This window comes from Eubalaena glacialis, chromosome 1, assembly GCF_028564815.1.
Source record: "Eubalaena glacialis isolate mEubGla1 chromosome 1, mEubGla1.1.hap2.+ XY, whole genome shotgun sequence".
NCBI lineage: Eukaryota > Metazoa > Chordata > Mammalia > Artiodactyla > Balaenidae > Eubalaena > Eubalaena glacialis.
In genome coordinates, this window is record NC_083716.1 from 148,952,250 (window position 1) to 149,096,428 (window position 144,179).

Genomic DNA, 144,179 nt, shown 5'->3' on the forward strand with positions numbered 1-144,179 from the left:
TTTTTATGGGTCATTTGTAAAACAAATATTTTAAAATACATAACTTCTAATGTTACAGTTTAATACAATATAACATCAGATACATATCCCTTAAAAGGCAATAGCAGGGGGACCTTCAAGATGGTGAAGGTCCTTCCTCCCCACAAATACATCAGAAATACATCTACATGTGGAACAACTCCTACAGAACACCTACTGAATGTTAGCAGAAGACCTCAGGCTTCCCAAAAGGCAAGAAACTCCCCACGTACCTGGGTAGGGCAAAAGAAAAAAGGAAAAACATAAACAAAAGAATAGGGATGGAACCTGCACCTCTGGGAGGGAGCTATGAAGGAGGAAAAGTTTCCTCACACTAGGAAGCCCCTTCACTGACGGAGATGGGGGGTAGTGGGGGGGGAAGCTTCAGAGCCACGGAGGAGAGCGCAGCAACAGGGGTGCAGAGGGCAAAGCGGAGAGATTCCCACACAGAGTATAGGTGCTGACGAGCACTCACCAGCCTGAGAGGCTTGTCTGCCCACCCCCGCCAGGGCGGGTTGGGGCTGGGAGCTGAGGCTCGGGATTCGGAGGTCGGATCCCAGGGAGAGGACTGGGGTTGGCGGCGTGAACACAGCCCGAAGGGGGCTAGTGCGCCACAGCTAGCTGGGAGGGAGTCCGGGAAAAAGTCTGGAACTGCCTAAGAGGCAAGAGACCATTGTCTTGGGGTGCGCAAAGAGAGGGGATTCAGACCACCTCCTAACCGAGCTCCAGAGACGGGCGCGAGCCGCAGCTATCAGCGCGGACCCCAGAGACGGGCATGAGACGCTAAGGCTGCTGCTGCCACCACCAAAAAGCCTGTGGGCGAGCACAGGTCATTCTCCACACCGCCCCTCCCAGGAGCCTGTGCAGCCCGCCACGGCCAGGCTCCCGTGATCCAGGGACAACTTCCCCGGGAGAACGCACGGTGCGCCTCAGGCTGCTGCAACGTCACGCCGGCCTCTGACGCCGCAGGCTCGCCCCGCCTCCGTACCCCTCCCTCCCCCCGCCTGAGTGAGCCAGAGCCCCCGACGCAGCTGCTCCTTTAACCCCGTCCTGTCTGAGCGAAGAACAGACACCCTCAGGTGACCTACACGCAGAGGCTGGTCCAAATCCAAAGCTGAACCCCAGGAGCTGTGCAAACAAAGAAGAGAAAGGGAATTTTCTCCATGCAGCCTCAGGAGCAGTGGCTTAAATCTCCACAATCAACTTGATGTACCCTGCATCTCTGGAATACCTGAACAGACAACAAATCATCCCAAAATTGAGGTGGTGGACTTTGGGAGCAACTGTAGAATTGGGGTTTGCTTTCTGCATCTAATTTATTAGTGGTTTTATGTTTTTCTTAGTTTAGTATTTAGAGCTTATTATCATGGGTATATTTGTTTATTGATTTGGTTGCTCTCTTCCTTCAATCCCTATCAAACTACCAATGCCATTTTTCACAGAACTGGAACCAAAAATTTCACAATTTGTATGGAAACACAAAAGACCCCGAATAGCCAGAGCAATCTTGAGAAAGAAAAACGGAGCTGGAGGAATCAGGCTTCCTGACTTCAGACTATACTACTACAAAGTTACAGTAATCAAGACAGTATGGTACTGGCACATAAACAGAAATATAGATCAATGGAACAAGATAGAAAGCCCAGAGATAAACCCACACACATATGGTCACCATATCTTTGATAAAGGAGTCAAGAATATACAATGGAGAAAAGACAGCCTCTTTAATAAGTGGTGATGGGAAAAATGGACAGTTACATGTAAAAGAATGAAATTAGAACACTCCCTAACACCATACACAAAAAATAAACTCAAAATGGATTGAAGACCTAAATGTAAGGCCAGACACTATAAAACTCTTAGAGGAAAATGTAGGCAAACACTCTATGACATAAATCACAGCAAGATCCTTTTTGACCCACCTCCTAGAGAAATGGAAATAAAAACAAAAATAAACAAATGGGACCTAATGAAACTTAAAAGCTTTTGCACTGCAAAGGAAACCATAAACAAGACGAAAATACAACCCTCACAATGGGAGAAAATATTTGCAAATGAAGCAACTGACAAAGGATTAATCTCACAAATATACAAGCAGCTCATGCAGCTCAATATCAAAGAAGCAAACAACCCAATCCAAAAATGGGCAGAAGACCTAAATAGACATTTCTCCAAAGAAGATATACAGATTGTCAACAAACACATGAAAGGATGCTCAACATCACTAATCATTAGAGAAATGCAAATCAAAAGTACAATGATGTATCACCTCACACCGTTCAGAATGGCCATCATCAAAAAATCTACAATCAATTCTGGAGAGGGTGTGGAGAAAAGGGTACCCTCTTGCACTGTTGGTGGGAATGTAAATTGATACAGCCACTATGGAGAACAGTATGGAGGTTCCTTAAAAAACTAAAAATAGAACTACCATACGACACAGCAATCCCACTACTGGGCATATACCCTGAGAAAACCATAATTCAAAAAGAGTCATGTACCACAATGTTCATGGCAGCTTTATTTACAATAGCCAGGACATGGATGCAACCTAAGTGTCCATCGACAGATGAATGGATAAAGAAGATGTGGCACATATATACAATGGAATATTACTCAATCATAAAAAGAAACGAAATTGAGTTATTTGTAGTGAGGTGGATGGACCTAGAGTCTGTCATACAGAGTGAAGTAAGTCAGAAAGAGAAAAACAAATACCGTATGCTAACACATATATATGGAATTAAAGAAAAAAAAATGGTTCTGAAGAACCTAGTGACAGGCCAGGAATAAAGATGCAGATGTAGAGAATGGACTTGAGGACACGATGGGGGAAAGGGTAAGCTGGGACGAAGTGAGAGAGTGGCATGTACATATATACACTACCAAATGTAAAATAGATAGCTAGTGGGAAGCAGCCGCATAGCACAGGGAGATCAGCTCGGTGCTTTTTGTACACCTAGAGGGGTGGGATAGGGAGGGTGGGAGGGAGACTCAAGAGGGAGGATATATGGGGATATATGTATATGTATAGCTGATTCACTTTGTTATACAGCAGAAACTAACACAGCATTGTAAAGCAATTATACACCAATAAAGATGTTAAAAAAAAAAAAAAGGGCGATAGATTTATCTGGGCATTGTAGGATATTCCAAAAAAGTGGAAAATGTGATCTCTGGCTTTGGTGAATTGGATGATAGAGCACATGAAGTATAAATAATAAGGCAAGCTAAAAGTTGTGTGTATGAAATTATTACTGCAATGCCTAACATAGGTTGAAATAATTCAAATAGAGATTATAGTGGGTTAGAGCACTTAGAGAAGATCTTATGCAATATTTGTATTAGTTAAGCTCATGCTAAGGTGCAGTAACAAATCCATCCCAATAATTCAGTGGCTTAAAGAATAATATACATGTTTATTTCTTCTGTAGCTGTCCAGGGTGGGTTTTTAGTTAGCTGGGTGGCTCTCTTCCATGGTTGGAAAGACACTCAGATGGACAGTTGTTTTGTCCCCTTTTCTAGGCAGCATCTCAGTTCCTTTAGGTCATCTATCTGAGAGAGCCAAAGGGAAAAGAGCATGGGCAAGCCTGAATGTGCTTTTATGGTAAGTCTACACATCTCTTCCTCTCACATTATACTAGCTGTAGCTCAGCAACCGGGCCGTACCTCACTGCAGGAGAGGCAGGGTCATGCAGTCTAGTGGTCCAGCTATACCCTTGACCCTTCTACTGCAATGGGAGAAGGAGGAGGCTCCATGCTGGTGGACAGCTGACAGTCTCTATCACAAATATGGAAAATCAGTGATTCGGAGGAATAAAGAAGAGAAAGAATGGCCTTATCCAGGCAGGAAGAACAATAAAAATAGCTAAAAAAAAAAGGCTGTTGAACCTCATCAGGTCACCAATTCTTTATATGATAAAAAAAACCTACTCTACATCATTTCCAAAAATGTTTCCATCTTTTAAGCTTCTGTGGTTCTGGGAGCTAGCATTCAATGGGTATCGCATTCAGCTGGAGCAATGTCTTCATGTTGGAAATAAGGTAACTCATGTTAGGTGGGTAGCAGGGGTCTTGAATAATCAGTGTTTTCCGCTGGAGATTTTTAAAAAATCGAGTGACAGATATTGACCAAGTACCTACTACATACCAGACACTTTGCCCAGTGCTGTAGCAGATGCAGTTAACTCATTCTTTCTGAGAAGAGATTATGGACTATTTATGGGGGAGCTGAGCAGCATGATGAAAAAGGAAGATGACAAATGAAGCAGAATGGGATACATTCCCAGGGTTCCAGACCTCGCATTATGGGGTAGGACATGAGATGATTATGAAATGACCCTTGAATATTGTTTACAAGATTTTTATGAAGAAAAAAATCTGTAGCAAGAGCTTGTTTGCCTGTGATTTGTCACTGACAGTTGGAGACATGAAATTTCCATTCACTGAATGTTCTGATTAATTAACTTGGGGTTAACTATAGTTTTACTGCAAGTAAAAATGCATGACTCCATCCTCTATCTTATGAAGTAAAATTGGACCTTTGGGTAATTAAGGCATTCCACACAATTTACCCATTTCTATGAAAATGTATTCTCAGGTGTTGAAATCAGTTGAAAATTCTGTCAAATGTAGTAACTGCTGTTAACTCTTAGCCAGTCATACCTCTAATACCTCCCAGGACTCTCATCTTTGGACATAATGGTTTCATTCTGACTTCATTTTTCCAGAGTTTTAGCTTTAAAAAATTTTGTGTTCTTAGAGGAATCACAATCCTGAGGATTTTGGAAAGGGAGCATTTCCAGCCATTTTCATGTTCAGTTTTGGCTTCTGGATCACGTCTTGTAATAAACTCACCGCAATTATTTTTGTTTTGTTTTGAATATCTGCTTCAATTTACCTTTCTTCTGTAACACAAGACCTGGGACGAGGAGTCAGGAGCCCTGCATTTCAGTTGGCTTTGTCACATACTAACTGGACATGTCCTTGACTCTGATGGGGTCTTGGTTTTACTTGTCTGTCAAATGAGAGGGATGAACCAGAAGATAGTATAGGCTGTACTCTCTTTGAAATATTACTCTTCTATATGTTAATGTTGGTTTGATTACTTTGTTTATTTGGTTATCAATCTGTTAGTTTAATTTTCATTTTTAAAAGGGTCTGTTTCCTTCAACATTTTTTAAAAGTATTGTCAGAAGCCTATTGGAACCAGCACAACCTAGGGTTCTTATTTAAGATGTAGATCCTTAATTCCTAATTTACTAACTCCATTTACTAAATCAGAGTTTCTAAGGAAGTACTTCTCAGTCTTTAATGTAAATACAAGTCACACGGGGATCTTGTTAAAATGAAAACTCCAATTGGGTGTCCGAGGTAGGACCTGAGATTCTGTATTTCTAACAAGCTTACTTGTTACAGTAGTACTTACAGTAGTACTGCTGATGTACTGACTGAACTTTGAGTATCAGGACTCTCTAAGCCTTAATGGCAGCTCCCACTCAGCAGAACCATGTCTTGAATGGAGAAAGAATTAGCCAATTGTGGAATGTTTAAGGTGTAGCAGTTGTGGGTCATGTAGCATCTGGGTCATATAAAGAACAGTGTTGCAGAATACAGATTAAAGAATATAGTGTGATATGAATCAGGTTCTCTTATGAGTACTCACGCCAGAGAACCACACTCACTCTTGCTCTGTTATTCTAGATCATGAGAATGTGTTGAAATTCCAAGTACCAAGCAGTAGGAAGAAAGAAAATTGTTTCCTTTTTACTGATTATGCTGTGCTACATGGTGTCCACAGGTTTTTTTCTCTTATTTCCCTTCCCCAGATTTTACAGACCCTGTAGCTGGTATGATCACATTGTCCAGAGTCATGGAAATATGACCTCTTTTCTGATTCTGTGTGGTGATGAGTAACAAGATTGTTTCTGCTGAGGGGTGAAAAGGTCTTCAAACTAGTTTGCTTTCTCGTAAACAGCTGGCCTAGAGAGATCCTGAGAAGACAACTAACACCTCCTTGAAGATTAAATTTCTGCTAGTGGTTTTTTATTTTTTAAATTAATTTTTTTTTATTGAGGCATAATTGACACACATTGTATTGTTTTCAGGTGTTCATCTATTAGTTTGATTTTCATCTTTAGAAGGGTCTTTTCCTTTACATTTTGAACAATTTGTGATTGGGTATAAAATTAGCTTACATGAATGTCCTTTTCCTCAATTGCAGTACTCAAAGGCAAAAATGATTTTGTGGAAATGTGTGCATTTGCATGCTTAAATGGGATCTGATTTGTATTGTGCCAAGTACCATTGATAACAATTATGTAGGCTTTGAAATGAAATTATGACTAAAAAATATATGTGGCATATTTTCTATGCCAATTAAAAAATATGCCTGGGGAACTTTCTTTCTTTCTTTTTTTTTAATTCCACAGATCCTGCTAAAATCTAAGAATCGTGTAGACTGATTTAGTTTTTTTTCTTTGCATGGATATGATGTTTATACCACTCAACTTTTGAACATCAGATAGTTTTAAATCGCATTGCATTTGTAATAATAATTATAACAATCATAATGGCAGCTCACACTTACAGAATTCTTACTAGATGCCAAGCTATGTGTCAAGTGGTTTATATGAGTTATTCTTTTACTCTACTTTAAAATCTCCATAGCCTAGCTGTTCTGTTTAATATGAACATATGGAAAATCTTAATGCTCAGTTGATAAAACACACACACACACACACACGCACGTGCACACACACTAAACCACTGTGAGGAAAAGAAACAAGAACAGTCTCAAAAAAAAAACACAACCCTGAAGCCATGTGACAGATTTAGCAAATTCTTTTTATTTACATAGAAATGTGTACACATACTTTCTCTGTACACAGAAAATTCTAAGTTTATATACATAAATGGTTCCCACATATTTTACAATAAATAGTATTTTAATCTTGTTTCTAGGTGAAAATAAAAAGATGTCTCAAAATATTTCACACCAACCACAAAATTACAAAAGCACCCGATGAACTCAGAGCAAAAATTTCAAGCCTGTACTACCACACACTAAGTCTAGTACAATTTTTACAAAAGACAAAAACCAAACACTGTGCAGATATCACCAAGAAAAGGAAAGGAATGGAGATGCAAAATAGAGATGAGTGCTGCTGGCTTTTTGAACAATGTAGTAAGAGCATTTTTGTTGGTTAGGACTGGTCTTCCTTTAGTCCTCAATTTAATGTTTTACTTTAACTGATATTTTACAGATAAGAAGGGGGAAATAGTTAACGTCTATCGTAAAAAAAGAGTAACCATTCCATGAGTCTTACAGGTTCTAGAAACCTTTGTACTGGTCAGCCAGACTGTCTTTCTGTGCTAATTCAAAGACCATCCAGTTCTATGACACAGGATGACCGTCGACCCCCTCAGAGAAGATGAGGGGGACATGGTTGTGAAGCAACATTACTAGGAAGTCATCTCAAAAGACTGGTGAATCATGCATCTTGGTTACTAACATTTAATAATAATTAGCAATGTTTAAATATACTCTTTATTTCCACAATTTGATCCCTCATGTAAATAATTAAATACAAGGAGAACTTAATCTAAGAGGCTAGAAATAATGAATATATCATCCTGGAATTTCCTCCTTCCAATTCCAATTTCTTTCCCATTCTAGCCTATAGGAAACAATCACTTTCTCTCAATTTAAGAGTTGTTCTACACCTGTATATAAAAATCATACTACCAAATGAATAGAATGAGGTTAAAGGGTGAATACAGATTTATGATATTTTTGACCACCTCACAGTACTGAATTTGACAAAACAATCTAAAAACATCCTGATCGTCATTATTGTTGAACTGACTTACAATATATCCAGATTTGCTTTCTTAATACACAAATGTTACTACTCACATGAGAATCCTGAGGATGGTGACCAAACCAGGGCTAAGTGTTTAAATCCCACTCCACTCAATTCTAGCTCAGATAATAATGTATTTCGTTCCACTGTGGCACTGTAACTTCACACATGAGTTTTGAAACAAATTTTACCCCTTCATCTCTCATATCAGTAACAGCACATATGTGGGAGAAAAGACAGCAATAAAAAAAGAATTCAGTGTCAGAAATGCGATTCATCTACCAAATACAATCTTTTCAGTTGCTTTACTTAATCTGCTATTTTTAAGGTAATCTTCCAAAACATACTTCAAAGGCAGGCTCATTTCAAGAGCAATGTTTATCACATGCATAATTTGGTTCTTTCCTGTTACATGTTGCTACCATCGACTCTTAGAGAAACAACAATACCTGGAGGACTTAGCCATCCTATGTGAGAGCGATGGCTTCATACACAGTTTTACTCTTTAGATTCAGGTACTTATGATCGAAACAAACACAATTCACATTTAAAGATGTTTCTTTTTCTTTTAAGTTTGAAAAACTTATAGGGAATGAAGGTTCACTGCCAGAAACAAAAGAGATCCTTTACCATGAAGAGCTGGGCTTGGTTCTTGGCCATTCTAATTGAATATATATTTGTCCTTCCTTTCTATTGGCTGTAGAAAGATTCAGCCAGAAGATAAGTATGGAGTCTCACTATGGTAATTGTAGTCAGGACAGACCTTTTGCACAAGTTTATAATCAACACTGTAAAAGGCAATGTAGATGCAAATGACCTTGAAGGGCTTGGAACACAACCAGGAAACGTGGCTCTGAGTCTGCTCCTGGTAGCAGATCTTGGACGGGTCGAAGTTGCACAGGGCAGTCTTCTTTGCCCGATCTGTTTTTTCATACTCAATGCGACAATTGAAAGATTTGGATTCTTTTGTCTCCAAGGTAGACTGCGGGGAAACTTCAAATTCCACCACTTTGGAGGGGGGTACCAAACTCACTGACACATTGCCCAGGCCTGTGGAATTATGTCGGAAATAAACACTGAAGGTTCCATTTCCATGGTCAACGATTTTCCCCGTGATGAGGAGGTTGAGCTTAACAGTTTTAATGTTGGAATGGAAGTCGCCCCATCCAAACATTTTCTTAAATTTTCCCGTTTTCACTATTGGCCTCCGTTTAGTTCTTGCCAAGGGCTCCTGAACCTCCGTGATGTTGGCCAGCCAATCCCAAAAGTTCTCCAAGCTGTCCGCATACGCCAAGTGTCCGGCCTTGGGGACTGGAGACTGTTTAACAAACAGGCGCAGAGGATTGATGATCCTTGAGTGTACCACGTTTCCCACCAGTGTCCCCGCAGCATCTTTGTCTTCCCAATCCAGCCCTTCTGTGGCGTGCACCACCTTTTTACTGTCACAAAATAGCTGTTCGAAAAGAAGAAACACACTTTAGGTTAGGCTTTGCGTGCACACATACCAAAGCCAAAGCACCAGGTTAATTCTTGTAATTTATTTCAATTCCTGCTAAATAGCATTTCATACACACAGCTGGGCTCCACAGTGTAACAAGACGACCATTTAATTCGAGCAATGTAAATCCATGAGTACGAAAACGGAAATGATGAGATCAAGAAGAGAGTACAGTTGGCTCTTTGTATCTGCAGGTTCTGAATCCAGTGGATTCGACCAACACTGAATTAAAGTTAAAAACAAACGAAAACCCCCTCCAACACTCCCGCCCCCAGCCAGAAATTTCCAAAAAGCAAAACTTGAATTTGTCATACTCTGGCAACTATTTACATTGTATTAGGTATTATAAGTAATCTAGAGATGATTTAAAATATACAGGAGGATGTGCATAGGTTATATGCAAATACTAAACTATTTTATGTAAGGGACTTAAACATCCCTGGATTTTGGTATCCAAGGGGATCCTGAAACCAATCCCCCATGGATATCAAGGGTTGAATGTATTTCATTTTAATGGGTTGATGTGGTTTTAGTCTCTGTTCCCTAATCTTTACAATTCTATCTTCCCAGACTGGGGGAAATAGTATATTTTGGTCTCTTATTTCATAAAAACATTAAATTTGTAAGATCTTTTTTTTTAGGTAGAAAACAACTTTAGAATGCTGAGGTTTCTACCATGGAGCTAGAAACCACCTGAATATAAGATATTGATAAGACTCTTAAAATACTTTTGCAGATACTAAGGGTATTATTGTATTCAAAGCTTAGGTCATATAATTTCATAACTTCTGATATAATTCGACTTCAAATTCTGTAACGAAAAGTAGCGTGAATAGGAAGTTCTACAAAAGTTTTAGTTGAAAAAATATAATTTCAAATTTAGCTACCTTTATAGAAACAGAAATAAATTGGAAATGTACATTTTGAATTAATTCATAGACCTATTGTTGATAAATTAAATTTTGTTACAACTGAATGATACCCTGAAAGATAGGATTGCCAGGAAAGAGTCATGTGCATGTGTTTTATGGATTCCACAGTATTTTGACTCAAATCATACCCACTGAAACAGAGCACTTTATTTGCATTTGATTTCTCTTCTTATTCTTTTTGTAGTGTAAGAGTCCTCATGATTTCTAAAAATCATTTAGCTAAGTCAATATGAATTTTGAGGGACAGAATCATAATATATGAAACTGTTGCCTGGAGTGAATATTTACAGATGAGTTATAAAGTCTGGAAAATAGAGGTTTCTAGTGGAAACACAGATAGCCTCTTATCTCGAATGGCACAAACCACTCTGGTAATGATTCTCTGGAAAACTGTCAGCAAGATGAAAAGGATGAGAAAGAAGTGGGGCTGTGTTTATGTAGTTTCCCCAACCCTTTCAAACTTGGCAAAGCACCTGGTAAAACCAGTCTCAGATTGTTACAAAAATTATTGCTTTCAATACAATTTTGAAAAAAAAAAAAGCTTGGATTATTAATATTGCACTTGACTACATGGTAGAATTTAATAATATGAGGTTATATTTTATATATTCATAAAAGTTTTAAGTTCTAATAGAGTTTTGTGAGAAGTGTTTTCACCTATAGCTTGTACCCAAACACTTTAGAGGAGGAGTCCAAGGACTTAAATATACGTGTAGATTTTTCCTTTTTTTGCTTTGGTGGGGAGGGAGCACATAATAATATATTAGTCCCTTTGATTAATTTCCCGAAGTCTTTCCCCCACTCAGGTCTGGTATTTTTAGAAATTCTTTTCTCTTTACTTAAATTACTGAGGTTTGTCAAACTACATGCTGCACGTTCTTACTGTTTTGAAAACCTAAATCCGTACTACCTCTTCTTAGGGGCTTACACATCCTGAGTTGATGCTTCTTTCTCTCTCCTGGTATTAAAGGGCTGGCATATTCACCAGGAAAAGAGGGATCATTACTCAGGATTTCTGGCTCAAAATATTCTGGGTATTTCTGATACTGTAACTAGCTTTCTGTCTTTGAACACTCTTAATTTTAATGTGCACAAAACCTCATTCAGATCAACTGGTCATACAGCCCATGAAGGTCAGTACAGGCTCCAGATATGACTTGAGTTTCCTGAGAACTGATGCAACCTGGTCCAAGTGACTTGTCCTGTTCTCTCTCCAGGGAGACATTCAAGGACACATGGGCAGATAAGAAACCCCTTGCTGATCAAGGTCCAATTTCTCTTCTCTCTGATTATGATTCTTGCTGTGTATTATCTATTTTTTGCCTGGTTCCGGTATTTCACGAGATGTGCCTTGCTTGGTCATTGCTGACAGTCACAACTACCGTTCCTGAGAATCACTGGTACTCAAGAGCTTCTCCTTTACTTCCTGATCTCAACTCCCCTATTTGTACAACTTCCTAACTTCTTCCCTCGCTCATGCCTTGCTTTCTCTCTTTCATAGGGTAAATTTCCCCTTTTAGCTTGCTTTTTCCAAAAGAAACCCAAAATCTCAATTCTTACTTTTACACACCATGCTCCTGATGAATACTTTATTAGCAGAATTAAGATCCATTCTCCGTTCAAAAATATTTTTTCACTTACAAGTATGACAACACTCTTCACTACCAGGAGAAACATGCTCTCTTTTTTTCCTAAAATGTTTGTTTTACATTACACATTTTCCTGAGTTATTTCTGCCTGGATCATTTTTCTTGATTTAGTCCTTTGCCTGATTTTTCTCCTTCCTTTTCTGTTATTGAAAACCTACCAACATTGAACCCATTGTTCAACAAGAAGTCTTCAATCATGTAGGGTCTCAAGTTAACTGGTATTAGCGTATTTTAGAATACATGATGGGCCCCCTTATGAGATAGACATTATGAGATCCTTCTCTTATCTCTTGGACTTCTGATGTGATGGTTCTGAGATTAGTCAATAATAATTACTCAAAAAGTCATTTATTGACTTTTAAAAAAACTGAAGATTCTCTTTGTAGTAACATGGTGTAGCAACTTGACCCAAACATATGTGACTCATCCTAAAGAAATATGAGTGTAAAAAAAAAAAACAACTAAGCTTATCAAACAGATACATTAGATATGATTATTTGCTTTTAGAAAGGCTCTTCAATTCTTCAGAAAAGATTCTCCAGATGAGAATTTAAAATGAAATTTGATTCCTAAAAAATATATTCTAACACAATACTCTTCAGGTTCAAACCTGCTCAAGGAGCCCTTGATTTTAAGGTTGGCCTATATAAAAATAATCAAACTTAACTATTAAGCACAGATCTATAATTGTTCTCTGTTCCAATGAAAAACAGTCACTGACAGTTCCTTAGACAAAAAAAGTAGATGGATGTATCTTTTAGTTCTTTTGCTTTGCCCTAGACCATCACATTTGTCACTTGCTTTGATAACATTAAACAAGGTGAGAAAAGCTGTGTATAACTTCATCTGTTTTTTACTCTAAAATGCATGGACGGTTCTTACAAGTACTGATTTCCAAATCTAAACCCAAATTTCAAAAAACTATTGGATGATGATGTATTGGTAGAAGAGTAAAATTAAAAGGGTAAATATATTTCTAGTTGTCTTAAAAAGCCAACAATTGTACCTCCTCTCCCAACTTCCTCTCCCTTTGGTGTAACTTGTTCAGCCTTCTCCCTGGAACATTTTCTTAAAGGCATGCATCACTGCTGAGAGGGCACACTCTCCTAAACAGGTCTACAAAGACAGTTGTGTGACCAAAGTCCCCAGGGCTCATGCTTCACCTCAAAAGACCTAACCAGGGATGACTGGGGTTTGGATCAACCATAACCCTGCCTGCACTCATCCATAAACTCCCAATATGAAAGCAGCATGGTGGAAAAAGCATAGGGTTTGGTGCCTGATGACCTCATCACCCCCTTAGCTTGAAGTATTTGATGTGAGCCCAAATTTTCTCACCTTTATGTCCTTTGCTGGTTGATTGTAAGGACTAAATAAAAGAATGGATGGAGACTTCCCTGGTGGTCCAGTGGTAAAGAATCTGCCTTCCACTGCAGGGGATGCAGGTTCTATCCCTGGTTGGGGAACTAGGATCCCACATGATGCGGGGCAACTAACTAAGCCCTCGTGCCACAACTACTGAGCTTGCATGCCTCAATGAGAGAGCCCGCGTGCTGCAAACTACAGAGCCCGTGCTGCAAGGAAAGATCCTGCAGGCCTCAACAAAGATCCCACGTGCTGCAACTAAACCCGACGCAGCCAAAAAAAAAAAAAAAAAAAAGAATGGATAGAAATTACTGAACCCAATCTCTTGCAAAAGGCATTCAGTGACTGCTGGCTCTTGCATGGTCCAAAGGGTAGTCCCATGCCTCCTATCCAGGAATTGTTTTCAAAGGATTATATGGATTCTCCGGTCTCCAGGAAACTGATTAGTGGTTAATCAAGCAACTTGTTCAGTGCCATATGATACATTTAAGGAGTAGAAATTGACTTTCTCAACCCCAGAGCATCAATCAAATGTTTCCTCCTGTTTCCAGTCTCGCTGACATCTGAGTCATATCCATATCACAGGGACAGGTGAGCTCTTTTTGCCAACAAAATGTGTTTGTGGATCTTTGATTCCAAACTACCAAATGAGTCAGCAAAGGATCTGAAAGTACAATGTGTCTGGCAGGTGCCCTCATTCCTGTATAGACAATTTCAGTGATACAGCATGCTGGGAGAGGACCGTAGGTGGTTCTGAGCCTGTTGGCAAACCACTCTATCCAAGGTAAGGTTGTTAGATGTTATCTGCAAAACACAAGGCTGTATCCCCCATTACTTTTGTACTTGCTGGGGCTTCCTATGCTAATGTCAGTATCACTGCTATCTTTTGTCCCACCATATTACAATAATAATGCAAAAACATTTAACGGCATGCACAAAATGGAGTTTAAAAAAGGGAGAAAAAGAGGAATTGCTGTGCTTTATCTGTTTGAACATTCCCTGATTTCAACACATTTATCAAAGCTTAAGTAATTTATGCCTTGGCAGGGTGTATCAATTTCACAAAGCACACACATTAGCTAGATACAATGATATCATATTAGCTTTTTCTGCATCTTAGAGAGGAGCTCAAAAAGATTAATAAAAGCTCAAACCTTCATCAATTAAATGAAGCAGGTGGAAGGAAGGAAATAGAGGAAGAAGACTGTATTTCATTTCAGTTCTTTTGTTTTTAGGGGGGAAAAGAAGCTGACAGGTTCAAATCATTCATCATAACAGGCTGGAGTTGAATTTCACTGATAATTAAATGCATTTTTTTCCAAGAGGCAGAGAGGGTGCAATGAATTTTATAGTAGCAGATGTGAGAACTGTTGCAAATTATGGAAATAATTTATAAACTAAAAAGCATCTTCCTTTGCAAATACTATACCAGAAGATCTTTTTTTTCAACTATATTTGTTATGTATTTTTCAATAAACATTTTATTTTAGAATAGTTTTAGTTTACAGAAAAGTTGTGTGGTACAAAGAGTTACCACATACCCTGTACCCAGTTTCCTATATTGTTAACATCTTACATATTACACTTGTCACAACTAATGATCCAATGCTTATACCTTATTATTAACTAAAGTCCATACTTTATTCAGATTTCCTTAGTTTTTCCTTAATGTCCTTTATCTGCTCCAGGATGCCATCTAGGGTCCCACATGACATTTGGTCATCATGAATTTTTAGGCTTGTCTTGGCTGTGACCATTTCTTGTTTTTGATGACCTTGAATGTTTCAGGGAGCACTGGTTAGGCATTTTGTAGAATGCCTTTCAATTTGAGTTTGTCTGATGTTTTTCTCATGATTAGGCTGGGCCTTGGGGAGGAAGAATACAGAAGTAAGGTGCCGTTTTCATCACTTCATCTCAAGGGTACATGCTAGCAGCGTGACTTAATCACTGTTGATGTTAATCTCTGGCTTAGGTAGGGAAGATTTTTTTTTAAGTTTTGCTTTCAGAATTTTCACTAGGCTTGTACATTTTTGTTATCATAAGCTTAGTTTAATTTACATTTAATTCAGTGGCACTTGGTTTAGGGTTGATTTTTTTAAAATGTCAGGAACTCTCAAGCATTTCAATTTATAACACTTTACCACATCACTGAATTATCTCAAATAACCTCAGAGTTGTTTAGGAAATCCTACACTATTCATAAATTATTCTGGCACTCTTATGTGTTATAAATATGTCTGTCATCATCAGTTATTATTTTTGCTATTTTATTTTATTTAGTATTTATTTCTTAAAAATGGGGCCCATTTTGATAATTGATAGTTCAATAAAGAAGAGCTTAGTCTATAAATATCTCACATGGAGTTGGAATTACTTGCTTAACATATTAGATGTCCCTTTTCTCAGTTTTGGAGCTCCATCGTACTTGACTCTATACATCCAATGAGTCAGTATCAACATTTATGTGGGGCTTTCTTTGCAGGTCTGTTTACCAAGGGGAATGGAGCTAAGGAAAGAGAGCCTCACAAAGCAGAGTTCTACATTCATAGTAAGCTGGGTGCTGCAGGACCATGACCACTACTTGCTTTCCCTTGGCATCTGAGACAGTCAGACCTCTGCTGTAATTATGGGATAACCATCTTCTATATGTCCCTCATTGTGATAGCTTTGCTTCTTCCCTGTCGCTGCATGTGGGGATGGGTCCTAAACTGTGGGGGGCAGGGGAAGAAGAGGGGGAGGAGATTTGTCTACACCCATGAGTAATAGAAAGGAAATGAAGGGCATTTAAGATGTGAGCTTCTGGGGTTCAAATTCCATTCAATGTATACCATGCCATTATCAGTTCAAGTAGCTCTGTCCTAACAGGTATTATTTTTTATTTATTATTTGAAGAAACACCTGTGGATGAACTATCAAGACCAGCCTTGCTGTCCCGGTCTGGGGTTTAGCAATTCTAATTGACACGTTTATTTAGCCCCTATCGACTCTTCACTTACACAGCACCAGGAAGTAGAAGGAGATGCTTCAATTTCCTAAGTAGTTGAAGCTTAGCTCTTCAAGCTCACTGCCTCGAAATACAGCTCAAGAGACTGGATGAACTTAACACACCTTGTTTAAGAAAGTGGGAAACCTCAAACTGTTTAGAAATATTCCCACTTTATTTTTGCAGGAGTAAGTTTATGGCTCCACTGATTTTTATCTTTGCCTGCAATCCTATGAGTGCTACGGTACTCCCACATGGCACTTGCAAATTATTGGACTGAGAGAAAAAGTGGAGTGCCCCAGTCAAGTCTGTGCATTGCAGAAAAGAATCTGTTGGCACATCCTCCAGTGGCTGAATTTCCGTAAGTAAAAGATTGTTCTAAGAGTGAAGGAATGAATGAAAGAAGCATGGGCGATGAACTCAATCAGAACAGGTAAAAACCAAAGCAGGAAAAAGCAAGCAATGGAAACAGTAATGCTTTGATTTCCTGGAAGGAGTTGGAGCATAAAAGGAAGTATCCATCCCTAGCAGGAGTCGCTGCAGAGGAATAACGACGCAGACGTAGAGAATGGACTTGAGGACATGGGGAGGGGGAAGGGTAAGCTGGGACAAAGTGAGAGAGTGGCATGGACATATATACACTACCAAATGTAAAATAGATAGCTAGTGGGAAGCAGCCACATAGCACAGGGAGATTAGCTGGGTGCTTTGTGACCACCTAGAGGGGTGGGATAGGGAGGGTGGGAGGGAGATGCAAGAGGGAGGGTAATGGGGGTGTATGTATATGTATAGCTGATTCACTTTGTTATACAGCAGAAACCAACACAATGTAACAATTATACTCCAATAAAGATGTTGAAAAAAATAAATAAATGAATAAAAGATAAAACAAAACAACCGAATTTTTTCCCCATAATCATAACATCTATACCTCACGTGGATGTTTTCAGTTTTTGGTGTTTACACTGAATATAAAATATTTATAGCCCATACTGCTTTTCTGTGAAATGCTTGCAATAATAGAAATAATGCACCATGCACAGATTGAATAGATCACCTTCCATTAACAAGGAAGGCCGTACCCTTAACTACTTTATAGTACATCAAAAATATGTAGTCCTCTGTCCATCAAAGAAAAATAATTATGACTTTCCAGGATGAGGCAGAATGAGGTGAGTGCTCTAAACCTGTGAATTTATACCAAGCTGGGAGGATTGGCTTTTCCATGATAACAGGACTGGCATATGCTACTAGAGATAAATTGATACAGATCTGTAAAAATATTTTTAAAGGCAGCTGGCTTGCCCCCCCACCCCCGGATATCCTGGAAGCATTTATTAATGTTTTTTCACAGTGACAATCATTGCTAAGTGCCAGTTTGGAAGAATAACTGGTTTGTTTAATAGATCTGTTTATAATGCTGTTTCTGATAAAATCCATTAATTTTTTCACTGGGGTAGTATTAGTTCAAGCCAAGGACCCCCAAAGTGACCACTGCTATACAACATAGAGGTGGCCTGCAGATCCCACTATAGCTGAACAATTATAGAACCAATAATGAAACGTGGTCTAAGGCATCATTTATGTTACATATATATATAGCTTATATAACTGGATTGCTCTAACAATTCTGTCCCGTATCCTTCAGTTGAAATGAAACAACGACCTGCTCAGCAGGAAGAAAAAAGAAAAACCCTGTTATGATGGAAATTAGCATCCCATTAAATTTTTTGCTTGTAAACAAATTTTGGAAAGCACTTTCTCTGGGTCGAAATTTTGCAGACTATCATCCCTGCTGACAAGAGAACACATATCTGCTGGACAACCTACAACGCTATATTGATGATTAGTAGTATGGCCTGCCCTAAAGTCATATTTCTGGTGCTCCATTACAGAACTGTCACAGCAGATTAAAAGAAGAATGACAGAAAGGGAATGAAGAATGACAGAATCAAACATATATCAATGTATTAATTGTACCTATTAATATTTTGTGGCATAATGTGGCATTGTTTAAAAATTCATCTTGCAAGTTGAAAAACAAATGATTGCTTAGGAGAAGAAAGCTAAACAATGGACGTCCTTTCTGCTGAGAGTAGCAAATTCATTTTACCTTCCAGATATCTTTTAATAGCTACCCTTTACATTTTTCTAAATTGATACAGGAACTAACAGGAAACATAAATGTGAAGACAGAAATCTTAGTAGTAAGAGCCAAAAAGCTAGATTGCAAGGCTTGGCATAGTTTTATTGCTAAGGTTAAATATGGCAATTCTTATTTTATCTTGATGACAGTAATCTGGAAAATCGATGACACAACCTCTGCAAAAAATCTTACACACACACACACACACAAGCCCACATTCTGACACACAGAAATATCACGTGTATAAACGCATGTGTGCATGCACATACCATAATTTCTGTAAACATTTAAAAGAAATGGTGTGATACTAAGTGAAGTAAGCCAGACAGAGAAAGACAAATATCATATGATATCACTTTTATGTGGAATCTAAAAAAAATGATACAAATGAACTTATATACAGAACAGAAATAGAACCACAGACAGAAAACAAACTTATGGTTACCAAAGGTGAGGGGGGAGGGATAAATTAGGAGTTTGGGATTAACAGACACACACTACTATATATAAAATAGATAACCAGCAAGGACCTACTGTATAGCACAGGGAACTGTACTCAACATTTTGTAATTACTTATAAGGGAAAAGAATCTGAAAAAGAATATATATATATATGTATATATAAAACTGAATCAGTTTGCTGTACACCTGAAACTAACACAACATTGTAAATCAACTATATTTCAATAAAAAAATAAAAGAAATGGTGTGAAAGAAAACAGATTTCATTTTGTATTCGCAAGCTGCATCAAAGGGGCTCTTTAACAAATTATGAACAGACTAGAAGTAAATTTTAAGATGCCTTGGGGTAGAGGGCTGCTAAATGTTAGGCTATAGCTATACTTCCCAAGTAAAACAGGGTCAGAGTGCAATCTCATTTAACCCAAGTTTTGCAAAGTCAAAGAAGTTATTCTTTTTTTTTTTTTTAAACATCTTTATTGGTGTATAATTGCTTTACAATGGTGTGTTAGTTTCTGCTTTATAACAAAGTGAATCAGTTATACATATACATATGTTCCCATATCTCTTCCCTCTTGCATCTCCCTCCCTCCCACCCTCCCTATCCCACCCCTCTAGGTGGTCACAAAGCACCGAGCTGATCTCCCTGTGCTATGCGGCTGCTTCCCACTAGCTATCTATTTTACGTTTGGTAGTGTATATATGTCCATGCCACTCTCTCACTTTGTCACAGCTTACCCTTCCCCCTCCCCATATCCTCAAGTCCATTCTCTAGTAGGTCTGTGTCTTTATTCCCGTCTTACCACTAGGTTCTGCATAACCTTTTTTTTTTTTTCCTTAGATTCCATATATATGTGTTAGCATACTGTATTTGTTTTTCTCTTTCTGACTTACTTCACTCTGTATGACAGACTCTAACTCCATCCACCTCACTACAAATAACTCAATTTCGTTTCTTTTTATGGCTGAGTAATATTCCAGTGTATGTATGTGCCACATCTTCTCTTTTGATCATCTAATAGAAACAGTCCTTTCACTGTTAAGGAATAAGTGACTCAGCATGGTAAGTGGCACTGTCTCTTTTCACCCCCCATCCTTAGAAGCCCCATCCAAGTTTTCAATGAGAGAGAAGAGCTTTGCATGACAGGAGCACATAAATACTTCTGAAATATAATGGCCTGGGAAAGACAACAGGCATCTGTGTCTTGACCCCTAAAAGTTGGCATTTAAAAAGGAAAGTTGCAACAGAGGGAAGAGCAGTGAAAGGAGAAGTGGAAATGGCAGATATTGTATTTTTTACGCCAGTTTAGGCAGAGTTTCAATGCAGGATGAGGAAACATGGCAGGTTGGTGGGTGGACAGGGCAGGAGACGGGGGTTAGGAGAGGTGTACTGTGTATGGCTTTGTACTCTACCATCAAATCCATTTGATATTTCAATCTTCAGGTACCAGTAATCCAGCAATTAGTGCATACTGCCTGTGAGGGTTAGTTTTAATTGCCAACTAGGCTAGGCTCTAGTACTCAGTATTCAAACACAAGGTGCAAATACCAGGTGCTGCTGTGAAGGTATTTTGTAGATGTGGTTAACTTTGCCAATAAGTTGATTTTTTCTTTTTTCAGTTAAAAATGTCAGCATTTATTGATTACACCTTTCACCAAACATTACATTCAGTAATTTAAAATAATTTTTCAAATGGTTTTAGATACACAGATGATATTTCACTTAAATGTAAATATTCATAGTCTATTTGGGATTTTTGCAGGATCCTACATAAATGTGCTGCTTTATGATGATCCAATATAAGTATGTTTTGTAAGATCAGTGTCAGTTTCCACACTAAAAAGCATCTATTTAATAAAAAAAAAACTCAATGCATTTTGCTTGTGTATATGAAACTGATAATTGTGTCAAAATTATTTTTGCATTAATCATTCCTGACATTTATACTGAGAATTACAGAGTCTCTGTAGCCTGAGAGAACTTCAGAGACTTGTCCAAGGTCTAAGTAGTGAGAAATAGCAATAAGTCTAGAAATCAAGTCTTTTGTATCAAGTCACTGCTCTTTCCACACTAATACTGTAATGGACCTGACACACAAAAAAGCTTGAACAATGTAATATAAATAATAATATAACATTTGCCTTATAAATAAAAATTTTTTCTAAGTACAAAATGAAGTTTACTCTAGAAAATGAAACTAAGAAAACCGAAGAAAATTAGTCTTTACAATTACTAATATTTTAATATTTATTCATATTTTCTCCAAATGTAATATAAATAATATATATCTTATATATTATTTTAATTATTTTGAAGGAAAATACATTGTATTCAGTCACATAATAATTCAAACGGTCTAGAAGAAAAAAAATCTTGCTATTACTAAGAGTAAAATCTAAATTCTAATCTGGGTCAGTTTCCCCTAGACCTCCTCCCTGAATCTTGAAGGACACTTTACTGTTCCATCATTTGGGATCATGGATCATTCTGGGAAGAAGCAAGCTCACCGTCCTCTGGGTGAGCTGGGGTAGCAGCCCCTCCCTCATAGCCCAAGGAGGTATTGTCATCCCTGGTCTTTGCATCCATGGCTCTGCCCTCAGAGTCATTCTTTCTTTATTTTGTCCCATCTCTGTGCCTCTCAGTCCAGGCTGGAAAAGTTTCTTTCTTTTTTTTTGACCGCCCCGCGTGGCATGTGGGATCTTAGTTCCCTGACCGGGGATCCAACTCATGCCCCCTTCAGTGGAAGCGCAGAGTCCTAATCACTGGACCGCCAGGGAAGTCCCTGGCAACGTTTCTGATGGTATAAAATTCTTTAAACCTTGTCAGTTTCCTGTGTAGTTCACTGGGGTCCAAGCCATCAATAAGAGCGCCCTCCAAGCATCTTTTCTGGATAACTGTGTCTCTGCTTCTTGTTTATGCTGAGATGGTTGATTGGATCCATGTGCCATACACCCAATATCTTCAGCAAAAGTTGTTCAGTCACACCCTTTGGTGTTTTCTCCAGAGCAAACAGTTTGACTCTAAGTAGATTATTCTTGATGTTGTGAGTGGGCCTTATCCAATCAGTTGAAATGTCTTAAAAGCAAAACTTCTTCCCTGAGGAAGAAGACATTCTGCCTCAAGATTGCAGCATCAACTTTTGCCCAAGAGTTTCTGGGGTCTGCCCTACGGTGTCAGAATTGCCAGCCCCCATAATTGCAAGAACCAATATTTTGAAATACAGCTCTTTAGATTATCGATTTATCTATTATCTCTCTCTCTCTCTCTCTCTATCTATCATCTATGTCTGTCTATCTATCTATCTATCTATCTATCTATCCATCTATCTATCTATCTATCATCTATCCTACTGGTTCTGTACCTTTGAAGAACTCTGATACACTGCCATTTGATTTTAATAATTATATTCATGTGTGAATGTCTTATTTTCATGATTCAATTATACCTCTTTCTTTCTTGTATTCTCCATAGAACCTAATACAGTGGACCCTTGAACAACACAGGTCTGAACTGCATGGTCCACCTATACGCAGATTTTTTTCACTAATTACGCATTACACTACTACACGATCTGTGGTTGGCTGAATCTGTGGATGCAGAACTGTGGATATGGAGGGCTGAATGTACCCAGATTTTTGACTGTGCAGGGGGTGGGCACCCCTAACCTCTGTGCTGTTCTAGGGTCAACTGTATAGGGATACTTGATGGTGACTTAATCGCTGGTTTAGATTTAGGATCAAGGGACTCCATGTGGCTCCCAGAGGAAACTGTGAAAGTTTAGATCACTGCACTCGTCATATTGTTTATTATTATTGTTAGTTATTTTTTACTTGACTCTTCCTCTTGTAAACTCCTTGGTGGCAGCTACCATATCTTGCTCACCTTTATGTTTCCAGCATTCATCATGGTGCTTGATTCACAGTAAGTGCCCAGTAAAAACTGAATACATAAATCTGACTGGCAGGGTGGAACATCCTGGACTTTTCACAACTTCTCATTTCTTTAGGCCTTACTTTTAGGCCACTTTGGAAAATGCTTTCACTCTTAAATAAAACGTAGTTGGTAAAGGAGTTAAGTAAGAAAAATAGTGGAGATGGAGAGTAAGGAGTTACAAGTTGGGAGAATGGAACTGAATAATAAGTAATGATAACTGGATAGAAGAATAATGAAACCTCTACTGTATAGCACGGGGAACTCTACTCAGTATTCTGTGATAACCTATATGAGAAAAGTTTCTGAAAAAGAATGAATATATGTGTATATATAACTGAATCACTGTGCTGTACACCTGAAGCTAACATAACATTGTAAATCAACTATACTCCAATAAAATTTTTAAAAAAAGATTATAGTGATTCGACGTAAAAAAGAATAATGAAACCTAAATAAAAATATTAAAAATAATATCTGAAAAAGTTAGTAGGAATTATTAAAAGAATTAATTTATAGGGTGTTAACTTTCAAGGGGTCCTCATACCTGTGACTTCATCTAATACCTATAAGCTAATATTAATTCACAGGCCTCCACCTTCAGCCCAGACTCTCTCTGAAGTTCATGATCCGTATATCTCCCTTTTTAAAAGACAGCCTCACTTTAACTGAACCATGAAAAGTATACACCACCAGTTTTGCACTTTGTAAAACATAATATGCTGCCTTCATGGTTGTGGAAGTAGCAGTTAACAATGAGGATAGAAGGGGATTGGGAAGGCTATGAGCTTTCTGTTAGAACTCGACGGACTGCAATGCTTCCTCATCCGACCTACTGGGCTGACGTTCATGCCTGCACAACTCCCTGAACTTCTAGAAGTACCTTGCTGACAACCGGCACAGCCAGGTATATATCCTGGGAGCTCTCAGTCATCTGATACTTGGCTAAGATCAACTGTGGTTTCTTTCTTGGCATCTGCAATCATTTGTAAACCAGATCAAAATCAAAGTCTCCTCTGTCTCTCTGGCTCTCTCTGCACACCTGGTTCAGAAGTCCTGGGAAAAGTCAAACAGTATGGTCCTGGGATTAGGAGTTGGTTCAGGACCACAGGCAGTGGGCCAGGCTCTGTCTTGCAACCATTTCCTGTCAAACCACATCCATCAGGCATCTGGTCCAGTGAATTTTCTAAGATCTGATTGTGAGCCTTTAAATATCTCCTTATTACCCAGAGTGGTATTTTCACACTTTCAGAGCTATGGAACATTTTCCTCCTAAAGTAAGCTTTTGTAGAGTCTCAATAAATACAAGAGACACAAATGGCATTTACATGCACAATTATACATGAGTTCAACTGTGTAACAACTATTATTGTAAACTTCATAAATGAGTGCAATAAGGATCTTAAAACAAACATGAAACATGAAATCAGAGGTAACAGATGATTGTTGCAGTCATATCTGCCTCAAAATAGCTCACAGTAGCACTTCCTCCATAAAGTATCTGTGACAACCTGATGGACTTGGTTGTTCTCCTTTTGGGCTTCCACCATTATACTCTTATAATAGCAGCTGAACTGGTTGGTCTCCCTTCATTAGGCTGAACTCTTTAATGACAGGGACATTTTCTTGTTCTTTGTTGTATTCCCAAGGCCCAGCACATTGTCTAAAATAAAGTACACATACTTAATAAACATATGTTGCTGAAAAAGTGTAACCCTTCCCATAAAGTGCCAGTATCATTTCAATGTTGACTGAATGACTTGGTTAAACTTCCCCTGAGATTTTATGTATTGCAAAGTCATTCCTGGCTTGTACCCAAGTGACCATATAATATTTTTAATTTATTGGGGATCAAATACGTGAAGTTTAACTGACTGTGGTTTCCATAGAGAGCCTGGAGAGAAAAGCCACGCTTGAGGAAGGAAAAAGGTGGGATGCTACAAACTATTCCTGATGGTGTCCAGGCCACCCTGGTCCTTGAAGACTCAAGCATAATCCCAGCCTCTGGGATCCAGAAGAGAAGGGTCCCTGGACTTGGTTGGGGGGCATGGTCAGATTCAGGAAGAGACCTGGAAAGGGGTGCTATGGCTTACCCTAGTTAAACAGGAAAAGGAGGAGAAAGATTCCTGTGAAGGGTGTCCTTCCGGGCCTGGGGGAGAATTAGCAGAGCATCCACCGAAGTACCAAGGAGAGAGGATGCTTTTACAGGAGTGTCCATGTCAAAGTGAAGAACGAAGGAAAAAGTTATTCAAGTAACTTACAGTGTTGTGGGGAGATCTGATGATTTCAGACCGAAAGTGTTCTGAACCTCAATCACATACATTCCATTCCTCACCGTACCGCACTTGGCTTTTGTAGACATATTTAACAATCCACCAAATAAGCCAGAATACTTAATAACGAGTGGAAACCTTTTCAGTGTGTTACTGGGGAAGGAGGAGCAGTCGGTGATTCACTAGGTCTTCCTGTACAAAAAAGTGTTGAGAACGAATCAACCTGTTGATGAAAGCCGGTTCACTTTGGTGCTTATTGAGCATCTAGGGCGTACAGACCACGTGGGTGACATCCCCTCGCTACAAACTTGCAGTGGAATCGATGGGGCTGCACGTGCGGGAAGTAGCTCGAAGTGGTGGCAGAGGGTGGAAGTGGTCAGAAAGCAAAGTTATCCAGAGACTGGGAAACTTGAAATGTAAACTTATCCTCTGCCATGCCCATAACAGGGTCACTTACACTGATTTCCTTTCTGCTTTCCCTCCTGTAAACGTATTCTCCTCCCTTTGCCACGGAATCTCTCATCTAGTGCTTCTCCATCCACTAGTCACTCATCCTAGCTCAGTTATTCTGAGTCCTCCCTTGTTCCCGCCCTCCACAGCTAATTCATCACTAATTCCTATAGTCTATTCCCACATCTATTTTAAGTCTGTCTACCTGTCTTCTCCATCAACAATGAGATCTCTCTCTTGGACAACTTAGGAACCTCGTGTCCAATCTTGCCCCTTCCACGGCTCTCTGCACAGCATCCAGAATGAACTTCAGGCAACCAGGCCGTGTCCCTCCACTGCTCAAACTCGTCAGCAGATTCCAGTGCACTGAGAATAAAACTCGGACTCCTCAGACAGTGACCAAAGTCCTCTGGCTCTGCTCCTCCTGGCTTTCCAACAGCACTCCACTCACTCCCATGCAGTAACCTTATGTCATCTTCTTTCAATTCCCCTTGAAAACCATCAGACAACTTTGCTCGGGGTTCTGTAACAGCACGTGAACATTCTGCCTTGCTTTACCTTCTCTCACTGGATTGCAGGTTACTTTGAGAGTCTCCCATCACATCCATTCTGCACATATTTGGGGGGCACTCCTGCGTTCCAGGCACTGGGCTGCAATGGTGGATGACACGGTGACAACTCCCACTTCATGGAGTGTAGCGTGGAGCGGAGGAGATGGACAGAACATGTGTAAACAAATGCATTTACAAAATAAATGCAAACTGTGGGGAGTGCAGAGAGGAAAAGCAAGAGGAGATTCATGAGAGAATAGGGTGAATCACTTGAAAGTGGGTAGCACGAGGGGGTGGCATTTAAGCTCACACAGAGAGAGTGAACTGAGCTCACTGTAGGAACAGGGCAGAAGGGGTGTTGCGGGCAGAGGGCCAGCGTGTGAAAGACCAGATAAAGCTCAGGGAATCCCAAGAATCAAATGAAGGCGGTTATTGGGAATGGGGGTGGGGGGATGGGTACAGGTGATGGTGGAGAAGTAGGCAGGGGTCAGATCACTGGTAGGAAGTGTTGAATAAATACTTGTTGAGTTTTCATGAGGTGAATATACTCCAGCTGCAAAATTATACAGGCTAAAAAATTGAGGTCCTTAAAATTAAGAAAAAAAACTAGAAGTGAGGTCTCCACATTTCCAGTCGAGTGCTCTTTCTAGTATTGCTATAGACCGTTAAGTCCACAGGGAGACACGGAAGCAGAGTGGAAATGTGATCACTCACATCTGAAGATGCAGTGCCAGCTTCTATCATGCACAGATTGAATGTGATTGACATGTATTAATTGACAGTCTTTTATCAGAATGCGTGACAACTACTGAGTTTCCCTGAGTCCAGCTTCATTCTGAAAGCAGATACTGCTCTCTGCTTGAATGTTCCCTTTTCCCCAAACTCCTTTTGTCTAATCACGTTCGGTGTTTTCTACATCTGGGGAGCTTTTTCTCATTCTCGGGACCAAGTTGTAACTCTCATAGATGAACTCTTGGAAGCTGAGCAGCCTTGTGAGAAGCTGAAGAACTCTGCTGGAGAGACCTTGTGTGGAGGCTCTGAAATTACATGGAACGCAGCTGAGTCTAAACTTCCGGCCAACCTTCCAAGGCCCTGGGCGTGTGAGTGGAGCTGTCTTGAACCCTTCAGATCAATTCAACTGCCAGCTGAGTACCTCCAAGTGATGCCAGTGAATGCCCCTTGGAGCAGGAGAATTAATCAACTAAGCCCTGTCCAAATTTTGGATCCACAATATCATGAGATATAATAAGATGGCTGTTGTTTTAAGATGTCAGATTTTGGGGGTAGTTTCTTATGCAGCCAGTAACTGACACATGGAGAGCATGTGTAACTCTGTGAGGTGAAGAGTAGTAGCCACTAAAGAGAAAATCAGAACTTTTCATAAACAGAGCCTGTCCATGAGGCTGTCTGTATGTGGAGTGACCCGCAGCATGAGCCTAGATGGTTCAGCCCTGAGCTGTTCTGATTTATGGATCCCACCCAAAGCCCTGGGGTCTGCCTAAACTCTGCCTTTCATGGTCTTCGTTGAGGAAGGCTCTTGAAAACTCCAGACCCAATCCCTGGGTTCCCCTGAACATGATCACCTGCGTCCAGACTGCTGGGATGACTTCCACAAGATTCTAAGATTGTGTTTATACCATCAAGGAACCAGTGCTAGTTCCTCAGCAGCTACTGCAGAGCTTTGGTCAATTTGTAGATTTCAATGAGATTCAAGATATGTGTAAGAGACGCTTTAGTAACTATCCTCCAGTGCTAAGTAACCATCTCTCTGCTTTGCTTTGCCTAAGATTTCCTATGTCTTGGGTCTTAACTGGGCACCTTTTTTGCCCAGAAGAAAATTATTAAAGGTTAATTCTGAAAGGACAGCAAAAGAGAAAAAAAATGATCAAGCAGGCACTGTTAAGCTAGGCTAATAGAAAGCAGGTGAAACTCATGATTGTTGGTTTTTATTTATGTAATAATATACTCACAACAGACATCATTTTTATACATAGCTTATTTGATCTTTAGATATATCTCACTTCTCATCTTGATATGACCTAATTCTAAAGAGTGGGTGCCTCAGAATACTTGGAGATTTGTAATGTTTATAAAGGAATCACGTCAAGGATAGCAGAGGAGAAAACGATTAGAAGAGGCGTAATTTCTTAAGTCAGTTGTCAGAACCGTAAGAAAGCCTTTTTTGAATAAATTAAAAATTTGTCCTTGTTATACAGTGCACATAAGTTATATTTCCATTTCATGAATATTCTTTTTATAAGAAATTTCCAACAAGGAATTAATGATTAATAACGACACCCTGCTTGCCTCTTTTCCATATTATCTCCCTTTTTAATAGCTTTGCTTGATTTCTTTTCATGCTTTGCCTCATAAATGCACTTATGCTTCTCAAGCTTTTTCTCTCAACATGGCTGAAACACTTAGGAGAGGCCATCTGTTCTGGCCACCATGGTCAATTAAAAGAAGGATTCTACTGGGCATATACCCTGAGAAAACCATAATTCAAAAAGAGTCATGTACCAAAATCTTCATTGCAGCTCTATTTACAATAGCCAGGACATGGAAGCAACCTAAGTGTCCATCATCGGATGAATGGATAAAGAAGATGTGGCACATATATACAATGGAATATTACTCAGCCATAAAAAGAAATGAAATGGAGGTATTTGTAGTGAGGTGGATGGAGTTAGAGTCTGTCATACAGAGTGAAGTAAGTCAGAAAGAGAAAAACAAATACAGTATGCTAACACATATATATGGAATCTAAGGGAAAATAAAGGTCATGAAGAACCTAGTGGCAAGACGGGAATAAAGACACAGACCTACTAGAGAATGGACTTGAGGATGGGGGAGGGGGAGGGGTAAGATGTGACAGGGTGAGAGAGTGGCATAGACATATATACACTACCAAATGTAAAATAGATAGCTAGTGGGAAGCAGCCGCATAGCACAGGGAGATCAGCTCAGTGCTTTGTGACCACCTAGAGGGATGGGATAGGGAGGCTGGGAGGGAGACGCAAGAGGGAGGAGATATGGGGATATATGTATATATATAGCTGATTCACTTTGTTATAAAGCAGCAACTAACACACCATTGTAAAGCAGTTATACTCCAATAAAGATGTTAAAAAAATAAAAATAAAAGAAGGATTAAAAATTAGAAATGCTGATCACCTACTTCTTTACCAACAGCTGTAGGACAAAACTGACCGTTACAAAAGTGTGAGAGTGTCTCTATTATGAGCCTTTGGTCAGGCTAAAAATGTAAGGTAAGGTCCATGTCTGCAAGCTGCCATATACTTTACAGATCCTTAATTGTGGCCTTTTCTTCATTTTTTTCATCAAAATGTGACTATATCTAAACTGTGAGCAATGAGAACTCTTTTGGTATATCTGAACGGCTGTCCAATAGAAGCCAGGTGAGATTTCTAACGGTTTGCCCTGGGTATAAGTATGGAGACAGAAGGTAAGCAGACTGTAGTTGGTAAAACGAAGTGATTTCTAACCATGAGGACTATCCATCAGTAGAACAGCCTGCTCCTATGATGGTGTAATGGGTTGAGTTGTGTACTCCTAAAAAGATATGTCGAAGTCCTAACCCCTGGTACCTGTGAATGTGACTTTATTTGGAAATAGAGTCTTTGCAGATGTAATCAAGTTAAGATGAGGTCATTAGGGTGGGCCCTAATCCAATTATGATGGGGTCTTTTTAAGAGAAGAAAAAACACACAGGTAAAACGCCATATGAAGAGAGAGACACAAAGACAGTCTCTGAAGAGGGTGACAGAATTGGAGTTTTGCTGCCACCAGCCCAGGAACACCTAGGGTTACCAGAAGCTGGAAGAGGCAAGGAAGCCTCCTCCCTTAGAAGCTTCCAAGGGAGCATGCTCTTGGCCAACACCTTGATTACGGACTTGTAGCCTGCAGACTGTTACAGAATAAATTTCTGCTGTTTTAAGCCCCCTAGTTTGTAGTACTTTGTTATGGCAGCCCTAGAAAAGTTACACAGGTGGTCAGTTTCCCTGTCTTCATCACTTGAGATGTTAAAGCAGAATATCTGAGGTTATAAGGAAATTCATAAATCAACTAAGTATTCACTTAGACAACCTTTATGTTTCTTCCAGTCTCAAAATTGCCTTCATTTTTAATATACTTTTATATGGTCTGTAAATGATATTTGAGGTTTTAATAAGATCATGTATCAACATTATTATTTAATACTGTTGCAGAAGTTCTGGCCAATTCAATAAGGCATAAAGAAAAATAGTCGGAAAAACTCATGGCAATGAAATGACTAAATTATTATTACCTGCTGAGAAAAATAAGTTGGATAAACAGGAAATCCAAGGAAATGAAATGAAAAAGATTCCAAATTGATACTAGTCCAGCATAGTAACTAGATAAGAGATTAATAAGCAAAGATAAATAGTTTTCTATATTTTAGTATTAACTGTGTTAGAATGTAATTTGAAAAAGATGCTGTTCATGGTAGCAACATAAAATTCAACATATGTTGGGGTGGCCTAGGACCTCTGTGAGTAAATTTACAGAACTCTACGAAGAGAAATAAAGGAAGTCTACATTAAATGAAGACATACAATGTGCTTGACTGGGAAGAATGGATAGTGTGAAGGTATTACTTCTACTCAAAAAAATATATTTTGTGTAATTTGATCTAAAAGTTCCAACAGGATTTTTTTGAGAACATAAAAAATGATTTTAAAGTCCATTCAGAAATAAAATAATAAATGTTAAACATCTCTTGGTATTGGAATTCTGACTAATGAAATTAAAATGCAAACACAAATTGATAAACTATTTAGAATAAACATGGTAGAAAAAAGCTTCCTAACCTCATCATATAGAGAGATTTTATCAATACATATCGTTAAGAAAAAGCAGTAAAAATCACAATGAAAACATACACAAGGATAAAGACATATAATTCACAGGAAAAGACATACAAATAGACAATGAATATTGTGATAAACACACAAATATCCATTTAAAAATAATGACATAATATTTTCCAAAAGTTACGTTGGAGTTTTTTAAGTTAAACAACCAATGTTGAAGGTTGGGAAAGTGCCTGGAAAAATAAACAGATGCAATCTTCCTAGAGAGACATGTAGGCACATGAATCTATAGCCTTAAGAACTGTGATACCCTCAAACCCAATATTCCATGTTTTAGGAATTTACCCTAAAACAAAAGGATGCCCCAAAGTACTGATATATGGAGAGACAGATAGAGCAATGGAACAGAAGAAAGTGCCCAGAAAAAAACTCACAAATAGATGGTCAATTGATTTTCGATCAAAGTGCCAAACTAATTAAATGGGAAAACAGTGGTCTTTTCAACAAATGGTGCTGAAGTATCTGGATATCCACATGGAACAAATGAACCTCTTATACATAATAATTAGATCCACTGGATTTAATTGCTGGATCTAATGGGTCTTAGACCTAAATGTAAAATTTAAAACTATAAGACATTTTTTTACAAAAGGAAATAATTTTCAAGACCTTGGCATAAGCAAAGTTTTCTTAGATAGGATTTAAAGAGCAGGAATCATAAAAGAAAAAAAACTGATAAAATTGTATGTCACCAAAATTAACAATATCTGTCTGCTCTTTGAAAGACAATCCACAGTCTGGGAAAACATATTCACAATACAGTTATCTTACAAGGGTTGTATCCAGATTATAGTAAAGAACTCATTCAACTCAACAATAAGCAGACAAACAACTTTTTAAAATGGGAAAAATAGTTGAACAAAAGAAGATATATTTCACTAAAGATATACAAATGTCCAATATGCTCATTATAAAATGCTCATTAGTCATCAGGAAAATTAAAATGAAATCCACATGAGATAGCACTACATACCCACTAGAATGGCTAAAATTAAAAAGACTGACAGTACCAAATGGTGGCAAAGATGTGGATTAACTAAAACTCTTATACATTGCTGGTGGAAAAGTAAAACATGAAAGAGCAGTGAGAAAAGATGAATAGGGTTCAAGGTCTAAGTGGGTTCAGGGAGATAGGCCATGGTGGGGTAAGAGTGAGGGCAGATCTTGCTGTGCCCAGTTTCTGAGAGAGATAGATGCCAGCAAGAGGGGTATTTTCTGCTGGGATTAGACTGAGTCAGAGCTTCGGGTTAGCAAGTCGCGTACCTGATCCCAGCCCCTCTCCTGTTGGGGTACAAAGCACCAGCTGTGGAAATATGTTCACGTTTATTTTCTTGTTAATAGTAACCTTGAACTCAAAATCCTGCAGGAGGCCAAAATATATTAAGATATAAACTGAGGCATGTGTGCTAACATGTGCACTCTTGTGTAATAATGAAACATTGTTCCATTCATGTGCTGGTTGTGTCCTTGCGCTGCCCGTGCAGTTTGAGGACATCAGTGAATTCCGTTTTCCCTATTTCCCAGTAAGCCATGTAAGGCAAACTGTAATAACCTCATTTTGCAGCTGAGCTATCAGGGCACAGAGAGTTTAAGCAACTAATCCAAGTTCCCCAAGCAAGTGAGCCCTGGAAAATAAACAGAGCCCAGTTCCTTTTATTACCCTTACAGGGATGCATCTAATAGTCCATTTTAATCCAGCATTCAAACCATTTTAACATAACCTAAGACTTTTCTTCTAATTGAATAAGTTGTATAACAACCAAGCCCTTAGTAAAATATATATTTAGCACTACAAACACTTAAAAAATAAACTGTAACAATTCAACAAGCTTTTCACCTACTCATACCTGGTTTCTAGCATTTCTATTGTGCTGAAACAGTTTATGATATTGCTAACAATTACTGCTGGGTATCAGACAACATAAATATTTAATGATGCCATTAATTTCTGAAAGGGAACCTTGACATTAGGTTTAAATGGATAAGGAATTTATTTCCCTATATTTTGCACTGATATTTAATTTGAGGTTCTTGGATTGAAGCCTCAGATCTATGACTGATTAGAATTTGACATCGCTCTTTGGGTGTTTCTCTTCACCTTTAAATATGGGCTTTTCCCTGCCTTGTGCAGCACGTAAAAACTGGACTATTCAGCTCTCCATCAGACCAGCATCTGCTGACCATCCGTCGGCTGGACCTCTTAATGTCCTCCCTCCTGCTCATTTCTTGAATGCCTGGGAGATTTCACTTTACATTTGCTAAGGCTGGTTCATTAAAATACTAATTTTAAACTGTAATTATCTGTTGGTTCATATTAGCGGTTGAACCACAGTGGCACTGATATCTTCAAACCGCAGGAGAATTTCACATCTGTTCTCATCCCCTGGAGCCTCCAGCAAGAGTTACCTTGGCACTCACTCGAAAGAAGGCAGTTTGAAAGAGATGGAGAGAGCTGTATTTTAAGAAGAGCAACAAAGGCAAGCAGGAAGAATTGTAAATATGGTAAATCGACTCCATTGTAAAAGTATTCATGATAATACCTTCTGGGGAAAAAACAAAAGCAATCAAATCGGAAGCATAGCAGGTAATAGTCCTGTTCAGGTTGGGAGGATTTTAACTGTGCAGCAGCTACTCTAATTCCTGGAGGGTTTGCAATCTGCTGGCCGAATCGGTGGGAGCAGGGTGGGGTAGGTTATTCCTTGTTTTAAGAGAAAGGTGGATGATATCTTTAGCCTGGAATGACATCAGCCAGACAAGGGAATGCCCTTTGGATGGCAGAACTGAGTACAATTCTCAGAGTTAAGGTATAAATATGTGAGAAAGAAAAAAAAAAAAAAGACAAAATAAGTAAAACAGAAAGGGTTTTTAAAAAGGAAATAGGAATAAAAAGCAGGATAGGATAGAGGAAAGAGCCAGAGGAAGAAAAAACACATCCTAGGGAGCAGCTGCAGTATTTTTTGAGCACGAACTACATACAAGGAGAGAGGTTAAAAAGGACCATTCACTGAATGTTTATGATGTGCTTGGTGATTCGGGTCTTTGGGTCAGATGGGTATTATCTTCATTGTACAGATGAGGGAAATGAGGCTTGGAGAGATCAGAATCTGGGTTTGCGACCCTGGTTGTCTAACCCTATAGCTTTTACATTATGAGACATTGTTCTTCAATATTTCAGAGAGGTACAGAGATGAATAAGACAGGAATCCTTCCTTCAAAGAGTTCATGGCCTATAGTACAAATTGTGAAAGCAGTGTCATCCATATGCTACAGAAACTTGCTTCATTTAACCGAGGGCTCTGGCCTGCTTAGAGAATCTGCCTTAGGGCATTTGGGGAAATTCACTTCAGAGCATTTCACTTCTACGTGAATGTCGCCCCCGCGCATGCGCAGAGCTAGCTTTGTTTGTAGGGAGCGGGTCTTCCCAGCTGCGCGCGATTGGAGAGGAGAGGTGCAGGGGCAGGGGAGGTCTCTTACTCTGGCGTAGGGCAAGGCAAGCGTGGAGGAGTGTAGGGAGAATTCTCCGCGACACTGAGGCTACTTTAGCATTTTCTAGAGGCTGTTTCTTTATCTTTTAATATGTTCCAGACTCAGTCCTGACTTGAGCAAAACTCTAACGTTGGCCCATAGATCGTATCACCTCCTGGTTCCCACACACAGCGTCCACCACCAGAATTACAAGAGATTCAAAATTTTTCTTGTGTTACCTTCCAACTCTACCCCCTTCAGCCCCACATTGCTTGAATAAATTAACCTGAGGAAAAAATAATAATGATGGAAGCATAGCAACACTGCGGCTGGAGGGGCAGATGACTGACAGGGAATAGCCGGTGCTTCAAGTACAGTGTAAAATGCTGCTGCCTTTGTCTACGTGTGAGAAGTAAGTCTCCAGGTGCTAAGAACAAAAAAAGGGAAAGATCTTTTAAATCTTTGAGCAGACAAATAAGTGTTTCAATAATGGCCAACCAAAGGGAAGATAGAGAAGTTTAGGAGGACAAAAAAACCTCGCTTCTGTTCTGAGTGTAGAAGGAGGTAAAGCAAGTGAGAGCTAAGTCAAGCTTAATGAGAGCTAAATCAAGGGATGCTCTATTGACAAATTAATTTGGAAATCGTTTAAGAAAAATTGTGCTTCAGCTCTTATTTATATCTGCTGGAGAGAATGGGCTATGATCTCTCCCTTGTGTTAAATAACAATCATTTAACCTAGGAAATTGCAGTCCATTTTTCTTTTCTATCTCTAGGACCCAGGGACTGGATTGTTAATAATTTGGCTAATTGAGTAAAACCTAATGCTTCAAATCTTGAAGCAGGGAAATAAAAATTCAAGATTTCCTGTAGATATGGGATGCATAATATTTAATGCTTCAGAGATCATTAGTAAAAGAAAATATTACAGCCATACACACCCTCTGAGAGTCTAATGAACGTCTCCCAGCTGCTGTTGAAAAATCAGCAGCAGCATCGGTACCAATTTCAAGACAAAGCACAGCTGACAGATGTTTGAAGGGATAAATCAGGCTGTACAAGGATTAAAATAATAAGTCCCCAGTGCCTTTTAAAGGCAGAGGTGCCTCAGCAAACTATTTCCAGCCACTTGAGTACAACTGAAAGATCCTGGGGGTCATTAGCTAGTAGCCCAGTAGGCATCTGAGTGGTTTATTACTAAAACCCAGCACAAGTTCTTAACCACACCAAGTTTTAAGTAAGAACAGCTTTTGCTGTTACTTCTGTTTTAAGGGAGTCTCGAGGATTCTACTTCAGTTACAATGTTTGGGACATGCTGTGATTAAATGGGAATCATCTGGCCAATATAATGAAACACAACTGACAGTGATTCTTTCTGTACATTGTTAAGATGCTTATCATGGTGATACAGCTATCATATAAAAAGGATAGCAAACATGTACTCTTAATTGAGAAATGTGTACTTATTGGGAATGCATTATGTGTCTATTCCTATTTATCATTTATAAGGTGGGCTAGTGGGACTTTATAACAAATACAAATGGTTAGGGCTTCATTCCAAACTATGGAACCCTTGGGAACTACAAACTTCTCCTACAACAACTCCCAGGATATGGCTTTATTACACCAGTTACTAAAATGCATTGTAATGGTTTGAATGCATGCTAGCTATGCCCCCCCTTGCCCATACCAGATGTGAGCCTACTGAGGGCAAAACTTGGATCCGAGTCACCTTCTGTCCCTCAGAGCCTTAGACGATGCCTGTAATACAGATATTTGATAAAGGTCTTAGTATTTTCCTATGTGTCATAGTGTGATGGTTAATTTTATGGTCAATTTGACTGGGCCTTGGGGTTCTTAGATATTTAGTGAAACATTATTCTGGGTGTTTCTGTGAGAGAGTTTTTGGATGAAATTAGCATTTAAATCAGTAGACTGAGTAAAGCAGACTGCTCTCCCTAATGTAGGTGGGCCTCATCCAATCAGCTGAAGGCCTGAATAGAACGAAAAGACTGACCCTCCCCTGAGTAAGACAGAAGACTTCCTGCCTGCCAGCCTTCAAACTGGAACATTAGCTTGTTTCCTTGCCTTCGAACTTGAACTGAAATATTGGCTCTTCCTGTGTCTTGAGCCTGCTGGCCTTTGGACTGGAACCACACCACTGGTTCCTCTCCTGGATCTCCAGCTTGCCGACTCACCCTGCAGACCTGGGGACTTGTCAGCCTCCATAATCAGATGGACCAGTAAGGATACAATAAATGGTTCTGACTACAAAAAGTGTCTTTAGGCTATTAAAGTGTAAGATGTAAGCAGTTACAAGGGAGGCAATGACTGACAGTCCAGCCTCTCTAAGTCTGTGGTTCATTACTCTGGCCTTGTGTTAGAATCAGTGCTCCTTAGAGTATGATCCACAAACTGTCACCACTCCAAGATAAATCCTTCTGTGCTTAGAAACTTTTATAGCAATTTGCCATTTGCAACAGCATCCAATCATGTGGTTTTTCATTTTACGAAAGTATCAGATTGGAACTTAAAACAAGCAACAACGGCAACAACTGGTCATTTACAAAAAATGGTTTGAGAAGCACTGACCTAGAAAGCTTGTGCCACCTCAGACCAATTAATTCAGAATGCGAGGGATGTGGAGACTGAGCATCTCCTGGGTATTAGGCTCCTCAGGGGATTCTAATGCGGTGATACTAAATAGATCTAACAACTAGCTCAGCACAGGTACTAGCCAATCAGAATGGCGGCTGGTCAGTGCCCACCAATCAGAACAGACACAGGCTATAACCAATCAGCACTACAGTACCAGCTGAAGAGCAGCTTTTCATGTTAAAGGGTCCAAATGGGATGAATCCCTAGATGAAGACATCTGTGTTAATTTGGATAGATGAAGCCACATGTGAAGGGAAGATATTTTTCTTATCCATATAGATGTGCTTTAAAGGTATTCAAATTGGAAATTTATGAGTACACACTGTCTATGAAGTAGAGTTAAACTTCATTGTGGAGTGGAGCTAAGGTACACTGTGGTTCAAATTATGTCCCTCAAAATGTGACAGCCATCTAGAGTTAAAGACTACCATAATGCAGTGTCTTGTCTCCCAATAAGAAAATAAAAGGATATCTATGTTCTTAGATTGCTATACTCTGAGAGCTATAACTATGTCAAGTGGATCTTATTCAACAGGGTAGAACACATCACCATATTTTTCAAAGTAAGCACTATTGAGCATTATCAATCTAATATACTTCTTTCCAGATTTGTAAATCATTTCAAATTGATATAACAAATATTTGTGTAGTGGAGATGCAAAATAATCCTCTTCTGGAAAATATTATTATTATTAATATTAATAAGATCTGTGTTTCTTTATTTCTTTTTCCTTGATTTGAGATATGGAATTCTCATACTGTAAATCTCTCTCTCTTTCTCTCTCTCTATATATGATATATACACATATATATCACATGTATTCTTAGATACCAGACATCTTAATAATCATTCTTCTACAAAGAAAATGTGTTTTTTAAAGTTAAGATGAAGCAATGACACTTCAAACTGTCCTGATTTTGGCAATCTAAAAGCCCAAGGAATGTCTTCTGCCTAATCCTTCTTAGTAGATTTTCTTCAATTACTGATTTCCTGCATTGTCATTACAATTCGAGAAGTTACCATTATCTAATTGAATTCTCCACTTTATTCTGAATTTGTTCTATACCATCACTGCCAAGTTGGTCATCCTGTCTGTGTTTAAACATGTCCAGTGACAGGTATCTCCCAAGAGATCCTATGTCATCTTTAAATTCTCTATTAAAGCTCATTCTGATATGAGCTGAACATTGCCTGCCTGCAATGTTACTGAGTGATCTGTGTTCTCTCCCTCTCTCTCTCTCTCAGTCTCTCTCTGGAGTCCCAGAGAAGAAGCTCAGTGAATCTATACAGTAAACCTTCTAACAGTGGAGGACATTCATATCATTGAACCAGCCCCTCTTTAGACTAAATGCCTCCACTTGCTTCAATCATAAGCTGTCCTTCAGTTCCCAAAACCATCCTGGTGACTTTGCTCTTATTGATACTGTTTCACAGTACATTGTTCACCGCTAGTGGGCTCTTCTTCTGAGTTGAATGTGAAATAGCTATTTATCCTCATCCTGTTTATGCCACTTATATTGGTCATTTAAATTATATAACTTAATACAATATTACATAAGCTGATGAAATATGAGTGAGAAAAGAAAGTTATCATTTATATGAAAATCAAATTGAATGCTTAGAGAAACTTGTTGCAGATGAGTCTCTTAAAATATTTCTGTAGAACTAAGTGAGAGCAAGAAAACTGTAAAAGGACAAAAGAAAAAAATATAAAAATTCTAAAAAGATTTGAATTGATTCGAAGTTGTCTTTAAGTAATTGCTCCATTAAAAAAGAAAAGCAGCTAGAAGTCTTAGATAATTAATGATGAGGTTTGTTTAAATGAGAAAATGAAAAACTCCAGTCAGGGGACCCATATGCAGGGGGATGATATTCCAAATATTATTATAACCAATTAGAACATACGCCTAGCAAATGAGAATGGAGGCCAGTCACAAACCACAGATATGGCCATATCAGGGTGTATTGGTGGAAGGTCAGCTCCATCAGCAAAGGAAAAGGCTTGATCCTACACCAAAAATTTGTAAAAGAATGAACATTCACAGTTGAAGTTAAAAAGTTTAATGCACATTTGATAGTTTTACGAATCACTTAAAGAGTTGCTATGATAAGCTGGAGATGCAATCTGAGAAACGGTTGTCTGACCCCAAAGAGCATTTGCTTGACACCTGTGTATATTGCCTGCGAATGCTTTATGCTATCACTTTTCTCTTACTAAATACCACAGTCTATTAATACAGTCTAGGGTTGCATAAGCATTCTGTAAAACTTATGCACATTTGGAAAGCTTTGGCCATATTGATGGCTCAAAACTTTAGTTTATTTCAACTAAAACTTTTCCATACTTGCTCACCATATATCCTTTATCCTCGGGTGGTGTTGTTCTTTTTGTATCCAAGTGCCAGACCTTAAAATGATCCCTTTTAACTTTCTTCTTTGTGGATTTGGTCCATCATTCTAGCCTGCTGAGATCCTTTTGAATCCTGTCAACCAACATATCCCGCCCCTGTCTCTCTGAGCCTCATGTCATCAGCTAATTTAATAAGTAAGACTTGTTTGTGTCAGCCCTTTTAAAATCTGACCTTGTCAGAAGGCTCCCTCGGCAGTCAAGCTGATGACTATAGATACTTCCTCCATTTCTTCCTCACTGGAATAATTTGTGCTTGCAGTCACAACTCTGACTGTCCCAAGATGCCAGGGCTGTCTTTCGGCAAAGCCTCATATGTGTTGCTTTCCCTGTCTTGTCCACAATTGCATTTAGTCTAATACACAGAGCATTTAATAAATGTATTTACATTAGAGAATTTCATTCTTTTTTCTGGCATAGGATGATAAGGAAAGCCTATCTGCAAAACAAACAAACAAACAAACAAACAGCTGCTACTTTCCCCAGCCATCAGACACACAACCTGCTCTGAAACGATCCCCAAAGCCATGAACCTAAACTTGGGAGAAGAATGAGCACAGACAAATTAAGATGTTTTAGAAACTATCTGAACATACAATTGAGCCAGCACTATTTCTTACATCAGGATTTGAATATTGCAAAAGACTATATTGATTGCCTAAATCTAAAAATAATTTCATTAATAGAGGCAGATGTAATGTGATTTAATATGCAAATTAATGCTGCATTCACTGAAAAATATTAAATAACCCTATTTAGCAATTTGACTGAAAATCTCTAATAAAATTCAAGATAGCTTTGTTTTCTTTCTTCACAATTTTACTGAAAACTCTTGAAAGACAATAAATGTGTTCTGAATATTCCACACAGAGGTCTAGAAATAGGCCCAAACTAATGTGAGATAGAGTGCTTATTATTCTTTGAATGTTGTTCTAAATTAAGCAGACAAGTTGTAGAAAAGTTAACTACTGTGAACTGGAAAACCTCCAATTAAATGGTTGGATTCCAACCTCTCCTTGACTCAAAGGCTGGAGGACATTATCAACTCGTAGGGAAATCAAGACTGAAAACAAGGGCTGGTTTAGACAACAAAACACTCTGATTCACTCTCTCCATGTTGACAAAATACTCTATGCCCACAGACCTAGGCTATGTCCACATACACACACACCAATTGGAAACAAAAACAAGTGAGCGTTTAAATTTAGACCAATTATGACAACAAAAGCTGTGTTCTCTGGCATTCTACCAAACCCAAAGCTGCAGAAACCAGCACTTCACTATTCCCCTGGCCCCCGTGTGTGTTCTAGCAGCAGGACTGGCCATGGAGCTGGTTCCAGTCAACAACGAAGCTATTTAGACCCCGCAGGACTGACTCCGAGAGTCACCTGGGGAAGCTGGGATGTGGGCTGGCAGTTCCGCTTGTGGGCCTGCAGTATCTCAGGATGATAGGGGCAGCAGTGGGACCCAGCATCCCCGAGGAGGAGGAGAGGGAGGGCCCCTCAGGAACTGCATTTTTCTCTCACTCTTAAATCCTACAAGAGACTTTTGCAGCTTCTCTTTTTTTTAAATATTTAAAAATAGTGGTAAAATATACATAACATAAAATTTACATTTTAATGATTTTTAAGTGTACAATTCAGCAGCATTAAGTACATTCACATTGTTGTGCAACCAATACCATTATCTTGTTCCAAAACTTCTTCATCATCCCAAACAGAAACTCTGTAACCATTAAGCAATAACTCCCCATTCACCCCAAGGCCCTGGTAACCTACTTTCTGGCTCTGTAAATTTGCTTCTTCTAAATACTGCGTATAAGCAGACTCATACAGTATTTGTCCATCTGTGTCTGGTTTATTTTACTTAGCATAATGCTTTCAAGATTCATCCATGTTGTAGCATATATTAGGACTTCATTCCTTCCTATGGCTGAATAACATTCTATTGTATGTACGTACCATGTTTTGCTCATCCGTTCATCTGGTGATGGACACTTGGTTTGTCTTCACCTTTGGCTATTGTGAATAGATTCTTCAATGAACACTGGTGGACAAGTATATGTTTGAGTCCTGTTTTCAATTCTTTTCAATTTTCTTGTTTTTCAATACCGAGAAGTGGGATTGCTGCATCATATGGTAATTCCATGTTTAGCTTTCTGAGGAAAGGCCAAACTGATTTCCACAGCAAATGCACCATTTTACATTCCAACCAGGGGTGCACAAGAGTTCTAATTTGCAGCTTATCTCGAGACCCAGGCAGAGTGGTTAGTTCAACTGACAGTTACCATGAAGTTACCTGGCATCCTTACTCCACCTCAGACTCCAAAAGATAAATTTTACTATAAGCTATTACAATTTACCAGCCCCAGACCTACAGGTGCCCTCAGGAGTTTCCTTCACTAACACCTTTTTTTCTATGCTTTAGGCTAATTACTCTCCCATTAACATAGCCTTCATTCATTCACTCTCCGTCTCCCTCTCTGATGAAAAGTCTAATCCACCTCCGAATCGAACTCACCTAAACCACCCAGGGCCAACGTTTATCCAAGTTGGCATCCTCACCACCACTTCCTCAGCCTCTGCCTGACCCCACTTGAGCCCTCAGCGTTTCCTGCTGATATCCTCGCTGCTCCTTAGTGAACGTTCCTCTTGCTGCCATCTTCCTAGGGCCGGCTCCCCTCTTACCAAGATGAGGCGAGACGCTGCTTTTAATTCAATGCAGTCTTATGGCCGCAGTAACTGAATTCTATGTAAAACTCTTAGCCAGAGAAAGGAGGCTGATAATTAATGGACACTCCTCTAGGAATTTGCTTCACCTTTTCCTAGCATTTACACTTGCCTTTCAGTTCTCCATCTGCCTCCATCCTGCTTGCGGCTGTACTTATGGCAACAACTTCCGCACCCGTCCAAACTTGTCTCACTGCCTCTGAATTGCACCTCAGTCGAATCCATCTTGTCAACTGCAATCACAGTATAGCTCATACAGCACAAATTCTTTCACTCAAACCCCCTTCAACTCTCCCTTGGTTCCTACTTAAGATGATTCCAACACCTAACTCCCGCAGTTGGCCCAACTTCCCATGATGGCCCAACTCACATTCCCCACATGATCGCCTACTGTTTCCTAGCTGTGTTTCTTGTCTGCCCAGGCCGTGCACGTCCTCTGCATCTGGCTCGTGACTTGGCTTTTGGGCTCTCGTTCACCAAGGGCCTTTTCCTAATGAACCTCTACATTTGTTCAAGGATAGAGTTTCTATGATGACTCCAGCTAGAAGTGCAATGCATATCCTCTGCTGGTCTTGTGTAGTTTACAGCACTTGGTTTATGTTTTAGTTTGATCTGAAAAGTATTCGGTGACCTTGGGGTGTTGCTAGAAGAGGGCAGACGGCCGGCTGCCAAATGGTCTCAATCAGGTCACCTTGGGACATTCACTAACGTCAGGCGCTATCCTCAGACTGGTAGGTGGGGAACCTGACTTTGAAAGCTTATGTTGGGCAGTGTTATTTCTTAGGAATGGGTACACGTTACCTGAGCTCATAGAACTGGTAACTGTGTGTGTGTGTGTGTACGCATTGTAGGAGGCCATGACATTAATTAATTTACAATGACAACTATAACCTACAGGGATCGAAGCCTGTGAGTCACATGAGTAGAAGAGTCTCTCCCTGATGGATAGACTTAAACTAGAAGCCAATTTCTAACCAGAATATTAAGTGACTGCAGAATCAAAACAAGTGGCTGGTCGATGACCCAAAAGGGGGACTCCTTTGTCACAGGGTCTGAATGGTTCATCTCCTCAGGCCGATGAGCACTGGACTTCGGAGTTCCCTTCTCTCTCTGGGCTGACGACCTTCTGTCAATTCCGTTTTCTCCAAACAGCCTAAATACAATTCACCTCAATATCACCTCTCCCAACCCTAACACATGCCTTGAGACATTCAGGCACCTTTGAGTGTAGCTTTGTTTTCCTGAAATGTGCAGCAGCACACTGTCTGTGGCTTACCCTCAGACCAAGGGCAACTCCTGTGAATGTGTCTAAGTGTACCTTCCTAGTTTACCTCCCAGAGGCAAAGCTATTTTCCCCCTTCTCTAAGCTCTTAGGACGGACTTTATTGTTCTGCCATGCACTGATTATCCTGTGGCACTGAGTACTAACTCTATTGCACTACAAGTACCTGGGCTCAGCCTTTATTTCCACGTCTGGATGGAAAACTCTTTGAGGACTAGTCCAGTGTCTTGTAGGTCTGTCTACACCCTATACAGCCTACCTACCACACAGCAGATATTCAGCTAATACTATTGAGAAAAGAAACAACTTAGTAAATATTCCGTGATAAATTCCCTCCAATTCTTCCTTCTCTCAGTTGTGTCTACCATTTGTGATTGTCTTGATAATTTTTAATGTTGGTTGTTCACAAAAATGCTCTGAATGAAATTTAATATATTAAAAATTAAAAAATTAAAAAAATTAATTATCCACTGCATCCAGGCCTTCAATGGTTAACTGTGGAGAAACAGTCTCTGCTAAGTTGAAAAGAGCTTCCTCTGGGGAGAAAATTGGATTTGGACGTTATTCGGGTTCCGCTTCCACCCTGCCAAGTGGCTCTTACTTGGGGCTGGGACTGGGCCCTTGGCCGCTGCCTGTCTGAGAATCTGGCCTCCCTTGACCGGAGCAGCAAGTCTCAGAGTTACAGGAGAACACGCCGGATCTCCTCAGCTGTATTGCTGGCCCCAGCAGTCTGAAGAGGAACCCTTATTCATTAGGAGTAACATATTTTTTTTCCCCTGACGTCTTTAGATGCTCCAGAGGGAGACAAGATGCGAACCGAGTGAGCATGGCTCCCAGCTTCGCCGCATGGTACTGGGTGATCCGGGGTGCTCAGTACTCCTCTTCTGATTTCAATGAGGGAAAGGGAAAGAATAGGAAAGGAGAACACGAGAACGGAAAACCCTTTCTAAAGACTGGCTTTCACTGCACTTAAAGTCAATTGTAGAAATCTTAAAAAAAACAAAAACAAAAAACCCGCAAAATTGGTGCAAGCAAAATCTCCGCTTGCTGAGGGTCCCAAGAGAAATGCTATCTCGAAGCATGTTCTGTGATGAGGCCGTGGGCCCAGACAATAGGACTGGGACAGGACAAAGGGCACAGGGGATGCTTCCCTGCCTTTTGTTTCACACAGACTCAACAATGGACCCGTCAGGGGAATCCAATGAGTTTCTTATCGAACCTTTCTGTTTTCAGTGTGAATTTCTGAACAATCCTCCGGATACTGATTTTTATCTCCTCACAAGATAAATTTCAGTTTCTATTGGCACATTCCTATTCAGTGCATGGCTCTCAAATTATGTTAAAAAAAAAAAAAAAACAAAACCCTACAGTTAGTGGAACAAAATAGGCTAGAAAAGTCAGTGAGAAGAGCTTCTTCCCTTTTTCTTGTTGTCAGAAAAGTGTAGGTGCTTAAATATATGTCCTAACGCAATATATCACTCATTTGGATTATAATTATTGGTTATTTCTGGCCTCAAATTCATACTGGAATAAATTAAATTTATTTTCTATTCCTGCTTCTCTCTCTTCTGTGTGTATATGTGATGGGGGGGGGTGTGTTAAATAAAAGAGCAAATAAAATCTCACCATCAGCTCACTCCTAGTATGATAGTTTTATGTTATTCGTTCCTTATTTTAAAAAGTACATCCACTCATTTTTTTCATTTATTCAACAAATATTTATTAAGTGCCTGTCATGCATGTACCTCACTTGATGCTGTATATACCCTCATTTAGCTGATCTTCGTATCCTGAATTTCTTTGAATTCCTAGAAATGGAGTAACCCTTTTCACATAAACATAAGACTTCCCTATTCCCAGCACCTTAGGAAGAATGTTGAAGTCTTTTTGAAGATGATGTGCAAGGCGAGTGCTGGATTCTTCTAAACACAGAAGAATCACTTGTGTTCACTGCCCCACAAACTGGAAATAACACACCTTGCTGCCGATGGCCTGATAAAAAATATAAGGTGAGGTACTGAAGAACTAGGTCCACCTCTGAGATAACGGTGTTAAGACATGAGAATTACTTTATTTCCACCACGTCCTCCCACCGCATTATCTAGTTTGTTTCAATAGGTTTATGCAAAATAGCACAAGAACAGAATCTAGAACCTGAAAGAAACTAGACCATGTACTAAAACAACCTAACTTCATGCCAAATATTGTAACCTCTAAAGGCATATACATATACAAGGTAGATAGACAGATGCTGATACTTTTTTTTCAATTTGTTGCTGTCCATTAACATTAGCTCTGTGATTCCTTTATCCAGAGAAACAAAGGAAATCACAGAAAGCATTACATATGTGCAATAGAGCCAGCAAAGTTACTTGCAAAGTTAGTTAAAAGGCTTATTAACACATTTTGCTCACACTTTTAAATGAAAATCCATAAAACATTGTGGCCACGCAAATTAATTTAGGATTTAATTAGAGATGTTAGAAAATAGATTCTGGGCTAATACAAAAGAGATCAGAAAGAAAGTTGTTTTCACTGTATTAATATTTTTTATTACAGTTTGTCTTAACTAACCAAATTGTTTCATCCTATGCTCATTTACTTTTGATAAAATCACTCATGGCTTCCCAGAACATGGCTAAAACTATTTTATAATGATAACTGGACCGGTGTTGCTGTGAGGGACCCTTCTGCTGTAGAAAAGATCCTAGTGAGGGCATGCTTTCTGATTATAATAAAAAACCAAACCATGAGGTGCTCAGAACTAGAAGTAGAGGGAGGGGGCAGGGTTGCACTGAGGTCTTATGCCTATAGAAGTGCAGTAAATTTGATACTGAGCAGTGGGTCTACAACAACATTGACAGGCTGAGCCTGAGAATCCTGTCTTGAATTGTGACTCTTAAAGAGACCAAATGGTCCCAGATTGGTGTAAACCCTTACTTCACAGCAGAAGCAGATACAAACACTCTCCTGAGGAAAGCATCCCCTTAGGATCCCCACCAATGAAGAAGAAACAAAAAGCCTGAAATCAAAGATCCACAAGCAGGGACTTCCCTGGCAGTCCAATGGTTAAGACTCCATGCTTCCAATGCATGGGGTGTGGGTTCGATCCCTGGTTGGGGAACTAAGATCCCACATGCTGTGTGGTGCCGCCAAAAAAAACAACAACAAAAAACTTTATTTAAAAAAAAAAGATCGACAAGCACAAGAGAAGGCAAGCTCCATGAGTGAGAGTCAAAGGAAATGACAAGGAATAGATCTGGGCCTTCAAGGATGCAGACACTGAAATTGTCTGATATAGAATTAGAATAGTTATCTGTAAACAATTCAAAGAAATAATATAGAAATTAAAAATACAAGCAAGAAGCAAGGGATTATCAGGAATGACCACGTCGCTATGTAAAATATAAACTTTCTATGTAAAATCAGATATAAACTCTAAAAATGGAAAATTCTGGAGGGGCACAAAAGGCAAAAGTGCCATTTGGATAAAGCTAAAGAGAGAATTAGTGGACAGAAAGAGAGCTCTGAAGAAAATGTCATCAGAGAGAGACAAGAAGATGGAAATATGAAAGAAAAGTTTCAAAATATGAAGTGAATGAAAAGTTCTAGCATATGTCTAATTAGAATCTCAGAAGGAGAGTAGAGAGAGAATGGAGAAGAAATATTTGAACAAGTAATGCCTGAGAATTTTCCAGAAATTATAAATGACATTAATCTACAAATAGTAATCCAAAGAGGATGAGTAAAAACAATTCCATGAGTAGATACATCATAGTGAAATTCCTGAACACCAGTGACAAAGAGGAGATGTGAAACTTGAAGGAAAATACAGATTATTCACTGATTATATTAGTGATGGAGACACTGGTGTTCTGTCGACTCTAGGTACACTCGTCCACAGATGCTGAAAAGGATTCTATTGCATTGTAGGTCCACTACAGCCACTTTGCTTTTCACTTGAGTCCCTGTACATTTATTATAATTGACTATAAGCTAATAGCTCTCTTGGCACAAAAGTTGTTATATCTATTAAGTCGACGTAGAATTTCATTTTTCACTCTAAACTCAATTTTAAAAAAGCAGAGATCATTTTATACTAGACACATAGAAACATATTCAGTTTAGTTGTTTAGAGCAGGGTTTCTTAATCCTGGCTGCAACTTAGAGTTACTTGGTGGGTTTTTTGATGTATATAATTTTGCACAAATTTTACGTGAGTAGCTGGATGAATTATAACAAAGTGACACACCCCTGGTGCAGGTTGGCTTACCAAACGCTTCCTCTCCTGACTTGGAGGGCAGAATTCATCAGTGATAGTGCTCTGGCATGCTGACAGGTGCATGCTGACTTGGAGCAGACAGGAGGCTAGGAATCCCACAACAGTGAAGGAAAAGAAGACCTTACTCTGGTGGTAGAGGGCTTTCCTGTTTTTATTCCTGGACAGAGCTGCTTCTTTTATATTTTCCTTCACTCTCTGAAGTAGAGGTCTAGAATTACCTAAATCTTCATTTCTTTTCTCTCTCAGGTCCAGTACATTTTCTAGGATTCTTCCCCAATCTCATTAGCCACCTTATTCATTAGAGAACAGGTCTTCAATACTAAGGGCAAAATACTCCCTTGTTAGGCTCTGTATATTGGGGTGGGGTGAGAGTTAGGGAAGGAGCTGGACTGGCTGCTGTAAATGTAGTTCTTAACTTAAAAAATCTTGGTGTTTGCCTGATGATCTACTCTTGCCTTTGTCCTGACTGTACGTATAGTTTCTTTGGAAGCTATCTCAAGAAGAACTATTCTTATCTCTGGTGTTTCAGGCTGTCTCTCTCCAAAATTTCCTTAAATTTTCTGCCCATTGTCAACTTCATTTTTATTTTGTCTTGCTTTATCTTCAATCATTGTTGCATTGTCTCCATATGTATATATCTTTTTTATTATTTTATGAGGCCATGGAAAATGGGAGGTAGCTATTTAGTCTTTTCCAGACACCAATTCATGATATCATGAATAACCTCTGATGATCAGTTTCACCAAATTACCTGACACAGCTGTAGTCCTTGTTCATAGGACACAGTGAAAGAAGTGTCATATAGTAGAAGAAATGCAGGACTGAATGACACAAAGCACAAGGTTCCATTCCTCATATGGGCATAAACTTATGTCACTATGATCAAGTCACCTCAGCTTTCTAGGGCTGTTTTCTCCTGTTTAAAATGGAAGAACAATTTGTCAATATTTATCAAAATTAAAAATACATTTAACTTTTCAGCCAGCATTCCATCTTTAGAGAATTTATCTTGTAGGTACACATGTACAAAATGATAGATGGATAAGATTATTCATTGAGCATTAAAGGAAAGAATTCCTTGCTCTAATATCTGAAAGAATTCAAGTGTTTCAAATCAATAGAAAAGTAATTAAATAACTATGGTATACCTACACAATGGAATACTACGAAGCCTTAACAAAGGAGAAAGCTTTTTATACACTGATAAGGAAAAATCTACAGGACATATTATTGACCAAAGAAGACAAGGTAAAGAAGCATGCACATAATCATACAGCTTCTCTATTACCCAGCAGAAATACCCCTAGTTCTTTTCTCCACATGAGAATCACCTGCAGAAATTTTAACAATACTGATGGCATGGCACCTCAGGTCAACCTATATAATTCACAAATATGAACAAATAGCAGAATATCAACAGAAAGGTGAGGAAACAAAAAGGATCCCAAATGACCTAAAAATTCTAAATATTATCTGTAGAAAAATTAGAGAGGTTATTACACCTACCAAATAAAAAGAATTTTAAAATATGATTGCTGAAATAAAAAATTCAATCAATCACCACATATTATAATAGAGTTAAAAAACAATTATTGATTTGGAAGCTCAAGCAAAGAAATTTCCAACAGTCCAAAACAAACAAAAAAAGACACAAAAATAAGAAAGAAAATTTAAAAATATGGAGAAAGAGTCCAAGAAGCTCAATTGTTGACGAAAATAAGTTCCAAGAGAAAAGAATAGCTAGGAAAGAGAGGGGATAATAAAAGAAATAGTGGAATAAAAATATCCCAGACTGAAAAAACAAGAGCCCTCATATTGAATAAGTCTCATCAAGGCTAGGTGAGGTAGATGGAAAAAAAGATCCATACTTAAACATTTTTAAGTTTAAGTTTAAGTTTAAGACAATTTTAAAAATGTCCCAAAAGAAAAAAAAAACGAGGTCATCTATAAAGGAAGGAGAATCAGATTAACAGCAGATATTCCATTACCAGCACTGAACACTAAACTCAAAGGAACAAAAACCATCCAAAAACTCGGTGGGATAATGACTCTGGATTTAGAATTCCATATTTAAACTATTATTTTATGTAACATTTTCAGTCATACAAATTCTCAGAAAGTTTATCACCTTCACAAGCTGTCCATAAGCATTATTCAATAAGGATCTTATTGAATAATAAGCAGATCAAACAAGAAAGAAATAAATTTAAAAAGACCTAATTAAACTTAAAAGCTTTTGCACAGTAAAGGAAACCATAAACAAAATGAAAAGACAAACCACAGAATGGGAGAAAATATTTGCAAATGAAGCGACCAACAAGGGATTAATTTCCAAAATATACAAACAGCTCATGCAGCTCTACATATAAAAAAAAAAAAATTAAAAAATGGGCAGAAGATCTAAATAGACATTTCTCCAAAGAAGACATACAGATGGCCAAAAACACATGAAAAGATACTCAGCATCACTAATTATCAGAGAAATGCAAATCAAAACTACAATGAGGTATCACCTCACACAGGTCAGAATGGCCATCATCAAAAAGTCTTCAAACAATAAATGCTGGAGATGGTGTGGAGAAAAGGGAACCCTCCTACAAGATACATGTACCCCAATGTTCACTGCAGCACAGTTTACAATACTCAAGACATGGAAGCAACCTAAATGTCCACTGACAGAGGAATGGATAAAGAAGATGTGGTACATATATACAATGGAATATCACTCAGCCATAAAAATGAATGAAATAATGCCACTTGCAGCAACACGGATGGACATGGAGATTACCAAACTAAAGGAAGTAAGTCAGAAAGAGAAAGACAAATATATGATATCACTCATTGTGGAATCTAATTGAAAAAATGATATAAATGAACTTATTTACAAAACAGAAACAGACTCAGATTTCGAAAACAAACTTACGGTTACCAAAGGGGAAGCGTGGGGGGGAGGGACAAATTAGGAGCTTGGGATTAACATACACACACTATTATATATATTAAAATAGATAACCAACAAGGACCCACTGTATAGCACAGGGAACTCTACTCAATATTCTGTAATAACCTATATGGGAAAAGAATCTGAAAAAGAATGCATATATGTATATGTATAACTGAATCGCTTTGCTGTACACCTAAAATTAACACAACATTGTAAATCAACTATATTCCAATAAAATTAAAAAAAAAAAAAGAGTACACCATGAGCCACAGGAGTAGCAGCTGAAATGTCTTACGAGGAAAGAGAAAAACTCAAAAGAAATTAGAGGAGAAACCACTACTGTCATGCTTGGATCATCATCCTTTGAGTGGCTGGAGATTAGTGTCTTAACATTATATTGCTTTCTCTCTAAGTCCAATAGCATAACTTGGTTGTACAGTAAATATTTATAAGAGCATAATCTTATTAAAGCCTCTTAAGTTGAGGTTAAAAATTTTGCATTAGCCTATAGACTAAACATGGGATAAATAATCATAGATGTAGGAACAGCAGATGTAGGGAAGTAGAGGAGATGGGAGACATAGTATCACTCATTAGATGGTATAATTTTCCTACCAGGAAGTCAATAGCTACTCTCTCAAACTGAAAAAAAAAAAAAAAGAAAGAGAGAGAGAAAAATATAATTTAAGCAGTAATGATAACCCCAGAAGAACTACAACACAGAAACTTCCATGTGTTTATTCCTGGGGGAGAATATTCAAAATATAGTAGAAGATAGCTAGACATTTCATTTTTGACCTTTCTGTATGATTAGACTTTAAAAAATACATTAAATACCTCCTTTATCAGTAAAGGATTACTTAAATAAATTGAAGTGGAATCAGATAATGAAATACTGTACAGCCTTTGGAAAGAATGAGATTTGTCAATGTATATTTTTATGCAAGGTTGTCTACAATTACATGTTTTATGTAAAAAAAGAAAGGAATTTGCAACATAATATTGTATCATCCTCACTAAGGTAAAAAAAATATGTCTGTGTGCATATATATATGTAAATATCAGGGAGGAGAAACTATAAACTGACAGTTACTAGGGAAAGGAAGGAGTCTTTCAGTATTTACTGCTAAAACTTCTGAATTGTTTTAATGTTAGAAATATGTAACATATAATATGTAATATGTAAATATTACTTTTAAATTACAAAGGTAATATGTGTTGTAACAAGTCAAAAATGTAAATTTATAAATGTATAGTGTTCTTACTTTCTTCCTTATATTTTTTTTCCTCCTTACTTTCTTCATTTAAAAGTGAATTGTTTAAATATATTATTAACATTCAAACTATTTTTTTGCTTTGATAGCCAATAATGCCAATATTATTTATTAAATAAACTCTAATTCCCATGGCATGGGAATGCTCTCATTATCATATAGTAACGTTCCACATTTACTTATATATGTTTCTCAGTTTGATTCTATTCCCTGCTATATTTGCTTTTTCTTGTGCAAAGAGCATTTTTTTTTATTACATTAGCTTTAAAGTAAATTCCAATATCTCGTACTACCTGTACCACCTCATTATTCTTTCTCCCTCTTACATTCTTGAGCATCCTTGCATTTATTTTTCCATATGAACTTTTAAATCATCCAGTTCAGTACCAAAAATAAATCTGTTGAATTCTGGGGGGATTACATGAAACATGCATTATAAGTGTAATAAAAAAATTTTTTTTAAATAAAAAAAGCAGTATGGTTAAATCAACAGAGGGCATTTTCACCAAAGGGAGGACAATGCAAAGCAGGTCTCCTGCTGATTGTATGAAGGGCGCAAGCAGTGAGTGGTAGAGGACTCCATCTTCATGCATCAAACAAAATCCTGGCTAACAGAAAAGATAAGTATGGCAGTAAACGTCCTTGTCGGCAGACAGTAACATAACATGAGTGTGTGTGCACGGCTGGGGTTATCATAAACTGAAAGAGTAAACCTCAGCAAAGTATGGGGCTTTTCTTAGCCAGCTTTGAATGGGTGGTGAGGGACAAGGTCACGTGGTTAAAGGGCTGACTGGTCTACAACTGGTGGTGTGAGATGTAATTCCCAGTCATGGTTTTTTACACAGACAATTAATCTTATTTATGTAACTGTAAAATTGATGACCCAGGTCATGGAGGCACTGTAGCTGCAAAAAGAAAAAAAAAAAAAAAAAAAGCTCTGCCACCGAGAGCCTTGCATCTCTTAGGGGGAGATACTGTCACAAATGTAGATGCATGGCACCCAGCACGGTGCGAAAATTATGGGCACTGGTGCCATGACAAGAAAGTATGACTCAGATGCTTGCTCTTCCACTGTCTAGTCACGGGGTCTTGGGCTCTCTTAGCTTCAGTTCCTTTATCTGAAAAGATGGATAGAACTGCTTGTGAGCAGGGTTGCTGTAAGCATTAAACAATACATAAAGCCCCTTGAACAACACCTGACACACAGCAGGCTCTCAATAGATGCTCGATATGAAGGACAATCAGAAATGTACAGCAGGCAAAAACTGGGCAGAGAAGGCAGTATTTCAGAGTGTCTGGGGTAGAAAAAAGTGTTTAAATGTGAAAGTGAACGATGTAGGTGGGGCTTTATTAAATACTCTTGCGTTGTGAAATTAAAAGTGGCCAGAAGGGGGGACGTCTGAGCAGAAAGCTGGGAGGAACACAGGAATTCAGTTAGAAAGGGCCTTGTAGGCTAGCGTGCCAGGTCAAGGAATCATGATTATATTGTATAGCAGTTTTTCTTTTTCAAAATGGAGTAAAATAATGAGATTCATGTTTTATAAAGACCTTCCTGGTAACAGTACAGAGGATGTCCTGGAGGAATTTGGAGGTAGGGCTTGGTGATAACACTGCAGGCAGGAGGATCACATTATTTCAATAGAGCATTAGATTTTTTTTTTTTTTCTGCAGTTGCATTTTAAAGTAATTAATTAATTTATTTATTTATTTTTGGCTGTGTTGGGTCTTCGTTTCTGTGCGAGGGCTTTCTCTAGTTGTGGCAAGCGGGGGCCACTCTTCATCGCGGTGCGCGGGCCTTTCACTATCGCGGCCTCTCTTGTTGCGGAGCACAGGCTCCAGACGCGCAGGCTCAGTAGTCGTGGCTCACGGGCCCAGTTGCTCCGCGGCATGTGGGATCTTCCCAGACCAGGGCTCGAACCCGCGTCCCCTGCATTGGCAGGCAGACTCTCAACCACTGCGCCACCAGGGAAGCCTTTTTTTTTTTTTTAAGTTGCAGTGGGTGAGATATGATGTGTGCAGAAAAAAGCTAATAAAAATGAGTATGTTGAATAGTTAGACAAGTGACACAAACTCCGGGAGTTAAGGAATCCCTCGTTAGGTTCCGTCTTGCTCTCTTACCTTTCTTCCCTCCTCTGCAAACCTAAGAGTGACAGAGGCTTAAAGTTCCCCAGGCTGAGCAACCTTGTCAGCAGGCGGATAATGCCTGTAAGTTTGCAGGATTTAGATGCAGCAGGTAGATATGAGAGTGCAACTGTGCTTTGACCATTCTGTCTTTGTTGAATGTGCAGACCCACAAGAGCAATGGCTGGAGCTTGGCTATTTTTGCTTGTCCCTGCTTGATTTAGCAGAGAGAGCATGGGCAGCAGAGGCCGTCAGACTGGAGGTTGTGGTCTAGCTGCTCCATTTTCACTATGGGTAAGTGAGTTAATGTCTCCCAGAGACTCAACCTCATCTGTAAGTGCCTCTCTCATGAAATACGGAAGCTGAGGTGACATCAATAAACAAATATATTGCAAAGATGGTATGGGTAGTAAAGAAGAACACAGCAGTGTGAGGGGATAAGAGAGTCACTGAGAACCACTTTTTACATAAGGTGATCAATGAAGGCATCCGAGATAAGGTTTTGAGCACCCACCTGCAGGAAGTGAGGGAGTAAATTTTGAAGATGTTTGGGGAAGAGAGAATTCTAGGTTTCGAACACAGCACGTGCAAAGGCTCTGATGTGGAAGTAAGCTGGGCATGGGGGAAGGAACATCAAGGAGCCATGTGTGGTGGGAGAAGAAAAGTGGTGGAGATGAGGTCAGGGAGGTGGTGCAGGTCAGACCACAGTGGGATCCACAGGCAGCGTGGAGGCTGGCTCAGGAAGCTCCTGTAGGCATCCAGGCCAGCATCATCTCTGAGTCATCAGAGAGATGGCAAGGAGTCCTGAGCAGAGCAGGGGCACCGCCTGACTTGCCTGAGCCTCACTGGGGCTGCAGTGTTGAGTACAGACTGTAGGGGGCGTCGCGGGCGACATCATTCCCACAGTGAGGAGATACTATAAAGGGTCAGTAGAGCCACAAAGAGGATCTAGATTGGATTAGGAAGTGGAGGTGTTGTGGAGTGGTTATACTCTGGATTTTTTAAGAAGGTGGTGCTGACAGGATTTGCTGATGGATGGCTAAGGTGGGAACTTTGGCTCAAGAAATTTTTGGCTGGTCTTTTAAGAATAAAGCAAAGTAAATAAAATGCCTAGAATGTGATAGTTGCTCAAAACCATGAGTTCCCTTCCACCTTCCTCTGAGGTTTTTTTAGCCTCTCCAGCTGCTTGGCCCAAGAAGAGCTTAGCCATGAGTGGCACAGGGGGGAAAGAAGGATGAAAGAATAGTAGGAAACTCTGTACCAACTAGATCTGAGTTTAGATTTTTCGCCAGAAGTTCTCTCCTCATCAGTAAAGGCCCAAATCATAAATGACATGGGAGAGGAGAATAGAATAAAATAAAATAAAGGGGAAAAAAGTGGCATAAGGTGCTTTTTCAGTTATCATCTACTGCTTCCTGTGTCCTGGACTACTTGTTTTCTGGGTGAACAAAAATGAAGAGGTTAAGTGTCGCATTATTTTATATCTATCGCCAGGGCAAGCAGAGACAAGAATTCCTTGAGACGAGATATTTTCTTTCTCAGAACAGCACTGAGGAGATTCATTGTAGGTTTTCGCATTGAAGCGCAGCCAAGCAACAGAAATAAACACACAAACTGTGTTTCTCAAGACTCAGAGCTTTATTCCAAGTAGCTTTAATGAAGCCTTGAAAAGCAACAATCAACAGTGGCAGAGAATTTAGTTCCAGAGAGAGCAATGAAAAAAAGAAATTCACTGAACATTATAAATACTGAAAAATGAAAAATGGATGAAATAAAAAAACATGGTTAAGTGTACCTACCAGAATACCTGACATTTGAGGAGAAACCAACCCCTTTAACCCAAACCTGTCCCAGGAATCTAGTTTTCAATGACTAAGCTGTAAGGCCTCTTTTCAAGTGAGGTTTTCATGTTAGGCCAATTGTTAGGGCAGCAGCCTTGGTTTTCTTTTTTCTTTTTAAATTAATTTTATTGGAGTATAGTTGCTTTACCATGCTGTGTTAGTTTCTGCTGTACAGCAAAGTGAATCAGTTATATGTATACATATATCTCCTCTTTTTTTGGACTTCCTTCCCATTTAGGTCACGACAGAGTATTGAATAGAGTTCCCTGTGCTATACAGTAGGTTCTCATTAGTTATCTATTTTATACATAGTAGTGTATATATGTCAATCCCAATCTCCCACTTCATCCCACCCCTCCTTCCCCCCTTGGTATCCATACATTTGTTCTCTATGTGTCTCTATTTCTGCTTTGCAAATAAGTTCATCTGTATCATTTTTCTAGATTCCACATATTTTAGATGCCTAATCCTAGGAACTGAATGGGCAAGGTGCAGCGTTTTATGTGCAGATACAGCCAGAAAAATCATGATACTAAGAAAACCAAGGCAAGCAGTTCAGTTCCTAGGGTTAGGCATCTAAAAGGCCCTTTGGTTTTATTTTATTTATTTAGTATTCTTTTAAAAGATTTTTTTGATGTGGACCATTTTTAAAGTCTTTATTGAACTTGTTACAATATTGCTTCTGTTTTATGTTTTGGTTTTTTGGCCGCACGGCATGTGGCATCTTAGCTCCCCGACCAGGGATCAAACCTGCACCCCCGGCACTGGAAGGTGAAATCTTAACCACTGGACCGCCAGGGAAGTTCCGGCCCTTAGCTTTTAGATCATAAAGGGATACCAACTTTTACTGGCCCTCTGCATCCTGTCAGGTCCTCGGAACTCAGTTTAACTCTCTCAGTAGCACTCTGGATTGACTATCGTTATTTCCAATTTTCAGAGGTGGAACTTGAGACTAAGAGAGGCCAGGTCACTCACCCCCAGCCCACAGATGTTACATCTGACTGAGCTGAGACAGATGGCCAGGCCTCTCCTCTGTGGCCTCAGATGTCCTCCTCTCTCACTGGCTAGTGTGTACGGCCCCTGGATTATTTCGCCATTATGCTTAAACCATTCATTTCATGGTTTATTAATACTTGTATCAGGAGCAACATGAGGCATATAGAAGATTTTATCAACTTTAGGGAGTACTGCATCACACTTAGCATGTCGGCTTTACTCCGTGTCTTCAGAGTTTGCAATAAGTGATGAAGCTTCAGCAAGGAATGAACTCATGTCAGACAATTTCAGCAAACCACTGCTGTGCAATGGGCTTATGGGATGTCTGTGTGTGTGTGTGTGTGTGTGCACTTACAAACACTGTATGAAGCATTCTGTATGGGTTGGTGGGGAGAGTTCAGCAGATCACTGTTCACTGTTGGATACCTGTCCCTTTCAATGGTACCTTTCCCTGTACCATTCTCCCCCTCATATTATTTATTGCTATTGTTGCCTTTAAGAAAAGCATAGCCTCACTGGCAAGGAACACTGAGTAGCCATAATATATGACTGGTTCGGTGCCCAGATAATTTGATGAAATGGCAAAACTCTACTACTGATAATTTTGTATGTATGTGTGTGTATGTGTTTTTTGTCCAAATTAGTCTGTTAATGGCTCAAGAAGAGGAATGTTATAATTGATTAATTAAACAAACATCAGCGGAGTGCTTATTACACAGCAGGCATTCATGCTACATGCCCCCTTTGGAACTAGGCTCTCTTAACACAATAGGAGTACACATAGTTGAGAATCAGTCTATGAATGCAAGAGACACGTTGACAGCAGTCGCTGGGATTGCCACTGTTACTATGACCGAGCCCTTCTTCTGGAGTTCCACATATGGACAGCTCACTATTTTTTGTGTTAACAAACGGCAGTGGTGAAAAAGATGCGCTAAGACACAGTACGATTAAAATACAATTTGTGGACTTCCCTGGTGGTGCAGTGGTTAAGAATCCGCCTGCCAATGCAGGAGGCACTGGTTTGAGCCCTGGTCCGGGAAGATCCCACGTGCCGTGGGGCAACTAAGCCCGTGCGCCACAACTACTGAGCCTGCGCTCTAGAGCCCGCGAGCCACAACTACTGAAGCCCGTGTGCCTAGAGCCTGTGCTCCGCAACAACAGAAGCCACTGCAATGAGAAGCCCGCGCACTTCAACGAAGAGTAGTCTGAAATAGAAACATGGATTATGTCGATTTCATAACAAAAGAGTTGAGAGGCTAGTTAATTATTGGAATATTTTATTCTGCTACTTCAAACCTCTGTGAGTTTTAAAATGTGCAGGTATTTGAGGTAATGCACTACAAATATTTACTAAATGGTCGATTTTTAAATTTTTCATTTGATGCTTTGTTAATGGACTCTGCATCCCCAAATAGATAAGGCAGACTCACATATTTACCCATCCTCTGAACTCAGATTTTACTGTATTTACTAGTGTCCCAATCTTTGATAAATATTAGATCCTTGGGGGAGGATGGAGAAAAGAGATGAATCCACAAAGCTATGCTTTCTTACGTGATATGAGTGTCTGATTCAGTAAATGCTTGTTGACTGAACACTTGTTTATTGAGGGCAAATAATTAATAGATGCTAAATTGTGACTGTTTTAGGTAAAGTTCATGCAAGCTTTTTTTCACAGGTAGTTTTAATTCATGACTGTGGCAACAGGTTGTTACAGATGTAACTTATGTGACATAATATTTGGCATTGTAGATACACTGCTTCTTATTCTTGAGTTTATCCCACATTTGTTCCACCAAACTATGTATATAGTTGTTCTTTGTATTTCAAAATAGTCTTCTGACAATGAATTGTATTTTCCAGCTTCAGTGATCAGTGGCTTTCTCTCATAGTCTCTCTGTGCTTTTTTACTTTCCTGCATTAAAAAATCCATTTACTGTGTGTAGAGAATTTTCAAATGCACAGGCAAGAAGTATTATCATTGTTCTGGGATGCCTGCTTCTAGTATTTACTGTCATTCACATTATCTCCATTTATATTCTTCTTTCCTAGATATATAAGTTTGTTTCATCTATGCTACAATTTCCTGACTATATCTTGATATTGTAACTATTTGCATATTGACTTTTTCTCCTCAGCACCATTCATAATAGCTCCCTTGGTACCGCCAGCTTAGAGTTTAATTAACATAATGTTGATATATTTCCCCCTAGATTATTAACCAAGATGTAGAAATTGTGTTGCTGAAATGAACCATTATTATTACTGTAATACTTTCCTTAGGATTTCTAGAGATTAAAAATATTCAATCCATACTGAAATCAGCTGCTTAATTTGTATCAATTTGAAAAAAAAATAAAAAAGGAACATGGATAAAATATCTCCAACACAGCACCAAAGACCAAATTTTATTTGTTGAGTATATGAGACATGTTTTCATATTATTTGACCTAAATAAATTTCCACCAACTGAGTTTACTCCTAATTGTTGTGTACCCTGCCAAGGTTTCTGGAAGACAGAGACAGATGTTACTATATAAGGCTAAGTGAGTGAAAATATAAAATAGTAGTTGGAAGCTCAAGGCTCCAGAGTCAGGCTGCCTGGATTCCAAACTCAGCTCTCATATTTCCTGGGTGTTTGACCTCGGGTAGGTTTCTTCACATCTCTGTTACGGACTGTACTGTGTTCCCCCAAAATTCATACTTTGAAACCCTAACCCCCAATGTGCTTGTATTTGTAGATATGGCTTTTAAAGAGGTTATTAAGGTTAAATGAGGTCATAAGGTGGGGCTCTAATCTGATGGGACTGGTGTCCTTATAAAAAGAGGAAGAGACACCAGAGCTCTCTCTCTGAAGGCACCTAGGAAAGCCCACATGAGGACATGGTGAGAAGGTGACCATCTGTTTTCCAACCCTGCTGGCACCTTGATCTTGGACTATCAGACTCCAAAACTGTGAGAAAATCAATTTCTGTTGTTTAAGCCACCCAGTCTGTGGTATTTTCTTATAACAGTCCTAGAAGACCAATATAATCTCTAAAACAGAGTTTTTAACCTTCTGGGTATAAAAATAGCACATACCTGATAAGGAGTATTTGAATTAAAAAGAAAGTCATTTCAATTACTTAGCATAGTACTTGACATATTGAAGGATCTCAATATAAATATTAGCTTTTATTATTTTTGATAAGAGCGTGCTTCATGTGCTAGAAGTCAAAGAGAAGGCTTTCACCTAAAATGCATTCTTTCTTAATAAACAATGCTTACAAACACAGAGTGTAAATAAAAAATTCCTAGATGAAAATACTGCCAGAACAACAATGTAGACACACTTATTCTCTGATAAAAATGTTTGCCATTATCTAGACATCAAGATTTGCATAATAAACAAAGCCAAAATTATAGATCACAATGGGGAAAATCAGTTAAAAAAATCCAGATGTGGCTTTACCAAATATTTTAATGACTTCTGTTTTCATTTTTCATTCTAACTGTTGGGATTCATGTAGACACAAAGTTATGCTAAAGGGTTTAAGCCATTTCCTGGTAGTTATTAAAATACCTTACGGATCTACTTAATTTTTAGGGTTAAATTTGATCAGAACTTTACTTATATTTCTTTTTATACATATTGGCCCAATTATTATACAAGATTATCTGCTTTTCAGAGAAAACATTTTAGATTACTGTGTATGGGTCCATTCTTCTCCCGATGTTCAGAACTATCCTTATGTTTTGCTAAATATTTTATCAGGTAAGAGGTTGTAGTTGTTGTTCTTAAAAAGAAAATATGTTATTTCCTCTTCTAAAAAATGAGGTTGATGTTGAATTCTCCTTAAAGTTCTATTTTTTTCTAGATGTATACAGAGTTTTAATATCATTCCAGTTACTTTCCTGGACAAATTGGATTTACTTGTTCCTTAAAAGAAATGTTATTTCTTCTTTTATAAAGTGAGATTGATGCTCAAACAAGTCTAATCTTCTATTTTTTTTTTTTTTTAATCGAAAGCACAGTTTCCAGTACATAGTTGCATGCTTGGAGTCCACCTTCAACTGGCGATGAGGTGGGGAAGTAAGGGATTGGAAGTTAGAAGTGACCTTCCTGGTGTTTGTCTTCAATAGTTCCAGATAATTTCTTTCTGATCTGCTTGTGTTACATGAGAAAAATGTGAATAATAATTAGGGACCCTTTTTCATTTCTGGATTATTGTTTTAGGGAAGATTTGTTAAACCCTATTTGAGGAAAGTTCAGAAGATACATTTTGGATCCAAAATAAAACTTTTGATTTGTTTTCCTCTTCCTGTCCCAATCTGTATGTCCTTGGTTTTCCCACCCCAGTAAATGTCACCATTCATTTCTCAAGCCAGAAACTGGTAGTGATCCTTCATACTTTGAGTTCTCTCCATTAGCACATTCAGGTCTTCCTCAAGACTTGTCAGTTTCACCTTCAAACCCTACCTTGTGTCCACCCATCACTCTCTGTCTTCACCACCACTACCTTCGTCCAAGCCAACAGCTTTGTGCACCTGAGCTGCTCAGTGAGCCTCAGAATCAGTCACTCTACTTCCTCTCATCCCCTTCCCCACAGCTGCTTTAATGTCTTTTAAAAATACAAATCAAAACATCATCCTCCCGATTAACCTAAAATTTTCCTGCTGCACTTAGAGCACGCTCTGAATTCTTTGCAGTGGCTAAACTGTCCTCAAATAGTGGATCCCACCTACCTTCTGACATGACTTCTTCCGGTGTGGTGCCTTGCCCACTATGGCCCAGCTACACTGGCCTTTTAGTTCCTCTGACTGCCAAGCTCCTTCCAACATGTTGCAGTTTTAAAACATGGTCCCATAACTTTTGACACTCCTGTCATGAAGAAGTGGAGTCCATGGTGCCCCTGTTTGGGTGGGTTTGTGAATGCTCTGACTAATAGAGTATATCAGAAGTGATGTTTTGTGATGTATGAATGTGCTTGGGCTGCCATAACAAATACCACAGACCGGGTGGCTTAAAAAAAGTATTTTCTCACAGTTCTGGAGGCTGGAAGTCTAAGACGGTTTCTTCTGAGGCATCTGTCTTTGGCTTGTAGACAGCCATCTTCTTGTTGTGTCCTCACATGGCCATCCCTTTGTCTGTGTTGTCTGTGTCCTAACTTCCTCTTATAAGGACCCAGTCATATTGGAAGGGCCCACCCATATGAGCTCATTTCACCTTAAATACCACTTTAAAAGTCCTAACTCCAAATATAGTTGCATTCTGAAGTACTGGAGGATAGGACTCCAACATATAAATTCTGGGGGATATATTCAGCCCATAACACTTCTGAGGCCAGGTTATAAAAGTTAAGCATCATCCATTGCTAATTCTTGAGGCCCTGAGCCACTAGGTAAGAAATATGATTACCCCAAGGCACCATGCTATGAGGAAGACCAAGCCGTTGGCCAGGCCATGTGTAGATGCTTGGGTTCATGACCCCAGCTAAGCCTAGCCTCTTTTTAAAAAAATTTTTTATTGAAGAACAGTTGATTTACAATGATGTGTTAAGCTTCAGGTGTATAGCACAGTGATTCAGTTATATATATATACATGTATCAAAATTTTCATGTTCTTTTCCATTATGATTTATTACAGCATATTGAATATAGTTCCCTGTGCTATACAGTAGGACCTTCTTGTTTATTTATTCTATATATAGTAGTTTGTATCTGCTAATCCCAAACTCCTAATTTATCCCTCCCCACCCTTCCCCTTTGGTAATCATAAGTTGGTCTTCTATGTCTGTGAGTCTGTTTCTCTTTTGTAAATAAGTTTATTTGTATCATATTTTAGATTCCACATATAAGTGATATCATATATTTGTCTTTCTCTTTCTGGCTCACTTCACTCAGTATGATAATCTCTAGGTCCATCCATGTTGCTGCAAATGGCATTATTTCATTCTTTTCTTATGGCTGAGTAGTATTCCAGTGCATATATGTACCACATCTTCTTTATGCATTTATTTAGGTTGCTTCCAAGTCTTGGCTATTGTAAATAGTGCTGCTGTGAACACAGCCTAGCCTTTGAGTCATGCTAGCACAAGAGCCAGACATGGAAGTGAAGTCCTAACAACTCTGGCTCATTTTGGCCCCTAGTAATCCAAGTTATCCAGATATTTTGAGTCATCTCAGGTGATGTCCCACACTTTGTGGAGCAGAGACAAGCCATTCCAGCTGCACCCTATCCATATTCCTGACCCACAGGGCTGATGAGCACAGGAAATCGGCTATTTTATATCACTAAGTTGGGGGTAGTTTATTATGCAGCAATAAGTAACTCTAACAGCATCCTGGGGGGAGAGGTTCACACCGGCTCTTTTCTCTTCCTGGAGTGCTCTTCCCTCTACTCTTTAACATCATCCTTTGACTCTTGCCTCAAACATCACTTCCTTAGAGACGTCTCCTCTGACTACCAACGTAAAGTATCCTTTTTCATTTGTCTTAGAGTTCCCTGTTCTTCTCCTTCAGAGCTTCTATTAACAGTATCTAATTCTTTAATTTTTCAGTCTCTGTCTTCCAGATACTACTTGCTTTTTAAGAGCAGGAACCACTTTTCACTTGTTCACTGAGCATAGGATATGCTCTATGTGTTCATCATAAGGGGCTGGGGAATATCTGTTGAATACATAAACGACTGTGGGTTCAGTATTGCTCTGTTCTGGTTACAAAAAAGTCATTGAAAGTAAACTGATCGGATCTAGGAAGAGGCTCGGTTCCATGTAAGCAGTATGTTTTACTAAGCACCTGCTCTTGCTAGCTCTAATCTAGCAGCTGAGGAAGCAGTGACAACCAGGAACACCACATGTTAAATAAATCCTGGAGGGGAGAGAGCACTGTGGCAACTCGCAAATAGTCTGCATTTTGGCAATAGTCTCTCCAGGCCCTTGGCAACTTAAGGTAGGCGTCAAAGTGATGAGACTATAAAAATGCTCATCCCTGTCTGTGCTTGGTTGGTGAAGGTGTTTCTACCTTCTCCCGTAAATGCCAGCCTAAGCCTTTAGAAGTCTATGGACGCTAAAGATTAAAGATTTAAGCAAACTTGTAGAGAGATCTGTTAGAAACGAGAGCGGTCAACCCGAGGGGAGAACTGGAGGCTTAGGAATGAAGGACAGGAAGGGAGACTCGGGGCCTAAGATCAGCATTCTGGTGTACCATGAGCAGAGCCATCCAACCATCACCAGGAGGAGGGGGAGGTGGTGGCATGGGCTTGACAAGTCCGACTTCACAATTCCAAGAGTCACTTCCTTTTGAAATAGTGCCTCTGTTTTTGCCCCCAAAGTCTTACAGTTGTTTCTAGTTATTTTCTCAGTTCTCATGAGTTGTACACTTCCTCGACCTGTGATCTGCATGTATGCACCTCTGCCCAAAGTCTGAACGTGATGTCTGGGTAGGCTGCTCCGAGTGGGCAGGTGTGGTTGAAGATGTGGATTAAGAGGAAACAGAAATGAGAAAAACATGACTGATGTGGCAAAGGAGATTAAGGAACGGCTTGATGGTCCTCAGAAATCTTGGTTTAAATCCAGAGTGTGTCAAACTGGAAAGAAGGAACTACAGACTGCATTGCTTTCCAAGTTTTGTTGATAGCATACATGCTGTGTCAGAAGGGCGGCTCTGGGATTAGGGATGTATCATCTCAGGCATCAGAAGTATTTTTAGGATACTACTGTAGAGAAGTTTGGTCCATGGAAAGTCAGAGAGAAGAAGAGGGGGCCGGGGAGCTCCTCAGGTGATCTGTCATAGGGACAGCACCGGAAGAGAGGTAAAAGGCACCATTCAAAAGTCCCCGCTGTGAGGATGGGGACTTCTTTCACGAGAAGGTCTCCTGTAAAATTCTGTCAATGTTAGACTGGAGGCTGCGGACCTTTTCTAAATGAGGGGAGATCCCCTGGCTCTCTCAGGTCTGGTGGTCTCACCTTCTGATTCCTACACCTCAAAGCTTCCCCATGTGGGCCCTGACCTTCTAGACTGCCTTATCACCTTGGCTTTAAGAACCTGTGCTGTTATCTCTTTGACGTCTCTTCCTGAGCCTAGGGTCTTTTTTTTAAAAATTAATTTTTATTGGAGTATAGTTGCTTTACAATGTTGTATTAGTTTCTGCTGTACAGCACAGTGAATCAGTTATACATATACATATACACACTCTTTTTTAGATTTCCTTCCCATTTAGGTCATCACAGAGCATTGAGTAGAGTTCCCTGTGCTATACAGTAGCTTCTCATTAGTTACCTGCTTTATATATAGTAGTGTATATATGTCAATCCCAATCTCCCTCTGAGCCTAGGGTCTTTTAAATGTTCCCTCTGCTGGTATTCTGAGTCTAGTTTGTGGCCTTGACCTTTTATTTGAAGTCCTGATAACTGACTCCTCATAATTCTGAATAATATGGCACTTCTTCATTCCATTGCTTATCCTTTTTATTCTAGGTTTAGAAGTTTGCTCACTGCCATTGATTATACACGTCACAGCATTGAAATTGCTGGTATCCTAATCAGTGTCTATAGTATATTTACATGATTTTCAGACAACTAATAAGTAGAGCACTTCTTTGGATTATTATTTTGTGTGTCATCCTTTGAAAGACACTGCCAATCTAATTTGTGGTGAAAAATCAATCCAGTATCAACACAAAGGAGGTATTCTATTGTCTTGTTAAACAGAACATCTTCATTCTCATACGTAGACCCAGTCCAGTATAGTAGAATTTGGATTAGGTTTTGGGTTCCAAATCTGACTCTATTACTTTCTAAAACTTATTTTCTTTATCTGTAAAATGGGAGTGATATATAACTAACGGGACTGTTCTTATAATTAAATAAAATGAAGAAGAAGAAAAATACACTTGGAATAATGCATGCATTTAGTGGACTCACCCTCAAATGGTAATTACTATTTCTAATTTTATTTTGGAAAACATATTTTCACCTCTCCTCCTTGTGTGCAAAAATCTTTATCTAGCCTTTAGAGATGTACCTATTACTTTGGTCCACAAGGTAGAAGACTAAGAAAAAAAACACACTGTGGTTATTCAAAGGACTGTCTTGACACTGATAAATGGGTCTTTTGTCCAATATAGATTTCCTCCATCACCTTGGTGCTCATTGCAGAAGCACCTCTGTTCTATTCTCTTTTACTCTTTTGTTCCTACAACAAAGGAAATCAAATCACCCAAGTTCAATGCAATGCAGTGCAACTCTGATCTAACTACATTGAAACAAAGAGTCAGAACCAAGGGGACTGTCTGAATTCGCTCCCCTTGCTCTGCCCGGTGAGTCCTGCTTGCGGGGAAATATGTTATCGCTCACGCTGTATGTGCCACAGCATCAAAGGGAACAGAATCGGGTGAATTGGGAATTTAATCTCTCATCAGCTTCTTTGGGGATGGACAGACCTATAACACCATCCTCAGAGACCTTGTCTGCTTGCGACTCATAGAAGCTCTAGAGAGTACAATGAAAGTCAGCAAACCCCAAAAGATGTCTTGTCTCTAATAATTAAAGAAACTCCTGGGAAACAGGGTCTATTTTTTTTTAAGAGGAGAAACTTGTTAAAACAATGGGTTAAAGTCCACATTGGATGTAGGATGGTGCATAAGATTGCAATTATTGTTTCCACCGGCAATGTTGTATTGCTTGAGGAGCAGAGACAACAAAGCACTGCATCAATGATAAAAATAAAATATCCACAATAATAACCACAACCACCAACACTGTCATCATCATCATCATCATCATCATCATCATCATCATGCTTTTTCATTCATGGCACAAGTAACCATTGAATTCCACCTTAGATTCCATACTACACTGCTGCGCTAGGAGGCTCTGGGAAGAAGGACCACTGCCCCTGTGTAATGAAACAAGTGGACATATACAAACACCCACGATATTTGATGTCAAAATTTCATACACACACATATTTGGAAGATGGAGAAGTAATTACTGGCCATGCTGATCAGGAAAGGCTTCATATGCAATGTAGTGAGGAATTACTTTGGAAACATTGAGATGAGCTAAGGCATGGCGGGCACAAAGGAGGATGAAGGAAACAGCCAAGGGAGGACACGGCAAGAAGTCCCAGGGGCTGGCCACACAGGGTGCCCACAGTGGGATTGTGCTAGGCAAGGTGGGAGGAATATGGTGGGAGCAAGCCGTAGAGGCACTTGGATGCCAGGTTGAGGAACTGTGATTCTCTTCTGCAGTTTGGTTGATGGAAAGCCATCTGCTTTCCAGCAGGGAAATGACATATGATCAAAGGTGTGGTGCAAGATTAACCTAGCAGTTGTGAAGCTGCCTCAGGTCCTTTTTTGGAATGAGGCAAGATCTTTAAGTATGTAGAAAGAAAGAAAGAAAGAAAGAAAGAAAGAAATATATGTAAAATATAGTGTCACTATACAGAATGGATTAGAATGAGAAGAAAAAACAAACAAACAGAACCAGGGAGAATAGACAGGAAATAGATGGAGAGATGTAGTTCTTGACTCTGGAATTATCTGCATGGACAGAGTCTCAGTTGTTTTTGTAATGACTGTGGTAGTTTTGCCCTAATCTACCTATATCTGTTCACTATAATCCTCTTGTGTGAAATGGTGCAATTTTGCACCATGGTGTTCCATATCCACAGAAAAGAATCATGCAAACAGGCCCATGCCAGGCTCAAGCTCACGCTCAGGTGGGGCAAAGGACATGAGCAGCTGGAGATCAGCTGCAACACTGCAGCAGAAGAGGATGGGGCAATTCAGGAACCAGGGGAGATTTTGGTAACTGGGTCATCCCAGTCACCTTAGGAAGAGAGGGTCCCAGAGCCACAGATGTCTTAGACAAAGTCTGTCCTTTGGGGAAAAAAAGAGTTAGGAGCACAAGGTAAGGTATTATTCTTCAACTTTTTGGCTGGAGATGCTCTGTTTTTCCTGTTTCCTCTCTTACTCAATATGCCACACAGGGGTCCAATTGTTCCTGAACTTTGCTTGTGTGCTTGCACACCTTTGCAGAAGATTATCAAAGTGGGATGAGGGGTTCTAGTCATCCTGAAATGAATCAGCTAATTAAATTAATTTTATCTTGGGTATGCTGCTCAGTCCAATTAAGTTACTAATCCAATCACATCAGAATAAATCAACCATATTGTTACATAATTCTTTTTAATAAACAGAGTTATAATTATATGCAAGCAGTTCTGAGGATACCATATGCTACAAAGTAGGGAATGTAATTCATTTCCTTGATTTGGAGAGACAAACTCACTCATGTGTAATAACTTTTATCATCCAAAATTTTAATTCTTATTGCATTCTAAAGTTGAAAGTCTCTTGCTTGCTTAATAGATCACAGTAAAAATTTTGTTCACGATGGGGCTTGAGGGCGAAAGGGAGGCTACGCAACAGGCCTGAAATGACGTGCATAACTGCATGCTGCAAATTCTGCTAAAGCAACGTTGGAAACGCGCGCTGATTCCTCCTGCACTTTAGAACAGCCGATACAACTCGAGCTGTGAGTGGGGGCTGGGTGGGAAAAATACGCCTTGAAATAGACCCTTAAAGTGAAGAGCCATGTTGGGACAATCCCCTCACTTCCCGCCTCCCTCTCCACCTTTTCCTGGCAAGTCATAGGCGCTGTATCCATTCCTGGTGAAAAGGACTGATTTTAAAATATAACAGAACAGAAATCCACTTAACAGCTCGGAGAAAGGGAGTGAAAACACCTTTGTTTGACAACTTGGCCGGATTCTCCATGAATGCTGTTGACGTTTCGGCTTTGCTGTGCATGGGAACCAGTGAGGGCTGCAGGAGGAATCAGTCCACAGAAGCATGATGTTCACAGGCAGTTATATCTCCGGCCAAGATAGTGCTGGCAGAGCCCTGGACACCCTTGGTCCAAGAGACGGATGGCCTGCACAGCCTTGCACACACTCATTCATCCAGCCACTCAGACAAGGATGAACCCAGGGAGTTCAGAAATGGTGAAGTATTAGGCCAGAGTCCCTGACAACTACCTTTGCTTACCTTCTCTTTGAAGTGATTTTCAAAAATGCTAGAAAAGTGGGAAATCATTCCCCACTTTCCCCCCCGTATTTCTCACTAATGAAGTTCTGAAATTGTAGTGATTCCTGGAAGAGATAAACAAACTGATTTCTCAACTGGGGATGGCACTTCTTGTCACTTAACTAAGTAGTACCACTCATAAGCTACTTGGAATCCTAAAATGAAATAACCTAAACATAATGCAGAGTACTAACCACTATACGATCATGGCAAAATGAAGTAACCTAGACACAAACGTCCAAATTTAACTAGAAAAAAATCTAGACTAAAGAAACAAAAGTAACAAACATTGACTTGAAAGCAAGGTACTTAGTGTATTATATACTTTCTGTAGTGTTTACATCTAATCCTACCCTGTATTGCTGCTAGAAATGACTGGATATCAACCACATTTACTTCTATTTCCTTCTGCCTTTATATAATTAACTGGATGCAGAACAGACAGAAGTAGAGGATGCTCAAAGCAGAGAAACCCCAGTATTGGGCTTGATTTGGGCATTAACAGGGAGACTGTTGCCATGGTAAAATGCGTTACTGCTAATTCATGGTTACACCTTCCACAGAATGTAGCATATTGCTCTCTTATTTAGTGGGCTTGCAAAGTCAATCCCGTGCCATCATTTGCCCATTATTCTGGCCAACTGTCAGCATTCCAAGTGAAAGAGATCAACACAAAATTTGGCTCGAAGTGAACCAGTTCATTACCGAGGTATTAATCCCAGGAATAATGAGTCTTGGGCTCCCAATTTAGATTGTTTAATTTATCCTCAACAACTTCAGAGCTGGGTGTCCAGCTTCACAGATGTGAGATACCTCTGACTATCTTCAGGTGCTTTGCTGTGATGAGGGGCTGGAGACCTGAAATAGGTGTGGTTTTTTTCTGGAACCTACAAACATTAAAATACTGAGGAATCCTGGGATGAAGTGAGGGCTTTTTAATAAAGCATATTGAAAAAAACAGTAGTTGCTTTTGATAAGCAAGAGATGAATTTGAGTCTTACTAACATTTTTGGTGAATATTCATTTCAAAAAACTCTGGTACGATTGTAGAGTCAGATAAGATGAAAGGTTTTGTCCCAAGGTTTCCAACACACCATGAGTGTCCACTGACAACAGTTGATCCCATGATGTATGCATGTGACAGGAGTGTGTGTGAGACCCCAGCAGGACACATGGAGGAGCAGTGCAAATCTCCCAAATGGCTGAAACTACATCGACTCCTAGCAAGCATGCATCTGCCCTTGCTGTTGAGCTCAGAGCAAGTCAACTTTATTAGATGAACTCAAATAAAAAAATAGTGACAATATAAATCTTGACTCAAGTTGTGCAATGTCAACAGTGTTTTTGAAGCTCAGGTTCCAGATATCTAGGAGGCCTAGAGATTGACCTTGAATAGAATGAATTATATCGCAGTAGAGATATGGCTGGGGTAAAAAATGGCCAATATTACTTGGTCTTAGGTATGGCAAACACAAACAGCAACAATATTTTATCCTGCATTTTCACTTCTAAATCCATGCATATTGGTATAATTTAGTGAGATCATTTCTTATTTGCAGGACTGTTCTCTCTGGTAAACACTTGCAACCCACAATTCAAAAAACTTGCCGAAAGAAATCATTTGCAGATGTATTTCAAGAGAGTTATTATAGTGTCAAAGTAGTTCTTTTGATTGTTTGTGACAAAGGCAGTTGGTCTGCATCGATTAAATAAGGTTTCCCAATGCAAGGAGAAATGGATTTTGTGTATGTTATGAGGTACCTCTTTGAAATCAAGGTCATCTGGGCAGGATCCAGTTCTAGGAGAAATGGACTGAAACTAATGTCCATCAACTGCTGAATGGATAAACAAAATGTGGTATATATTCATACAATGGAATATTATTCAGTCATAAAAAGGGATGAAGTACTGATACATGCTACAACGTGGAAGGACCTTGCAAACATTATGCTATGTGAAAGAAGCTGGTCACAAATGACTACATTATCATATGATTCCATTTGTATGACTGTCCAGAATAAGCAAATCCATATGAGGAGTAAATTCAAGTTGTCTAGGGTTGGAAGGGAGGGAAAAGATGGAGAGCAACTATTAATAGGTATGGCATTTCCTTTGGGGTGATGAAAATGTTCTAAAATTAAAACTAGTAGTGATGGTTGTACAAGTCTGTGACTATACTAAAATGCATTGAATTGTACACTTTGAAAGGGTGAATTTTATGGTCTATGAGTTATATCCCAATGAAACTGTTATAAAAATGACTGAAGCGATCCTGTTATTTTAATTTATTTTTTTTGCCATGTCTTTATCCTACTCTCTTTAAGAACATTATTAGTAGAGGACTGACATGGCTATAGTGAAAACTATTCTTTCAATAGGTATGATGTTATGAATTTGTTGTGACCATTAGAATGTAGGGTTTTTTTTTTTAAGAATTTTCTTACCATAGGGACTTCCCTGGTTGCACAGTGGTTAAGAATCCGCCTGCCAATGCAGGGGACATGGGTTCGAGCCCTGGTCCAGGAAGATCCCAAATGCCGCGGAGCAACTAAGCCCGTACGCCACAACTACTGAGCCTGCGCTCTAGAGCCTGTGAGCCACAACTACTGGGCCTGCATGCCACAACTACTGATGCCCACGCACCTAGACCCCGTGCTCTGCAACAAGAGAAGCCACCGCAATGAGAAGCCTGTGCACCACAACAAAGAGTAGTCCCCACTCGCCGCAACTAGAGAAAGCCCGCGTGCAGCAACGAAGACCTAATGCAGTCAAAAATAAATAAATTTATTAAAAAAAAAAAGAATTTTCTTACTATAAATAAAATAGGCAACAAGTTTTTCCCTCTAATTAGTACAGATAAATAATTTGTGAATTGATGACCGACTTAATAATGGATCTCTTTCTTGTCAATATAAAGGGAAGTGAAAAAGAATAGGACAAAAACAGAGGCTTTTACAGAGGGAGAAAGAGAGGCAGAATGGTAATTTATTGTCATCTTTGGTACTGGTCCTACTATTTCACATTAGTCTTTACAGGCTTGTATAAACTGGCTGTTTCGAGTGTCCAAAACCACCTCTTAGACTAATCTTTTCCTTGATTAGCTCAACGTTTGGGCAGTGGGTAGGTGTCCATCTGATCTTCCTGACACTTACCGATGCCCTTAATGTGCTACCCTTTGCTGCCATCTTCCCTACATCTCCCTCCTTCAGGTGTCCAGACCCCCTTCCTCTTCTTGAACCTCCCTTACTTTAACGGACCAACTTGAACATGCTTCCCAGTTACTCTCCTGTGGGTGCAGCTCTGGTTCTTAAGGTCTGGCTTCTTCCACTGTGTGAGGGGAAGAGTTCTTCCTGGCTCCAGCCTCACCACGCGAGGACCGAGAGTCAGGCTCACTTCTTCCCTGGCTGGGTGGGGGATCTCTGAGTGCAGACTGCTGCTTCCAGAGGCTTCTTCCCATCCCCAGGCCGCTACACAGTGGACAATTAAGTGGTCACGTGTTCCTGGAGAGTCCGGGACCCTTAGCCGGACCTTAGCAGCCTTCAGGGTGCACGTGCAGAAATGTGTGCCCAGCTGTCACCTTTCCACGTGTAGTTGGCAAAGCTGTGGGAACGGCTGCAGCCACTGCTGTGATGACAAGGCGAGCCTGAGTTCCACCCATACCTCGGCTCTTGCAGCTCCAAAGCCTAACAGAGAAGCCCTCACACTGCTCTGTGCTCATTGTTCTGGTTGCAGCCGTAGCTGAGTGCGCCAGACACCCAGCGTGCTGAGCAAACAGAATGGATAACGATTCTTGTCCTTTGCGAGAAAGGAGAAGCAGAGAGAAAAGTCATCCCCTAAAACGGGACCAAGGAGATCACAGGGTTTGCACTGGATACTAACAAATTGTTTTCTAAAGTGGTTGTTCCAATTTACACTCTGAGAGTCATGTTTAAGAGAGCCGGTTTACCTAAATTCTCCCAACACACAGATGGATATGGAATAGAATCTTTTTGCTAGTGATTATTAGTGAGGTTGAAAATGCGTTCAAGTGTGTACTGACTACTGACGTTTTCTCTTTTGTTCATTGTTCAAGTTTTCACATTGCTCATTACGTATATTCTTTTTTTTTTTAACTGAATTATTTGGACCTGTTAGGGATTTGAAGTCTTATGTTTAATACTTTCTAATTGAGAAAAAAAATAGGAGAAACCTGCAAGTGAAAGGAAAATTCTTAGAAACATAATATTGGGTTAAACAGTTGCGAATGGATATTCATTGTATGATATGATTTATGTACATTTTTAAAACACAGAGAATAGTCCTAAATTATAATAAATTTATTTATATGTATTAAAGCATGTAACATGTCAGGAAAAGCCACTCTACAATTTCAGGAGCAATTTCAGCACTATTGCATTTGGGGTGGGAGAGGACTTAAATTACAGAGTGGGAGCACGGACAGTAGGAAAGTGCTTTAATTGTGTCTATAATGTTTTATTTATTGAATTTGATATACTTCATAATTACAAGATGATTAAAGGGTCATAACTCCATTTGGTGTCGGTATGGACATCCTACTCACATGGGACGACATAGCTGGTGGCGTACTCCACCAAGTGATTGTCAAATCTTTACTGACCATGTGAAATTCTGGTGGAAGCATTGACAGTCATGGGGATTGGGGTGAAGAAGGCGGCAGCCCACAACTGGACTTCCTTCTTGTGTGGCTATCTGATTGGATGAAGCTGGCAGCCTGGGCCCATTCTATGAAGGCATTAAGGTGATGTTGCGTGTTGAGCCTGCTGTAACAACCAAGCCCACCAAATTCTCCAGTCTCATCAATTTCGACATAATAATAGGAGATGCCCCTGGGAACCAATGGAGACCTCTTCATGGCCGCCATCAATCCCTCTGATATCTGTCTATGTTTATCTCTCATTGGGATCTCAAGAAAGGACAAGCTATTAGACAGATTAACCACCTATAGACTGTGAAGGGGCAGTTCACTTTGCCTGCAAATACCTGGCAATACATCTTCCGCAACCAAGAGCACCCCTTGTGGAGAAATTGGCCAAGACTTTCGAAGCTCCCTCATTGTACCCGGCTCCAGTCATACAGAGAACGAAAGGTGACTTGTATCTGACTGTAGGGTGATAGCTGTTGCCCTGTGATAGCTCTCAGAGCAACAGGGAGCTTTGGTAGCCAAACCCTGCCCAGTATGCCCAGCTGCCTACCTGACCAAGACTCCCCTGGTGGGTAAGGATATTGCTAATCTTCCTTGTAAACAAAAATATTGAACTAAGCAGATGGGAAGGCAACAAAAGACTACTGCTCTCTGTTGCTCACATCCTACTCGCCCTGGCCTCTCTTACTTAAAGCCCCATGACTCCATTATCCCTGAATAATTCTCACCATCATTTCCACATCAGAATTCTGTTGTTAGCATTGTCTTCATCTTAAAGAAGGGCCCAGTGCCACCACATACTTCCTTTAGTTTTTTTCCCCCAAGTAGATTTCCTACAAAGAAAGATGTTTTTAGACCAGGAGACACTAAAGACGAGTAACTGTATGATAGACGCGGTGCCTGGCCCTGCCTTGTGAGAAGCTTCTCCTTAAATTTAGAGGTGCCAACCTATTTCAGGGGTTCATCAAGCACGTTATATTTCCTGCCCACCTAGGGTTAAATACTCCACTATGAAGATAAATCTCAAGTTACTAGAGCATCCTCCTGTTGATAATTGTTCCTAATTATTTGCTGTCATAAACAGTGCAGTGATGAACATTCATGCACATTTATCAAACATCCTCAAGCTCGACAAGGTTATGACAGTTCAGTTCCTATTAAGCCTGATGGAGATCTGGCAGGGAGAGAAAAATGGTGCCCTTGCCTAACAAACCTTGCTGAAACGGTGAGTGTCCTGGGGCTGGTTGTGCTGGGTGCAGAGTTTGGGGGGAGGAGCCTGGCTTATTAGGACAAACAGTCAAGGAGGCACATGCCCGAGTTTGGGGACTGTGCTTTGACACCATCTGGATGGACCACTGTTAAGGACCACTGAAGGTCCAACTGAAACTCTTAATACAATCCCAAAGGCTGCTGGGGGGCCCCACATGGCCCCAGATTATGACCTTTTCCCTGCCATGGCTGTGAGACCATCACAGTGTGGATGGATCCTCTTTGGAACATGGCACCATTGTGATGTTGGAGGCCCTGCTGTGCCTGGGCTCGCTCTAGGAAGAGTGTGGATCAGAAAGGTGGCCATAAATCTCACCACACACACACATCAGTGCACTTTAAGAGCTTTTTATCTGAAATCAGGCAAACTCTGGCCGGGTCCATCCTTCCGGGGACAGAGGCCTGAGAAGGCATGCTGGGAGAGTACTTTCCCTGCTTGAAGTTGACCCAGCCTGACCACAAAAAAAAATATGCCATCCACTCATAAAATCCATTTATGGGTATCAACTGTCTTTCCAGAATTTGTCTAGACTATCTCTCTTTTTTCCAGTTACAGTTGCTTGCCTTCATCTACCCTGCCTCGGACTCATTTTAACCTGCACACCTCCCCTTGTTCTTCATCCTCTGCCTTTCTTGCTCAGATCTTCCTTTCTGGACTTGTTTCCCTACCATGATTTTAACAGCTTCCCTCTACATTATTTTTGAGATTAGGTGAATGGGTTTGGAATCCGATACCATGGATTCCTGTACGGCTTTGTCACTTACCAGGGCAAGCATCTTCATGTATTCATTCAACCAAAGTTTTATGGATGCTGTTATGTGCCAGGCACTGTGCTAAGTGCTAGTGACACTGCAGTGTGTCACGAAGGAAGAGGGATGATGAACAATTAATGTTTGTTTAATCTTGCTGGCCTCAGTTTTCTCATCCGCAATGCAGGAATGAAATGGCTATACTGATCTCAGAGGACTGTTGTAAGGTCTGCTGTGAAGCTTTTAGCATGGTGTTTGAGAGTGAGCGCTCATTAAATCTTTGCTCAGTGTCATCATTTATATCCTCCACAGGTCACCATTGCAACAAGGCATCCTGTTGCCCAGTAAGGCCAGTTCTGGGTCCCCTCCCCATCATGGTCCAATCCTTGCACAAGAATGATAGCAGAAACAACAAAAAGGTGGGCCAAAATTATGGTACCAGCTAGAAAGATTTATTACTGAAATGGATAGATATGGGCCAGAAATGGAAAGTGAGATTTGAGATTCACACAAATAAACACACGCGCGTGTACACACACACAATAATATACTGTTGGCAATGTATTTATTGTGAGAGGAAGAAATTGCCATGTTGAAACAGCAGAAATAGCAACTTCTACTTACTACGGGATTTGCTTTTAGAAATCAAAGATGGTATGTTACTACAAACTAAAAATAAGAGGAATCAATATACAAAACAGGGCACCTGTTGTTAGACTAAGAATGGCATTTTTTTAAAAAAGGAAATTGTGCATTGTGGTCAGCAAGCTTAAGGACTACTCTGTGATTACATAATAAAATGGAAAAAAAGAAAAATAGTTTTGCATTCTCACTTCTACATCTACTTCTCTTACCAAAAGGCCACATTTCTTATGACTTAGTTCATTTAGTCCTAAATTTTCAGGTTTGATTAGTAAAGTTACTATTAATGATAATACCTTATATATTTCTTTTTTTTCCCCATCTTTTAAAAAGAAGTTTTATTTTGAAGTAATTCTAAACTTAATGTGCAGAGATTTCCATATATGCCTCATATATTTCTTTATGTTTATCAAATTATGTTCATACACTTTACCCTATATTATCAACATGTGTTTAAATTTTCTAATGATGGATTTTGGTCATGTAAGATATTCAAAGAATAAACTCTTTATTAAAGAAAAAAACAAAAATTTAACACAAGTTCAAGAATTAGAGGTTTCCCTACACATTATCTTTTATCTGCCTCTTTAAACCAAGCAGAATTCTCAGTTTAAAAAATAAAACAGCAAAAACATTCAAGGGTTTGAGGATGGTTGCTTGAACTACAGAGAAAAGAAAAAAATAGAGTGATGATTTTAAATCACAAATAGTTAAGAGTACAGTTTATAATGTCAGGATAAAATAATAAGTTCACTGACATGAAATATTTCTTTTATGAAAACACCACAGTCTAAGTTTTGTTCCTCAAAAGGGATGAATTTAAATGAGCAAACATTCCTCTACCAACTTAATTTAAGACCAGTGCAAGCATTTCCTGGTATCTAAAGCAAACCAATAGCAGGGAGTGTGTTGCTTACATAAAGGACTTGCTTTGTTTTTCATTTCAAAAATGCTTAGAAGTCAGGCTGCAGCCAGGAACCCAGGGCACTGGTGCCCGTATTACCCGTGGATCTCAGGGAAGGCAAGGAAATAGCATACCAGGCGTTTCACTGATTAGGGGGCATTACAGTTTAAACATTTTTTCTTCTTGGCCCTAAACAGAAAACACACAAGGGTGTGTACACACACAGTGATATTCAGTGACACGAGGCTCCTACAGAAGGAAAATAATAATGCAATCTTTTGTTGCCTCCAAAATACAGGTCTTCTTACTTTATTCTTTTCCATGGTAAAGACTGAAAAGATGTTTCTTTTTATAGTTCACCATTTACTATGTTCAAAAGAAGCATTTTATGAATGTGAAAGTCCTTGTGTGTTCTCCTTTTAGTGTCTCTCAAAGCCCCCAAAACTTGGAATATATGCAAATAATTTAATTCTAAACGGTAATGTACAGTCCAAATATAGCCGACAATACAAGCAAGTGAAGGATTAAATAATTCATCACTTTTTGGATATAAAATAAAAGAAACTCATGAAATAAGAAAAAGTTCTATCTAGAGTATCTAGATATTACAAATATCATGATCTAGCCCAGCAAGTAGAGCTGTAAATGTGTAAGAGCAGCATGAAGCCTCATTCATCTGTCTAGTCATTCATTCATTCATTCAGCAAACATGTATTGAGTGCTACTGTAAGGCCATGAACTCTGCTTAGATATTAGGGACACAAAAGCAAATAAGACACAGTTCTTGCCCATGAAGGCCTTATAGACAAGTGGATGACGACAAATCTACTGGACAATAACATGACTTCAAAAATCAAATAAACAGGAAAAGGAGATGTATGCACAGCCCCAGAAACTTTAAGACAATTTAAAAAAACCCTAAATATTACAGGCTTTTTCACACTGGCATAGGACAGCTCTTTCCGTTGAAGGACCTGACAAGACTGATTGAATGAAAACATTCTGTGGTCAGACAAATGCACCCCTGAACATGATAAAAATAATTGGAAAGAAAAAACATTTCTAGGTTGTTAAAAAACTAATCAAGAGTTAATCAATAGCACTGAGTTAAATTAAACAGAGTTTATTTTATTAAATATTTTCTAACAAATGCTTTGTTACTTGAAAAAAATATAAAATAAACCCCACAGGAGGCACTAGGTTTAGCTCTTAGAACTGTGGTCAGTTTGGGAACATATTTATTTGGTGAATGGTGTATGACATAACCTTAGAGTAATAACATAAAGCTTTCTATTCTAGGAAATATACTTCAGATTCCATGGCCCTAACCCTCTTGCTAGATAAGGTGAGAAGACCTCTTTAAATACTTCTCTCTGCTAAATCTAAACCCTGCCATTGGCTAGTCACAGATTATTTTCCTAATTTTCCCCTCTAGTTCAGAGTTGATTTCCTGCAGATAAATTAAAAGTATAATTAAAATTACCATACATTTTGCTTTTTTACAAAGGCAGGCCTATGACTTTACTAGGCTCTTTCAATACTGCATTTCAATATTATTCCTAGCTTTAAAAATTTATTTTTAATAAATGGCAAATTTATGTCTCTCAATCCAATATTTTTTTTTTGGAAGAAGCAAGTCTGTTCCCATTATAGTCTTTCTCACCTTATGGAAAAATATTCCAAGAAAAATGTAAGTCTATTTACATCTTTCAAGGACACAATCTCCAGTTTTATTAAACTACTCTTTCAAAAGCTGCCTTGTAGTAGCCCCACCATCATCAAGGGGAGGCAAAAAGGCTTCTTGCTGAACCAGACAATATTAAATGGTGTCATACCAGAACAAGCCTTAGCATCCTTCCTTCAAAATTTATATCTATTATTTTAATGCTGTTGTTATTCAAACTACTAATACCTAAAATAGGAAGTAATGGGCATCATTGCATTTCTGTACCCTCTTCCTGGATACAGATTCTCTTTCCCCAGCTATTCCCACTTCTGGCTTCTTCATTTCACTCTGGTCTCAGCTCACATGTCATGTCAGACAGGCCTATGTATCCATATATCTATATACTGCTCTTGGTTATCTAACATATTCTCAAAGTGAAATAGAATTTGGAATATATTAAAATACACACGGATCACATTAGAATATCATCTCAAGTAACTATGTGCATAGAATTACCATTTACTATTATGGCTTCCATTGTTTAGTCAGGTTTTATGAGAAACAAACGTATACATTTTATTTCCATATTGGCTGTGAAGCTATTGTGAACAATTCTTTTATTTTACCCACTTGAAATATCCTAAATAATAAATTCTTTCAGAATCTGGAACAGGGGAAAGTTTTGTTTTGCCTCTCTGAGAAACTGGTATTTTCCCTCTTCAAAGGAGACATATAATTTGATCACATTCCTTGTTTTTCTTGGCCACTGGGTAAAACAGTGGCAGCTTTCATGATGAATTTTAACAACTGTATTAACTTTTATGGTTAAAGTATTTGTTTATCCTCTCATAATTCTGTTTAGATGTTTTCAAATTAATTTTACTCTATTTTTCTTTCCAGGGTATCTTCAATTCTTATTTGAAAGGCTGTGAAGAATACTGAATTTAAGTTGTAATACTAAATATTACATTTAATACTCAACATTAAATACCCGATACTAAATTGATTAACAGACATCATTGAAATTGTGGGGAGATAACTTTAGGAATATGTGAGATGCCTAAATTACTTTGAGTTTGGTCTCAAAGATACATTAAACTATGAAATGGAGCCCTGAAGGGATTAAAAAATAAATTTTGAGAATAGAGTAATAACGAATGATTTAATTCTAGCTAACAACATGGTTTAAAAGGCCTCCTGAATCTAACGATGTGAAAAGGCAATGTAAAGAGAAAAAGTCCACATATGATTTATTTTCCACTCCGATCTTATTAACGAGCTATAGAATTCTGATAAATCCTTTATTTTCTTTCAGCATTAGTCTCCTTATTCACAGATCTGAAGAAAAATACTGTCTCTGGGGGGTTATGTTCAGGACTGGATGATATAATAAAAGGAAAGCATCAGGTGGAATTCCCGGTCCTGAATTAATGGCAGAGGTTTCAGGAGACGGCCTCTTATTTGATGAGGTTAGACCTGGCACTCAGCCAGTTCAAGAGACATCTCTATCTGAGATGTGTACATACATCATGCATACCTTAAACATTTTTTAAAAATAAACTTTTTAAGCAACATGGATGGACCTAGAGATTATCATACTAAGTCAGTCAGAAAGAGAAAGACACATATCATATATCACTCATATGTGGAATTTAATTAAAAAATGATATAAATGAACTTATTTACAAAACAGAAACAGACTTACAGATTTCGAATACAAACTTGTGGTTACCAAAGGGGAAATGTGGCAGGGGAGGGATAAATTGGGAGCTTGGGATTAACATACACACACTACAAAACAGACAACCAAACAAGGACCTACCGGATAGCACAGGGAACTCTACTCAGTACTCTGTAATAACCTAAATGGGAAAAGAATTTGAAAAAAATAGATACATGTATCTGTATAACTGAATCACTACACTGTACACCTGAAACTAACACATTATAAATTAACTATACCCCAATAAAATTTAAAAAAATAAACTTTTTATTTTAGAACATTTTTAAGTTTATAGAAAATTGTGACAATACCTGATTTCCCCTATTATTAACACCTTACATCAGTATGGTATATTTGTTTACTGTGATTAATAAACCAATATTGATACATTATTATTAACTAAAGCCCACGCTTTGTTCAGATCCCCTTAGTTTTTCCCCAATGTCCTTTCCTGTTCCAGGATCCCATCCAGGATACACAGTGCATTTAGTTCTCGTTTCTCCTTAGGCTCCTCTTGGCTGTGACAGTTTCTCACACTTGCTTTGTTTCTGAGGACCTTAGCAGTTTTGAGGGGTCCTGGTCAGGTATTTTGAGAAATGTCCCTCCCCTGGGATTTGTCTGATGCTTTTCTCATGATTAGACTGTTTTTAGGAGGAAGACCACAGAGCTAAATTGCCTTTTTGATCCCATTATATCAAGGAAATAGACTATCAATATGACGTCACTGTTAATTTTAACTTTGGTCACCTGGATGACCAAAGTTTGCCAGCTTTCCCCACCACATGTGCATTTTTTCCCCTTTCCATACAGTTTGGAAGGAAGTCACTATGGGCAGCCTGAGCTTAACAAGTGGAGTTATGGTCCATATCCTTGAAGGTGGAGCATCTCGATAAATCATTTGGAATTCTCCTGCCTGGGAGATTTGTTTATTCAGTAATGTGTATCAGTAAGGACTCAGAGTTATTTATTTTAAACTTTGGGTTATGACTAATACTAATTGACTTTGTTGCCCACATCATCCAGCTTTGACCACTGGAAGCTCTTTCATTTCAGTCAAATTCTAAATAATTTTTTAAAATTTACACGCATGAAGATTCACTCTGTGCTGCAAAACGGTATGTGCTTTAACAAACACATAATGTCATGTATCTGCCATTATAGTAGCCTGTAGAATAGTTTCACTGTCCTAAAATCTCTCCTGTGCTTAACCATTCAAACCCTCCCCTGCCCCCTGAACCCTTGGCAATCACTGATCTTTTGACCGTCTCTATAATTTTGCCTTTTCCAAACTGTCATATAATTGGAATCATAAAGTATGTAGCCATTCAGTCTGGTTTCTTTCACTTACCAGTATACGTTTCAGAATCATCCGTATATTTTCATAGGTTGATAACTCAAATTTTTTATCATTGAATAATATTCTATTATGGGGTGTGCCATAGTTTATCTATTTACTTACTGAAGGACATCTTGAGAACTTCCAGTTTTTGGTGATTCTGAACTAAGATGCTATAAACATTTTCATGCAGGTTTTGGTGTGCAAATAGGTTTTGAAATCTGTTGAGTAAATACCTAGGAGCTCAGATGCTGAATCATATGATAAAACTATGTTTAGCTTTGTAAGAAACTGCCAAACTGTCTTCCAAAGTGTCTGTACCATTTTACATTCCCATCAGCGACAAATGAGAGTTCTTGTTGCTCCACAACATCCCTGCCAGCAATTGGTATTGAAAGTTACTTGGATTGTAGGCATTCTAATAGATGCGTAGTGATATTTCATAACTGTTTTAATTTGCAATTCCCTAATGACAAATGATGTTGAGCATCTTTTCACATGCTTATTTGCCATTTGTATGTCTTCTATGATGAAGTTCAGATCTTTTGCCCATTTTAAAATTATTTTTCATTGTTGAGTTATAAAAGTTCCTTGTATATTTTGGACACAAGTTCCTTATCAGATATGTATTCAGCAAATATTTTCTTTCAGTTTACGGCTTGTTTTTTCATTTTCTTATTAGTCCTTTCACCAAGAAGTTTTTTTTCTTTCACAGACTGCTTTTGGTGTTTTATTTAAAAACTCATCAACAAACCCAAGGTCACCTAGATTTTCTCCTATATTTTCCTTTAGAAGTTTCATAGTTTTGTATTTTACATTTAGGTTTATGATCCATTTTGAGTTAGTTTTTGTGAAAGATGTAAGGTCTGTGTCTAGGTACAGTTTTTTCATATGGATGTCCAATTGTTCCAGCACCATTTGTTGAAAAGACTGTCCTTTCTCTGTTGAATTGCTTTTGCTCCTTTGTCAAAGATCAGCAGACTATATTTGTGTAAATCTATTTCTGAGCTCCCTATCCTGTTGCATTGATCTGTGTGTCTATTTTACCAACTCTACACTGTATTGATTACTATAGCCTAGTAGTAAGTCTTAAAATTGAGTAGTGTTAGTCCTCAAACATTGTTATTCTTCAGTACTATGTTGGTTATTCAAGGTCTTTGCCTTTCCATGTAAATTTTAGAACCAGTTTGTCAATAACTACAAAATGGCTTGCTGAGGTTTTTAACTGGTATTGCATTGAATCTGTAGATCAAGTTAGAAATAACATCTTAACAATATTGAGACTACCGATCTATGAACATAGCAAGCATATCTCTCCATTTACTTAGATCTTCTTTGTCTTCTTTCATCACTTTTGTAGTTTTTTATATATAGATCCTGACATAGTTTGTTAGATTTATACTTAAGTACTTCATTATTTTTGGTGCTGTTGTAAACGGTATTTTTTAAAAAAATGTCAAAGTCCAATTGTTCTTTGCTGGTATATTGGAAAGAAAATGACTTTTGCATATTAACCTTGTATCCTGAGACCTTGCTATACTCACTTATTAGTTCCAGGACTTTTTGTTGTTATTGCTGTTGATTCTTTGGGGTATTCTAGTTATACAATCATGTCATCCATGAATAAAGAGTTTTATTCATTCCTTTCTAATATGAACAGGATTTACTTATTTTCCTTGTCTCAATGCATTAGTTACGACTCCTAATATAAACATTTAAAATTTTGATCAAAACATATAAATATGCCAATCTTTCATTGTAAGGCCAAGACCTCTCCCTGAGAATGGGCCCAATGATGGGAGTTAGGCATCATATTTCTTATAAAAACCACAGCTTTTCTAAGATTTCCATTGCCAGTTTTTTAAGTACCACCCCCCCCCACCCCCCAATGAACATACTTGCAAAGTAATCTGGGTACAGAATCTGCCTAGAGTTTTAGGAAATTTTTTTGCTTTTTTCCCAGTTGCCTTGTCCATCCTAATTTTCCGGTGATTAAAAAAAAATTAGCTTTTATTTAACCTTTCAAAGGCATTTAACTAAATACTATTTAGAAATAAAAATGTCTTTCAATTTTTATCAGTTTACAGTAATAATTAATTACAGAATCATGATAACAGAGGTGTCATGAATAAGTTGGGTGCTGACTTGATAACAGCAACTCTATTGTACTGAGGAAGTTCTCAGAAAGGTATCTAGTGATCTCAAACCCTCAGTGCCGCATAGGAGTTTGACAGAGAGAAATGAAGCCACTAGTGAGACTGGCAAACCAGTTAAATGGGTTAAAAGGTAATTTACTGTATTAAATTATAGCCTTACTTTTGGATCAATGAACAAATGAGGCAGCACTCGGCGGGTCTGTGACCCACTCATTTTAATAACTAAACTCTCACACTAGGCAAAGTGATGTAACACGCAGTCTTCTTTTTTATTTTGTGAAAGTGTGACTGTCTATAAGGAGTATGACTGCAACAGAAAAGAATGAACATGGGTTTAAATCCTCCACAAAACAAAGCTCCCTGGGAAAGGGAACTAGCAGTTTACAAGAATTATGCTGAGTACTTTTACATAGAGATTCCCATTAATTTGAGCAAGTCATAAAGTTCCTGGGGGCAAGATATATGCTTTAAACTTCCTCGTATTCCTCACTGTGTTGGCTGTGTAATGGGCCAATTTGGCTAGGCTGGACTGCATGTCTCAGAATTTTCTTTAAGCTGATCGGGTGGCCCACAAGGGAGATTCTTGTGAGATTTGGAAGGCAGAGGGAAGGAAAGGACCATTTGGTGGGTCACACGTGTTGTTGATCTGTTGCATTGAGGTGAAGCAGCAGGTGGGTCTGCGATCAGGCCACCTTCCCTCGGATTCTCCCCCACCTCCTCTACTCCTGGGCCAGGTGTGTGTGTTTAGCTCGTGCTGAAGAGCCCTGGCTTCTGTAGGAAAGCCTTGTAACCAAGGTCAGGGTTAATGAGACCTGACATAGGTTGTGGTCTACCCTTGTGGGGTTGCAGCGCATCCTTGTTGGTTCTAGCCAGCTTGTCATCTCCCCTTCTTGACTGCCTGTGTGGCTGGCCTTCAAGTTCTAGTGTCAAATGCAGAGACAACAGCCTTACAGAGACAGCTTAACCAGCCCCCAGGTTGCATTAGGTCAGTCCCTATAATAGATCCAATTATGTGCATACACACGCAAATCTCTCTCTCATATATATATATGTAATCTATATGTGTATATATATGTATATGCACACCACACACATATATAAATGGATATATGTGTGTATATGTATGTATATGCATGTATGTATGTATCTATCTGTAATATGCATATACAGATGGATGGATATATATGTGTGTATGTATGTGTATATATATGTAATGTCTATCTATCTATCTATCTATTTATCTATCTATCTATCTATCTATAATCTATCTATCTAATCCCCCATTGGTTCTGCTTGTCTAGTTGACCCCTAATACACACAACCATGAACTTTCTCCCAGAGTCATTTCTGAATGACAGGAGTGATGGTCCAAGCAGTACCACTGTTACGATTTTGCCTTCAATAAGCTGTGTGATGAGAGAAGGGAGAGGCACAAGGATGAATCAGGGGTGAATCTGTTTGACCCTCAGATAGACTCAAGTTTTTAGGAAAACTTCTATTTCCTGATTCCACAGACTAACGCTTATAAAAGAGGCCAAAACCCTTTATAAAACAGAGAAGTCCAGAAAAATGAAAAATCATAATTGAATAAGATGGTACCTCTTTTGAAAAATCTGGTCACTGATTTTAAATATTATCACCTGGGTTCTATGTATAACATTATTAAATATTATTACCAAGGAGCTGTCCAGGGACCTAGGAGACCTCTGCTTGAAATGTGCTCTGACCCAAAGGCCGTATTCCTCTATCTTTGTGAAGTAACTGTAGAATCATAGAATTTCAGGTCTGAGCACATCTTTAAAGCTCATATAATATTTACAAGAAAGAACATTTAGGTTCAGTGATATTGTGACTTGCTCAGAGTCACACAGCTGGTCAACGAGAAGAGTTCAGTGTTCAAGTTTGATTTCCTGACCCCAAGCCAGAGTGCCCTACACGATACTCTTTCTGTGCCTGACTCATGTCTTCACCTATCAGGCCCTGCAAACTCCCACGTAAGTCTTCTGGCTGAAACACGCCCTGCCTCACTATCAAACGTCCTACATTTGTTAAGTCATATGCTTGCATTCGCAAATCCCAGCTCTCAAAATTGAAAGACTCATAATTAGAGACTGTGGCCTTAGAGATCTATTTCCCTCATGGTGTACCATGTCTGGAGAATCCTGAAGTCATCAGACTTTGCTTTGTACCTCACCAAGAACACCAGCCAAAAGTTCACTCAAAAACGGTTCCAGGACATTTTGTTCTAGGTCTCCCATTCTGAGAGGATGAGAGTTGGTCCAATCACAATACATTTATGTCACGGAAGTGTTTCCTTTGGCTACCTTAGGAGATACAGAAGTCACCATCTCGGTTCCTGAGACATTTTGTGCCCCCCACCTTGAGTTATAAAGCAATTTATAAAGCAATATATATGCTGGGGGAGGAAAACTGTCATTTGAAACTCCTTGTAACTCCTTCTGAACCCCGTAAGACTCTGGTGTGTGGGTTTTAAGGATTTTATTTCTTCCTTTTTAAAACAAACACATCTCATTCATAATGGTTCACAGCTATCTTTGATAATGATTATTTTTTATTAAGGTCATGCATTCACAAAATATTTTAGTACCCTGTGTCTGTTAGGACAGCATGTGGTTTCAACTAACAAAAACTTAATTTACCACAGTGGCTTAAATAGGCAGAAACTCAAGAAACAAGAAGTCCTAAGACAGGCAGACTAGGGATGGCACAGATGCTCAACAAAGCCATAAGAGACACAGGCTTTGTCATCATTCTTCTCTGCCATTCTCAAGATGTAGTCCTCAGCCCATGCTTGCTGCCTCATGTTCACAGAATGGCTGCTGCATCCCCTAGCTACAATTCTATAATCCAGGAGGAAGGTGGGAAAGGGGCAAAGTGCCAAAGGGCAAAAGGCATTCCAGCCAAATTTATCCTTATTCTAATCAAAAAAGGAAAAGATTTCCTGGCAGTAGCACTCAGTAAATTTCTACTCATATGCCATTGGCCATACCTAGGGCTTATAAGCTACCTTGTGCTAGAATTTTACAAAGAACAAAGAGGTTGTAGATGATGATTGTGACAGCCAGCCAATAGTGTCTGTTATAGATTCCTATGCCACTATTCTTCTATAAAGTGTTTAAATTAACAACCATTCTGAAAAAGCCTTCATGTTCATAACGTAAAACTTTTTTTCCCAAATTAAAAAGTTAAAACTCACCTACAATTTGTTCATTCTCAAAGACAACTGGGAAAATTAAAAAATCCAACCCTACATTGAACAAATACCTATATACCTTAGTAACACAGCAGTAAAGTAAGTGGGCTACCTGCTCCCCAGCCACTAGGGGGCAATAATAAACTCATCTGCAAACCATTCTCCTCTTTTCCCTGTTGCATGTTCTGAGTCTGTCCCCATACTCAATACCTGTTTAAGTTTTAAGATCACTCAGCCTGACCCTCTGAAACAGAAAGAGCTGTCTGCTAGAAACATGCTTACCAACGGTGACATCCTGAGAAGTTACATGTAGAGTATGGGGAACCACGTCTCATCCGCTGCATAAAGGGTCCCTGCTTTGGAGGAGAAATGCTGTCAAGATCCTTAGCTAATAGTATGTCATTAAAAGCCATAATGTCGGGACTTCCCTGGCGGTCCAGTGGTTAAGACTCTGCTCTTCCAGTGCTTCCACTGCACGGGGTGCGGGTTTGATCCCTGGTCGGGGAACTAGGATCTCACGTGCAGCGCAGCCAAAAAAAATTAAAAAAAAAAAAAAAAAAAAAGCCATAATGTCCTTAAAGGAATATTTTCTAAAACAAAGTAGAACCAGCTCCCTTTAGGCTAGTGTTTCTCAAATTGCCTCTAAAATCTTGGAAGCCCTGCAAGATGCTGCTTAAAATTCAGGCTCCTGGGCCCAAACTTCAACACCTGGTGTCTATCTCCTGAGCACCAGCCCAAGAATGTGCATCTTTAGCAATCTTCCCGGGTGGACGCATACTCAGAGTTGAGAGCCACTTTCTTAGATTAACATTCCAGACTCATAGGCTGAGTGGAGAGGCTGGCAGAGTTCTCAGTCAGACCAGACGTGGACCTACTTTCTAAAGCCAAATGCTGGTGGGAGAACAATAATTTCAGTTCTTTACATAAACCATGCTCTGGACAAAGGCCTGAGCTCCCTTTGCCGAGCAAATATTCGGAGCAAGAGTGGCCACCTGACTAAACCAGGCTCTGCACCTACAAGCCTCCAACCGACTAATACCATGACCAGGTAAATGTCTACTATCCTAAAGGGATTTCAGGGTGCTGGAGCTAGCTTTACCTGAAGCTCAGAGATCCATAAAGGTCCAAAGCTTCTGTCCTTGTGCCTGACCTACTGCTGCCATATGCCTCAACCCTCCCCTCCATTTGACCTTATCCAGGCCGTTCCAGTCTTCCCTGCCTGGGCTCTGCCGAACCTCAACTAATTATTTCACCAGAGCAGTCTCTAAAACGTTCTCCGGCTGCCCAGGGCTAACCCCTATGCCAAACATTCTCTCTGATCTGTATTACCTGACCTTACCACTCACCTATGGCTGTCAATTGCTCTAGCAATGGGGCAACCTTGACACCCAGCTTCTTGGCCAGGTCCCCAACAGTCAGGGGCCGCAGCCCACTCCCAGTCACACTTATGCATCAGAGCTTTTCAATGTGCTGTGGCTGTATTTCTTTGTAGTTTTGAAATTTCTGTGATTTACTAATACATCTGCTGTGCCTCCTGTTGGTTTTAGCAAGAAGCTGAAGCATGTTCTGTGGCAACAGAAATGAGTGCTATTCTGAGAGTATGTTGGAAATCTGAAGGGGGTTTCCTGTGCCATTTGAAGCTGAGAAACAAGGATCCTGGATGGGGCATCAGTACCAAGTACATCTTCCTCCACCCCCAAAGTTCACTAAAATAAAGTTGGGAAAGTAGTTTTCCGGCCGCTTGCAGCTATGAGAATATTTAACTCTCAAAGATTCTGATTGAAGTACATATCTGAAGCAAAATACGTTTTATCGTGTGCATTCAAATGTATGTATCATCTGAAGATAAAAAAGAAGGTTGGCAGATTCAGCTAAAGAGAAACCTAGCAGCTCTGAAATTTAGAAAAGTAAAAGCCAGGCGTCTGAAGCAAACCATTTAAAAGTGCTTGTAGGTGTTCGAAGGGGATGTCATGGGAGTAGTGCTAAATATACAAAAGGTCATCACATTTCAGAGAGTATACGGTGGCAAAGCTTTAGGCTTCTTAAAATCCAGAGTAGCATAAGGGTCAGGTACAACCGAAATTTAAGAGAGTTTCTTTCCTGGATTAGAGAAGGATGGTATATACAGAACCGGGAAGTAGCCAGGACAACATGGGTCCCCAGAGAAAGAGCTTAGCAGGCGCTTCTGTTGGAAAGCATATTAAGCAGACTCAAAGCTTAGTATATGTGAGAGGAGAGAAGGGAGCAGATGTGAGGACAAAAAGCACGACTTCTGCTTCTTTCATAGCACACCCTCTAGCCTACCCATGACATATCTGGAGATGAGAGCCTTGAACTACACTCTATTATATCATCAACAAGGTCAACTTGACATAATAGAAGTCCACGAGCTATGACAGTTGTTACATCACCAAAGGAACCAGATTTCATGCCAATACTGGCACGTCTCTCCCCATGCTTAGCAGTTTACCCAGAAGCCTTGAACATCCCAGAATTCTTAATACAAACTTCAAATCTCTCATGAATAACATTCAAAGCTGACAGCTTTTGCTCACTGCAGGCACTCATAAAAGACTGTTCTTCCATTGTAGGCATTTCATTTAGTAGCAACTTGGATACAGATGCTTTGGCTCTACATCTCCCCAATATAAATCCAAAGACAAACAAATCAAAACCAAATATTATAGAAGGAATGCACTTAATTACTTGGTCACGTGCCCTCACTGTGTCAGTTTTGGTCTACCAACTCAAACGTTGTACAACACACGAGAAGGGCTCATTATACCCTGATATTTTTGTTGTTCAGAACCCAGAAGAAAAGCTTTTCCTGGATGAAAAATTCCTTCCCTGACAGCCTCTATGGGGTTGCTGTGGATAAACAGAGGATGCCTTTATCACATGGGAGCTTGTGGGCTGTGTCCTGCTTAAACCAGATAGCACTCTTCAACTGAAAGTAGATCTCTCCCTTATCTGCTGGAAATATGCTTGTTTAGTATAATGAGAAGAGGGGCCATTCCCTACAGAGTCATGCCTGGTGCCTCAGGTCAGGCTGTCCCTACCTACATGCACCATTATGTAACGTTTCATCTACTTGTATAGAAGGTGGGAGAGTTGCGGCATATCTCATTGTTACAACAAACTTACAGTGCTTATTGGTAGGGAAAGTGATGACTGTTAAAACCATAGCTGGTCTTTGAAATTTTTAAAATAATCTCAATCATGAAATGATCACCTTAATTAACGTTAAATAAAAATCTGATTCATAGTGATTACAATTTGAAAAGACAGTAAGTTAATCTATACTAAGAAAAAGCCCTTAGTATATAAATGTCAGCAAATTCAACCTATTACCTCACAAAAAAATAAATAAATGAAATAAGGAGCTTAATGTAGAAAAGCACTAAAATATCAGAATTAAAAACCAGATCAGAAATCTTGATCATAAATTTAAAATTGCTGAATGTCTAAATCCTTATTTTCAAGGTATTTTTCCACCTTATGATTGACTGTAAACTTTAGAAATAATTTTTTCCTATATTAATTATTTCTTCTCTAATTATATAAATATTGATATATTAAAAAGGACAAGAGCACGGCATATTGTACTAAAAACACGAGTCAATAATGATAGGAAGAGATTGTAAAGCATTACAAAGTGGATATTTGTGGATAAACATCTTTTGTGGCTACCTGTATTTACTTCTAAAAGGGTAAAAAATGGAACAAACCAGTTCCTTGGCTACTGAGAATATCCTTTCTTTGTTCTAATATAAGAAAACAGACTTAGCCTTGAGAGAATCAGACAGAACAAATAACAGTCTATTTTATTTTGGCACTTTAACCTAGGTGTAGAAGTTTTGCCCCAAAGGAGCCTTATGATACTGCTAAGAATAAGAAAAGTTAAGGGCCTTTTCCCATGTAAATCCAGAGCTTCAAAACAAAGGGACTTCAAGAACACTTTGAAGGAGTTCAGCGATACTGAACAAGCAGACTTAAGGCTTGGATTTAATTTGCCAGCCAAACTTCTCTGTGATCGGTCACAGGTAGTTTTCCATTGACTTGGAAACACAGCCTATCAGGAAGGGTACTGAGTGATTTCTCTCAATGGTTCACTCATTCATTCATTCATTTGAGCACTTACTGGATGCCTACTATGTGACTGGCTGTGGTGTGACACAGACTGACATCCACATTCTCTGTGGTCATAGATTTCACTTGGGTTAAGTGGAATGCCTAGAGGAGCACCTGCAGATACAGTGCCATGAGATAAACACTACAGTGGAGGTATGCACAGTGTGCAGGAGCCCAGAGGGACACACTTAACACAAAGGTATCTTTGGAGGGGAGATCTGAAAAGCTAGGTGACCCCTGGGGACCTGAGGCATTCTTCCTCCTGTGTCACTGGCAGTGTAATCTGTATAACTGCAGCTCTTTTCCTCAGGGCTGGCTTATATTCCACCAACCAAGGGCCAAGGTTCCAACAGCATTATAAATTCATAAAGCCAAGGGACATCTAAGAGACCATCTGCTCTAGGGGTTCCCAAATCTGGCTAGGCCCCAGCGTCACCTGGTGCCTGGGCCCCAGCCCAGAGACACTGATGTAACATGCCTGGAGACTCTGAAAACGCTCTCTCGCTGCAGCCGGCCCATGAACTAGCGTTTGGGAATCACCGACTCCAACCACCTCCATTTTCAGAAGAAGAATTTTAGAGGAAATTCACACCCACAGGAGTGAACTGACTTCATCAGATTTCGGGCACATTAGGACAGCAATGGTGGAACATCTGGCAAAGAAAATTTTGGCCCAAATACTTTCAAAGAGTATTTCCAAGGTGCATGATATAAGCCATATAAAACAGGACCATTTGTACAAGGTCAAGAACTATATAATAGGAGAGAAACTGTCAAGAAAACTGGGCTTGGACTTCCCTGGTGGCGCAGTGGTTAAGAATCCGCCTGCCAATGCAGGGGACACGGGTTCGAGCCCTAGTCTGGGAAGATCCCACATGCCGCGGAGTAACTAAGCCCGTGTGCCTCAACTACTGAGCCTGCACTCTAGGGCCCACGAGCCACAACTACTGAGCCCGTGTGCCACAACTACTGAAGCCCATGAGCCACAACTACTGAGCCTGCGCTCTAGGGCCCGTGCTCTGCAGCAAAAGCCACCACAATGAGTAGCCCATGCAGTGCAACGAAGAGTAGCCTCCACTCTCCGCAGCTAGAGAAAGCCCACGCACAGCAACAAAGACCCAACACAGCCAAAAATAAAATAAATTTATTAAAAAAAAAACAAAGAAAATGGGCTTAATAAAGGTATTTGTTGCAATGAGCTATAAATTACCTCTGCTCTTCCTGGTAGGAAAAGTGAAAAAGGAACCAAATTGAGTTGAAACTCTCATTCTTTAAATAAGGATACTTGATTTAACAGGAAAACAGGTTTTTGTCCTTAGGAATATATTCTAAGGAAAGGCTTAGCATAGTGTCATGCCTACAGTAGACACTTCAACTGTCGAATAAAGCAATGAATGAAAATGTGAATACGTGTTAACCAAAAAAGTGTTTTCCTACAGCCAAATCCTACATTAATCTTTGACGGAAGTTAAGAGTATATCAGTAAGTAACGGCTTATTTAGGCATTTGTACAGAGTGACAGAAGCTTTATACAGGTCTGTAACTTTCACGGTAGAGACAACACATCCTCTTGCAAATGAAAAGATATCACTTTTGATGTAGTGGGAAAGGTTCAGTAGGAGAATGTCATCTGTGTGTATGTATGTGTGTATGTATTAAAGGCACAGGCCAGAATGCAGGAGCCCTGACCTGCCTGGCGTGTCTGTAACACACTCACTCGGAAAGCTACAGGAGCCTATACAAAGGCCCACCCCGCCTTGACATAAAGGGATATATCCCTTTATACATCCTTGGAGTGGCAGCCCAGCTGCAGTTCACTGGGGTTCTCAGATTCTATCCCAATAAGTAAGGTCATTATCTATGGATAGCTTTAATTTCATGAAAATATACTCTATTTCAAATTTTAACACCAGCTGGGATTCTTTTTACTTTTTTATTACCATGTTTATCTCTGGGGAAGAAGATGCAAGTCTTATAGTACCTTCATAGATACAATTTCTTAAAAAATGAGAATTGCCTTAAAGGAGAAACTTAATTAAAAAATGCATTCTGATGTAGGAGAAAGTGATTCATATACCATTTATAAAAAATAAAGTAACTCACAGTGTACATTTGTAAACTTGAAAATCCCCAATATTCAACAAAAAGAAATTCTTTCTAGCCCCCTAAGAGTTGAACTGAATAGTTTTAAGCTACTTCTTAAAAATCTCAAAAACTAGATCAAATCTTCCACTCAAAAGTGTTACTGTCCTGTTTTGATATCCATAGTGTAATCTGGGTTTGTGATAAATTCTTTGAAGAATGTAATCCCACTATATTTTAATTATAACAAATAGGCACATCGAGGGTGATTTAGTTCACATTTTTATTAACCAACTATTATTTATGGTTATCATTTTCAGTTTTATTTGCTATCTTCATTACAAAGTAACGCTTCCTCATTATTGCATTGTAAAATATGGAAATTCGAAAGCTTTCCTAAAACTCTTGGAGCCAGCCCTAACAACTGGTAAGATGTGTACCTGAGGCAAGATGAAATGTGTGAACTTTTCTTGGAGGGAACTCTTATCCAGGAGAGGAATATCAGGGGGATCACTCATCAATCATTTCTCTCAAAAAGGAAAATTTGTCAGAGATGTGTGCACTGGGCACAGTGCCTGATGGACCTGGCACTCAAAAACTGAACTGAAGGAAACTTGCCTGAGATGGAAAGAAGTGTTGAGAAATAAACTAGGTCTTTGCAAAATGCTGACCCCTTCCCAACAGTTCAAAGACAAAGTATTTAATTGGGAGAGGCCAAAGAGCTCACCTGGTTCAGCCTCTCACAGCCAGGAATTCCCTTCACTGGTGGTTCTCAGTTGGGGTGTGTTTGCTTCTCAGGGGACATTTGTCAATGTCTGGAGATATTTTGGGTTGTCACAATTGGGAGAGTGTGCTGCTGGCATCTAAGTGGGTAGAGGCCAGGGATGCTGTTAAGCATCCTACAAGGCACAGGGCAGCCACTTTTCTCCCACCCCTTCCCCCCCACTCAAGTAATTATCTGGCCCAAAATGTCAGTAGTGCTGAGGCTGAGAAACCCTTCCCTGAGGCATGACCCAACAGATGGCCTCTGCTTACCTCTTTTTTATAAAATGACTTTTTTGGAGGAATGATTGGCACACAAAAAGCTATACATATTTAATGTATACAAGTTGATGAGTTTGGAGATAAGTATACACCCGTGAAAAACCATCAAATCACAATCTACACCATAAATGTATCCATCACCTCCTAGGGAAGGCGCACTTCTGGCCATGTCCTGAGCATGTCTTTACAACTGCTGGACAGCTCCTTCCACTGAAAAGACCTCCTTTATTTTGAAATTCACTGATGAATGATATTCCTCAAAAGCACTACAGAAAAAGAAGGGCACAAATACAAAATCACATTTTAAGGTCAAAATGCCTTTTCCAGATGTTAATATTCATTTTCTAATCTATTTAAATGATAGAAGAAATTAGAGCACAGAGTAAATAAATTTACATACTGAATTTTTGTTGGTTGTATTATTATTTTTTTTAAAACTTTTTTTAAAAAAAAATTTATTTATTTATTTATGGCTGTGTTGGGTCTTCATTTCTGTGCGAGGGCTTTCTCTAGTTGTGGCAAGCGGGGGCCACTCTTCATCGCGGTGCGCGGGCCTCTCACTATCGCGGCCTCTCTTGTCGCCGAGCACAGGCTCCAGACGCGCAGGCTCAGTAGTTGTGGCTCACGGGCCTAGCTGCTCTGCGGCATGTGGGATCTTCCCAAACCAGGGCTTGAACCCGTGTCCCCTGCATTGGCAGGCAGATTCTCAACCACTGCGCCACCAGGGAAGCCCCGGTTGTATTATTTTTAATTCTATTATTTGGTAGCTTTTAAGGCTTTAAGTCTATTTCTTTTTTTTTTTTTTTCACCATGAAGATTTTTTTAAAATTTTTGATTTTTTTACTACTATGTTTCAGTGTAAATAATATCATTGACTTCTTTTTATGAAGGGTGATGACTGTGCCTATCTCCCTTTCTCCAATTCTTGGTTTTGGTTGGTTGTATTATTATTCTTAAGTCTACTTCTTAATTCATTAACATTAGACAGCTTAAGTTCTTACTATGAAAAACAAGGAAACTGATATGCTCACCTAGCTTCACCTCTTGTATTCCCTTTACCTCCAATTTTTATTATATTATTTCAGTTCATTAACGTTTATTATAGTTACACTCCATTCTTAAACTATGTTTAAATCATTCCTGCTTTGCGTACAAATCCATTTTAAACACAGCAAATTAATAAATAGCATTTATAAAACTGAATGGTTTAAATGAAATTCCCAGTAGGGCCACAGTGTGACTGGACCACACAGAAGGAAACAGAACCCACATCTCCCCTGGGTCAGAGGCTAACGGACCCTTCTCTAGCCTCCTTTGCTTCTTCTGAGTCATACTCAGATACCACTCTACCCCACATCATCCCCTTGTGCTATATTCTTTCTTGCTTTGCTGATGTACTTCTTTGAGGATTTTTCCATATGGAGTGAGTGGTAACTCCCCCGAGACGCCTGCATGCTCCAAATGTCATTGTTTATTTTCTCTTCCTTCTCTTCCTCCTACTTTTCCCCTTCATGTTTGATTGATAATTTGGCTGTTGGTTCAATATTCTTTCAGAATATTCAGAAATTTGAAGGCATTGTTCCATTGCTTCTAACATCCAGTGTGGTTAATGAGGTGTATGTTTGTTTTGTTAGTAATCTCTGAAAGCTCTTAGGGTTTTCTATTTTTTCTTTTGAGTTCAGGAATTTCACCAGGATTTTATTTTTTTTATCAGCCCATTCAACCCTGTTGACTATGTTCCTTCCCCTCATAGCCTCCTGTTATCTGTTTCTGGGGCTCCTCGTTGTATTTATCCCCTATGTCTCGTCACTGTTCTCTCGTATTTTCCATGTTGGTCTTTTGGGTCAGTCATGGCAGGTTCCCTTGACTTCACCTTACAGTTCACCAGCATGACCTCTGTTCCTAGTCTTCCTAACCTTCTCCCTGATGTTTTAATTTTGTTATATATTTCACTTCCTAGAACTCCTTCTTATTACCCAGTTGATATTTCTTCATAGCAGTCTGTGAAAAGGCCTTATTTTTAGGGTGCAATATCCTCTTGACTCTCTGAGAATCCTAATTAGGAATCTTTAAAATTGAAATCTGTCCCCTGTATTATTTGTTTCTTCCAGGGTAGGTTCTGTTAGTTTCTCTTTCTCCTTCTTCTTCTTCTTATTTTTTGCTAAAGATTTCGCTTAAATGTCTGGTGATCTTGTGGTCTATGTCAATTTACGAGTGGAGATCTGGTTGATTAACACAAAGAGCTGGAATGGATCTTCACTGTGGTGCTTGGGTCTCTTTCTTTGAGCTATTCCTGTGGTGGGAGTTCTGATCACAGGTTCTCTAACAGGAACATATAGTGTTGATTCCCTAGGACGTGTGGAACTGTTCATCAAAGTGTCCCACCTTTCTCAAGCCAAGGCATATGACCCAAGCCATCTAGGCTCTCTCAACCAGAATATGGCATCTTAAATGAAGTGAAAGAAAAACTCGAGAAAAAAAGACGGACATTTATTCATCATCTTGGCCAATTGATACTTTCCCGATACCTAGACCCTTGATTTTGCTCTAGACATGCCTGATTCTTCAACCTTTCCTGTGAGCTACCCTGTTTTCACGAATTTCTTCTCTAAGTTTGTCAAAGTCAGTTTCTATTGCTTACTCACAAAGAACCTAAGCTGTTGCAGGTGGAAAGGAAAACTGACGTTTGTTAAGGTCAGTTTTCATAATCATCATAACCCTAAGAAATAGCTATAATTACTATTATTTCAGCAAAAAAACCCCACTGAAATTGAGTAGATGTGTTCTCTTGTCCAAGGTGCCAGAAAAAGCATTGGAATCCAAGTCAGTCTGACATCAAAACCTATGCTTTCGCTTTACTCTGAAGTATTCATGGAGTATAAGGATACAGACCTGGCTGCAGTTAAGAGTATATGATGAATACTGGATGGGAGATCTAAGGCTGGAAAACCAGAAAGAGAAATTTAGACTCAATGTATTAAGGAAAAGGGAATCACAATCTCATCCTTAATAGTGGAGTGGCATAGTAAATCAAAGGAGAATTTAAGAAAGATGATCTGTGACATGTGGAATGCATTTAGAGGGCTCATGTTGGAATAAAATAGACCAGCTAGGAGGCTGCTGTAGTGATGAAATGGCAGCAGGTGGAGAGAAAGAGACAGTTTACAGATGGATTTGGAAGGAAATTTCACAGGATTCTGTGACTGAATGGATACTGTAGAGGATGAAGAAAGATGAGCCAAAAATGACTAAAAGATTTTGAGTTGCAATGAGGAAAGCTGAGTGAATGTATTTACCTTGCCTCTCTCCCAAATTTCCAATGACATGAACTAGGAATGCAAAAACAAGAATGAGTGCCTAGTGGTGCTACAAAGAGGAAAGGATGCCAAGGGTCCACAAAATGTGAGAATCTCTGGAAGATGTAAAGAAGAGTGAATCAGAATGATGGAGAAGCCAAGTGTGCTGAGCAGTCAGTAACCAAACAAAGGCAAAAGAGAACAGCGCCTGAACAGGGGTTTACCCCCCGACAGAATCCCCTCTTCTCACCACCAAAATTAGCACGGGAGGAGTTGGGAGTGCAAGCAGGCGCAGGGCAGCTACCAGGCGGATGCATGTCCTTCACTAAAGTAGAAAGAGGGCTGAGGTCCTGAATGCTCACCCTTAACTCCAGGCTTCATTCAACCTAGACCACTTAGTCAATTAGCTATGGAATCTGCCCCAGAAAGCTTCTATTTACAGTGGTAGACTTAGAGAATATGGCAGTCCCTTAGCTACTATTCCAAAACAACTAATACAAACTTGGGGAAAAATACAGCATAGATCACAGGTATGGAGTAAATTTTTAAAAATTAAGGTAACGGTATTATAATTTTATTCTAAGTAAATTTGAAGACACATAAAAATGCATAATTTTCTTTAAAAATTAGTAAAAGGGATTCATATAATCATTGAAAAAAAAAACCTGGATGGATAAGTAGCCATAAAGGAAATGAAATGTTTATAAAAGATCTCCTCTCCTAAAACAAAAAGGTTCAAATGGATGAGAACACGACAAACTTCCAAGGGAAAAACAATTCTCAACTATTTTAACTTCTCCCACAACTGAGGGGAAAAAAAATAGAAGTCTTTCTAATTATGACCCTAGAATAATCCTGATGCGAAACCTGACATGTTTCACTTTTGCTATATTTTACTTATGAATATGGCATCACAGTCCTAAATAAAATACTAACAACATAAAACACATATATCGTGTATTAAAATATAGATAATTTAACTTTGTTTAAAAAGCATAATATTAGGAAACCTACTCATAAATAACAAACATAAATAAGTTAACATTTTTAAAATCTATGATCATTTTGAGGGATGCTAAAAACGTATCTGAAATAAACTTCTTTGAGCCACATAATTTTATTTTAATATATAGGAAATATAAAAGTATATTCTTAACTTGATAGGTTATTTATTAGAAACTAAAGCAAACATCATATTTAGTAAAGTCTACACTGAAGTTGGAAATATGAAAAAATATCCACTTTCACAGTGTTATTCAATAATATTCTGAAGGTTCTACCCAGTACACTACGGGATTAAATTTTAATTTAAGAGACATAAATGTTCAATAGGAAGAGCTAAATATATGATTATTTACAGGTAATATGATTGTCTATACATAAAATTCAAGAGAATCAAATTAAAAATTATTAAAACTAATAATCCAGTTCAGAAATAGAACTGGCACAATAAATATACTAAAATAAGTAGCTTTCTTTAAATTCCAGCAAAAATCAATTTAAAAATGTCAGGCCTAGAAATGGTAGCCACAACAACCCCATAATGTATAAAGTATCCAGGAATAGTAAAATAAACAACAATTGTGCAAGAACAATATAAAAAAAAACTATAAAAGTTTAAAAGCTGTAGACAAAAAGAATTGAAAAATGGGAAATTATTTAAAAAGGAAAGAATCACAAAATAAATTCAAAGGGTTAGTAAATATAAGAACAAACTTCACCTTCTTAATAAGTAATATATAACAGATTTTAAAAACAATGAGGTGTTTTCCTCTAATAGATTGAAAAAGTAAACAAAAAACCCACTATCCAGATAGGGATATAGGATGCATATCCACTGTGAGTGGTACTGTATTTTGGTATAGTCATTAAGGAGAAAATTTATATTTATCAAAATTCATATTGTACAATCCCAGCCTTGGACAAGTATTTTCAATTCTAGGAATTCATTTTATTTATTTATTATTATTTTTTTCTATTTTTTAAACGTTTATTTATTTATTTATTTTCTTATTAGTCATCCATTTTATACACATCAGTGTATACGTGTCAATCCCAATCGCCCAATTCATCCCACCACCAGCCCCCTAGGAATTCATTTTATAAATATACTCACAAGTGTACTGAAAAAATTCAAGACAATCAAAATTTTCGTTAATAAGAGACTGATTAAATACATTATGGCCCATCAATGCCATGAAATACTAAGAATTCTCAAAAATATAAGTTGTACATTGTATAAAAATGGCCACTGTATATTATTGCATTACAAATACATGTTACATGATGTTATGTTGTGTTGATATAATTATGATGAAAGCATACATATCCGTAATTTCTGGAAAGAGACACATTAAACTACTAATAGTGACTATCTCTTAGTATAAGATGGCACAAAGCAGGCAGAGGTAAGAATAGCTGCTTTAAAAATTTCTGCATGTTAAAAAAAATTTAAACAGACACCTTAGGTTGGGTTCCCCAGAAACAGACAGCAAGACAAGTGTTTGAGTGCAAGTGATTTATCGTGAAGCGCGTCCAGGGGAGTCTGGTGGGGAAGCAGGGCAGCGGGGCAGTGAACAAGAGGAAGCCATGGACGTGCGTGATCTCAAGCGAAGTCCCCTTGAGGGGAGCTTTGACCTGCTCTCACAGGGACACTCCAATGTATCCCTTAAACCTCTGAGCAAGGGAGCTGGGCTTTTCACACTCTGGCACCTGTCAGTCATTTGTCAAGAGCTGTCCCAGAAGGAAGGGAACTGTAGTCTGGCTCTGAGTGCTTTCTGGCAAGGGGCATCCAACACCCCCAGGGAAATCCTCTGAAGGAGAGTTATAGGTGTCCACTGTTAGAACAGAAACCAGAAAAGGGGAGGGCGCACAGAAATGGTAAAAAAGAGATCCAAAGGGATCTGGGTGGAAAGCCAATAACATTCACTATGCTATACCACCTCTGTAATCAAATACATATTTTCATAAAAAGTAAGAAAGGGAGAGAGGGCAAGAGCAAGAATGCTACTGGTAGAGTAAAATCTTCTATGAAAGCTCACAAGTTCTGCGAGTCTAGTAGGTGTCAGCACCTACTGGATGCCTCCCCCCACCCCACTGGCTCCTTCTCATATTCCCACCTATCCATTAAAAAACCAAGATTAAGTAGCCCTTCATAGAAGTTAAAGCCCTTCTCTCTCTTCTTGTTCACCTTTTCCATCTGAAGTGGGACAGGTTGAGATCTTGAGGAACTAGAGGAACTCTCAAACCCTCTGCTGATCCTAACTAGAACTACATCACTAGGCCATCCACTGAGCCCTAAAGCTGTAAAAGCTGGAGCACCTGGAAACTAAACTCTGAGGCTAAATTCTAAACAGGACTCCCGATTAAGAGCCAGGCTTTAAAAACCTGTTTAACTCTGTTAAACTTGTTTGACTTCATGACAAATTTGTGTAAAACATTCCTAAAATGAATGAGTCGAGGTTTCTGCCTCGGCATGTCTGCTGAGCAGAACAGAACATTTCCTACAAACGTCCCTCAAGCCCTTCACTCTGGGGGTCTGTGATGGACCTCACAGCCTTCTGCTACAAACAGATGCTACCGTGACCTTGGGGATGGACTGCACAGACAATTCAAGTTGTGCCTTTTGTGTGGTCGGTATACAGTCCATCTTGGAAATCTCCCATGCTTTTGTTTCTTCATTTTTAAAATGGATGCAATAACTATTGCTCTGTTTACCTTCCAGAGCTGACGTGAAGATGAACCATGAGATCACACACATGAAATTATCTTACAAACCATGTAATGCTTTATACTAAGTCACTTGTCCCAACACAAAGATACCAGAAATTAAAAAGGGGGACAAGGTGGTGACTTCAAGATCTGAATCCATGAATGTTGGAAGGTTACTTGTTCAGGAAAGAGATGTGTGGCTGTGGACATGTTGAGTATGAGTTGGCAGTAAAACATCCAAGGCAAAGAAAGTGAGCTATGGAGAGATGGCTTTGGAGGCTGAGCAGTAGGGTAGGAATTGAGGTACAAATTTGGGAGTCATCAACATGGAAGCAGCAGGTGAATTCATGACTATGGAAAACACACTTTTGAAAACTTCACCTCCCTTTTCATTTCTGTAGCCACATTTCGTATACTGATCCCAACTGTCTTCTGTTTGGGTTATCCAAATGCAAAACTGTATTGATAAAAATGATTGTTATCATTGCTACAAAGTGTTAAATGGTTCTTTTGAGGCCCTATTCTCTTACTGTATACGTTATCCATTCAAAATATCATGCAGATCATGGACTTTTAACAGCCGTATAAATTACATATGTGGTCTCTCCCTTCAAGTAATCTCAACTATTTCCTAAGTTACAGTTTTGAGTGAATAAATATACATGCCATATAACTTAAGGTAAAACTGATGAGATTTTTTAAACTGTCAATATATATGGCAATGCTTGCAAATCACAATCTTGCATAATCTTGAATAAAGAGATGTACTTAAGTGTTTTTATGACCTGAGAATCCTTTTATTTGGCCCAAACCGGCACTATCACAAAGTCGTTTTGTTTTTAAAGACATTCATGTTGTTTAAAATATAGTTGGACTGAACCCCAGGACTAGTCACTCTGTTTCAGTTGACTTGTCCCCTGATGTTAAAACCATTAACAATTTCTTCCATCTTTGATAGGTCTCACATGCCAGTTCTTTCTTGGTTTTCTTTTTAAAATTTCATACCATTTACATCAGAACTCCCAAGACCTTTGGAGTTAGTGAAAAGTATTCCTGATTTAAATAGGTTGGATTCTACTGAGGCGTACAAAAAGTCACATGCTAGTTTTCTGGTTGAAGTACAGTATTAAGCTGTAACGCTGCTTATCTTAATAATTAGAATTTAACTGAAAGCCAATTTACTTTTTATTTAAATTAAAGAAATGAGTAGATGTTAGCGGTTTACAATTTAAAAATGGTATAGAGGGGGAAAAGCCCTTATTGTACCATTTTAATTTAAATTTTATTGATTTTGCTGATTATATGTGTTAAATAAGTATTTGTCAATTCCCTTTGCCTAGTTTCACTAAATTGTCCTTTTCCATAAGAAGATATAACACTAATCAGTCTTGTAATATTTTAAATCTATTTCTAAATATATGTACCATTTGTGATATGGTTAACAGCACAAACTCCATGTAAAACTTATATTTAAAGCAATTATGTTTGTAGGCAAGACATACTTTAAATTGTACAGTAAAGATGTACATAATTCATAAAAAGAAAAATACAGGAACACTGTTACTGTACATTAAAAAAAGGAAAGAGATGTTAGAAATCACTTTTCATTCTCTTTATCATTGATGATGTCATTGTACAGATGAGGGATTTGAGGTTGTTAAATGACCAGCCCAAGACACACAGACACGTGCGTGTGCACAGACACACACACACACACACTCATATTCTCATAGCAGTTCCATTTTGTTTACTGTTATGTCCTCAATGTCTGCTACAGTCTCAGTGTAAAGTCAGGGACAAAATAGTAAATATTTGTTGAATATGCAATTTATTTAGAGATAGAACTCGTCTTTTGACTCCAAATGCATTGTTCTTTCCAGTACACAAATGGAAACTTTTAACATGTCCTTCTTGTAGATTTTTTTGGGAGAACAGAATGTGATAAACTGTGTGAAAGAAACTTGAAAACAGGTAGGTATATGCAAATCTAAGAGAGCATTATTATCATTGTAGTTTAAATTTGTAAAACTTCTCAGTTTTCTTACTGTGGGTTCATAAATCTAAGAAAAGCAAAATTTACAAGAATGACAATTTTAAAGACAGCTATTTTAACTTCTTGAATGATCTGGCTAGGAAAAATATTTCTTATAGCTTTTGGGTTTAGATAATGAAATATTCATTTTTAATGGTAGTTCTATAAAGAAACAGAATTCCTTATTATATACTGATCTTACAGCATAATGAACCAAACAGTTATTTGAAGGTTTTCATCTAGATCTTCATCAACTAAAAACAACATAAATTGGAAGTTTTCAATCAATCATATCTTAGAATTCTTTCTATAATATGAAAATCTATACTGTAAATTGCTTTAGATACTTTTTTTATTGAGCAAGATTTTGAAATAAAGAACAGAGTTGTCATCAATACCATTGGTCATATCACAAGTAATAAAAAATTCAAATAGATTGTTAGCAAATAAAGACTCATACAATTGTTAGTAAATAAAGACCAACTAAGGCATCTGAATTTGGCACAATTAAAATTATTCGTGATGAAACAGTGTTACAATATCTTACAGTGGTTCAATAAATAGGTTAACTTGGAAGAGATTATTGAAAATAATTTAAACATGCTACATTTTAAATTATAACCACTGTGCAAGAATGATATAGAAATTAGTTTGTTAAATCATCATTCCACATACTATAAGAATATCTAGAGAATAAACTCACATGGATGAGTGCTCAAAATCATTTGGACCAATTTTTTAAAGCAGCTTTAAAATAATTGACTCCCAAATCAAGATATTAAATGCCAACTTCTAACCAGCAATAATGCTTATGGCTAAGATAGAAATGAGATTCTTCACAGAAATGCTGACACAGCCCTAACTGTAGGTATTTGAGCGAGTGGCTATAATTCTTTTTTCAAATCTTAACCCAGCAAAGCTTCAGGTAAAAGAGACCGCAGAATATGTAAACAGTAGGAGACAGTCCTGGAGCTTTTACAAAATCACAAACCTGTGACACACTTATATTCATCTCCAATTGCTACTACTAAATAATGAAATCATTCACAATGTATTGATTAGCTCTTTAATAGATAAAAGGTGGGCAGTGTGTTGTAAAAATCAACATTTCTTAATTCATTCGATTTGCAAGAGCTACACATTTTAAGCTGAGAATGTAAAACCTCTAAAAGTTTTTCAAAAAAGCCTTCTGCCTTATTTAGCATTTTGACCACTAATCAGAAACAATAAAAAAAAGAAAATTAAGAAAAAAACTACGGAACCAAAAGTAACAAGGCTTTTCTTTTCCATTCGGAAATCTATTGAGCTATAAAATAAGTTCCCAAGAGGAGTCAGTTTCCTATGTGGAAGGCATTTAAAACTGAACTACAGAACCTAATCTTAAAATAGGCCAAGGGAACACAATTTATACTGGGAGGTGAGTGGCTGGAATAGAGGACTTAATTGTCTAATCCTAGTTCTTATTTTTAAAAATGTCTAAGATAATGATGCTTTTAATGAGAAGTCAATTTCAAAGCCCAGCCAACTCTAAGTCGTAACCATGATATGGTGGTATTTTCTTCTCCTCTGCATTGTCATCTAGGCAACAGATGACTATTTATCCTACACTGGGAAATACTGTTTTGATGTTAATTGATCAAAACTGTATGAGGGAAATTGTGATTTCTGAAGGGAAGACAGTCATGAGTTATCACTTCTTGAAAATACAGAACTGGGAATAAATATATGTTATGACTATGACACTAAATAAATATTAAAATCAATAATTTGTTAAGATAAACAAAAATATCCTCAATAAGTTCATGTGGGATGATACTATATAATGAGGATGAACTTAAAATTGTAAAACTTTGCATCACAAGTATTCTGATTTTATAGGATTCTAAAAATTTGCTAACTTGCATCGCTTTTTTAATTTATATTTTACTTGATAAACTCATCATTACATCACAGAAAAACAAGTTGAAATGTATAACAAATTAATTTTTAAAATCACCACTAAATTTTATCTTAAATTCAAGCTTATCATCCATTTAAATTCAAATTTAATCTTTTTACAATCTGCATTTTACTTAGAGGCAAAAATCACACTTATTATCAGTTCCAAATAATCATGCAAATCTGTAAGAAGCTGTCAACTGGCGAAGTCTTTACCTTGTATCATGTCACAAAATAACACTCATTATAATATTAAATTCAAATGCTAATTTTTTCTTCATTAGATGGCAGACAAGAAATAATGTGCTATTAATATTTTTATAAAGATATGTTGCTGAATAAGAATTTCAAAGAAAATAATACATTCAGGATTGATACTTAATTCTGCAAATGCCTAGTAATCTTATTAATTAGGTATAGCAACCTGTCTGTTAAAACACTAGACACAGGCCAGGAAAATTGGGTAAGGACAAATCACAGACACACATACTTCTCAGTTTACCTGCAATATTTATCAATTCAGCTTATTGTTTCCTTAAAACTTACAAATATCCCCCAAATAAGTAAAAATCTTGTAGTTATTGTATCAGTATTACATGATAGTGACTTATTTGGGCCCAACTCCCTCTGACTGCTTTCATATGAATCAGGCAATTTTCTTAAAATTAAAATTTCAATATCCCCAAATGAATCCACTACTCATTTAAAAATATTTAGCATTTTAGGATGGCAGTGGGAATGGAAAAGTAAAATCCAGTTCCAACAATAACCCAACCTCGTCTCCACTCCCTCCCCCCAAGGGCAGATGTACTATGTACACATGGTTCCTAGAAAATGAAAAAATTAGTTTTCAAGCATTTTATCCACTTGCTATCGGGATTTAGCAAAGAAGTTCAATATTAGCTGAAAAGGTAGACTAAAACTATAAGCCATCCAAAGGGCCAAATTATAACTTTTTTTTTTTTTTTTTGGATACCTGCTGGGGTGGGGCGAATGGTGGGATTGGAGGGTGTTTTCATTTAGATCTACCCTGCTCAGCCACTCTGTTTTCCTTTCACATCCTAACCCCCTTGTGCTATAAGGCTGGAAACAGCTCTAAGATTGTGGAGAATGTAAACAGCTTTTTATTGTCCAAAAGGATGGCAGTGTAAGGAATGTATGCTTATCACACAGCTGCAGCTCCCCACCTCACTTACCATGATAAAGTGCTCCAGGAAAAAAAATTACAACCCAAGCACAATCCAAAAATGGATTAGAATTTGACATACACTTCCTTAAAAACTGATAAATCAAGCCACGCTGTAATATTAGAATCTAGCTCTTAAGGAGGGTATATAATCTTGTCAAGATGTATTTCTTATTCCCTATTGACTCTGGTGGTGTGAAAAAAAAAAAAAAATCTAACATTCCCAATACAGTAAACTGATAGGAGAACTTTTCCCAACACCCCCCCCAATATAGCTCCTCATCTTTAAGAGTCTAATACAGTGGAACAGATACACAGTTCATGATCACTGAATGCAAAATTAAATGAAAGAACTAAGAGATTCATGAAGATATTCTGAAGATCCTACCTAAGTACCTGATTTCCCCAGATTTTTACAGTTTTACTTACACACACCATACAAATGCTGCTTTGTTAAATCACCTTTTATTGGACTCCAGATCAAACATTTCAAAAAGCAAGGGATACTGAAGACTATTATGGCATATATGTGGCATGCTTAATGCCTTAGATGTAAAATTTATTTTAACATGCCATATTGTATATAGGCAGTATGTGCCAGCTCATTCAAGGACATTTGGGAACATCACTGCATTTTCTTCTTGATGCCATTGAAGAAGTTCTTAACGCTGTGCAGGTGAAGCTAATCTCTGTGGAAAAGGAATGGACAGGCCCTTTCGTGCTCTCTCCCCTTCACTAAGACATTTTAGAATTCCTTCTATCCTCAAACTTGCAGAGTACCTGTGCGTCTGCAATATCATATGTATCATAGAGAAACTTTAATAAGTTACTTGATCTTTCCCTCTAAAGGGAAATAAGAGAGTGAGAGAGAGAGAGAGAGAGAGAGAGAGAGGGAGAGAGAAAGGAAGGGAGGGAGGAAGGAAGGAAAAAAGGAAGAATCATCATGCTTGGGTTCCTTAACCCTGTTTTAACAGCCAGATTAAACTGGGTAAAGTCTTAAATATGAAGACCAAAGAAACCTTGGCTTCTGGAGAAAGCCCTCTTGATAGCACCGTATTAAGACAAGTGCCAAGAGAGCAGGAGAAATCCATCACAGAGGCGGACTGCGCCAAAGCAATCCCCTTCTATAATTTTACTTTAAAAGTTGTCTTCTTGAAGGTCTTACTTGGGATCTCCCTTAAACAGAATTAACTAGCAATCCATACAGCATACAGGTATATTTCGGAAGGAGGAGAGGGTGGCGCCACGCGGGAAAAGCGAGGAGAGATGAGAGGCACCACTGGAACAGTCGCCTAGAGCCTCCCTGGCGGACCCTGCAACCACCTTCTAATACCCTTCATATTCCTCAGGGCCCCCTGAGCCGCCCAGACCAGACAGGAGAGGTCTTCGGGAACAAAATGCTTAGAGACAACGGGGAGGGGGCTCCTGTGTGGAGTTGGATTTTAAAGTTACATCCTGCGTCCCCGCCGGCACAAAACCCCATCTTAGCCCCCAGCGCCGGACGGAAAACGAAGAGAAATCCAGTCTGCCTCCCAAATAGGTCTTTTGCCTAAGTTTTTCCCCAGCAAGGAGCCACCAACCTGCCCTGAGAACGAGGATGCACGATGCCGTGGTTTAGAAGTGTTTGCGGGCATCCGGGCAAAATACCACGTGAAAAAAACCCACCAAGCCCCCCAAACTCTGGGCTAGAGGCAGGTCTTTCAGCCCATCCTCATCGCGTCCGTCTACCCTTATCCCCTCCTCGACCGCTCCGCAATAGACCTCTTCCTTCTCTCGCACCTTCTTCCCTGCCCCTTTCTGCCTTCTTTACCCCAGCCCTCCAGTCCCAATCCTCCATAAGCACCGCACCCGCCTCAGGGTCCCCTCTGATCCCCATTCCCTGATTCTTTCCCTTCAACCTCTAAGGCAACCCTAAACTCTCTCCACTGTCTGCGCCTCAGACCCCATGTCCCAAGCAGCCCCAGGCTCTGCTTCCGAGACGGCCGCCGGAGCGGTTTTCCCGCCGAAACGCGGCCCCGGCGCGTGGGGCGTGGGGCGTGAGGCGCGCGGCGGGCCGGGCACTCACCAGCTGCAGCAAGCCGGGGACCACGACGAGGGGCAGCGGCCGCAGGCGCATGGTGCCGGCTGGCGCGGCGTCTCACGAGCTGCGTGCCCTCGCCTGCCTCTCGTGCATCTCCACTTAGCGGGGCAGGACTGAGGACGCCAGGGACTCCGAGCGGCGCTTCCCTCCTGGAATCCGAGCGCAGCGCCGCGCCACGCCGCGCGGGTCCGGTGGGCGGGCTGGGAAGGGGGTGGGGGAGGGCGGGCGGGAGATGCTTCTGGGGCCCCGCGCACCCCTCCTTGGAGGGGGCCGGAAAAGGAGCGTGGGGGGCCGCTCGAGCTCCGGCGTGCTGCGCGGGGTTCCAGCGGCGCCCGGGGCTCCCGCGTCCCGGGGTCAGGGTGAGCGCGGCGGGCGCCCGCGGGCGGGAGGCTGCGGCTCCGGCGCCTTGGTGCGGGGTTCCCGCGCGAGGCCGCTCTCGGGATCCCGGCAGAGCTGAGCGCGCCCGGGAGCCCGGCGAGGCTCGGGGCCTTCTCCGCCCCCGCCCAGCAGAGGGCCGGTTGGGCCGGGCGCCCTGCCCACTGACCAGCTCTTGTTTTGCTGGGGAGGTGGCAGCGGGGATGGGGGGGGGGTCTCCCTGAGTGGATGCAGGAAGGAGCGCGCCGGGAGAGCACCCAGGGAGTTCGAGGGGAAGGCGACGGCAGGGTCCTGAGGCGGGGCGTGAGGCGGGGGGGTGGTGGTGTGGAGGGGTGCTGGAGCCCGGGACGCCCCGGCAGAGCGCCCCGCTCCGCGGCAGCCCTCGCTCTCAGAGCCCGGCGCAGGGGGTCCAAAGTGTGGCCGGTGCGGCTGGAAGTGGAAAGTAGTGGGGACCTAGAGCGACATTGAGGAGGGGTAGCGGCAGGGCTCTGAGAAACCGAGCTAGCTGTAGGGGTCCAGGCTTACTCGGGTTTGAGGATACTATCGGCTGCTCGGTGTCCAGGAGGAGGATAGAGCTGCGTCCGGGGGGCCTGGGGAGAAGAATAAGGAGAGGAGACCCTGCCGCAGCCTCCCAGTTGGGAAATCTTGGAGAGGGATATTTCTGAGGCCGCGGCTGGGCGAGGCCAGAAACATGCTGCCCGGGATCGCTCAACCCCATGTTAACAACTCTCCATTGGAGAGATCCTTAACCTTTAACTATCTCTGTGCTGGACCCTCGAGTGGAAAAGTCAAGGGGAAGTGGGGGTCAGGTACTCCCACATTTACGGCGGTGAGAATTTAGACATCATCCATCAACCTCTTTATTGAACAGATGGGAAATCTAAGGTCCAGAGAGGTAAAATCAGTTCTCCAGGGATGAGTCTCTAGGCAGCTACTTCAAAAGAACACTCAAGGCAAGGCTAGTTCCTGCATCCTCTTGCAAATGAAAAACACGTTGAGGCAAGAGAGTGGAATTGAGATAGATTTTTATTTTAAAAAAATAAAACAACAGAAAGTGAAATTTGGGTTGGAATTTTAGGGGAAAAACGTTTCCATCTCCTCCTCTTACTGCTCTTCTACCCCCAAATAGAAATGAAAGGGGAGTTGGTAAGTCTTTGAATGGTGCAGGACCAAGGGCAGGAGGACTGACCTGGTTAGGGCAAGGTCCCACCCTTCCTTTCACTGGGTGTGTCAGTTTTGTGCAGATGGGGAGGGAGGTCATTCCAGAGTGTTCTGGGGGTCCCAGTGTGACTTTGAAAGTTGTCCCTGAGGCTGCAGGTGGGGTACCTCTCTAATACAACTCCATTCCCTGTATGGAGGAAGAGAGGCAAGCGAGGGTTGTATATCCTTCCTAACGCCTCACCTAGCCTGACTGGGGGATTCTAGGGCCTATGGCAAAGGCTGCAGCAGCAAGAACCCACTTCTGTTTGTCCTCAGACTCTTCCTTTTCCTTGTAACAGACTTAAAAACAAACAAAATCATTATTTGCATATCTAAATATATAACTCACCTCCCTATAGCTACCCTTCACCTCCATAAAAATTCTCTTTACCTAGGCTTAGAGCTCACTTCTAGAAAGTTATTCTATCCTAGAAGCATAAATAAGATAATTTCAAAAATTGGGAGCGATCTCTGTAAGTTGATCTTCTTGTCCCACTTTGTCTCTGCATTTTATTTACAGACAATCTTTGGGAAGTGATTAATAGGGAATGAGTTTGGCAGACATTAGAAGAACCCCTTTTTGGAGAGGAGCTGCTAGAAGAGGAAGAAGGGCAAACAGCATTGCAAGAGGCAGTACCTCATATAGACTGAGTGTTTCTGACGGAGCCCCAGCTGACTCATCTCTAAAACCAGAAGGTGAGGTCCCTTCTTGATTTAGTAGTTTCCGATTCTGTTATCATTAGCTCTTTAAATGAGGAATGCATGACTTAACACACTATTGAAATGAATAAGTGAATTTCACTCTTTTCTTTAAATTTGTTCCTATTTCTTAGACCATTTCTACCCTTTTGGGAAATTTATGCATAAAATTTTAGAACCTAAACTTGGACATGTGTCCTAATAATACTAAGTATTCTCACAATGGAACTTGCTGAAAGGTGTTGGATTCCAAGCTAAGAGCTAACGGACACAAGAGAACGTGTGTCCCGTTCATCAGGCTGTGGAAGAGAGAAGCACCAAAGACCCCCTTGACTAAAGTCTGGTATTACAGTGTTTATTTATAAGGTGACTACTGCTAATTTAGTGTATTCCCCCAAATTTTACTGTAAGTACTATGGGAAAGTGGAAGGAAGGAAGAAAGGAAGGAGGGAAGGAAGGAGGGAGGGAGAAAAGAAGGGGGAAAGATAGAAGCATTAAGTACATGGACTCTGTCATTCCGAACATGCAGTCTAACCAGGAAACATGCAACAAACAAAAGGCAGACAATCCAGGGGAGTTCAAGTTTAAGTGCTGCCTAGTATAGTTGGAGGAAGGACAGATCATTGTAAACCAGCATGACTGCTTCACGGCAGAGATAAAATGTGAGCTGGCTCAGTTTCTGAGAATGGCCAAGGTTAGTCTATGTGGGAGAAAATGGGGAAAGCTATTCCATGTGGGAGGAACAGCACGAGCAAATGCCCAGTGGAGGGACTTCATGTGACTTAACTGAGGGATGGACAGTAAAGTGGATCAGACTGGCTTGGAGAAAAAGGGAGAGAAAAAGTAGGTTACAAGCTAGACTGTAGAGATCTGGGAATGCCAGGCTAAATATCAATAGTTTAACTTGGTCTGCAGGAAATAAGACCAAAGTTTGGTCTTCAAACTTTTTGGAGTAGAAAAGTCAGACATCAAGTAGCATAAAGATATATGCGGTGGTAACAGGCAGAATTGTCTTAAGGAGGAAGCTGCATGAGGAGATGGTCATGGTTGCTGGAAAGAAAAGAATGGAGAGATGTGGGTGCAAGAGCTCCTACAGACGAACAAGGAACTGAACTTGGGGTTGGAATATTGTAAAACTTTCCTGGCATATTAGAGGAATTTTTTTTAACACAATCCCTTTTCCTCTTAGAGGCAATTTAACAACTGGAGAATCAGATCATTGCCTTTTCATTTTGCAAGGGTGGTTTTCCCAGTGTGAGGGGAGTGAAAATAGTCTTTCCATACAGACAAAGTAGCAGAAAGTAGAACCTACCAAATTCTACTGCCATAAGATTCCATTGTAGTCTTTTAAAAAGGTAACTTATAGGGATATTGTCGAAGCTTTGAGAGCCAGTCTGTCAACTTGTGGCTCACCAGGACCATTAGCTTTTTCCTTGTGCTTCTCCTCTGCACTTACTTTCTCACCCTTTACTGTTCATTAGCATCATTACCAGAACGTGGATAAGAACATCATCCGCAGTATAACATTTCAGAGCTGCGGTGGATATCAGACATTAACCAAATGTCTCACTTTACCTTTAAGGAAATGGAAGCTCAAAATGTTATGTGACTTGCATCAGGCCATCTGGAGAGAGGCACGGGCAAATCTGAAGCTTGATTCAAGGCCTTCAGTTTCTCGGCGCAGTGTCTTTCCAATTCATCACTCTGCCTCAGGTATTTTTCAACTGGCCAGCAGTTGTAAAAGTTGTGATGTAGTGAATGAATGAACCTTTAGCGAATAAGAGTTACAGGAATGATCTACGGTTGTTAAAAGCCCCTGAGTCGATCTTATTATCAGGAAAAGAGGTTTGACTGTACTGAGCTTGAAGCATTGATCAGCTAATAATTTTAGAAGGGTGAGAGATATGGAGAATTACATGGCACAGGGCTCACAGGAGCTGTGCAGGCCTCAGAGGAGGAGGACTGGGGACTCACGAACATGGCAGTGCTTACCCCAAGGATAGAGGGAATTCTCAGGGAGCCTTTGGACCTCTTAGACCTCTGTGATAAGAAGCTGGTGGGCTTTTTGGTAGCAATTCTTAACAACGAAAATCCTTTTGAGTTGCCATTCTTGTTGAGTAATTGAATATTCTTGAGTCGCTATTTTATTAAAATGATGCTGCGTTACATTGACTCTCAACCCTGATGGCACTGGGGACTTTAACCTCTTTAATAGTGGGCTCAAACATTGGTATTTTTCACCCGGAGATTTCACTATACAGCCATGGTTGAGAACTACTGCTCTACCGGAAACATTTTTCCCCCCTCCCTCCCCCTCCCTCCCCCTCCCCCTCCCTCCACCTCCCTCCCTCCCTTCCTTCCCCCCTCCCTCCCCCCCTCCCTCCCCTACAGAATCATAGGCCCCACATTTGGAATGCACTCAGGCTTTAGCAGAACATCATCAGAACCTATTTACATCCTTAGTTTTTATAGAACTTTTCAGGAGAGAACTGGACATTTTCTTTGTAGCCGTTTCGACATGATTGGGGGATTTATAAAGTTTTATCACATAAATGTATCAGTTGCTCCAAGTTCAAACACAAATCAAAGAATTCTTCTACAGTGAAATTGTTTTTTGCCACAACTCTCTCTCTTCACCAGAGAGAAGAACTCTCTCTCTCAAAACCAGAGTTTTGCCACAACTCTCTCTCTTCAATTCTCTCTCTTCTCTCTTCATCTTCCCTTGGATGTCAGAAGATGCTGCCAGCAGTGTACTGGTGGCTGAAGCCACTGTCAGCAGCCAGGGGGAGAGGCTGGAGGGAGGGAAGAGAGGCAGCCTGGGGGTCCCAGCGGGTCCTGTGATAAGAAGGTGCCTGGGTGAAGAGAGCATCACTCAAGACCGACAAGGCAGGAGAGAGCATCTCTACCAAATCAGACTGACTTTTGCAAACTTGTCACTATCTTTCCATGTGTGTTCACATGCATTGTTCATATATGCATGATTATTTGACTGAATAATCACCTTTTCTACTGGTGCATCGAATATGATGGATGTCATTACTAGGAAATCATTTAACCTCTTTCAGATGTAGCTTCCTATATGGAAAGAAGGCAGGAGAACAGAGCCATAGAAGGTTAGAATTGGAACATCTTGCTTAACCTTTCAGTTTATAGAGGAAAAAACTGAGGCCCAGAGATGGAAAGTGATGTTCTCAAGGTCACACAGCCAGACTGTGGCAGAAGAAAGCTAGACTCCAGGGTCAGTGCAAGGGGGACCTCAATCCAATCTCTTTTCATCCCAGATTTCTGTCTTCCTTCTAGGAAGACCCTAAGCATTCTCAAACTGGAAAATTTTCCTTTGATTGGCTAAGATAGCGTTCTGTAAATGTGTTTTTCCCTTGCTGTCTTTTCGTAATCATTGCGGATCAGGCAGTAGGCACTCCACAGCTCCACCCTACCCCAGAGTAAGCCTAGCACAGTCAAAAGAGACTTTTGGTTGCAAATACCCAAACACAACTCAAACAAGTTGAGCAATTACAACAGAGAGCCATTTAATGGCTCATGGGAACAGTAAGTTCAAAGGCTGAAGGTAGTTTCAGGCAATTTGAGGCTAAATTAAAATATTTTTGAGCAGGATATTGGGTTAGCCATTCTGTGTGTAAGTCCATGAAAGTGGGCTGGGAGCACAGCTGTAGAAAGCTTAAGGTTGGACCCTGGAGAGCAGGGAATGAAAACCTGTCCTCCTAGGAACTGACTTTTGTAAGAGCCTGACCACCTCCCAACCACCACCAATTTTCTGCAGAAGGAATTTGAAGTTGTTTCTTTAGTTTTTCACTGATTTTTTTTTTTCAGATGTCTTTTTCCCTTGACAGGGTCTTCCCTAGCTCAGGTGCCTCCACTTTTTCTTTGATAGATATTTGAATGATTCTCATCTCTTAGCTTCTCACACTCCAGCTTTCTGTGTCTGCTTGGACAGCAGCTTGATAACCATCACCTCGTTTAACACAGACCCATACTTGCTGTATCAGATGAACTGAGCTCACGACATGCGGGAGATGGTTCAAAATCACGGGAGCAGCTCCCTTTACCACTTCCTGCCTCTAAGCAAACATGAGTTGGTTCTTATGCACCGTGGAAGCCGTCACTTATCAAAGCATAACAGTAGTTACCCTTACTAGAAGGTCTAACCATGCCAAGGTACTGTCCATTGGCTTCAAGCAGTTACGATTCATTTTTTGTTTATAGCCAGGTTCTTATTTATTTAAACATTGCATTCTGAAATGCATGTGGCTTTGTAGCAGGATGGATGGGTCACAACGTTTTGCCTTTTTAGTCTTTTTGTGCAAGGCAACTGGCATATTCCACTTGTGGTCTCTCTGGACCTCAACATTACCATTCAGGTGCTGCTTTCATGTTTTATTTCAGTCTGTGTCACATGAGTAGTACTTTCCTTGTCTTCCAACAGAAATTGTGTTAGGAACCGAGTGGGCTAGTTTTCCTACCCTAATAAAGTACAGATTTACATTAAGTGGCTGCTGGCGTTTTGTACAAAATTCCCAATTTCTAGGTGTTTGGGGGCATCTCTTTTCCCCCTCTGCTGATCTAAAATGAACTTGTCTAATGTTTCCCTGGCAGAGTGATAATCGCACTGAGGCGCCTTCTCTCCATTTAGTGGAATATCTTGAGTGCTATCTACTGGCCAAATGTGGCATTGCTTCATAAAGCATGAGCTTCAGGCAAATTGTCATGGGTCTTTTAAGGATAACTTTCGTCGGTCAGCTGAATATATGCCATATGTTTTAGCACATCCTGACACATACTGACTAAGGACATGCATTCTTAAATGATATCATTGCTAGGGAATCGCTTATTGCCTTCTAGATCAGAAGACCCCTTGATTAAGAGTCGTACAATTTATAGTGTAAGTGAAATGTAACCGGTAGGCAGGTGCCTGCTTGTTCCTCTTTGAAATGGATAACTATGAATAGCTTAAATCTGATTCTCACTTTGCTGAGTAATGTCAATGGATAAAAATAAGCCTTTAATTTAAAATGAGCTTTACAGAGTCAATCAATAATGCTATGTTTTCATGTGTATGAAAAGGAAGAACAGAGCAGTTAAAAAAAAATCCTTTCCAGTTAATTTGCACTCAATACGAGGTAAGAAGAACATGCCAGTGCTAATAGTATTGATCAGAATGTTTAAAAGGTAACAGCCAATATTAAGTATGAGTTAAAATTCATCCAATTTTTGCTAGCCAAACTGTATTTTCTGCCTAAGGTCTTTTGTTTTAAGCACCTTGTGAATTATCCAGAGAAGTATATTATGCTTTAATCAAGATTGAAGAAAAGAACATATGAGGAAGGAGTGCAAAGCATTGAACAACTGAGAGTCAATGACAAGTGATTTGAGAGTCATGGTCAAAGAGCCAAGGGATCTTCTTATTGTAGCAGAATGAATCATTGTTCCATTTAGGACAAATAGCTGTAGAGGAAGGACCAAGGACAGGAGATTGCTATTGATTATCAGGAAATCATGAAGAGAAAGGGCTAATGTGTTGACATTAATTTAGGCAAAGATCCAGATCATGAAGCTGTAGTTAACAGGAACTTTATGCAGACATATAGATTTAACAATATACAGGGAAATAGACTATCCTATCATAATTTTTAAGTTATTAAAATGCAACTTATGCTGCCCTTCACTCGATTATTTTAAATTGTTTATTCAGTAATTTGGAATTATTTATGTCACTTAATACTTATGTATTCTACTGCAAATTATAATTTTAAAAATTGAATATCCTGGATTTTGAGACTGTGATATATGTAACATATTTGGTTATCTGTATGCTACTAAATAATGATCGGTATAAACATTTTGACAGATAATAAAAAAAGAGAGAACATGAGTTAAAAATATACAACTATAATTTAAAACCATTCTGTTTCAGCAATAGAATATTTTAAAATATATATGTATTTATAGGCACAAGCAAAAATCTCACTAATACCTATTTTTCAATTATTCCTAAATTGAGCTTTCTTTTTTTTAACCCCAGGTGCTGTACATATATTATAACATATAATCATCACAACAACCCAGTAAGGTGAGTCTTATCTGAAATTTGCAATGACGATGCTGAGAAATAGAGGAATTAAATATTTTGCCCAAGATCACTTAACTCTCATGTCACAGGACCCACGATTTGGACCCGGAAACTCTAGAGCTTTCTCTGCTATGACACAACATCGTATTCAACTGTATTGTTGTTTACATCTTGTCAGTAACGTTCCTGGTCTGCCCAAACTCTTCTTCATTTTTCTCTCATTGTGACCAACGGAAATGGGGAAAGGTAGCATATGGTGTGATGCTACTAGAGAAGTTGTGTTTATGTAGGGAGGTGTGTGTGTGTGTGGGTGTGAAAATATTTGGCACAGTGCCTGACACTGAGTGGGAATTCCCACAAAGCTCCTTAAGTCTGAGTCATGTGAATGCTGTTTTCAAACTGAAAGGAGGTATGCTTTTTTGTTCTTTTTCATTTCACTAGTAACCCCTGTGGTGGTTTGCTCTGTGCAACGCCATCAAGCTGGGAACCACGTTTTCCAGCATCCCTTTCCCCTGTATAGTTGTGTTAGAGTTGGCCAGAGATCTGATCTGCATAAGATATAGAAGGCTGAAGCTTCGGGGCAGCCACTCCTCTCTAAAGGTCTTCAACTTTGAAAGAATAGACCGGACCCAGCGGTTCCAACCTGTCCTTGCTGTCTTCCATCTTCCTAAGGGCTCTGCCTGCCGGCCAGCAGCTACCCCAAGCCCACCACTAGATGCTTCGTGTGGATCCACAGGACAGGTAGTCACTCAGACACCTTCCCTTAAATCACCCCACGAGTTCCTCTTCATGTTCCCATTTGGCTTCTCAGAGTATCTTGACCGAACCTTGGCAACGTGAATATCAACACAGTCTCCAAATGGGCAGTAAAAACAGTTTACCCAAATCTGTCAAATTTCTTAAGACTTACACACTTTTTCTAAAATTAATCAATTTTAAAATTAATCTTAAATCTTAATTCTAAAATTAATTCTAATCTTAATTCTAAAATTAATCTTGGGGTTAAGAATCTTGGCCCAGTGGTTAAAAATCCACCTGCCAATGCAGGGGACATGGGTTCGAGCCCTGGTCTGGGAAGATCCCACATGCCGGGGAGCAACTAAGCCCGTGCGCCACAACTACTGAGCCTGCACTCTGGAGCCTGGGAGCTACAATGACTGAAGCCTGTGCGCCTAGAGCCCGTGCTCCACAACAAGAGAGGCCAGCGCCATAAAGCCCGTGCACCGCAACGAAGAGTAGCCCCCGCTCGCCTCAACTAAAAAAAGCCCCGTGTGCAGCAACGAGGACCCAACGCAGCTGAAAACAAATAAATAAAGTTTTAAAATAATAAAAAATAATAAAATTAATCTTTTAAGTATTATCCAAAGTGTAAAAGTGTATTCCAACATCTCTAAGTGTTTCTCAAAGTGTATTTTACTAAACCACCTCCAAGGAAAGTTAATAGATATTTATATGAAGAAAAAATTCTGAGTTCAACCTAGTTCGAGAAACACTACATGAGCTGAAGTTAAACAGATTGATTTATTCAAGGATTGTTCAAAGCCCTTAATTTTTTTTCTTGGAACTTTTCAAGTACCTCTTTTGGGACTAGTGTGATCAAAAATACACCTTGAGGGACTTCCCTGGTGGTCCAGTGGTTAAGGCTCTGTGCTTCCTCTCCAGGGGCCTGGGTTTGATCCCTGGTCCGGGAACTAAGATCCCACATGCCGTGTGGAGCAGCCAAAAACAAACAAAAAAATACACCTTGAGAGACACAAAGAGAACCACATAGTAGCCATGTCTTCCTGCACACAGGGATCTAGCAGGATCATCAGTAAAGACTTTTTTTCTTTTTCAGAATTTCAGAATTGGCTATTCTAGTTCCCTTACCTTTCCATGTACATTTTAGAATCAGCATGTCAATATCTACCCAAAAAAACTTTATGGGATTTATATTGGGATTGCATTTTGAATCTATAGATCAAACTGGGGGGAAGAGATGAGGAATGGGGTTTTGATCATCATTTCTTTTTTTTTTTAATTTAAATTAAATTTAATTTTTTTTGTTTATTTATTTTTGGCTGCCTTGGGTCTTCGTTGCTGCGCGCGGGCTTTCTCTAGTTGTGGTAAGCGGGGGCTACTATTCATTGCGGTGTGCGGGCTTCTCATTGACGTGGCTTCTCTTGTTGTAAAGCACAGGCTCTAGGCATGTGGGCTTCAGTAGTTGTGGCACGCGGGCTGTAGAGCGCAGGCTCAGTAGTTGTGGCGCACCAGCTGTGTTGCTCCACCGCATTCGGGATCTTTTCTGGACCAGGGATCGAACCTGTGTTCCCTGCATTGGCAGGCAGGTTCTTAACCACTGCGCCACCAGGGAAGCCCTTGGTCATCATTTCTTGACTAAGACAACAAACAAAACCCAAGTCTTTCCTTCCTATTAGAAAGTAAAGCCCGAACACCATAGCCTGACACTGAAAGTTTTCTGTCATTCAGCAAAAAGCGAGTTTTTCTCAGTCTTATATTTTATAACTTTTCAGCCTAGATTCTCATCACCAGCCAAAGCAAATCACTGCCCCTCCAACATACAATGGCATCCTCATGCCCTTTCACTCCTTTACCTCCTCCAAAATCCTGCCTCCCCCTTTATTTCAAATTCATTTCCAAGCTTTAACTCAAGTGAAACTTTCCCTGCGTCATCCAACTGAGAGTTGTCTCTTGGTTTCTGAGTTCCTTTCACAGATTCTGTGAGCACCACTCATTAGATGTTTCCCAAACATTGTGGTGTATTGTTAGTGTCATTTTTGTCTGAGAATGTCTTTCCAGAAGCACCGCCTGGTAAACTCCCTAAAGGTACAGATTGTATTTGTTTTTTTCTATCTCTATGGAACAAGAGAGTTTGCAGGCACTGATATAAAGTATTAATTAATTAGAACAAACTAACTTTTTTTTGGTTTGTTTGTTTCAAAAAAAAAAGCACACATTTATTGTCTCACAGTTTATGTGAGTCAGAAGTCTGGGTTTGGCTTAGGTGAGTTCTTTGCCTAGGGTCTGACAAGGCTGCAATTTAGATGTAGTCTAGGGCTGTGGTCTCATCTGAGACTTGGGGTTCTTCTCCAAGCTCAGGTGGTTGTCGGCAGAATTCATTTCCTCACAGCTCTAGAACTCATGGCTGTTTGGTTCCTCAAGGCCAGCCAGAGAATTGCTCTTCAGGAAGGATCAAGTTCCTCTTTTAGGGACTTTTCTTATTAAGTCAGGCCCACCCTGGATAATCTGTCTTTTGATGAACTGAAACCCAACGGATTTGGAACCTTAAATGCATATGCAAAATCTCTTCCCTTTTGCCAGGTAATGTAATCTAATCACAGGAGTGAAATTCCATCATGTTCTGGGATCCCACCCGTATTCAAGGGGAAGATTATACACTAGTCCTTGAGGGCTGTCTTAGAATTCTGTCTTCCACAAGGGATATGCATGAGAACTTTCACTGTTGCATTGAGAACAAACTAACTTTCAGTGTTTGATACACCAATAATAAAATATTAAGACTTCTGATATGACTCCAAATTTAAATATTTGGCCTGGGAAGTGTTTGGCTTTGGATAGGGCCGCTTATGTAGCTTCATCTTCATAGTTCTAAACTGTCTCATTTTCCACTCACACTCCTTCATCGCCCCCACTCCTTTGGCATCTGGGTGAGTTCACCTGGTACATGGGGGTCCCATGTGTTAGACCCTCTATGTAGGGCCAAGTTTTCTGGGGCTTTGCTTATTTCATTCTATTTATCAAACATTTTCTCTCACCTGTACCATGTCCTCAAAGGTCTGTTCCTTTCTAATTGATGTGTGGAGATCGGAAAGAGAGGGGGGGTTTTGATCTGATTGATTAAACTTTGATGATACACCAACAGAATTCAGGTTAGAAATTCTAGTGAAAAGTGCATGGTCTTTGAAGTCAGATAGTCCTGTATTCAAATCCAAACTCTACCAGTTACCATCTTTGTGACCTTGGGTGAATTGTGAAGTTTAAATAAAAGCACATACGATATTTCTAGAACATGAGAAGAACAGCACACATTGGTTTCTTTGCCCCTGTTTTTCTATAGTCCTTCCCTGAGAATACAGTAATATCTGTTACTGATGATTTAACATTTTCTGTATGCCAGGCACAGTGCTGAGTGATTTACACACATTTTCTCATAACCCTTAAAGCAATCTATTTTTTTTTTTTTTAGTATTACTATTACCACTTTTCACAAGAACAAGCAAAGACTTAGTTTAAAGAACATTTTGTAAGGTCATAAAATAGGAAACTAGTGACATTGGCATTTGAACCTCAATCTAATTACTTCCGAGACCTGGGCTTTTAGGTACTATCCCATTATCTTGCTAGCTATGTGCACAGTGTCTCAGGAATTTCATGGGTGACATCAAGAATGGAGAACGTTCAACATCTAGCAGACTTGTGGGAAATATATATATATATATATATTTTAAAATTATTTATTTATTTATTTATTTTTGGCTGTGTTGGGTCTTCGTTTCTGTGCGAGGGCTTTCTCTAGTTGTGGCAAGCGGGGGCCACTCTTCATGGCGGTGCACGGGCCTCTCACTATCACGGCCTCTCTTGTTGCGGAGCACAGGCTCCAGACGCGCAGGCTCAGCAATTGTGGCTCACGGGCCTAGTTGCTCTGCGGCATGTGGGATCTTCCCAGACCAAGGCTCGAACCCGTATCCCCTGCATTGGCAGGCAGATTCTCAACCACTGCGCCACCAGGGAAGCACGGGAAATATATTTTAAGTCGCAGAGATTTTTCATCTGTGCTTTGGACCATACCACAAGAAGCGGTTACTGTAACACCCATTTGTAACTTACAAAATATATTTTAGTTGGGTAAATATACTTACATATTCATAGCACTCTATTGGACTCTTTCTACCCTGACTCCTTATAGCCAGTTAATCAAGAAGCAGTGTGAAGTCTTTCGTAACGCTGTCGCGGGTGTTATTTCCACTGACACTTTAAATGTGGTCTGGCTTGATTAGCAAGAGGTCCACCTCTTTTCTAGTTAAGGCGGAGTTGGCAGTTGTGGATAGGGACTTGGCTATTCATGGTCAGAGCTATGCCTGCACTTCTGCAGCTATCCTTTTCTGGGTTCTCTTCCTTCCAGTACATTGTGGCTGTACTTCCCACAGCCCCTGGCAACTGCTGAGCTACCAGCCATCTCTGAAGGGTCAGCCTGTAAGATCTGGTTCCTTCTCTGGCCAACAGGGAAGTGACTTTTGCTTCTTGTGACCAACTTTCACCTGAGATTTTCAGAGAGGTGCAATGGGGGGTTCCTAATGACATGGTTCTCTCCTTCTCATCTTTCTTCTCTTCCCCCTTCTACTTTTTAAATTGTTTTATTTTTCTCAAAGATACGGATACTTTCAAAAGCTTACTTGTTATAAGATTTGTTATAAGATTTGTTATGGAAAACAGCAGTCTTATGCTTACCTGTTGCCCTGTTACATCCCCACAATCAGCCATTTCTGAGTTTATCTGAGTCATTTGGTATTTATTTGTTTCTTTTAATTTTCTATTTAACCATTTTCTCTATTTCTAGTTTTTTGCCATCTCATTTTTCTTAAATAAAATGTTTATACGGCCATTCCTTAATTATCCAATGGTAGCCATTTTCTATTGACTTCCAACTCTGGAAGGTTTCTTTTCCTATTTTGCATCCTTTTACCCCTTTAATATAGTTATATCAAAGTGTTGGGTATGTACTCTGATGCTGTTATGACTATTGCAATTGATTTTCATGGGTAAGCTATGTGGAAGACCACGACTACCTTTTCTTGACTACACATTTTGTTTTTCCTAGAATTAATAATAGTCTCATATTTTTGTTTAAATTTCTAGGTATTTAATGGCAGTCCAACCACAAACTATCCCACCACTGTTTAATCTTCTCTCTGTACAAAAACAATTACTGGTAATTCACTTGCATTTTCTTGGGGGTGCCTCTCCAGGAGTCTTCTGACCTGTTCCAGTCTGCTTCCACTCTTTCCTCTTTTCCTGTGACACAGAGGGCAACCTGGGATCTCCCTTCCTACTGGACTGGGAACCCTTCATCTCTTTCTTATGATAGTCTTCCTATTTCCTTCCTATTTCCTGTATGCCATGCCTTCCTCTTTCTTGGTTTACTCTCTTTTACTGGTGGAGCCTGTCTTCCAGTAGCTTCCTGAGAAAATGTGTATGGGAGGTAAAATATTGGTGTGTTGAATATCTGAACCTCTTTTATTTTCTTTTTTTAATCATCATGATGCACTGATAGTCTATCAGAGTATGGAAATCTAACGTGAAGTCAGTTCCCCTCAGCATTTTTAAGGCATTCGCCTATTGTCTTCTAGCTATCTGTGTTGTGATTGAGAATTCTCAAGTCACTTGAGTTTTAATTTTTATTTGTGACTTCTTATTTTGGTTGCATTCCCTGGATGCTTAAAATTTTTCTATTTGTCTCCAGCATATCATGATGGTGTGCCCTTAATGTGGATTTACATTTGTCCACTATGCTGAGCACGCAATAGGCTCTCTTGTGCTGGAAACACCCCCTTCAGGGATGGAAACTTTTCTTGAATTATTTATTTTATTATCTTCTCCTCTTTTTTTTCTGTTTTATTTATTTTTTCTCTCTCTGAAAGACCTATTATCCAGATGTTGGTCCTCTTAGGCTCTTATTGCCTAATCTTTTCATTTTTATACTGCATCTCCTTGTCTTTTTTTCCTTTAGTTTCTGAAAGATTTTCTTAATTTTGTCTTCCAAACCTTCTATTGAAGTTTTAGTTTATGTTAAACTGCTGTATTACAAGAGCCCTAATCCAATTCTAGTTTATGGATGAAATACCTTCTCTTATCTTTCTGAGAATATGGTTTTATTTTTGTAATTTTCTTCTGCCTGTAGCATCTCTGATTTTTCCCAAATTGCTTTCATCTCAGTTTTTTGTGTAAGGGCTTCCCCAGCAGCAGTGTGGTCCTTGGCTGTCCTCTCACACTGAGAAACGAGTCACTGAAAAACTGATTGGAATCAATGTATATATGAGTGTGTCAACTCAGAGCTTCACTGAAAATTAAGTTGCCTTGACCATTTCCTTGGTGAACCCAGAAGTCAGTACCTTTACCATCTTACTCTTGGCCTAATCAGAATGCTCAGAGAAGAATCTTCCAGTCTTCTTCATGGAGGCTACAGGCCTTGCTTCCATTGTTCTAGTAGCTGACTGGTGATAAGAGCCTGCAGGGAATGGTGTCAAAATTTAGTATGAGAATTTTCACTTAATCTCTCTGTGTTAATTGTGCATCTCCAAACTTCTAGGGTGTCTGATATTCTCCAGTCCAGACACTTTCTGTTTTATAGTTTTCAGGGGCGAGGAAGGGGAATTTATCCATCAATATGGAGTTGGGGAGAGGATTTAAGGAGTGTTTGTTTCTTAAACACACTTTCAACTAACCTTTCTGTTTTTGGTTACTTTTCCCAGAGGTGTCTGAAGCCATCAACTCCTGAGCCTTTTTTGAGAACAGCAAATTGATTTTCTTCCTCAGCTTTAACAGTATCGGCTTGGGGTTCAACTTTCTCAAGTCTACGGCAGTGGTTATTACAAGTCCTTCTGCTTTTCCAATTTGTGTTTTTAATCCTCTCCTTTCCCATTTTTTTGACCCTTGAAATTAGCCATTGAAATTTTCAAAAAATTATTAAATATTCCACTTACGGTTATTTTAACAGGGGCCTGGGAGGGAGGAGAACTAAATGTATGTGTTCTGTTTACTACTTTGTAACTAGAATTCACTTTTATTCTTTCCTGTCTCTTTCTCAGCTGAACCTGGACATCCTGTTCCCTTCAAATCCCAGACCAGCTGCTTAGTCTGGCTCACTCTGACAGGCCCCTTCACTCATCTGACTGTCTTAAGGGCCCTACCGCTTCTCCTTCAGGTGCAATTTCTTCTAAGTCTTTCTGTGTCTGAACCCCAATGAAGCGCTGGCTTCTTTTCCTTTCCTTCAGGGTTCCTGGATCCACACTGATCCAGAGATGGGGGTGGATTTTCTTTCCAGATCTCTAAGCATTCTGTGATCTGCAAAGTGTTCTCAATTCCATGTCTGGAGTCTCCCAGAACAGTAGATGAAGTCTGCCAGGGCACACGGAAGACAAACCAGCCCCAAAGAATCTCATCTCCTCCCAGGGGAATATTATTAGTTAGGTAATTTTCATATATGATGTCTTTATAATTACTAGGTTACCATTTGCAATTCTAGAAATGCGATTCCCATTTGGCCACATTTCTTTCTTTACATTTTTTTTCCTTTTCTATTTTTTTGAGGGGGAAATTTTTTTCTAATGCTGCCCTTTTGTTTCTGGTCAATATCTCATTTTTCAAATAACTATACCTTTTGTAATTCTAGCATCTTACCATATTTATATGCTCTTTTAGGGATAGGTACTCAGCCCTTTACATAAAGCACAGTTTTTACTTTTAAAATTTATTATTATTTTTCTAATTAAGAAATTAATGTATATTCATTGTGAAACATGAAATTCAGTGAGGTTAAGTAATTTGCCTAAAAGTTATTTATCTAACTAGTGTCAAATTCAGTATTCTCACTCACATCCAAAGTATTAACACTCTGCTATTCTACATTTTATTAACCTAAGCTGTCTTTTGCAACAAAAGATGCATATAAATGGTCATTATGTATAAATGATTATAAAATTCCATTGAAATTATTTTCATTTGGTCTTATTGATAGTCAAGTTCAAAGCTTATTAAAGTATCAGCCAGCATTTTCTCAGAAATAATTAACTTATTAATGAATTATTTCAAGTTTCAACAGATATTCCATAAGCACCTATTATGTTCTGGACTGTGCTAGGGGTTGGGCAATCATTGGTAAACACATGAGCATTTTAGGGTAAAAATTCTTGATTTTCTCATTTTGTATTTTGCATGTGGGGTCATCTTTGTCTTTTCTGCTCAGGAGAGAGATTCTTAAATGCCAAGAGTTTCTTTAGCTGTGACATTGGGAGGCAATTCATTTTTTCAGTCTCCACAGTCCTGCAAGCTCGTGATAGGCAGTCTACCAGCGGGCACTGCTATAAATGACCTATGAATTATTATAAGTCTGGCTTAGGAAATCAAACAGCTATCTTAAATCAACAAGTCTTTGGCTGATTCCCAGATGTAATAGGACTCGTTTCAAATCATCGTCTGTAGTCACTAGTGAAAAATCAATGAGCAGCTCACTGGGATATGTAATGAGGGAAAAGACATGAGTTGAAAGGAAAACAAACAATAAAAAAATTCAATATTTAGTACGAAAGAAAATCAACCACTTGCAGTGTTATCAGCTATTTATATTCTTAAATTTGTGTACCATCTTGATATTTAAATTAGTGCTTTCCCCTAAAAAAACAAGATACTTCTGAGTCCAGTAAATTTTGGCTTGTAGACAAGGAAGTAGGCTTAGTTTGTGCTGTGGCCTTTATGGTTTTGTCAGCATGGGGCATGGGCTCCTCCAGGGGTAAACATGCTCTTTCTTCCATTATTTGTGAAGGAGTAACACAGAAATGGCTCACTGATTCTTATATTTTTTTCTACTGAACAACTATGTAACAGTTATATTTTGCCAAACATCAAGTTTTGCGGAACTTGGACTTGAAACTGTAATTTGTAACTGGCTGCACCTCAGAGTCATCTGTAGAGGGTTTAAAAACTTCAGGTGCCTGGGCTGTGTCCTTGGATGTTCTGAGAAGCTCACGTGTGAGTGATTCTGCTGGGCCATCAGGATTGGGAGGCCCTGGGCAGCAACAGGAGCCCAGCTGGAGGGAGCTATGTCAGGGGTCCCTGGGGACCCTGAGAGTTGGGTGAAGGCTGAACTAAGCACATCCAGATTAGGAGGACAAAACTGGAGAGATCAGTTCATGGTGGGAATGGAGGGAAAGGATACAAATGCCATTAATAAATGACTCAAACAAAATGTTTATTTAGTATGTCTTAAAAAAAGGGTCTAGACCAATGCTGTCCAATAGAAACATAATGTGAAGCGCATGTGCCATCCAAAATTTTCCAGTTGGAACATTAAAAAAAAGCAAGAAGAGGGAATCCCCTGGCAGTCCAATGGTTAGGATGCAGCACTCTCGTTGCTATGGGCCTGGGTTCCATCCCCGGTCAGGGAACTAAAATCCCATAAGCCACGTGATGCGGCCCACAAAAAAAAAAAAAACCACAAAAAAACCCAAGAAGACAGAGGCAGAATTAATTTTTATAATATATGTTATTTAACCCAATATATCACAAATCTTATCACTTTAAAAGTTAATGATATGAAACATTATTTATGAGATATTTTAATTCCTCCCATTTCAAGTGCTCAGTTTGAAGATCACTCGTGGCTTCCATAGTGGACAGTGCAGGTCTAGGTGGAGGATGGATCTAAATCCATTGACAAGCAGTGTCAGAGCTCCAGCAGAGAAGATAATCTGAGCTAGGAATTAGACTTTTCTCTGGGATGTTTTCAGTGCTCTAGGCCTTAAGGAAGAGGTTTTGGAGGATTGTAGCTTCAGTAGTAAATGGAATTGTTGAGAAAATTGGTGGATGAAAGGGGAAACTGGTCACTCTGCAACCAGGCAGTAGAAAAGAAACAATTGGGGGCATAGAATAATGAGCAGTTGTTTTAGCATTAAGTGTGTGCCAGATACTGCTCTATACACTTAACATATTTTCTTGTTTAATCATTGCGGGAACTCTGTGGAGTAGATTGGGGCCACAGTGTCTGGCCAGTCCTGATAAGAATGGTGAGTATCCTCATTTTCCTCTGGAGTTTTATGATGTGGTGGTCCTGAGGTTGCTACTATTAGTACCCCCATTTTACAGATGTGGAAAATGAGGACTTTTCCTCCTCCTTCCTTCACTTCGGTTTACCTTCTCTCCTCTTCTTAGGGTCTCTGTTCTACAGTGACCTGCCTTTGCCGTTGTTTCTCTCTGATTTAAATTGTTTTTCTGCTTCGAGAAAAAGGGAGAGAGTAGGATACTCTATTCTCCATCCTCAAACTCTGCTTCCTGCCTCTCAAACTATTTACTCTTCCTACTTTAACTTTAGATCTTATGAAGTTCCATCTTGCTGCACTGCCTAGATAGGACTTATTACTAAAACCAGCTAGTTATTGATAACTACTCAGGCCTGAAAACTCCAAACAAACAACCAGAAAATACCCAAAGAAATAAAAACAAATATCTCGACTTTATATTGTAAAGACAGTTGATATATATATTTTTTATTCTGAATTTGTTGTGCTTGAAGCCCAACAGTCTTCAGGATTCTCCTTTTTAAAGTTGTAGGTGCTTAATAACCAGATCAAATTCCAGCCTAAAGGGAAAGACAGATATCAGGGTTTAAGCTAGGATTTTTGCTAATTCCTTAGTAGTCCTTAAACTCTAATTTAAAGTTAAAGGAATAGATCCTTTTATACAACTTGGCACTATCAGGTGACATGCTGGCATATTTTGAAGGGCATGTCACAGCATCTCCCCTAAACACATTCTATTGGACCCAAGGGCTCTCTCAAAATATACTATATGTGCCTGAGTTACTGCATGCAAGCAGTGGATTTCTTCAAATCATCTTGGAAAAATGCACGGAGAAGTAATAAAAGAATGGAGAATGGAGAACTTAGTGTAATGAAGAAGACAAAGTTAAGCTTCTAAAAACATTGAGGGGAAAAAACCCAAGAATTCTTTTTTTTTTTTTTAAGAATTCATTTTGATTGTTTGTTCTTGTAGTTACTTTTAAAGATTTAAAACCAATATGTATTTTAAAATTTCCATTGATGCAGTGGTATTCTTACGAGTTGCCAGAATATTACGTCTGGTTTTTCAACCACTCTCAATCATTTATTCAATAAATTCCTAAGGAGTGCATGTCCCTGAGCTGGTACCATGGGCCAGTTGTTGGTTCTCTTGGGCCTCAGATCCCTCATGAGCAAAGTAGGTGAATAATGTCAGAATTATAGGTTGTTGTGAGGGTTAGAAATAACATGTATAAGTGGTATGTCACTGGAAGGCAGCAATGGTCAGTGGGAGTTTCTTTTTGTTTTTTAACAAAATGTGTAATCTAGTTGGGCAAAGTAGACATATGTACAAAAAATAAAAATATAAAATACACTAAGTGTAAAATAAGAGGTATAGCTAAGACATCAGAGGGGAGAGAAAGGTATGGTTTGGTTGGGTTGATGTGTATCTCCCATGCTAGTCTGTAAGCCCTGTAAGGGTGGAATCCTGCTCTGGTTTGCTCATCCTTGTATCTTCAGCACCTGGCATGGAGCCTGGCTCATGGTAGATGTTCAATCAATACATTTGGACAATAATACAAATTGGGAATTCATAAAAGCACCAGTTATGTGTTACCTGCTTTCAGTCAGTGCCTCGGGAAATGCAGGCAGGGCAAATGGGCTAAGGAAAGCCAGGGAAACTTCATGCAGGAGGCAACTTGAATGGTAGAATTTAAAGAGCCAGAGTGGGTGGCCAAAGGGCATTTCATGCGTGAACAAAGGTGCAAAAGTTAGAATAGTATCATTTATTGAGGTGCTATTAAATAAACCAATTTGACCATAACTGGTTTATGTTAATATTTATGAAGAGGTAAGACTGGTGGATATTTCAGGTAAATTTCAGAGAGCCTTGAGTGCCAAGCTTGTTTTTCTAGCTAAGTGCAGTGGGTAACAAAAATTACCCGTTGAAACTGCTCTAATCAACAACAACCGCCTCCAACTCTGAAAACCCCTAGACAGATAGGAGAAACCTCCCCCTAAGGGTTCCCCTGCCCTCATTTACATTGTAAAACAATTTCTGAAGGTCTATAAGTAGAGATGTAGAGATGCTGCCTGTTTTGCATGGCCTGATGCCAGGAAATCTTCCCTCCCAGCTGGGAGCCCTAGTCAGAACAGATCGCCTTTAAATGCACAATCAAAGCCAGGTCAAATGTGTTCCAGAACAGACTGACAGACGTGAAGCCAAATATGATAAATCGTGGTGAGTAAGTTGGCTGTGAAAGAATTTGGCTCTATGTGCTTTTTTCCACACATCGCTCAAGGGGTGGTTTGCTTGTTGATTGTTGGGTGCATTTTAGAAGCAGAACCCTGTCCCTTCTTACAAAGGTGGCCAATAACTCTTCCCCATAAGCTGCGTTATTCCCTAGCTGCTACAAGGGACCGATTAACATGAGCATTTGGTACTGTCTGAAGTGGTCACAATTAGGTACAATCCAATTTCTGTGAGGTAAACTGGAAATAATCCAGTTATCTCCTCACCTCCTCTAATTTACTGTTTCAATTTCCTTTTTATTTCTTTGCTGTGATTTGATGTCCCGAGCTTTCTTCTGGATATGACGTTCTTCCAAATTTTCTTCATTCTGTACCCTTTCTTTTTTGTTTTTATTTTTAAATTGTAACTTTATTTGTGTGTGGAGTGGCTTTTTATGTGAGAGTTGCAGAAAGTGATTATTATGTAGAACATTCTGACTTTCTATTTATCTAGACCTTGACTGGGTTGTCATGTAAAACTAAATATAAGGGACATAATAAGTTTAAAGTATAAGATGCTCAGCCCCAGTGACACATTTCAGAGTGTATCCTGAAAGATATTTTATTTTATTGAAAAAAATATTTTATTCTAAGAATAAGTTGATCTGGGATAGATGCATTTATAAACCTGGTGTCTACCTTTCTTAAGAGCTGGAAGACTCTGGCAGGCCTACTTTGGATCATTAGAAGTATTTAAGTATACAGTGATGCCAGATCCTGGCTGTGCTGTTTTCCCCCATGCTAATAAACTGATATTTTGGACAGCTGCTACTCTTTTGATAGTAGGATTAAAAAATTACACAACATTTTAAATGCAGAGAGAGGGAGAGAGAGAGAGAGAGAGAATCATTTATAATAGAAAAGGAAGAAGGATTGAAGAACATGGAAATAAATGTCATACAAAAAGAAGGGAATGAACTTCAAAACATTATTTAAAATATTTAGTTATTTTTAACATGAATATTTTCATATTTTAAAAAATATTTGTGATTGTTCTCAGCAGTGATTTTAATTTTCTTCTACGTATATTTCTAGATTTTTTTCACATTCTCTAGAATAATGTTATGCTTTATAATCAGAAAAATGCAATATTAATTAAGCTCTGTAAAACTTCTGTTAGGTTTGGCGAGCTACATTGGCACTATTCCTTACCCATGAGGTTAGGGGTGGGGAGTGAGGAGACTTAACTAAGCTAAGACTAATCATGGTTGGATGACCTGGGGCAAGTCATTTAAGCTTCCTGAACCAGAGACTCATCATCTCAAATCACCTAGAGCTTTGCTGTCCAATAGAGTAGACAATAGTCATGTGTGGCCAGTGAACACTTGAAATGTGGCTGGTCTGAACTGAGATGTGTTGTGAATGTGGAATAAACATTGGGTTTCCAGGACTTAGTACAAAAACTGTAAAATATTTTATTGATAATTGTTTTTATATTGCTAACATGTTGAATGATAGTATTTTGGACATATTGGATTAAATTATATATTTTGAAAATTAATTTCACATGCTTCTTTTTAACCTTTGAATATGACTGCTAGAAAATTTAAATACATAAATTTTATTTCCATTGAACAACACAAATCTAGAGGATGTAAGAGTTCAATTTAATGATATCTAAAATCCTTCTAGGTCAACTGTTCTGTGAATTGAGAAAACCGTATAAACAACGTCAAGATATAAGGTAGGATGAAGATGGAGCATATCATCTTAGGGTTAGTGCAAAAGCAATCTTTGGATTAAGTTTTGGGGAATAGGAATGATGTAACTTTGCATAGATGCTTGAAACCACCTGAGGAAAATGTTTTCTGAAAAATTTAAGGAAAATGATGGGGAAAAAATGTGGGAAAAAAATGAGTAGTGACACTTCATATTTAACACAGCAGATGCTCTCTTACTTGACTTCTACTTAACCAGTTAACTTGATTATATGACAAGCTCCATTTTTTTCTACAAAACATATTATATTATTGGCTGAGGCCCACAAGTGCACTACTTACTTATCTCGTAGTTAATCCGGTGCCCAGGAAGCTATGTGCTCATCAGTTGAGTCATATACTTACCAGGGGTCACTGGTGTTGGTTCCCTAACCTATTTATGCCAGCTGTACTTATTTTTGTCATTACATAACTTAATAAGGTACTAAGTAATTGATGAAGTACAAGTGTGAAAGAGACGTTGTTTCTATGAAAAATCAGTTTAATGCTTTAAAGCCAAGTTGTCAAAACATGGTATCAAGTTATGTCTAGAAGTTTTGGGGGGAACTGTAAAAGTCTACAAGGATTCTGTACTCAGTTTGCTTCACAATGTTATCAAGATCTATGAAAAACCTAGAATCTGTAGATGATGCATTATGAGGTAGTTTATGCAGGAAAGAATGGAGAATTCTAACCACTCTTTGTTCTTATATCAAAAGATAATTCATCTACTTACTTTTGATCTATATGTCTGTTTTTGTGCCGATACCATGCTATTGTGATTACTGTAGCTTTGTAGTATAGTCTGAAGTCTGGAAGGGTAATGCCTCCAGCTTTATTCTTTTTCCTCAGGATTGCTTTGGCAATTCTGGGTCTTTTGTGGTTCCATATAAATTTTAGGATTATTTGTTCTAGTTCTGTAAAAATGTCATGGGTATTTTAATAGGGATTGCATTAAATCTGGAGATTGCTTTGGGCAGTATGGCCATTTTAACAATATTAATTCTTCCAATCCAAGAGCATGGGATATCTTTCCATTTCTTTGAATCATCTTCAGTTTCCTTTATTAGTGTTCTATAGTTTTTAGCATATAGGTCTTTAGCCTCCTTGGTTAAGTTTATTCCTAAGTATTTTATTTTTGTTTATGTGTGTTTTTTGTTTTGTTTATGTGTTTTTAAACAAGGTTTTTTTTGTTTTTGTTTTGTGTTTTTTTTTTTTTCTTACTTTCTGATACTTCATTGTTAGTGTAAAGAAATGCAACAGATTTCTGTATGTTAATCTTATATCCTGCTACCTTGCTGAATTCACTGATCAGTTCTAATAGTTTTTGTGTGGAATCTTTAGGTTTTTTTATATATGGTATCATGTCATCTGCATATAATGACAATTTTACCTCTTCCCTTCTAATTTGGATACCTTTTATTTCTTTTTGTCTGATTGCTGTGGCTAGGACTTCCGATACTATGTTGAATAGAAGTGGTGAGAGTGAGCATCCTTGTCTTGTTCCAGATTTTAGCAGGAAGGCTTTCAGCTTTTGATCACTGAATATTATGTTGGCTGTGGGTTTGTCATAAATAGCTTTTATTATGTTGATTGAGATATGTTCCCTCTATACCCACTTTGGTAATAGTTTTTTTTTTTTTTCTTAAATCATGAATAGATGTTGAATTTTATCAAATGCTTTTTCTTTTTCTTTTAATTAATTAATTTATTTTTGGCTGCATTGGGTCTTGGTTGCTGCGTGTGGTCTTTCTCTAGTTGCAGCAAGTGGGGGCTACTCTTTGTTGTGGTGTGTGGGCTTCTCATTGTGGTGGCTTCTCTTGTTGTGGAGCACGGGCTTTAGGTACATGGTCTTCAGTAGTTGTGGCACATGGGCTCAGTAGTTGTGGCTTGTGGGCTCTAGAGCGCAGGCTCAGTAGTTGTGGCACATGGGCTTTGTTGCTCCGCAGCATGCGGGATCTTCCTGGACCAGGGCTCGAACCCGTGTCCCCTGCATTGGCAAGTGGATTCTTAACCACTGTGCCACCAGGGAAGTCCCTATCAAATGCTTTTTCTGCATCTATTGAGATGATCATGTGGTTTTTATCTTTTCTTTTGTTGTTGTGGTGTATCACAGCTTTGCTGTTGCCTTCTTCTTGGTATAGTTAAAACATGGGTTCTGGAATTAATCTCTTTGGGTCATACCTCCATACAATGTTTACAAAATATCATACACTGAGTATGTTGGGGAGGAAGAAATTTCCCTCTACCCTTCCAGGTTCTTCTGGCTGGTCTAAGAATTAAAATGACATGAGACAGATTAACAGGAGAAAAATCAAACAAAAGTTTAATAACGTGTATACATGGAAGGGACCCAGGAAAACTAAGTAACTCACCAAAATGGCCCCAAAACCCTCGCCTTAAATACCATCTTCAGCTAAAGACAAAAGAGGATGTTGGGGTAGTGGTTTGGGACTTCAGAAGGGAGGAAAGCATTTCATGTGGAGATGGAAAAGCAAATGTTTGATAAACAAATGTTTGCTGGGCTGAGCAGAGAGAGTGGGACACAGAGTGGATTCTGGTTTCTAGGCCTTGCCTGAGTTTCCCCTGCCCACACCAGCCCATATTCTTTGCAGATATCTCTGGTGATATCTCCATTCTGGGAACAGGCCCTCCACCTAAATTCTTTTTGGCAGCTGGTGAGGAAGTTAAAGTTTCTTCCTGAGCCTTTTGGGCCTTGATTGTTTTTAGCTTGAAATAATCCGCATAACAAAGAGACAATTTGGGGTGGCAAATTTTGCTTCTCTACAGGTTATTTAAATTATCTATCTCTTATTTTCCTTGTGTATAACGTGGGGTTTATAACCTCTATGGGGTTGTCCCCAGGACTAAGTTAATTTATGTAAAGGATTTTGTAAATGCTCCCTGATTTTTACTATCATGTATCAAAGACTAAATGCAGAAAACTGCACTTGATAGCATCAAAGAAAAGGGGGAGCAGGAACAAGAAGCTGTTTGTTAATGAAGCTCTTCCAGTGTGCTGCTGGCACGGTGGTGAAAACAAGGAGAAGGCCTTCCTTCCTCCATCCTTCCTGTGCACTTGCTGGCCGTGGGAGGACCCTGCCGAGGTTAAACGCCCTTCAGTAAAGGACAGTAGGAGGCCTGGGTGTATCTGCAGACCTGGCCAATGTGGTGTTCTTCGCAGCGTTGTCCTTGGCCTGGACCACCTCCAGACACCTTTCTAGCTCCAATTCTCCACGCTCACCAAGAAGCCTTCTGGTTTTCCTTTGGTTTGCCTAGGATGTCTTAAAATATGATTTGCTCTTGGCTGAGGCTTAACCACTAGTGAGGACTTTACATCTTCTGTTGAGTTCATCATTGAGTTCTCTGCCAATTGGTGCTGAGAGACTGAACTTTGGAGCCCTGACAAGTGTTGGTGAATTTCTCATCTTCTCTTCCATCCTAGATGGTCTCTCCCCATGTCTGCCAGGTGTGTGCTTCCTTCTTGGTCTCCTGGGTTCCTCACTGGAGTGTTCCACCGGTCTGATCTGAGCCCGAGCTCCCCACCATGGTCTCTTCTCCACAATCCATTAAAAGTGTGCATGATGTTTCCTCGGGATCTGATAAGGAATAATAAAGAACCATCCAGCTAAATACAAAGTCCTTTCAGATTTGCCATATCTGACTGATAGGAAGCCCATTTCTTCCTGGGGACTACCTGAATTTTGGAAACCTCTGGCAGACTTATGGGGAAGGGTGAATGCTACCAATCCACATCCTTAGGCTACCCTAGTAGGCCATGGATTACCCACGGCTTGACACTCATGGAATTGTGGTAACATTTCTGGGAGAGTCTTCTCTGAGCGCAGGTGGTCAGACAGCGGCTGGATTGGAGATTTCTTCCTCTCAGGAAGCACCTGCAGCTCCTCGAGTCTGGAGTGGCCCTGCCTTGGCTAGTGTTACAGGCCCTGTTGCTTTTGGTGTTGCCTCTGTCCTCTGTCACCTGTTTAACACACGGTTAACATGTTTAACGTCATTATTTTCTGATTACCTAGAGCTATATTTATAGACCTTGGGAACAACCCTCTGATTAATTCAGTCCTCAAACCCGGCTACTTCCATGAAAACATCTGCCAGCTGAATTCATCTTGTTCCTCCAGGTTTCCATGTAGTAAAAATACGTCTCATTTACATGGGGCTTTGCAATTTAGAAATATATAATATATATCTGAATCAAATGTGGTTCAAGTCCACCTTTATATTTTAGAGGTGAGGAAGCTGAGACTTTGAGAGGCTGTGTGATTTACCCAAGTCCATACAGACGGTTAATGGCAAGGTCAGGGCAAAAATTCATGTTTCTTATCAATCATAGCCAAAATGCATTGAGCAGAGAAAACAGACTAAATATATTCTAGGCCTATAAGTTAGTTCTTACCATTAGATCTATATTATAATGGAGATCACTGAGGCTTAGAGTGCTTGAGTAATTTGTACAGTTGAAGAGTTAATGGCCTGGAGCTGGGTTCAAGCCTTCAGTGATGGCTGCAGAGCCCACCATTGTATTACCAGATTCTGTTGCCTCAGTTTATCTCCTGATACCTGGCACTGTGCTCTTAGCTTTCCTCCAATCCCCATCACTCCTCTATAAAGGAAGCAGAGAAGGACATCTTAATGCTATTTTATATGTGAGAAAATTGAGGGTCAGAAAACATGACCGTCAGGGAAGAATCTGCAAGTCACCCCTGGTGTCCTCGTAACTAGACTCCAGAGCTCTTGTTATTTCAAGCAAGAGGGATAAGATTCAGCCCTCAAGCATGATAAAGGGCTGAGTCTCTGTATCCAGTGCTAACTGGTCAGGCAACTTTCTGATGGCTGGGGGCCCTGTGTCCTATCAGCACTTAACAGTCCTGGTAACAAAGCAATCAGCAGAAAGCACTTAGGCGTCTAGTTTCTTTCCCCTCACTGACCAGTAAAGAAAGTTCAAATTCATAAATGTCCTTTTTACTGCTTTCCAAATGATGTTGGTGAACCAGCCAGTGGGTAAGAAGTATATTTGTTTTCCTTTAATTTGCTATTTGCAATATTAGTTTTCACTCTGAACGACCCATTGGCTGTTGTACAAGAAATTTGGAAATGTTATATTTGCCAGTTGGGCTGGACTTGGCTTAAACACCCAGCTCAGATTCTGTATCAGCGACTCACTACTCTTCATCAATGTTGACTCTGCTCAGCAGAAGCAAAGGTACATCCCTGCGAGAACTATAGCTCTATGCTGCCATCTACTGGAATTCTAGAGAAATGCTTTCTTTGAGTATATGTTAGAAAATGCTGTAATACAGAATTGTTTAACAGAGAACCAGAAAAACAAAAAGAAAGAAAAAAAATAACAAAAACAGATGCTTATAGTCTGGACAAGTAAGCCTGAGAAGATTATTTCAAAACCAAAATGACTGTAAATAAAAGAAATGAAGTTATGCTATTCTTTCATTTTCTTTTCAACATTTGCTACACTTGCTGTTAGACGTTTTGGATTGAAATAAAATACCTGCTGTAATACTGAATCAGACTGAGATTTAGCATTATCTCCTGCAGATGTGCAATTTTCTTCTTGGCTAAAATCAATTTAGAAATAAGAACGACAATAGAGAAAAAATTCTCCCAAGATTCAGCAGACAAAGATCACAGTAAAAGGGAATTCCTGAGATAAAATGGTGCTTGCAATCATTAAGAATGGCTCAAAAAACACTGTACTTGCTAGAAGTCATGGTTTTACTAGAGGTTTCATCTCCTGATTCTATAGACACTGCAGAACAAGGGACTTAAATCTTTTTCAAGTCCAAGGCACCAAGAATATCAGGCACTTCAGGGGCCCTCGTGTTTTGAGGCTCAAACCTCAGATAACTGAAAACCAAGCTAACTGGAATTTAAATTTTTTAATATTTCTCTTTTAGGTGGAATCAAATCATAAAAAGTTAAAAACAACAGAAATATTACTTTAAAATCATTGTAAGTCTATTTCTTCCACTCGGTCTTTAGTTAAACATCAGTTCCCCAAGTAAGTGTTCTCTACCTGCCAGCAGAGTAGGGGACCCTGTTGTCCTTTGTCAGTTGCTCACTGCTTTTATAGCTTTGAACACAGCTGTCTGTAATTAAATATTTGTGTAATATTTTGTCAATTCCTTCCCCTCCCCTCAGGTATATTTGTTCCCCATGCCTGGCAGAGAATAGATATTTAATAATTATCTGTTTAATGAATTAATGGGCTTTTGGTATATATATATGTCTTGGGGTCAGTATTACTCAGCTCCAATCCCACTTAAGTTCCTCATCTGTATCCACTGACAGTTCAGGTATCTGTGTCAAATCCCCATCTGTGAGTTCAGTTATGTTCTGTGTACTCCTGAAATAAGTACTAAAATGAGAAGTTGATTCTTCCAAGTTCAAAGAATTCCAATAATAAGGGTTGAAATATCAAAAAGGCTTTTGGAGAATCAAATGTCCAGTAAACCAAAGCATCCCATTCCCTGGGGTTTAGTTTTCAGGGTTGTTAAGCAGATCCTCTCCACTGTGCTCAATAAAGCAGAGTCTCAGCCTCAGTTGGCAAGTCAGTGTCAGGTTGCTGTCAGCTTCCAGCAAGAGCAGCTTGCATCTTCACTTGTCTATGGTGCCATCCTCCCCTGGGTCCATCATCTATCATGGAGAATCTTTACCATGGGAGGAAGAGATGTTATCTGAAGCAGCATTCAGAGACCCTCTGAAAATCCACAGTGCACCAAAAAGACACATTTTCATGTTAAAACCAGTGCAATTAGCCATCCTTATCAGAGTGAGGTTGATAACCTGCCAAAAGCTTTATCCTTCCTCTGGAAGACTTGTGTCTTGCTAGTCGGGGCAGCAGGGCCCTCCACTGGGGACATACGCAGGTCTGTTTTAAGGGTGTTGATCAGGCTGAGTCTGTGTGTTGCTTCTCATTCAGCTTCTGAGTGCACGGCCATCGCAGAACTGAAAGTACATTGATTCTTGCAGAGCGTTGTTTACTTCTGCTTCTGAATAGCGTGATGTGGACATTCGAAACCTTGTGTACAGCGAGGCCCAGAAAGCCCGCCGCTTTCCTTTTCTGATATTTGTCTGATTTTCTGTTTGATTTTAGGTACTTACTGAAGTGAGCTGGTCAGATTGTTTTCTGATTCTCTGGCAGGGAAAATAAAATGGAATTACTCTCTAAATAAACTTGGCCACCTGAACAGCCATCACATTTTGACCCTTGAAGTCCCCTACAGGTGACACACTTGACCCTATTGCGGTTGTGCTATCCTCTGAGTTTCCAGAGCTTAAAGGACACCAGAGAGGTTGACTACATCAAAGGCTAAAGTCAAGAGCAGGTTAGGCTATGATTTTATGAATTTGTGTTGAAGATATTGCCTCAGAGAATAAGAAAACTAAAAATGATGCAGGCAGAATAGAAGAGTGTCTCATAGTGTTTTTGTTTGCTCACTCACTTTGATTTTTTTTTTTAAGGAAGGAAATAATCCCATTTATCCTAAATGTTACAAGGCGGCTGCCTAGTAAGTCTCAGTCCACTGGATAGTTGCTTTTCCGCTGCAGTTTAGATGATGGGGGTTTGATCTCATGTTGCTGCCTTTTCTTCCTCCAGGTTAGCAAAAGCTAGTGGTTCCCTCATCAGGACCTCTGCTTTTAGCTTTCGTCCCTGAGCTATCTCCAGTGCTGTGATGATTAAATTTTTTTGTGTCAACTTGACTGGGACACGGGGCGGCCATTATTCTGGGTGTGTCTGGGAGGGTGTTTCTGGATGAGATCAGCATTTGAATTTGTAGACTGAGTAAAGCAGATGGTCCTCTCCGATGTGGGTGGGCCTCATCCAATCATTTGGAGGCCTGAATAGAGCAAAAGGCAAAGTAAGGGAGAATTCATTCTCTGCCAGGTTTTGAGTGGGGACATTGGTCTCGTACTCTCAGACTGGAACTTACACCATCAGCTCTCCTGGTTCTCAGGCCTTTGGGCTTGGACTGCACGTGCACATTGGCTCTCCTGGGTCCTCAGCTTGCAGACAGCAGATCATGGGACTTGTCAGTCTCCTTAGTTCAGGAGCCAATTCCTTATAATTAATCTTAATCTCTCACTCTATATATACACACACAAACAGGCATACATATATTTACAGAATATGCAGAAATGCGGGCGTGATGGTGGGAGCTGGAGCAGCCATCTTGTACTATTACATGAAAGGAACATGTAGAGAAAGGTGTATGTACTTTTACACAAAAGGTGTACATATAGCTACAAGGGAGAAGGGGCCTGCATTCCTGATGATCATGGGGCTGCCATGTCTGCCCTGGTCCACCCACCTGGACTTTTACATGACTGACAAATAAAATAACTTTGAAGATCAGCCATAATTTTGAGTCTCTCTGCTCTCTGTTATGGCATATATTCAAACTAATACATGTAGAGAATGTTTTTATCAAGGTATTGATTTCTTATCTTACTGGAAATAGACACTAGGGTCTAGGAAGGTAGAATTGTATGAGGGTACATGGTGCAAGGACGACTTATATTCAATTCTGGCTCCATCATTTGCTGGATCTGTACACTTGAGCAGGGCACTGAATCTGTGCCGCAATTTATCTCATCTGTGAAATGGAGATACAGTAGTACCTAGTTCACAAGGTTTATATTGGATCATACGAGACTATATGAGAAAACTGCTCCACACACAGTAACCATCCAATGGATATTTGCTATAATTACTAGTTTTCAACTCCTTTTGTACTGGCTATCAAACATGCCTTGATAAATAATTTGGTCTCTTAAGTATAGTGGTGCCCTCTCTGTATAGCCAATTTCCATTTTAAATCAAAAGATTAACATTCTAATATTTAAATAAACCATTTGTTAGTTTGGATAGTGTGAAACAAATAAGCTATAGTATCTCCTGCGAACATGAGGATCAAGCCACGAACTAGGCGATTTTCTAGTGAATCAACAGTATTGTGGATAACAATGATACCAAAAAGATGATAATAATAAAAGTAATAATAATAAGTAAAATTGATTGAGGACTTGTATGTGCCAGACTGTGTACTGTCTTTTTAAACGTATTAATCTCCTACAATTGTATAACATGGATATTATTATACTCATTTGAAGGATGAGAGAAACCGAGGTCAAGTTAGTCATGTTCTTTGCTCCATAGCACATAACCATTAGGGATTAGATGAGGAATCTAAACTCAGTGATTATTATTATTATTTTAAATTCCAAAGCCTATTTATTTGCCATTATTTCACCCTGAACCCTTTGAACTCTTGTGTAAGGAAGCATTCGGTCTGTCTACAGGGTTTCCATTTAATTTATTTGGATAAATATACTAGTTTCACACTTTTATGTTTATTAGAGATTTTTGAGATTGATTCTAGGCTCATTATTTTACCCTATTTATTAAGTACACCCTTTTAAAAAAAATAAGAATGAAAGTACTTTAACTTGGGATTTGAGTAAGATGAAGAGAGTCTTATTTTTCTTTAAATCTAGTGCGTGACAGGTTGATTGTTTTTTAGGATATTGTAACATATATTTAATAAGGCAGGTGATGTCCTCATAGGGAACAGAAACATAAGGAGGGTGGCGAGCTACTTCTAAACTCTGGGTCTCAGTTTCCCCACCTGAAAAAGTAAATTTGGTTGAGCCAGATCATCACCAGCTATTCTAATTATATTATTTAACTGGGACCTCATTCTCTCCTCCATCTCAGATTTCTACCTTCCTTCTTTCCCTAAATTAGTCATATTAAAATACTTTGCTTAACTTTAATCACCCTGAATGGGCCATCTGCTTCTCTGTTTCATCAAAAAGCAGAATTTGATCATGGCTGCTAGAGAAGAATTTTGCATTATTTATATAATAAGCAAATGAATCTGACATTTATACCACCGTGGCCTTAATTCTCCTAAATCTTGTCTTATATATGAAATGTGTATGATATGTAGGGTCTTAGAAAGCTCTTAAGAAGGTTTCCACAGTTGAACAAATCTCTTTGATCTTCTCGGGACTTGAAAGTTTCAAGTGTAGAGTACATGAATATTTTTGAAGTTCTCTAAATTACAGGTAATTCAAATTAAGTCTCAGGATTTTAATATGATTAATGAGTGATGTGTATATCAGGTAGATGTCACTTAACTGTTACTGCAGTACACTGAATCTACCAAATTAATCCTGTGAATATTTAGTTATTATACAGGATTACAAAAAGACTCTCCTTGTAGAGTCAACTGTAGGAAATATGATACATGTAAATTTATGTTTAGACAATTCGGTGTCATTTGAAAAATGATTGTTTCTTTTGTAATGCAGTCATTTAAATAATTCACATAACTTCATATGATAAGTTTAATTCTATCTAGTTTATTTAATAGCCCTCACTTAAAGAATAAGAATTTACTGAGAACCAATCCTGAACAGAATCTTTTGCAAAATTCTGCATATATTTGTTAAATGGACTGTGAAGCAGGTAGAAAAGGGAAGAGATTAACAAAAAGAATTTGTCGACTCTGTCCTTCAAGTACTTGTAAGAGGTGAGGAGAAAAGCCATGTGGCAAACAAAATGGCAGAGAAATATTATAAAGGAATATATAAATATGTGCAAAATAAACATAAGTATTTGACAGATGTAAATAAATTCACGCTTGTATGTGATTTAAATTTTCAAAAGATAAGTGAAGAAAGAAAGAGAGGAAGAGGGGAGAGTGAGGAAGGAAAGAAAGGAGGCAGGCAGGCAGGAAGGATCATTCAGACAGTCATTCACACCAAAGTCATACTCTGTTCTGGGGTTGATGACGCTGCCCTGGGAAACATTTCAGAAAGAGCTCCTTGCCTACTTGTTACTCAAAGGCTGAACTTAGGAAGTGGGCAGTGCTTACTTTTTGATGTGTTTTCTTGATTCCCTCTTCCCTCTTCTCTCATTTCTTCATCCTTAGAGTAGATTTTATATTCATGCTGAAATTCATAAATCCATTACTTTGAAATATCCTTGGACCTTGTATAACCAGGGACTAAAAGCGTTCTTGATGAGCTGAAAAATATTTGGAAACAAGTCCAGTAAAGAATCTAACAGATCCTTAAAAATATGTTAAATAAATGAATACATTGGTGATTCATTTTGGGGGTTAATTTCCTATAGGAAACTATGCAATGGCAGACACAGAATTCTGAATGTACTTCTGCAGGTTGCTGCTTTTGGTCTTTAGGTTAGTGAGAGAATAAGGGCATAAACATCACCTGGTATGCGTGTGTGTGTGTGTGTGTAAGATCAGTAATGTGAAGAGGTCTACAACATTGGTCACAGAGGAGAAGACAGGGCAATCTTGAGTTGGTAGCCAAGTAGGAATGGGAGGGCTCATTTTTGAAATCCTGGTCATATTATCACCATATGTATTTTCTCCTTACTTGCAGCCACTGTTGGAGATCTTTCTTAGTTTCCAATTTTTCTGTTTTTGTGACCCTTAACCACTTTAGTAACAGCATTTTTCACATGCTAGCAAGTTAGGACTAGAGAGTGAAAGCTGGTTGGAAAAAGAACATTTGAACCATAATTTTCTAGATTAAACAGACTTCTGCAAAGAGCAGAGGGAGAGAACTAGCATTTTAAAGTTATTTTTCCATATTTGCTATTTATTCCATTTTATCGGACATAAAGTTTTATCTCCCAGTGGGAACCCCAACAGTGGTCCTTAGATCCTGTCCTAGCAAACAATTCCACTGACCTTCTTCCCAGTATCTGTGTCTTCATGTGCAATCTGAGCCCCAGGCTGGGAGTCAGAAGAAACAGCAGCAGATTTTGTTCAGGTTTTTTTTTTTTAAAATCTCAAGTAAGGTTCAAGTGCATCACTCTGAGCTCCTGCCCATGCTGCGTTGAAAGCATAAAACAATGCAAAGGGTCACAACTGGTATGTAAGTCATGGACAGGGGAGGGCAGGACTATAGGGAGGTTTGTTTTTCTCTTTGTATTGCCTGAATTCTTGAGAGGCACAAGAAAGAATCATGTGACAGAGCTCATGTTAGTCCAACAGGCTGGCCAGTCTTTCTATATATTTATTCCCAGCATTTATGAAAT

General features: G+C 39.3%; 1 protein-coding gene across 1 annotated transcript; it reads right to left on the reverse strand.

Annotated features, from left to right (window-relative positions):
* Nucleotides 1–8,205: 8,205 nt before the first annotated feature.
* On the reverse strand, nucleotides 8,206–109,389 carry NXPH2 (neurexophilin 2). Its single transcript, XM_061199706.1, has 2 exons — nucleotides 108,915–109,389; nucleotides 8,206–9,336 (listed from the first exon to the last, which is right to left on the reverse strand). Exons 1-2 carry the CDS (start codon nucleotides 108,963–108,965, stop codon nucleotides 8,593–8,595), a joined length of 795 nt encoding a protein of 264 aa, XP_061055689.1. The 5' UTR covers nucleotides 108,966–109,389; the 3' UTR covers nucleotides 8,206–8,592.
* Between the last annotated feature and the right edge of the window lie 34,790 nt (nucleotides 109,390–144,179).

Excerpts from the sequence above, each read along its gene's own strand:
- NXPH2 (XM_061199706.1), bottom strand. The coding sequence starts at position 108,965 with ATGCGCCTGCGGCCGCTGCCCCTCGTCGTGGTCCCCGGCTTGCTGCAG. Across the intron at positions 9,337-108,914 it reads TCCCCGGCTTGCTGCAGCTG|CTATTTTGTGACAGTAAAAA; the intron begins GTGAGTGCCCGG and ends CTTTTCGAACAG.